General features: G+C 39.2%; 7 protein-coding genes across 21 annotated transcripts in view; 5 read left to right on the top strand and 2 right to left on the bottom strand.

Moving 5' to 3' along the window:
* ccn5 (cellular communication network factor 5) overlaps nucleotides 1–3,536 on the top strand; it is an 11,386-nt gene extending 7,850 nt beyond the window's left edge. Inside the window, exons 4-5 of the mRNA XM_017694313.2 lie at nucleotides 1,442–1,662; nucleotides 2,240–3,536. Of these exons, the coding sequence (XP_017549802.1) occupies nucleotides 1,442–1,662; nucleotides 2,240–2,521 (503 nt within the window). The 3' untranslated portion in view covers nucleotides 2,522–3,536. The remainder of the gene's footprint in view (nucleotides 1–1,441; nucleotides 1,663–2,239) is intronic.
* A 19,589-nt stretch (nucleotides 3,537–23,125) lies between these two features.
* On the top strand, nucleotides 23,126–24,530 carry si:dkey-78k11.9 (P2Y purinoceptor 1). Its single transcript, XM_017694181.2, has one exon. It carries the CDS (start codon nucleotides 23,259–23,261, stop codon nucleotides 24,255–24,257), a length of 999 nt encoding a protein of 332 aa, XP_017549670.1. The 5' UTR covers nucleotides 23,126–23,258; the 3' UTR covers nucleotides 24,258–24,530.
* A 10,647-nt stretch (nucleotides 24,531–35,177) lies between these two features.
* pfkfb1 (6-phosphofructo-2-kinase/fructose-2,6-biphosphatase 1) lies at nucleotides 35,178–53,496 on the top strand. 4 transcript variants are annotated; one of them, XM_017694315.2, is made up of 14 exons: nucleotides 35,178–35,301; nucleotides 45,849–45,974; nucleotides 46,085–46,181; nucleotides 46,273–46,339; nucleotides 46,807–46,881; nucleotides 47,032–47,088; nucleotides 47,189–47,310; nucleotides 48,881–49,088; nucleotides 50,141–50,287; nucleotides 50,381–50,485; nucleotides 51,446–51,575; nucleotides 51,689–51,751; nucleotides 52,679–52,743; nucleotides 52,821–53,496. In XM_017694315.2, the coding sequence occupies exons 1-14, from the start codon at nucleotides 35,199–35,201 to the stop codon at nucleotides 52,878–52,880; spliced, it is 1,425 nt and encodes a 474-aa protein (XP_017549804.2). In that variant the 5' UTR covers nucleotides 35,178–35,198; the 3' UTR covers nucleotides 52,881–53,496. The 4 variants fall into 4 exon arrangements, with proteins under 4 accessions (XP_017549804.2, XP_017549805.1, XP_037396870.1 ...); XM_017694316.2 differs by lacking the exon at nucleotides 35,178–35,301 and adding an exon at nucleotides 42,378–42,555; XM_037540973.1 differs by lacking the exons at nucleotides 35,178–35,301; nucleotides 45,849–45,974 and having other exon boundaries at nucleotides 46,108–46,181; nucleotides 46,807–46,885.
* A 5,297-nt stretch (nucleotides 53,497–58,793) lies between these two features.
* On the top strand, nucleotides 58,794–78,395 carry itih6 (inter-alpha-trypsin inhibitor heavy chain family member 6). Its single transcript, XM_017694317.2, has 18 exons — nucleotides 58,794–58,969; nucleotides 60,830–60,865; nucleotides 65,809–65,963; nucleotides 69,339–69,449; nucleotides 69,675–69,922; nucleotides 70,765–70,934; nucleotides 71,023–71,139; nucleotides 71,242–71,413; nucleotides 71,542–71,807; nucleotides 71,905–73,192; nucleotides 74,134–74,166; nucleotides 74,499–74,516; nucleotides 74,642–74,695; nucleotides 74,824–74,844; nucleotides 74,997–75,050; nucleotides 75,659–75,772; nucleotides 75,885–76,259; nucleotides 77,344–78,395. Exons 1-18 carry the CDS (start codon nucleotides 58,877–58,879, stop codon nucleotides 77,610–77,612), a joined length of 3,594 nt encoding a protein of 1,197 aa, XP_017549806.2. The 5' UTR covers nucleotides 58,794–58,876; the 3' UTR covers nucleotides 77,613–78,395.
* A 903-nt stretch (nucleotides 78,396–79,298) lies between these two features.
* On the bottom strand, nucleotides 79,299–91,228 carry gdi1 (GDP dissociation inhibitor 1). 2 transcript variants are annotated; one of them, XM_037541329.1, is made up of 12 exons: nucleotides 91,175–91,212; nucleotides 90,950–91,035; nucleotides 88,395–88,502; nucleotides 88,093–88,192; nucleotides 87,581–87,715; nucleotides 86,601–86,799; nucleotides 85,288–85,419; nucleotides 85,076–85,175; nucleotides 84,155–84,326; nucleotides 83,742–83,886; nucleotides 83,584–83,638; nucleotides 79,299–81,969 (listed from the first exon to the last, which is right to left on the bottom strand). In XM_037541329.1, the coding sequence occupies exons 2-12, from the start codon at nucleotides 90,992–90,994 to the stop codon at nucleotides 81,817–81,819; spliced, it is 1,344 nt and encodes a 447-aa protein (XP_037397226.1). In that variant the 5' UTR covers nucleotides 90,995–91,035; nucleotides 91,175–91,212; the 3' UTR covers nucleotides 79,299–81,816. The 2 variants fall into 2 exon arrangements, with proteins under 2 accessions (XP_037397226.1, XP_017549807.1); XM_017694318.2 differs by having other exon boundaries at nucleotides 90,950–91,228.
* An 871-nt stretch (nucleotides 91,229–92,099) lies between these two features.
* atp6ap1b (ATPase H+ transporting accessory protein 1b) lies at nucleotides 92,100–104,996 on the top strand. Its single transcript, XM_017694319.2, has 10 exons — nucleotides 92,100–92,246; nucleotides 94,391–94,517; nucleotides 96,853–96,927; nucleotides 97,614–97,804; nucleotides 98,184–98,215; nucleotides 99,119–99,204; nucleotides 99,370–99,617; nucleotides 101,382–101,432; nucleotides 101,537–101,774; nucleotides 103,773–104,996. The coding sequence occupies exons 1-10, from the start codon at nucleotides 92,119–92,121 to the stop codon at nucleotides 103,977–103,979; spliced, it is 1,383 nt and encodes a 460-aa protein (XP_017549808.2). The 5' UTR covers nucleotides 92,100–92,118; the 3' UTR covers nucleotides 103,980–104,996.
* A 2,399-nt stretch (nucleotides 104,997–107,395) lies between these two features.
* On the bottom strand, nucleotides 107,396–133,496 carry LOC108425583 (membrane cofactor protein-like). 11 transcript variants are annotated; one of them, XM_017694330.2, is made up of 16 exons: nucleotides 133,276–133,494; nucleotides 132,582–132,725; nucleotides 129,367–129,561; nucleotides 129,150–129,261; nucleotides 128,957–129,030; nucleotides 128,681–128,863; nucleotides 124,897–125,070; nucleotides 122,856–123,029; nucleotides 121,267–121,440; nucleotides 119,370–119,543; nucleotides 115,636–115,698; nucleotides 114,608–114,625; nucleotides 113,556–113,612; nucleotides 111,664–111,697; nucleotides 110,975–111,045; nucleotides 107,396–109,628 (listed from the first exon to the last, which is right to left on the bottom strand). In XM_017694330.2, the coding sequence occupies exons 2-15, from the start codon at nucleotides 132,652–132,654 to the stop codon at nucleotides 110,991–110,993; spliced, it is 1,560 nt and encodes a 519-aa protein (XP_017549819.1). In that variant the 5' UTR covers nucleotides 132,655–132,725; nucleotides 133,276–133,494; the 3' UTR covers nucleotides 107,396–109,628; nucleotides 110,975–110,990. The 11 variants fall into 11 exon arrangements, with proteins under 11 accessions (XP_017549819.1, XP_017549824.1, XP_017549820.1 ...); XM_017694335.2 differs by lacking the exon at nucleotides 122,856–123,029 and having other exon boundaries at nucleotides 133,276–133,496; XM_017694331.2 differs by lacking the exon at nucleotides 110,975–111,045 and having other exon boundaries at nucleotides 133,276–133,493.
* Between the last annotated feature and the right edge of the window lie 10,683 nt (nucleotides 133,497–144,179).

Below are 144,179 nucleotides of genomic sequence, written 5' to 3'. Positions count from 1 at the left end.
CAGGCACCCCTTCTAAATAGTGAATTCAGCTACTTTAAAGCCACCCACTGCACTCTCTTCAAGTCCACCTTTTTTCATGTACCGCAGTTCAGTTCTACACACCCAGCTTGTATAATCTCCTTAGGAAAGTATTAGCAGTAGAATGGGATGCACTGGAGCAGCGGCACATGAGCCTAATGCTGCTATCAGTGCAAGTGGGGCAGTAGTTTTGTCTGAGACTCATTCACCTGACATGCAAGTTCATGTGGTTGATGTGAAAGATAAACAGAGCACTGAAGATGGGAAATGGGTATTAGCTAACAAGTATCTATCAGTTTTGGCCTGTTTTGCAGGTGTTTACGCAAAACTAGATTAACTGTTTTTAATTAAATGTTTAAAATGTGCTTCACTAATATCAGTTCTTATATTTGTACAGTTTTTCTGTTTGCTTTATGTTGTGTGAATGTTCTGCTTCACCATGATCAAAATAGCATTGACATCTCAGCCAATGTGTGCTGCTTCAAAAATTTCTATGTACCTGACTTAGTCATCCAACCCCGTAGGGCGTTTATGTGGTGCCTCTTGGTGGGAAGCTGTTTTTTCTGAAGAAAACAAGGAAACTGAAGAAAATAAAAATAGAACTATAACATTCATCACCTAACTAGCTAGCTAGCAAAACATATAAGGGGACGTGCCTGTTTTATCTTATGTAATATAAGATATGGTGTATATGTTCAGAAGTATTAGTCAATTAGGCTACTTTAAGGTGCTCATTTTGCTTTTTGCACACACAGCTTGTATAGTTTCTATAGAAAAGCATTGCTTATAGAATAGGGATGTCTCTGGGCCAGCTGTGCATGCACATAAGGTCATCATGCCCTACGCCAAGCATCAACAAGAGGGGGATAAAGCAGGGCTGAAGGATTAATCACTTTTTTATCGAAATCACAATTTGAAAGTCTTCACAAAAAATTGAAAAATAGCATTAGATATTTTGCCCAGATTACTCAGGCCTAGTATGCCCCCCTATCACTGAACTGTGGATCAGTGGAACTTCATTCTCTTAATCATCCAACATGAGTACCTGACCTCACCAAAGCTCTTGTGGCTGAATGCAATCAAATCCACACAGCAATGTTCTAATGTTTTAAAGCCTTCACAGAAGAGTAGAGGCTGTCACCACAGCAAAGGTGGCACAAACTACCCATGATTGCCTTTGATTTCAGATCAAATGCTGATCTAGAAGGAGTCTACAATGTCTTTTATGTGTGTAGTTTTATGGCTACCATGAAACGAATAAACTGAAATGTGGGGCCATACATACGTTTAGGGCTTAAGTTCGGCAGATTACCTTCTTGAGTGTTTTGGTTATTTAGGTCTCTATTCTGTTGTATCCATGTGAGTTTTATTGCATTAGGAGCTGTGCAGCACTAATGGCTTTGTTATTTTTGGATAACTGCAGCTTACAGCCTTGACCACTCACTGCCTGCCATGCCCGATTACCAAGCCAATCCTGGCTCAAACTGCATACAGCAGAGCACAGAGTGGAGCGCTTGCTCGCGAACCTGTGACCCAGGGATCTCCACACGTGTGTCCAACCAGAATCCGGCCTGCAGGCTGGAAATGCAGATCAGACTGTGCAAGGTCCGACCCTGCCACGCCTTCCCTCCCAGGACTCCAGTGGTGAGTCCAGGTCTGGCCAGTTCAATCTGGGGCCAGCAAATCACATTGTCCTGCTTTTATTATTATGAATATTTGTCAGTGCTGTTGAGCAATTGAAACGTTCGAAATACAGTGGAATACAGTCACTATATTCAGTTATATTGACCAGTTCAAAGTTTTTGCTCAGATGTTTCTGCCTTGATTGTTCACATTTGTGTTTGAAATCACCCATATTGGTCATTTGCTTACACATTTTTGAGTCAAATGAATGATCCACACTGATGACACTGCAGCAGACATGCACAAACCTTTATTACAAAGACTACTTTGTCACTGTCGTGTAAAAACCTCATAAACTTCTCATAAAACAGCTGTGCTATATGTTGTGTCAACACTTCATGATGAATAGACCAAAGAGTGTTCAGAGGCAGAAGCGCTATAAAGTGTGTAAAGTATAAAAAAACAAAGTAAAACAAACACAAATGTATTGGATATGTTATGTTAATTTTGCACTAAGACAAAAATAATCCAGTTTTGCCACTGTAATGTGACGCTGCAGATCAACTGTCAGTTCAGCTGTTCCCTGTTTTTATTTCAGTGGCCAAGGAAATGCCAGCCCAGCTACAAGTCAGCAGTTCCTGTCCGGCTGGTCCACCAAGGCTGCTACAGCACCCGCTTCTACCAGCCCCGGTACTGTGGCCTGTGCACGGACGGCCGCTGCTGCACACCTTACCATACCCGCACCGCCATTGTCCCCTTCCGCTGCCGGGGTGGCCGGCTAATCCACCAAGCTGTCATGATGATCAGTTCCTGCATCTGCCACTACAACTGTCCCTACTCATCTGGCGGCATCTACAGGAGACCTGCTTTCTGGGGCTAGAGATTGTGCACTAATTTATATAAAGTCCCATCTCATTCCCCAGGCTCCTCGCTGACTGGGCAGTTGGGTATCTTCATCTGTTTCACGCATCAGAAGAATAGCACTTTACACGTATCACACTATTTTTTTCATTGACTGACTGGAAAATGTCCTTCCATATAAAGAGCTCAAGAATGTGATCAAGTATGCCATTTGAGATTTGGCTAGCTTGAGAGATGGGTGGCTTCTTAAGGCTGGACTGGCCAATTCTGCACTTATAGCCTGTGTGTATGGAATTAGTTTGGACAAAATATTCATTTTGCCATGAATTTTAGAGAAAAGCATCATGGAAGCTTTTTTGCAATGTGTTAGCTAGGTCTATATGATGGCAGCTATTACTCTTGAACTAGTGCCTACAGCTTCCATGTTATACTTGATTACTGTGGCTTGTACAATAACTGCGACTGAGTGATACTCCTTGGTATTGTACTGTAGCTTTGGCTATACGAATGTAGTTCTGAGTAAAACTGAGATAGGGGCCCATTTTTTCATATGTTGTCAGTTGGATTTTGGCTTCTGGTGTGAATTAAATTCTGAAACCATCATTCAGTTCAATCACATAACATGGAACACAAAAGAAAGAAAAGTAAGAAAGAATGAAATGAAAGAATGAAAACAGCCCCTTAAGCACTTTTAAATGAATTTAACTGACTTGCTGTACTTTTCAGTGTGACCTTAATATCTCTTTAGGCAGTTTGTCGAATAATCTGTGTGAGATCCAAACATTTCCCAGAAGATAAAAAGAACACAGTAGAACACAGATCAAAGGAAAAATGGGAGGTTTCAATGAATACTGAGTCTGTTAAAATCAAGTGGCATCACACTCCAATTACAACTGCATAATAGCTGACTGGATGTTAGACTGTTATCTAATGGCTATTTTTTTATTTATTTTTACCACATGTGGTTTTCCCTCTTGTTCCTTGTTCAATCGTTCATTTTTGTGAAGACTGAATAAAAAATCTTCAAAATCACATTTTTAAAAGAATGGCATCACTGATTTGCTGGTACATTGTGTCTGTTTCATAACTAAATATTAGAGCCCAGTTGATATATTGGTTGGCTGATAATATCGGACCATATTGACAATCCAGTTGACGGTGATACTGCTAATATTTGTAATGGCAATGACCATGGGAATCACTAGGCCATGTATAGGAGAGTACTTTAGCTCTCCCAATGTTATTTAGCCCCTGAATCTACATTATTAATGGAAATCATCAATGTTTTTTCTCGTTCATTCTTTATTATTAAACTGTGTTGTCGTATCTCCTAATTCACAATATACTGTGATAGGGTGCAAACTGGGGAGGTGCTGCTGCAGCACTAATCCAACACACAATCAGTAAGAATCAGTAAGAATCTAAGTAATAGTTCTGCAGCTAATTATCTTGTACAGCCCTATTTGAGCTGGATTAGTTTTAACACTGAACGTTCGATAATGTCACCTGTAATGGATTCAAGTTGTTGATTCATACAGGATGAAATAATTGTGTAATCTTCCCCAGATAGTGTGGATGGAAATGTTATAGTGCCTAAAAACCTCCAGATATTATATTCTGTTCAGTGAGAGTAAACCACCTGACTCAGCCAGTGAGCAGATCAGCTTAGCAACAAGTCACTTGTCACAACAAGTAACGCTATAGCTACCAGAGAGCTTGTAGAGAAGAGAATTATTACTCTGTAATGTCTTCCAGGTAGCTCAAACAATAGAGGGCGCTCCGGTGTGAGTCCAAAATGAATGGGTTAAGATGGAGCATTTGAGCAAAATCATAGTTTATAAATTATCAAAGATTTTTAATAGAAATGAAAATATAACTTTCTAAACACAGAACAGCATAGAACATTAACTCTGCTGTTATATTTTTAAGAGCTTTTAAATTCAAGGAAACATAAAAGTACATTATTTTGCTTATTTACTGGAATATGTATTTCTACCTACTAAAATTAAAGTTCTGGGCAAGTGATTAGAAAGTATTTTAACTTTTAGTTGCATTGGTTGCATTCATTGTTTGGTTGCATTCATCCCCATTAATTGAGGACTCGTTTGTGGCATCCTGACAAAGAAGGCTTTGACCAGTTGGACGCCAGGATGCTAGTATTATTGATTGGCAAGCTGCTGCCCATTGGCTGTGTGAATGTCACGATTGGCCCCTCCCAGTCCTGTCCATGTGCTTGTGTTTACCTCCCAGTTCTGTCCATGTGCTTTTGTTTTGTTTCTTCCTGGTCCTGCCCCCTTGTTTTCACACCCTGCCCCTGTGTTTGGTTACCACCGTGTTGGATGCTTGACCATGGACTGTCTTGACCCTGAGTATAGATTTGTCCATAATAAATCTCGCTTATCTCAGCACATGCATTCGCCTCATCATCGCTCCCTCACGTTAGAGTGAAGGAGCTCATGCTCACCGTCATGAGTGTACAAGAGTGACTGACACTTATAAGCACTCAAAAATAATACAGCGAAATTAAAATATTTTATCCTGTTCTGTGAATGCATTTTTTATATATAAAAAGGTTTAAGCATTTACAAACTATGATATTGCTGAAATGCCCCATACTGACCCATTTATTTTGGCCCTCTAGTGTTTGGCAAATTCAGAAGACATTACAAAGAGGCAATTGTTCTTAGTACACATTTTCTGCTACTACATAAAACCTGTTTGCTGTAGAAAAACAGAGAAATACAGGTACGTTTTCCTTGATTTTTATTGGAATACATACTTCTACTTTCCAAAATGAAAAGAAAGATCCAAACAAATGATGAGAAAGAAGTTTATTTTTTGTTTTTCCATTCTTTGAGGGCTTGCTTGTGAGCTCCCCTTCTTACACGGGCTCAGAAATTACCAGGATGTGGTAGTACATTACAGTGATGTTATCTGAAACAGACTTTTGTTACTGAAGGAGTTTGTTACACTTTTACAAGTCTGCTTAGTAACATTTCCTTTGTAAATTATCGAAGTCAGAGCTCCATCAGTAACAGGAGTCCTGTGTGGATCACAGCAGCGTTAATGTATTAACAAAAGCCTCCAGAAAACAGCACCTTCATTTGTATTCTTTTTTTTTGACCTGAAGACAAGGTTAACTACTAAATGAAGTCTGCTGTCTATTACCCAAGAGCGACCTCTAGTGGTTATTTTTATAGCAGTTTGCATAAGTTTGTGCCTTTAGAGTCGCCATAGTTCAGCCTTTGAGTACGATGCTGTAGAGAAGCAATGTTTTATCAGTCTAACCTTCCACTGTTAGGTCGTGAAAGACACATGTCTGTGGCTATATATCTTTGTTTTCATAACAAGACAGTTTTCTTACGTACCTCTTTGTGGAAAAATAGCGATGTGTATGAAGTTATCACAAAATTCGTGTTGAATGAAAACTGCGCTAATTTGTTAGAAAATGGCGCTAATTTGTTAGCATGTCTATGAGAATTTCCATTCATATTAGCATCAAGCTAAACACTTATTTAATGGCTATTTTCATGCATTCTTACATCCTAAATTCTTTGTACAAAGTATAGAGTTACTTGGTAATATGTATTGCAAGATGAACTCGACACATGGGTGCATTGTAATGTATATTTCATTTGTTTCAGTTTCACAGTGCTTCTTCCGAGTAAACATTCCTGTCGTTGGTCTCTTGGAACTCTTGGAAGAACCTGTTATCTGTCTGCCGAGCTAGCAGGCACAAGCACTACAACATTTCAGCAGGGGCAGAATAGTAAAAAGACATTTATTCTGACGGCCGCATAAAAACAAGGTTAATTTATGGAAGGAACACTTGAAACAAGATCATGTGCGAGAGGAGCGGGAGCAACAAGTCAGCTTTCTTCTGCCAGTGCAATGGCTGTCAGAGCTCGTGCTAAAGCAGAGGTTGCAAGGGCACAAGTGTCATTCGCTCAGCTAGAAGCAGAAGCAGATAGAAAGAAAACAGAGCTTCAAGCAAATATGCTCACCCTTCAGTTAGAGAGAGCTGCTGAAGTCTTAGACGTAGCCGCCAAAGAGCAGTTCAGATTATAATTTCAACCTGTTTAAACTAATATGTCACAGCCCCTTGGTGAAATTCAGCATCCCAGTGATCTCGTACAGCATCCTATTACACTAAGCCCAATGCCCAGCTCACTTAAAGACTCCAAGCCACTCAGACTGTCGTCTTCACTTATACACCAGCCAGCCTTGGCCAACGCTGAGACAGCGAAATGCTACATAATGAACAGTGATCCACAGTCAAGTGAAATCAGTAGAGGATATATCTATACAGGATATCAACAGACATAACGTTAACACTACAGAGCTAACAACAGAGCAGCAGCGAATTCCAAGCCCTCCAGCCCCATCCAGTCTCTAATCTCAGAGACCCCTCATCTAGTTACTCAACCACATCAGACCTAGCCAACTACTTAATGCGACAAGAGATGGTCATTTCAGGTCTGTTGAAGTTCGATGATCAACCACAGAATTACTGGGCCTGGAAAGCATCATTCCAGAGCTCTACTGAAGACTTGGACCTCACAGCTTGTGAGGAGCTTGATCTACAAATGGCTGGGACCATCCTCATCAGTGCAAGCTAAGAGAATAAGGGCAGTATTTGTTAATATGTTCATTTGTTCATAATAATATGGCATAATAATATGATAGAGGATGCCCTCCTCAGGAAAGTGGAAGAGTTTCCAAGAATCACAAATAAAGATATTCATAAGGGAACTAGGAGATATTCTTTTAGAACTCAATGCAGCTATGGCAGGAGGACTCCTACCTGGTCTTTCTTATTTCAGTACTGCACATGGAGTAACTCCAGTTGTTCGGAAGCTTCCATTGTTCTTACAAGAAAGGTGGATCACTATAGGGTCTTGTTACAAAGACGAATACAGAGCAACTAACCCCCTCCTTTTTTGTTAAGTTTGTGTCTGATCAAGCTAGAACCCATAATGATCCCAGTTTCGCCTGCATAACAAACGAGGGCTCAAACGTAGTCAAGATAGAGAAAGGCCTACCATTCAAACCCAACATCAGAACACCTGTTGCTGTAAGGAAAACAGACGTTTCAGTGAATTCGGAATCTAGGGAATCTAGGGAATCTGTGGAGTGCAAAGAGTGTAACAGCAATAAACATCGTTCTGCTGTACACCCAGGTCCAGCTCCTTGGAAAGCTGAGACTTCAATGGCTATTGGAGATCAAAGCGGGGTGCAGCAAGAAAGTACAACTGTGTCAGTGACGTCCACGTGCGCTGAAATTTGTGAAAAAGTATCTGCATCAAGATCATGCTCCAAAATCTCTCTGGCCAGAGAGAAAAAGCCATCAAGTCCTACGTTGTTCTTGATGAGCAGAGTAACAAGTCACTGGCACGATCTAAGTTTTTCGATTACTTTGGCATCAGAGTTGCTGGGGCTCCATACACCCTGAAAACATGCTCTGGAGTAATCGAGGCAGCTGGGCAACTAGCCAATAACTTTGTTGTGGAATCACTAGATGGAAGGACACAAATCTCTCTCCACACACTGATAGAGTGTGATATGTTACCAGAGGACAGATCCGAGATCCCAACACCAGAAATCGGCAGAAAACATTACTCACATCTCAGCTCAGTGGCGGATAAGATTCCTCCTTTAGACCCAAAGGCAGCCATTCTCCTTCTCCTTGGACGAGACGTACTGCAAGTTCACGAAGTTACAGAACAGCGCAATGGATCTTGCAATGCACTGTTCACCCAACATCTCGACCTCGGATGGGTATCTATCGGAGAAGTGTGCATTGGAGGAGCACACAAGCCATCCAGCATCATTTAATTCAGAACCAGCATTCTAAATAATGGCCGCATGTCCTTTCTTACATCCTGTACTAACAGTTTCCACATTAAAGAGACTCTTGACATTGCTATGCCACACCACAGTTTCACAAGCCACACAGACACCATTGAACAGAGACCAGTGATGAAACCGACAGCCTTGGCAGTGAAGTGTTTCAAAGAACACCGCACGATGACAAACCAGCTGTGTCAGCAGATGATAAAATGTTTCCTGAGATCATGAATCGGGAAGTCTACATGGATGAATCAAATAGTTGGGTGGCACCGTTACCCTTTAGAACTCCCAGGTGTCACCTTCCCAACAACAGAGACCAGGCTGTGAAGCATCTCTCATCACTGTGCCACACTCTTAAGAGGAAACACATCATGAAAGCACACTTTTTCAAATATATACAGTTCGTATATATGTTTGTATATGTTCACGATGCCGGTGCTGGCCTCAACATGGTGTGGCAGAGGTTGGAGGACTGCTATGGCTCGCCTGAAATGATAGAGGATGCCTTCCTCAGGAAAGTGGAAGAGTTTCCAAGAATCACAAATAAAGATAAGTTAAGGGAACGAGGAGATATATATATATATATATATATATATATATATATATATATATATATATATATATATATATATATCTTTTATAAATCAATGCAGCTTTGGCAGGAGGACACCTACCTGGTCTTTCTTAACTCAGGAGCACAGGTGGAGTAACTCCAATTGTTCAGAAGCTTCCATTGTTCTTACAAGAAAGGTGGATCACTATAGGCTCCCAGGTGTCACCTTCTCAACAACAGAGACCAGGCTGTGAAGCGTCTCATGTCACTGTGCCACACTCAGGAAACCCATCATGAAAGCACACTTTCAAGTTTATGCAGACCATGTTCGATTTGGATCAAGCTGAGCCAGCCCCACTGCTTGAAGAACATCAAGAGTGTTGGTACTTACATCTTTTCTGTGTCTGTCACCCCCAGAAGCCAGAACAGATATGGGTAGTATTCGACTCTAGTGCAAAGCATGATGGTATCTCCCTTAATGACGTCCTTCTCAGTGGACCAGATATGAACAATACACTACTAGGTGTACTTCTTCATTTCCACAAAGAACCTGTGGCGGTAATGGCAGATATACACCAGATGTTCTACTGTTTCATTGTAAGTGAAGACCACCGTGACTTCCTCAGGTTTCTGTGGTTTGAAGCTAATAATCCTGAAAAGAAAATCATAGAATACCACATGAAAGTTCATGTGTTCGGTTCCGGTTATGGCGTTGGGCTAGGTGGTCGCATGGCGGAGCTCTCCCGACCGAATGTGTAAAATCGATTGTCCAAAATAGTTGGACAATAACAGAATATTTCTCTCAGCGCAAATATTCAGACACTCCTGTGTTTACGTCGATTTACAACTAATATGCCGCCAAATAAGCCTCCTAAACCACCGAAATCGACCACAAAGTCGGACGCTCCTTCCAGCCCAGCACGACTAGCATCAGGTGCGCAGGCCAGTGGCGACTTAGCTAACTCCAGTCAAATTATCGCTGCTATCGAGGCTATGAAGGAAGATTTTGTGTCGAGATTTGATGCCCTCCTTGGCACCATTCAAGGAATACAAGGCGAGCTGAAAGAATGATCAGGACGTACGACAGTAGCGGAGGAGAGAATTAGCAGTAATGAAGACGAAATCACGTCCCTACGAGCTCAGTCTCATATAATGAAAATGACATTGGAGGAGCTGACGCGGAAAGTGGATGACTTGGAAAACCGGGCTCGTCGTTCGAATCTTAGACTGGTCGGCCTCCCTGAAGGAAAAGAAGGGACTGATATGTGTGCTTTTCTTGAGAACATGATCCCCGAAGTGCTTGGTTCCCAAAACCATTACTTATCGAAAGGGCTCATCGAATAGGCAGTGTGCAGATGCAGTCTGACAACGGCCGACTCCCTGTGCGTCCGAGAGTGATTATAATGAGGTTTTTAAACTACGCTGATAAGGAACGAGTCATGAGAGCTGCGAGGCTTGCGGGCGAGATAAAATACGACGGGGAGAAGCTTCTGTTTTTTCCTGACATCTCTACTAGCCTGCGCAAAGGGAGGCAGGTCTTTGATCCGGTGAAGACACAGTTGGCCGCCCTCTCGTACCCGACACTGCGCTTCGGTGTCATTCACCCTGCCACACTGCTAATCACCTTCCAGGGAAGACGACACAAGTTCGATAACGCATCGGAGGCAGAGAAGTTCGTCCGGCGGCTGATGGACACTGAGCGAGCTGGCACTGGTGAAGTGGCTGAATCAACCATAGAGTAATCCCCCCTTTTCTTCTTGCTAACTGTGGCCAGTTAAGGTAACAACAAAATGGACGGTGAAAGCATTGCAAAGTAAGCATTTACAAGTATCCAACTAAAAATGTTTTAAAGTTTGTTTGCACTTTTGGTGGGGCTCTACGGAGCTCAACAGGTATGCTGTTCCTCACTGTATTTTGTGTATGGGTGGACCAGTTAACCTCCATAACCTGGCTCCACTATGGAGTCATTGAGAATCTTATATGTGGGAGGGTTGTGTGTATTTCATTTGGGGAAATGCACAGGTTCATGTTCATGTTTCTCAGGTTTATAGGCACAGTTTATTGTTTGGTATGTTTTTGCTTTTCTTATCACATCTCCCCTTGGCTCATTAGTTACTTTAGCAATAGGCCCACTGCTTTCATATGTACAACATTTCAACATGTCTTCTGAACTACAATTTACCTCCTGGAATGTAAGAGGTTTAAATAAGCTTGTCAAGTTAAAACAAGTCATGAGTAGGATTAAACATATCCAGGCTGAGGTAGTGTTTCTCCAAGAGACACACTTGACCCCTGATGATGTAATTAGAGTTAGAAGACGATGGCCTGGCCATGTCTTTTCTGCTTCATTTAGCCCACACTCACGTGGGGTAATAACTCTGATTCATAAGTCTGTGCCTTTTCAACTTATTAATGTGGCTGAAGATAAATTTGGTAGATATATTATCGTTCAGTGTGAAATCCTGTCAACCTAGTCAACTTATATGGCCCCAATGATGATAACCCTTCATTTTTCAGACACTTATTCTTAACCTTGGCTGATTTACCTGGTAGTTATATTATAGGTGGGGATTTCAATTGTGTTCTCCAACCTAAAAAGGACCGATCTACATGGAATGATACCTCTCATAATCAGACCAGGAAGGAGTTATTTTATTTTATTAAAGAATTCAATTTGATTCACATATGGAGAAAAGCCCACCCTGATAAGTCAACATTTTCTTGCTATTCGAGTACCTGTCAGACCTTTTCTAGAATAGATTTTTTTTAGTCTCTGCCAATTTGACATCTATTATTTCAGACAGCTGGTATGATAGTATAGTAATATCGGATCACGCCTCTGTTTCATTTAATTTAAATGTACCCAAAGATTTTCGTAGGCCCACTAGATGGCGCCTTCAATCATTCTGGCTGAAGGATCCAGACTTTTTGCATTGTATTGGGGCGCAAATTGATTGTTACTTTGAAATGAATACTCATCAAACGTCGGCTGCTGTACGCTGGGATGCCTTTAAAGCATTCTTGAGAGGTCAGATGATAAGCTATACTAGCTTTAAACACAAAAGTTGGAAGAAAGAGATGGAGCAATTAGAAGAAAAGATTAAAAACATTCAAACAGATTATCTTAAAAACCCCTCTGAGGGGTTATTTAAAGAACTGAATGAAAAAAGAGCTAAGTATAATGTACTGTCAATAAACAAGACAACCAAAAGCCTAATGAAATTGAAACAATCTTACTATGAGTAAGGTGAAAAAGCCAGTAAGCTGTTAGCCTGTGTATTAAGCAGTTGGAAACTGAGAGGACAATCAATACAATTACAACTGAAGAGGGTTTAGAAACTAATGACCCACAGGAAATTAACAGAACTTTCAAAACATTTTACGAAGAATTATATCACACAGACTGCTCATCTACAACTATTGAAACACAAAAGGATTTCTTAGAGTTTTGCAACTCTGGATGATGATTCTGTAAAATCCCTAGATTTGGATCTAACTGCTGAGGATCTATCCCTGGCCATTTCCAGCATGAAGGGAGGAAAAAGTCCTGGACCTGATGGAATTCCCATTGAAATATATAAAGTATTTAAGGATAAACTAATACCTCCTCTATTAGATACGTATAATGAATCTTTGGTTAACGGCTCTCTCCTTCCATCTCTTAACATGGCAGAGATCTCATTCTTGTTAAAACCAGGAAAACCATCCTCCCTGTGTACATCATACAGGCCAATCTCACTTCTTAACAATGATCTTAAAATTCTCTGTAAAGTGTTGACTTTAGACGGCTTGAAACATTCATGCCACAGATGGTCCACTCTGACCAGAACGGTTTTGTTCAAGGAAGACAAGGCTTTCATAATATACGAAGAGTGCTCAACATAATCTATGAAAAATCTGGTTGTCATGACACCGCCATTCTGTCTCTAGATGCAGAGAAGGCTTTTGATAGGGTGTCGTGGCAATACCTATCTGAAGTTATGCAAAGATATGGTATTAAAGGAACATTAACATTGCTATTTACTCTAGCTATTGAACCATTGGCTATGGCAATTCGTAAAGATCCAAAAGTAGAGGGCATAAAGATTGGAGATGTAGATCACCATATAGCACTTTACACAGATGATATCCTTTTATTTTGTTCTAATTTGAAATATACATTACCCACTCTACTAGAACTGATTAAGCTATTTGGGTCCTTTGCAGGGTATAAGATTAATGATATTAAATCAGCAATTATGTTCATGAATGAAAATGAGGCACAAAATCCTCCAATACAAAGTCCTTTTCTGATTTCCCCAAAAGGCTTCACTTATCTGGGCATTAAGATTTCTCCATACGTTGATAAGATTGTTCCCGACAATTATAAGCCTATGGTAGAAAAGGTAACTCAGCTTGTGAACAGATGGACAAAACTACCTATCTCTATGATAGGACGAGTGAATGTTCTTAAGATGTCAATATTACCTAAGTTTTTATACCTCTTTCAATCAATCCCACTTGCACCACCATCATCTTTTTTTCCCTCATTACGAAAGCTTTTTTCTAATTTCATATGGAACAATAGGCGCCCCAGGCTCAGGTTATCACTTCTGTATCTACCGTATGATAGAGGTGGACTACGGCTCCCAAATCTTGAGTGGTATTATTGGGCAGCTCAAATCAGGGCAGGGATGTTTTATTTTGAAAATAATAGTCCTCAATCCTGGATTTCAATTGAATCACATCAAATCAAAATCCCCCCAAATGTATATATGTACTCTGCCAGTAAGAACATACTAACTAGCAAAACAAAAAATCCTTACCTTAAAAATACCATTTCAGTCTGGTTTAAAGTTTGTGCACATTTAGCTGAGCATCCATAAACATTATCGCAATTTTCCCCCATTTATGGCAATAATGCCTTTCAACCTGGTAGGTCTGACGCAGGATTTAAATTCTGGGCATCTCTAGGTATAGCTATGGTAGCTGACCTATACGATGATAGATCTGTCTTCATGCCATTTGAAGGACTTCAATCTAAGTACACAATCCCTTCCAAACACTTCTTTAAATATTTACAATTGAGAAGCTTCATCCTAAGTCGCCAAGGCTGTAGCTTACAACTACCCCCTCTTTCTACTTTAGAAGAAATCATTCTCAATTTCTTACACTCCAGAGGACAGGTCTCTTTATTGTATAACCTCCTTGCCAGTAAATCCTCAGAATCATCACATAATATCCTTCAGGCTTGGAAAGCAGACTTACAGGAGGATATCACAGAGGAAGACTGGTATGAAGCATATATTTTAGCTCAGTCACAAACCATAAATACAAATTCAAAATTACTACAATACAAATGGTTGAATAGACTATACATAACTCCAGCCAAGCTACATCGATTTAATCCCAATATTCCAGACACTTGTTTTAAATGTAAAGCCGACAAAGGGTCTTTATTTCACTGTATGTGGGAGTGTCCACATTCCTTGTCATTTTGGAAGAAAGTATTAAAGGTTGCTTGCCGGATCATCGAGGAAGAGGTGCCCTTTAAACCAAAACTATGCCTACTACACATCTATCCAGTTCATGTGTTCGGGAACAGCCCCTCACCTGCCGTGTCTACATATGACTTAAGGAGAGCTGCTCTAAAGGGAGAGAAAGAACATGGGACAAAGGCTAAGAAATTCATCATGAGGAATTTCTATGTGGATGATGGACTCTCCTCATTTCCTTCTGTGGATGAAGCAATCACTGCGCTGAAAAAGACAAGAGAAATGTGAGCAGTCAAATATTTGACTGCATAAGATAGCCTCCAACAGTCACATTGTGATGGAAGCATTTCCTCCTGAAGACAGATCTGATGTTTGTTTTATGTTTATAGGGCTCTTATATAGGTGTATAGCGTTTGTGAGACAGAATCTGCTGTCGCACAGTAATGAGCAAACCTGTGCGACGTAGTGTGCAAAACCATTTAATCATAGAACTTTTAGAGAAAATTACCACTCTGCAATGTCTTCGTTTTCTCAAACGCTAGAGGGCGCTCCAAAATGAATGGGTTGATATGGAGCATTTGACCAAAAATGCCTAAACATTTTTAATGTAAAAGACTGCAGTAATTTCCTGAAAGCAGAGCAGCATAAAACATTTCAACACCACTGTTATATTTTAAGACCTTTTAAAGCTATAGGAGTTTAAAACGGCACCTCATGTATGTCCATGACGTCAGTGAGCGCGAACAGCCAATGAGCTGCTCCGCTCGCCAATCAATCATCAGGCTCTAGCATTGAAGCCCCGCCTCTTGCTGCCCAAAATCCATTTGCTGTAGAAAAAATGAAATATAAGGGTGAGATTTCTTTGTTTTTTTAGCGAAATACATACTTCTACTTTCTAAAATGAAAGAAACGTTCTGGGCACGTTCTTTTCGTTTTTAGCTGCTGAGCTCCATTTACTCCCATTTATTTAGGACTGTTGTTTAGCTGTTTTTGATATAACAGAGGGAATAGGAAGTGTCCAGGATCCTCATAAAAAGGGCTCTGGTTTAATCACTACCACCACAAATTCTGTTCCTGACCCATTTCACCAAAAAACAGAAGCGCGTAACCGCTGGGTAAAACAACTCCCTCTATTACCTCAACGATGGTTACTAACAGAGAACTTGTAGAGAGGAGAATTACCACTCCGTCCTCTGGGTTTTCTGAGCCGAGTGGGTTAAGATGGAACATGTGAGCAAAATCATAGTTTATAAATGCCTAAACATTTTTAATATAAAAGAACACATTTATTTCTTGAAAACACAGAACAGCATAAACACCACTGTTATAGTTTTAAGAGCTTTTGAGCTCGAGTTCTAGGAGTTCTCAGAGAGTGCGAACAGCCAATGAGCTGCTTAACTTGCCAACTAGCTAGAGCTGACTAGCAATAATGCTAGTGTCCTGCTGCCCAAACCCTGTTTGCTGTAGAAAAATGGAACCATATAGATGTGTCGTCTTTGTTTTTTTCAGTGAAATAATCCTGTTTTTGATATAGCGGAGCAAATAGGACAAAGCTAGGCTCCTTATAAATCGGCTCTGGTTACTAAGCTCGGAAATATAACGATGCGCATTCGTATCACTTCAGCTCAACACAGAAAGGTGTGTCACTTTATCTTTGTTATGGTTGAAATGTGGGCACACCAAGTCATCATGGGCTGTAGCACCACTCTAGGCCTTTTCCACAAACTCCAGTGAATGAACATCTACTCCTTGTCGAGCACTCGCTCTCTCAGATGTTCTTAGTTTTTGAGAGAGCATTGAACTGTTCCACCGAAAGCAGCTGTAGCAGTAATGTTAAAGCACCAACTACATTCAGTTTTCTCTGCTCATGTCAATGGACAAACTGCTGAAACTGAGATAAGGCTGTTTTTGCTTCAAGTTCAAGCACTTGAGAAAGCTGCACATGCACTACTCATCATTGTTACTATTGTTATTGCTTTAGCGGAAGCAGTGTTACCCTGAAATGACTACTTACAACAGACGTAATGAAATGTAAAAAGGGCCTATAGTATTTTAATCCAGATATTTAAATGTAGGGTACAGTGATTAGGGGACAATTTTGGACGTGGCAGTATGTATGGGATCCTCTATCCCATACAAATTGGCCAGTCAAATCACACAGAGGTTACATTACTGGACCTCCTCTGGTAAAACTTGGATAATGGGCTGAAAGAGAATTTGTTAAGCATTGCCCAGGTTATGACATTTTGATCCAATGTAGTGAAAATAGTTGACACTGTCAACAACTGATGCAGCTCTAGGTTTCACAAGGTAAAGGCATTGGCTACACTATATATCCAAAAGTTTGTAGACACCTGCTCATTCAGTGATTCATTCTGAAATCATAGGTATTAATGGGAAATCTGCACCCCTTTGCTGCAGTAACAGTCTCTACATGTCTGAGAAGGTGAAATATTTTAACATTGCGGTGAAGATTTGATTGCATTCAGTCACAAGAGCAAATTTGAGGTCAGGTACTGATGTTGGGTAATTAGTTTTGATTCAGAAACGCCACTCCAACTCATCTCAGAGGTATCAGATGGAGCTCCATCATTTCAGAGAAGGCAGTTCCACTGCTCCACAGCCCAAGACTGGAGGCTTTATACCCCTCTAGCTGACACTTGGCATTGGGCGTGGTGACCTTAGGCTCATCTGCAGCTTCTCCAGGCATCCCATATTATTGGCAAGCTTTTTTTCTGGAGATTACACAAGCTTTGTGTACACAGTTAAATCTCTGTGTCAGCAGTGGGGTCACATTAAAGTAGCTGAATTGACTAATGATAAGTCTATGTGTGAATTTTCACAAATTTCACTGAACATTTACAGTGAGTATGTGTGAAGTGACAGGTAGAAATAATGTTATTGACAGTTCTTTATTTTCATTGTTTCCCTTAAGTACTGGAAACAATCACATCAGTCATGATGCAATTTTACATTCCTCAATTCCTCAACTTGCAGATGGATATACGAAGAGAGGTGGCAGCTCCGCTGAGAGACTGACGGGGCTGATGGAACAGGTTTTGTCAGACACTAATTTACAGTCTGTGTATTTCAGTAACATTAAGAACTTGTAGCTGATCTAAGATAGAGAGGATAGCATTGCTTAACTATAGTGTGGTTGCAGAACAGGAACTATGATAAAACAGATCTTCACTGTCAACTTCTTATAGTCATGTTCTATTCATATTGATACTCTAATATTTATGAACACTTGAACTTGCTCTCTCCAGGTGGAGGGACAAAACCTTTTCAAGACTACCCCTAACTTACAAGTGGTAACATTGTTTTAACAATGTTTTGTAAAGTGTTAATAATTTATACTATATGGGGCACCAGCAGAATGAGGTTTACCTCAGAGTTAACACCACAGAGACCACTAATAACAATAGAAACAGTAATCAACTTCTTGTTATCTAAAGGAAAATTGATTGCACAAATTTGGAATTCTTTCTTAGCTGTGAAAACTCCTCTCACACAAGATACACACAGATGGGTAAAACATTTACAAAGTTTAATAATAAAGCATTTAGTAAAATGAGAGATACAAAGCGTACAAAGTAAAATAAACAAACCGACCACAATAATATGAGAAATTTAACACATATGTGAACAGGCAGCAGTGTTAAATTGCCTGAATCCAAGGTGTGAAATACAAGGGATCCTGGAGGTCCTGGACACCCCGAATTAACCTCTAAGACATCCTGAATAAAGTTATTAGGACATTATGCTGACTGGTACAGTGTCATGATTGGCTCCTCCATGTGCTTTTTGTTTTGGTCTAGTCCACGTGCTTTCTTTGTTTTGATTCTGTCACAGTCCAGCCCCCTAGTTTTCATGACTCCACCCTTGATTGTTTCCACCTGTTTTCCGCCTGTCCCTTGTTATCCCTGTTTGTATTTAAGCCCTGTGTTTTCCTGAGTTTCTTGTTGGTCTTTGGATTGGATGTATGTATTGTTTGCATTTGGTGTTATCTCTGCTAACCTCTGTTGTATTTTCTGTTCTCCGTTGTTTGTTTACCCTGTGTTTTCTTGGCGTTATGTCTGCCCACCGTTCTCTTCGTCTTGGCTTGTTGAACCTTGGACTGTTGTGACCTTGACCCTGGGTTAGCCCCCAATAAACCTTGCTTTTCTTCGCACATGCGTCTGCCTCATCGCTCCACATTACATAAAGGCAAAATAGCACGATAGCACTCAAGCACGATTTCAGGGAAAGGTAATTTTTTTAGCTCCATTACCCACAATTGAGCTTCTCTCTTTGGTATTCTTAACTAACTAGAGATGCAGCATTGATCTGCCCAACAAACTGGTTCACCCAGTTGATCCTCTGTAGTCCACATCTGTAACTATTCCCGGAATACATCTGAAAAATCTTTGCCAAATATCATAGCAAATGTGCAAATCTGAAAAATTTCCTAAAAGAGCCAGGCAACAGGGAACCCCCCTGAATATTAAGAGATATTTCGCACACTGCCTGAAACCAAAAGTAGGATTCATTAACTCCTTATGTAAGATGATAAACACCTATGATAAACTTATCTCCAGATAAGTTCCAGTCACCAAATTAGATTCCAGAGGGTTTACAGTATCTTGAGACCACCATGCAAATATCGAAAGAGTAGCTTATATTTACACACATGTCACCGTGGATTCAGTGACTTTGATCTCACTTAGTGGCTTCCATCAAAAAAGTCCATCTTCAGGAACTATGAAGGACAGAAAAAGGTATCAGTCCAAAACTTTGCACTTCCGAGGAGTAAGAATGATGGGATCAGCCGACATATTAGAGGTGAAAGTTCTGACTACAAAGTTGGTGACTTAAAATCAGGAAGTCCTTGAATTCACAATTTCAAAGAAAACCTGAGGTGCTGTTACTTTTACTCGGGTTAAGTGTGGGAAGCAACCCAATCCTTGTCACATTCCTTCCGCAATGCTGACTGACCATCCTTTTCAGACAGGAGAATCTTGGAATCCTGCTCCAGTCATCATCACGCCCAACAGACTTTCCTTTTTATCCTGGACATAAAATGTACATAATGTCCATATCATGTGGCTGGTATGTCCCACAACTTTCAAGATCATTCCAGTGTCTCCAGCATGATTTAACCTTTAATTCAAGATGACACAATGCTTTGTATACTTCACACACACATGAGGGAAAAGAATGAATTACACACCTTTACGACACCATTTCATGATATCATGTCACATGATGTTGACGATGATGACCTGACAAATGTCCATGTTGATGTTACTAATGGAAATGGACTTTTTGTGAAAATAGGATTTTCATGCTTTCTTTTCCATTAAACATAGTGTGTATCCCCATTGAACTACTGGGTCAAAAGATGTCACACACTCTGTCCTTAAGTGACAACTTTTTCTTTTTGGTCTGTTTCTCTTCTTGAAGGTTCAGAACAGACGCTTACAACACTCTTTAGAGGAAGTCTGGTTTTGCCCTGCGCAAGGTTTCCGTGGCAACCTTATCTTTATAAACCTATAGGGCTATAAACCTTATAGAAAAGTTGGGTAAGTCTGGGCACCATAATAATGACATGATGGAGGGATTGCAAGGGCTCTGAGATTGGAATACAAATATGATCAGAAATGTGTTCAGTGGTCCCTACAGGGCAATTCATCAAAGTTGTCGTGCTTCTGTGGTAAACCAGCCTCTTATCACAACTTTTGCACACTAACACATTCTAACACATTGATTAAAAAAAAAACACTTTAAAATGCATCCAGACATTTTTTTCCCCCATGAAGAGAACAGATAAAAATCAGTTTAGTAGAAATGAAATGAATTAGTAGCTAATTTTGTTTTGACTAAAACCATAGAACTCTGAGGTCATTCTGTAGTTGGTGTCTAGCCCATATTAGGAACACTGGGCCTAGGCTGTCTAAATGAAAGCCTTTTTCGAAAAATATATTAACTGTATTTTTCCTCGGAATGTCACTGGATTGTCTGAATTACAAGATTTCTCTATATAAAATGATATTAGCTTTAAAATGCCTCGCTCAGCATCCTTACAGATCACCCCAAGACAGAAAGACTGCTAATCTAAAACAACACTAATATCATTTTAGGAATCCTGGGGCCATATTACAGAAACTTCTTAACTCTGAAATCTTCTCTCTTTAGTCACCATGACAAACTTCAGTTAGCTGTTACAGAGTTCTTAAGTTCATATTCTTATCCTTTAACTCCAGATAAGAAAACAGTGTTACAAAAAACATCCCAACCAGACAAATTTCCTAAATTCTGTCTTAACTTTAAGATTATCCCAGAGGTGTCTTAACATCTGTTTTTTTTTTTCATTTTACACAGCGACAGGCGGCAGTTCACTATAACTGGCATAATGATGTTACATTTATTTATATTACTGCTAAATACTGTTGATGTAAATGTCAATGAAAATTGTGCTTTGACTTAGAAAGTTTTTTTTCCTTAACATTGTTTTAAAACTCCCAGAAGCTGCAGACACAATCTCAACCAACCCTTCCTATTACCTTCATGTGTTGATGATGAAAATAGATAAATTATTACAGTGATGGTGGTGACAGATTTGAATGTGTGTCTGTTTAGTAGGAGGAATAAGGCTCTGATAAACATCACAAAGCACTCTCAATATTCTTAACCTCATCGATTATCACTCTTTTATTTATTTATTTATTTTACTTTTCTACGTCAGGCTAACTAATTTGATTATTTTGATTACGTGATTGTTTCAGCTGGTTGCTTGCTTGCTAACATATGACAGCTGGTTGTTGACTTTGATTAAGTGTAAGATTTCTTAGCTGGAGATGAGGTGCTGTAAGATATGATGAAATTCCTAAATTAAGATGTGCTTGTGTAATAAGAATTACGTTGTATTTAAGGGTTTCTGAAAACGTTACACACCATTTTTGTGCCATACACGTATTAAGACCCAATGTATTATAGCTATTTATACCTCTTAAGCATTTTGTAAGATCATATTTAGAGTTGAGAGTGGGGGTCTTACAGCAAGGGACTGAGAGTGCGGTACTGCGGCTCTGCAGTTAGACCTTTCTCAAAGAAGCTCTTGCACATGTATGCAGTAACATCACCATCTATTAAAAATGACAGGTCAAGTAGTTTCAAAAGATGTTGAGTTCATTAAAACTGATATATATAAAAACCTTGTTACTTGCCCACATCATGGACACAGCATGAAAAAAGGTGGAGGGAAAAAAAAACACCTTCTCCCATAAACAACAATTTCTTTTCCTTAATGACACCTAATATCCCATAAAATCCATTTGAATGTACGTACCCTTTATGTATTTTCATGTCTTTGTTTGTAATGTTGTTGTTATTTATTTTCTTACTTTTTGTTAACCTTTTTCTCTCTCCTTTTTTTTCACCCCTCACCACTTGTTATTTCTTTACTTGTGTGGGCTAGGTGGGTCAGGTATGCAGTAACCGTGTCCGTAATAATAAAATGACATTTTAGAATCACCTTGAACAGACAGGAAGTGGAACATTGGGGTCAGCTGTGTTTTAGTGGAGTGTGAAGTTCAAGTGTAGAAACTAAGCACAGTGTGAAAAAGTTTAGCTGCACAGGAAGTATGAGAGAAGTGTGTTAAAGGGTTACTTATATATTTTAGCATTTTAATACATTTATAACCGTAACTGAGGCAGATTGGATCTAAAAGATAAATACTGGACTCTGATAATCAGTGGAAAATGTGTAAAGGCATTATCATTAATTTCCCTTTGATTTTATGCTACAGGAATGAGCATTTGTGTTCGGTATGGTAGTGGTTGTGTACTGGCTTTCACGTCTTGGGCATTATTTTTACTCTGTCATGTCTCAGTCTTGGACAAAACCAAGCGTCAGCCCATCTTACGAGCAGTCAGTGATTTGAAAATACCAGCTGCCATTTATGTTGCAAGAACATTTTGTGAAATGACTGATATAAATGGTCCAAAATCATTTTTTTGTTTGGCCATTTCTTGTTAGCAAGACTTGGTTTGTGTACTAATTTATAATTTGTGTCTTGAGCACTTTGGTATTGCTGCTTGTTTTTGAGTGCAATAGAGCTGACTCAGAAAACACATTCATTTTTAAAATTCATTTATGTTCTAAAGGTTATGGCATGCAAATAGTGTTAATGTGACACAATATGAAACTGAACTCGTAAAGTGAATCATGACCTTGAAACTCAATGAAGGTACGTATGTGCAGAAAACCTCAATGATAACCACAGAGTAGGTAACATCTCAGCGTTAGAGCCAGTATAAGAAAAGTGGATTGTGAAACAGGTCAAATATCTTAGCAAAGTCTTCATGACGTTATTGTGGCCGATTCAACCTAAAAAGAAAATATGTTGAGCTGTTGTCTGCATCTGTACACAAAAGAGCATGGATAATGGGTGCGGTGAGAGACAAACAGAACAAAGATCAATGCAGACAACGTTCCTGAACCTTTGCTTCAGTAACTGGAAGATCAGCCTTCTGCCGCAAAGAATTTGAAAATGGCTATTGGCATCATTTGCTAACACCAAAGAAACCACCATGAAAAAGTGATCAGCATTAGTCATCCAGTATAAATTCACTCTCTGAATGAAAAAAGAAGAATAAGAGTCACGAATAAGAGCTTGGTTGGTTGGATGCAGTGAAACCACCTGTTCTACATTCACTGAACATGCCTGCGTCTGCAAACACCACTTCCTGTTTCATGGCAACACTTCTGCATCTGTTATCTTCAGAAAGGAAAAGTTATGTTTTTTCAGTTTTACAGACTACAGGCTGACAAGCCTGCAACAAAGCCTATTAACCTTGACTTTTGGGACATTTGATGCTATTCCAAAAACTGGAAAATGGACACCAACTCGACCTGTGAAAAGGTTGACTTTAACTTTACCCACATTTTCTTATCCACGGTGTATGTTCTTGTTTTTGTTTTTGGACTTCTTAGCAATTGCTTTGGGCTGAAATCTGTACGTGCTAACTGGACCAAGCTGGGGAATATAAACATTTTTGCACTGAACCTGTGTATAGCTGACATTTTGTACCTGCTCACTTTGCCACTTTTGGTGGCATACTACGCAAAGGAACAGAAATGGATCTTTGGACAAAGCCTCTGCAAGCTAACAAGATTCCTATTCAGTATCAATCTCTATGGAAGTATTGGCTTTCTCACGGTTATCAGTGTGTACAGATATCTGAGCATTGTCCACCCTCTGAAGGTGAAAGGCCGAATAAGAGCACGCTGCTCTATGGGGATAACTGCACTGGTCTGGATTATGGTTTTCATTGAGAGTCTGCCTGATGTGTATTATAAAAAAACAACCCCAGACAACCTATACTGCTACGACACAACGTTGACCAACAGCACAGAGAAATATTTACGGTACAGCATTGTGCGAACTGTTACTGGATTTGTGATACCTTTGGTGGTGATGGTGTGCTGTTATGGACATGTGGCTTTTACTCTGGCAACTAGTAAAGACTTTGGAGATAACATGCTGAAACTGAGGTGTCTAAGGTTGGTGGTGGTCCTGGCTCTACTCTTCTCTGTGTGCTTCATCCCCTACCACATCTTCAGAAACCTCAACCTGCAGACCCGGATCTGGAAGTCCAGGGGCTTCTGCAAGAGATGGTTTGCCGATATCTACATCGCCAACCAAATAGGCAACGGACTGGCGTGTCTGAACATTGTCATTAACCCACTAGTGTATCTGTTCAATGGTGATGAACTTCTCATGAGTTGTTTTAAGTGCGTAATACTCCAACCCCCTCCAGAAGCTTCTAAATTCTCTCCTGCGAGCTTAACAAGGAAAGTGAGGGAACCTTTCATACCTGCATCCTCACCCTAAGTGACTGCTCATAATCTAACATGGTATAACTGATCGTTTTTTTTTGTATAACTGGATGTTTTGTTACATTTTCCAGGATTTTCCTTCATTTTGTTCTAAGTACTGTTTTCCGATGCAGTATATTTTAAAATGTGCTTTAGGGAAAAAGTGTTTTACGTTGCTAATGTGCTAATGAATTACTGTTAAAGCTTATTGAACATTAAATGCATATTTTTTATTTTTAAAAACAATACTTAGGACTATATTGCATTTTTTTCTAGTCAGAGTCAGCTACATGACCAAGTTAAATAAACAAAATAATTTTGTTTGTCATATATATTCATTAATATTGACTCTGTGTGATACTATGCATCACAGTATAGCACGTTTAATTGTGCTCCTTTTTCTTATAAAAAACCTAGTTATTACATTTACTGTTTTTAACTAATTTCACCAGAAATTATTTTACCATTTTATGCGCTGGTCTTAATGCACTGGTAATGCAGAGGGAATTATATATTTGATATATTTAATTCTAAATTGATTTGGTTATTTTGAGTGTATGTAATGTGAAGAAAGAGTTTTTCTCTTCAAATTTCTTCAAATATGTTATACTGACCTCAATATCATCTAAAACAACCAAAACAAATGTGTGTGAAATGTTGATATTTGTTATGTGTTATACAGCTGAAACAGCCTGGGGTCAGACCGACCTCAAAGAACACTGATGTATACAAAATGTGTACAGGACATCGAAAACATATGTTAATTTTAATTTTACCTAGTTGTCCCCCAAATTGCCCCAACTATCGACCTATCCAGGGTGTATCCTGCCTTCCGCCCGATGACAGCTGGGATAGGCTCCAGCTTCCACCATGAGGTAGAAGCAGCTTAGAAAAGCTAAGAAGATCTATCTTTTTTTCTATAAAGGATTTCCTTTTTCTCACTGGGTGAGGACTTGGTAGTTTTTAAACCAGAAGTCCCAGAGAAGGGTCATTTAACATTTCTACCTCTGGAACCCAGAGACGGGTCGAGTGACCTGAAGGATTTTAGCTAACATCCTATAATCACCGTCTTTTGTTCTGTAAATAAGGCCATTACTGGCGCACCACAGGAGGTTGTTGTTTGCCATTGAGTTTAGCTATTTAGTTTCTAGTTAGTTCTATTCAGTTTATTGTATTTGATAATATAAAGATTGTACATTTTGTATTTAGTTTAGTTTTATTTGAGCAAAAAAGCAAACAATCAATTTTTTTTATTATTATTTTAAATAGAGAATTAGACATTTTACAGCAAGGTACAGCTGTGAGTAATGACCAGAAGCATTTGTGTCAAGAGGACTGAAATTTCAGCGTGAAAAATTTACAAAAGAACAACTATTATTTAACCCACTTCTTCCACATCTTTTTGCATATTTCTTGAAACAGATTGTATGTTTTGCAAACTATATGTACATTTGGCAAAATGACCTGTATAATGCAGCACAACATCACAGATCAGCAGCGAAAGGTCACATCTCCCCCGTACACTTTATGTATGCTTCAAAACAAAATGTGTGTTTTATACAAATTGTCAGTTCCCTCAGAATGCCCAAAAAAAGTCCCTTGAGCTGTGTTTCACGTGGTGTTTTGAGAATGTCACCTCGGTTTCAAGAAATGAGCTAAACCAATTAAAAAAAATCAACTTTAATTTGTTCAAAATGTGCACCACCATGCCACCATGCTCAGGACAGGCCCCCTCCTTCTACCTAACCATTAGAGCACTATCAGTCCTCTTTTGGCATGCATAGGCTTGCAGGTAACACACTATTCAACCTACCCCCAGCTAATCTATGTTTCTGTATTTTGCTAGCCAGCATGGTCAAACAGTTTTCATCCTTATCCTTCTTTTCTTCAAAAAAAAAGGTTTTGTCTATTTATTCTTTTAAATTTTTATTTTTAACTTTTTCTTCACCTGCTTTTTTTTATTAGCCAGCATATATTATTATTGGCCAGCTTATTTTGGTAGCCAGCATGGTCAAACAGTTTTCAAATAATATTCATATATACATACATGTAACAATGTAGAGAAAAGAAAGAAGGAAATGGAAGGGAAGAACAGGAGAAGAAAAAGCAGGTGAAGAAAAAGGTAAAATTAAAAAATTAAAAGAATGAATAGACAAAACCTTGTATTTTTTTGTGAAGAAAAGAAAAAGAAAAGAACAAAAGGGAATATGTGAGCATAAAATATGTTGAGTAATAAAAAAAACTTATTGGACGACAAAAAGAAAATAAAAAGAAAGGAATGAGAATGAGAAATATTTTTCATGTTTTTGACTAAGGACTAAGATATGAAGTAAATAGAATTCAAGTATATAAAGTAAGAAATGCATATATGTAAATTGCAATGTGTCTATTGATTTTGTAAGATTTTTGTCCTGTGAATAATCTTGCTGCCAATTCCTGTATGTTTCGTGAAACAAGCTCACTCAGGCCTGTCTGTAGAATTTGGGCAGAGGGGGATGAGAGGTGTTTGTGTGTAGGTAGGCTGTGGGTCCCCCTGCAGATTCCTCAGGTAATGGCCACATTTACACATGAAAGGATGCTAATTGGAGCCATCAGAGTCATCAGTTTGGACTAAGGGTCTTTTGACCCACTTTCAGGACTTCAGGGGGTAGGTTGAAATCTCTGGGACTTCTAGTGTAATAGAATGTAGTAAGCTGCAACGAGAGACTGTCAAACGCTAAAAAGTTGCAAAGATGAAGTCACTTCATTGGTGCCTCGGTCAGAATTTAAGGTGTAACAGGAAAATTTGAACAAGAAGCTGGTGAATGAGAAGCCACTACAGCCTCCTAAAACAGTCGAACGCTGAGAGACATTTTACAAGAAACTGCTTTCCTCTAATTTTGAGCAAAAGTGCCCTGGCAGAAATGAGAGGAAAGAGGCTATAGCTAGTTTAAAGCAGAGCAAAGTAAGTCCGCGTTTATATTTTTTAACATATACTAAGACATCAGCACAAACTGAGACATACTGGACATAAAATGTTGAGTCTACCAAGGTTTTTGGATTTTTGTTGAAAGGACAAAAATGGCTCTTAACATTTGGGTTGTAACCTAACCTGGCTTTTAATGCAGAAGGTGGAAGTCAGATTTCTCACTCATCCAGTTGTGTTTTTGTTATGTGCTGTCACAGAGTGTCCGGATGCTGCACTTCCACACATACCAGTTCCGCCTTTTGTGTTCCGTCAACGTTACGTTCTAAATTAAGAATTTAGTAATTGATTTTTGACATTTGTGAATTGATTCAGAATCATCCACATCCGCATTGCGATTCATCTCAAGAATCGATTTTCCCCACACCTCTAGTAAACGTGGTATTAAATCAGAAGAGAATTCCATGCTCATTGATTAGTACTTCCTTAGGTAAATGGACACGTATTGTACTGCACTTCTGTTGTGTCTTAATTCTGTATTTTGTGTCTTTCTTTCCAGGCATCGGCACTGGTTTTTGTTTGGCAGTGTCGGGGCTCATGGGTAACCTGTTTATACCAGCTAGGACACATTCTCTATGTGGACAACAAAGTCACTCTGCATGCCTTAAATGCGAATGCAGAAAAATTCAGCCAACGTTTCTTGTGCACTCAATACTGGACTAGCTCAATACTAGCAGTGCAGTCACATTCATATTTTGATACTCATTTCAAGGCTTTCTGACAGTCATTTTTGTAAGATCAGCTGCACCATTATGCATAATAAAAAGCCCGGAAGATGACCATGTGTAGTGACTTCAGAGAGCCTTTCACATTTTCTGTATATGGTTCTCTCCTCTGATCAAAGCAGATGTGTCTACCTGTAATGCTGTCACAACCAGTAATGTAGCCACTCATCTAGCAGTCTAAATATCAATCAGTCTAAAGCAGGGTTGTAAATGGTCTCATTGATATGTAGAGCACATTTCATATACACTACTCAAAAAAATAAAGGGAACGCTCAAATAACACATCCTAGATCTGAATGAATGAAATATTCTCATTGAATACTTTGTTCTGTACAAAGTTGAACGTGCTGCTGACAACAAAATCACACAAAAATCAATGGAAATCAAATTTATTAACCAATGGAGGCCTGGATTTGGATTCACACACAAAATTAAAGTGGAAAAACACACGACAGGCTGATCCAACTTTGATGTAATGTCCTTAAAACAAATCAAAATGAGGCTCAGTATTGTGTGTGGCCTCCACGTGCCTGTATGACCTCCCTACAACGCCTGAGTATGCTCCTGATGAGGTGGCGGATGGTCTCCTGAAGGATCTCCTCCCAGACCTGGACTAAAGCATCCGCCAACTCCTGGACAGTCTGTGGTGCAATGTGGCGTTGGTGGATGGAGCGAGACATGATGTCCCAGATATGCTCAATAGGATTCAGGTCTGGGGAACGGGCGGGTCCATAGCTTCAATGCCTTCATCTTGCAGGAACTGCTGACACACTCCAGCCACATGAGGTCTAGCATTGTCCTGCATTAGGAGGAACCCAGGGCCAACCGCACCAGCATATGGTCTCACAAGGGGTCTGAGGATCTCATCTCGGTACCTAATGGCAGTCAGGCTACCTCTGGCGAGCACATGGAGGGCTGTGCGGCCCTCCAAAGAAATGCCACCCCACACCATTACTGACCCACTGCCAAACCGGTCATGCTGAAGGATGTTGCAGGCAGCAGATCGCTCTCCACGGCGTCTCCAGACTCTGTCACGTCTGTCACATGTGCTCAGTGTGAACCTGCTTTCATCTGTGAAGAGCACATGGCGCCAGTGGCGAATTTGCTAATCCTGGTGTTCTTTGGCAAATGCCAAGCGTCCTGCACGGTGTTGGGCTGTGAGCACAACCCCCATCTGCGGACGTCGGGCCCTCATACCAACCTCATGGAGTCGGTTTCTAACCGTTTGTGCAGACACATGCACATTTGTGGCCTGCTGGAGGTCATTTTGCAGGGCTCTGGCAGTGCTCCTCCTGTTCCTCCTTGCACAAAGGTGGAGGTAGCGGTCCTGCTGCTGGGTTGTTGCCCTCTTACGGCCTCCTCCACGTCTCCTGGTGTACTGGCCTGTCTCCTGGTAGCACCTCCAGCCTCTGGACACTACGCTGACACACACAGCAAACCTTCTTGCAAAAGCTCACATTCATGTGCTATCCTGGATGAGCTGCACTACCTGAGCCACTTGTGTGGGTTGTAGAGTCCGTCTCATGCTACCACGAGTGTGAAAGCACCACCAACATTCAAAAGTGACCAAAACATCAGCCAGAAAGCAAAAAGGTCCTGAGAAGTCTGTGGTCCCCACCTGCAGAACCACTCCTTCATTGAGTGTGTCTTGCTAATCGCCAATAATTTCCACTTGTTTTCTATTCCATTTACACAACAGCTGTGAAATTGATTGTCAATCAGTGTTGCTTCCTAAGTGGACAGTTTGATTTCACAGAAGTTTGATTTACTTGGAGTTATATTGTGTTGTTTAAGTGTTCCCTTTATTTTTTTGAGCAGTGTATGTAGCAGCACAAAATGCTTGACAGTGAACAGTGTTAGGCAGAATAATTTGAAAACGTAGCGATGGCTGAATTCTCAGTATACTGTCCTAAAATATTTTGATACAATACATGAAAAAGAAGCATATTCAGAATACATTTAGAATATATCTTGATGAGGCACATGAGAAAAAGTCATTTTTAATTAATTAACACTGTTCCTCACTGGAACTGGGTGGCAGTTTAAATGTTTGTTATAAGTGTCTGCTGTTCATATTATTATTAAAATGAAACAATGTGTGGTCTTATCAGGAAGTGGGCTTTAACGAGCTTCAAGCTAAAGACGTTTCACACTTTTTCTTTATGTCCACTGCTGAGGATACTGTTCAGTCGGCCCTCAAAAGAGCTCAGTATCACTGATATTAACAAGTGGTTTATTCAGTGATTTATCAGTGTACTTCAGCAGGTACTCTAATGGTTGATGCTCAGAGATGTATCAGCTAGTGGAGGAATGCAGCACCGTGAGCTGGGCCCTATGGCTATGTAAGCCCTCTGTCAGAACCTTAATGTTCAGCTAGAGCCTGCCATCAACAAGAATGACCACTACTACCTCTTTCACATGGGAGCAATAATAGTAAGAACAATATTGCCAATATTGCAAGGCCAAGTCCCATTTTGATCTTTCTCATAAGGATATGGACTCTCTAACAACCTGTGGATATTAAGTCAGACTTAGTTTTGGATAATAAAGCCAGGAAAACATGCAATGTCCATGTTGACCTCAGTCCAGTGACAGTGAGAGGGCATCATGGCCCACAGGGAGTTTTATGGCCTTGCTTCTGCATTATTTGAAAAAATAATCTCACACCTACACATGTTTTTGTGTAAATTAGTAGGGAACTTCCATTTTCAATGAGAATGACCAGTAAGTTACGGAAGAACATGCCTAGAGATAATATAGATCAGAGATACCTGGTGATGTGCAAGAAGTGAACCACAACCAAGTTTACAGTTACAGTAAAAAGACAGTCATTTGAGTACAGATACGTAATGAAAATAGAGTGGTTACAGGAAAGATTACATGAAAACCACATACATGCAAAATTGTTCCATTTTGTGGAAATTTGCCATTTTTAATGATAAATACGTCACGAGTTGTGTAGATTTTAAGAGTTTTTTCACTGGGGAAGGGGTTGGGGCTGCCACCGACAGAGGAATCTGAAGAACAAGTCCTGGTCACAAGAAGCAGTTCATAGCCAATCTGTAGAAATTTTTGAAGGCATTTTATTTTTATCAGAAGAGCAAAGATGTGTGGCATTTTCCAAAAGATACTTGAATCAGGTGTTGCTACAGAATAATTCTGAAGTTTGAGTCTAGAAATCAAACTTTCGATGTGCCAAATGAACCAACACTAACTAAAACGTTAACTAAAAAGAATAACATGAGGAGTGAACGTGAAAAATGTCTTGGTTTTTATTTTTGTATTCATATCTTTCTTCAGTAGGTTTTGAATGATGGAATAAAATGTTTAAAAGGCTAATGCTTCATGATTGGTAACTAGAACAATCAGCCCCCACTTATTTTATATAAGGGACTGTCAACAAATGACATCCACAATGACAATTGTTGTGAAGTCTAAGCACTACACACCAGTATAGACAGACACAAGAGATGGTCAGTCAGACTGTGAAGAATTGCCTGTATATGTAATTGCTGTTGATGAGGGGTCTCAAAAGAGGGTTTCTACCAGATTAAACTTTCGATTTTGGTATAAACCAAATACAAGTAATTTATCGATTGTCTATTTATTTAGCTTCATAAAACAATGCAGTTGTCCTGTTTGCTTTAATTAATTCATTTTCTCTTGTCTTTGTTAAATTATATGACTTTTGGAAAAGTAATCCAAACATGACAAAAGGTAATCAGATTACATTAATATAGTAATAATTTGAATCTAGTTATAGACTATGGTATTTAATAAGTAATATTAGTAGTGAACACTCAAAAGAAACAAAAGTGTGCTTGCCTTCATAAACAGCCAGGGATTCTAAAAAAAATAATAGCTACATCTCTGAAAATGCCTTTATTCATTGTTAGAGCAATTATTAAAAAGTTTAAAACAACCAGAGCTGTAGGGAAGCTGTCTTGAGGAGGATAAGTTTATTTTAGCCCCACCCCTGCACACTGAAGGTCAGAGAGACAAAAAAAGGATCACAGTTTGCATAAGATGGTAGCATTTTGGGTTCAAAACCACAATTGGATGATCAAAAACATACAGCCAAATGCACACAAAACTGGTTTAATGACCACAGGATCAGGTTTCAACATGGTTATCTCAGTCCCCTGACCTAAACCCAACGGAAAACCTTTGGGGTGAGAATAAAAGAAGAGTGTCCTAGTGGAGAGAAGTTATGTACACTGTATATATACAGTACTTTAGGACGTATAAACAAACAAACCACTGCGGTTACACTTAAGGACATTTTGATAGTGCACTGCAAGTGCTCACCTTGTCTGGAGAGAACCTAGAACTCTGGCAGATTTGAAGAGATTCTGTATTAAGGAGTGGACTCAGATTGCTTTCTTTGTGTTTTGTAATTGCATTGCAGTTATGCTATTAAAGTGACATCGCACAAGCACTAAATGCAGGGGTGCCAATAATAGTGACACAAGGTTTAAAAAACATGAGTTTTTGCTCTCTTAGACTAAATTTACTTTAATTACATGTTAAGTACATATATTCTGTGTGAGCTAATTAACCACAAAGGCTTTTTAATTTTTTTTTTTTTACCTTTTTTACTCATTATTACCAAGGGTGCCAATAAATATGGAGCTGACTGCAGAAGTGTGATTGTCAGTACACTTAAGGCCCAAACTTGCCTTAGCAGTCAGCAATACCCAAAGGGACTTCAGGGCTCTTTTTCATAATCAAACAGTTACGCTTGCAGTGACATCTGCTGGCTGCTCAGAGTTGCACAGAGCCCAAATTGTGAATTAAAACAAGTTTAAAGCAATAATAACAGAGAATAAGCAAACATAAGGGCCAAATCCTTTTAGCGCTGAATGGTGATCTACAGAAAAAAAATTTTTCTTTAAAGTCACTGAATTGTTGATCAAGATGATATTCTGTGAACTTGCAGTACAATTTGTTATCATAATGTCATCTACGTGTGGTTACTGTCAAATGTTTATAGCCTGAGTTTCAAGTTTTACCTCAGATGAACAGGGTACCAGGGGGCTAACAATGTTTGCAGAGAAAGAGATGAATTACAGCCTGTAATTGTAGAACTACAAAGTGCACCTATATGGCAAGTGGAGCTGATAAAATGGACAATGAGCATAGAAACAAGGAGTTGGTCTAATGTTATGCTTTTAATGATATGGCTGTTATGTATGTTATGCTCTGAAGCATCAACTGGTATCTGTGTTTTATGAGAGACACTATATTGCCAGAAGTACTCACTCACCCATCTGAATCATTGAATTTAGGTGTTCCAATCACTTCCATGGCTACAGGTGTATAAAACCAAGCACCTAGGCCTGCAGACTGCTTCTACAAACATTAGTGAAAGAATGGGTCGCTCTCAGGAGCTCAGTGAATTCCAGTGTGGTACTGTAATAGGGTGCCACCTGTGCAACAAGTCCAGTCATGAAATTTCCTCACTACTAAATATTCCACAGTCAACTGTCAGTGGGGTTATAACAAAGTGGAAGTGATTGGGAACGACAGCAACTCGGCCACGAAGTGGTAGGCTACATAAAATGACAGAGCGTGGTCAGCAGATGCTGAAGCGCATAGTGCGCAGAGCTCACCAACTTTCTGCAGAGTCAATCACTACAGACCTCCAAACTTCATGTGGCTTTCAGATTAGCTAAAGAACAGCGTAGAGAGCTTCATGGAATGAGTTTCCATGGCCAAGCAGCTGCATCCAAGCCTTACATCAACTAGAGCAATGCAAAGCGATGGAGATGTGTTCTCAGGAGTGACCAGTCACGCTTCTCCATCTGGCAAATAAATGGACAAGTCTGGGTTTGGTGGTTGCGATAAAGAGCAGAGCAGAGACTGCGAGCCAGGCCTTCTCGTCCAGCATCAGTGTCTAACCTCACAAATGCGCTACTGGAAGAATGGTCAAAGCCTTCCCAGAAGAGTTGAAGCTGTTATAACTGCAAAGGATGGGCCAACATTGTATTAAACCCTATGGATTAAGAATGGGATGTCACTCAAGTTCATATGCGTGTGAAGCAAGACAAGCAAAGACTTTTGGCAATATAGTGTATTTTTAGTTATATTTATGAGTTTTCTAGCCTTAATATTTCCAGCCCCTACTTGGATATGCAAAACACTATGTGGCCTGTGTGTGCAGTCTGTTGCTCGTTAATGTAGGTTCTTCCCTTCTACAATGGTACTTTCACTTTTCCTGATAGCATGTAGTATGTTAGCCATGTGCATCAGCTACCTCACACGGCCACCTGACTGCTTCTCAACCATTACTACCACATCCTCTACATACACAGGATGCATATAAAAGCTATGTTTTATTTTCATTATGACCTTGCACTATGTTAGTTATAAAGACAGCATTTGATCACCTTGTTATTTTCAGCTGAACATTTCAGAGTGTGTACACTGAAGAAAGTGATGCACTGAATCACAGTAAACAGAAATATGTAACTGTGTTGATGTAATATATTTTATTCATGCAGCTATTACACTACCAGTCGAACATTTGTACATCCCTATGCATAGAAAGGTTTTCCTTATATTTTACTATTTCTGCATTTTAGAATAACAGTACATTGAAACTATTGTCTATTTACATATAATATTTACATATTATATTTACATATAAGTGTATAAAAATGTGCTGATGCGTTGTGGCCTTCTTAGGCCTTCATCAGGACACAAAAATTTGCATATCCAAAACTGGCAAAAAAATATTGGCGGTGTGCCAATTTTTGTGTCCTGATGAAGGCCTGAGAAGGTCGTAATGCATCTGCACAGTTTTATATAGTTTTATAAGCAGAAACGCACTTACTCCTGAGCTTAATTTACCGTTTGCAGAGTGCTGTATATTTTTTTCATGATCTAAAATATCTTTAAGATGGTAATATGCATATCACATTAGCTGTGTGCAAACTTTTGACTAGTAACCTACATCTGTATCAGGTGAGCTTAATGCATTACTTTTCTCAGAGCATTTTACTGCATGCTGAAAGAGATCATCGTAGAATGTTTTGTAAATAAGTAGCATGTCCTAGCATGACCTTTGTCCTTGTTATGTGCAGCCTGTGTGGCTAGCGGCTCATGGTGAACTTGTAGCCTGGAAAACATTAAAAGGACAGGGCCAGGCTGCTCAGATCATATGTCCGTGTGTTGAAGGGGGCCTGGAGTGGGGAGGTGGGGGGTGGGGGGGTTTAGTTACATTAATAAGAGCATCCACTGCTCACGGCATCACGTAGCTCATTGCATGGTTCTGCCTTCAGACGCTTTCTTTACTGTTTCTTTACTCTCCCCCATGATGGATGCGTTTCCAAAGGAGTTCCGCAGGCGAACTCGCTGTGACAGCACAGGTGAGGCAGACAGCAAGCAGACAGCTGGTCTGATAGAAAACACATAGCAGAAGTTACTATCACGTTACTGTATGCATATTCTTTGTTTTGTTACCCAGAGTAAGTTGAGACTTTGTGTAGTTCCTTGTAGACTATCAACAAACCAAATTGGTTTAGGGTTACATTTAATTGATTCTCTGAGATTATAATCTATTAGTTCAGCCATATTTAATAGATATAGTTGAATGTCAGTTGAATCAAACTACAAAGCATCTACAATGGACTCTCAAAATCTAAAGTGTTACTACAGTGGGTTATGTATATACTTTATATGTCCTAAAGTGTTACCACTAATTTATATGTCTTAGTGTTATTGAAGACAAGGTGAGCATTTGCAGTGCTCTATCAAAATGTCCTTAAGTGTAACCGCAGTGGTTTGTTTGTTTACTCTATATATACAGTGTATATAACTTCTTCAACTGTGCAACTGTATATATGGTGTAGAATAAACACATGACTGCAATAACAGTTTAATGTATACATGCACCATTGCTTTATCCATTTAGTATACATATATACATACACCACTGCAATGCATATATATATATTTATAAATTTGTAATAATTTGAAAATGCCTGTTGTCTTTTACATTGTATGTAAATTTCATGATGAATGGACCAAAAGACATGTCCCAAAATGTCTGGTTCCATTGACTTACATTAAAACATTAAAAGTAAAGAAGGATTTTTCCTTATCCTGTTAAGTTACATTTTGGAGATACAAGGCTTTGTTCTGACAGCAGCGATTATATATATATATATATATATATATATATATATATATATATATATATATATATACGCTTTACTTGGGAGCTACTCACAATCCATGCATGCTACTGTATACTTGTGGTGTGTGTGTGTTAGCATGAGTGTCATGCCTCAGTGTCAAAAGTGGAACAGCTGAAGTTATGAATGGTGCTTCATTAAGCTACTGTGATAGACATTCTGTACACTCAGATATCACATCCCAGCATGCTCAAATCATGCTCAAAGCCTTAAATACAAAAGAGCTTTTATACAAAAAGGCCATGATTAAATGTGACTAACCTGTATAGCTCAGTTTCACACAGCTGATTTTCTGGAGATGTGTTTCATGAAGCCATCTAAACCACGAAGCCTTATAGGTCTATGTAAGCTTTTCTGGTAAAGTGTCTTCTATCTGCTAAAGGCCAGGGTATATTTCCCAAAGGACAGTCAGCTCCTTACTAGTCTTGTAGCCCCCCCCCCCCCCCCCTTCCCAACCCCCTTCCATTCTAACATACTGACCGGGTTACATCACTTCTACTGGTCATTCTTTTAATAGCCCTATGCATTCATTCAGTGACTGTGAGGCGGGGGTAGTTGACTCTGACAGTGTTTACAGAGACTGGAGTTTGTTGTTCTAAAAATGTGGTTTGTATCTTGATGTTTGATCTCTAGCATGTGGTTGAACATGGAAACATTGTCTCTGACTGTCTATGATTGTCTTGCTCTGTTATGTCCCTAACTCATCCTCAGCTCAGAAGCTGCTTTAATTTCACCACAAATGGACAGCTGATATCAATGCCTGTTCCATCAAGCTTGAGTTTCTGCAGCCATTATATCTGGTATTGCTGTTGGTTTCTGCAGATATTGGTGTATATTCAATGTTTTTAGCATGTGGTCACTTTGATTGGCCATTGTCAGGCAAATGCAGCTTAAGCAGTAACTATGGTGAACATACCAAAAGTATTCACTCACCCATCCAAAGCATTGAGTTCAGGTGTTCCAATCACTTCCATGGCCACAGGTGTATAAAACCAAGCACCTCTAAAAACATTAGTGAAAGAATGGGTCGCTCTCAGGAGCTCAGTGAATTCCAGCATGGTACCGTAATAGGATGCCACTTGTGCAGTGGTGTAAAGTGCCACCTCTGGACTCTAGAGCAGTGGAGACGTGTTCTCTGGAGTGATGAATGATGCTTTTCCATTTGTGCAATCCGATCTGGGTTTGGTGGTTGCCAAGGAGAACAGTACTTGTCTGACTGCCCTGTGCCAAGTGTAAAGTTTGGTGGAGTTGGACTCGGCCCCTTTGTGAAAGGAACTCTTAATGCTTCAGCAGACCAAGAGATTTTGGACAATTTAATGCTCCCAACTTTGTGGGAACAGTTTGGGGACGGCCCCGTCCTGTTCAACTTGACTGCGTACCAGTGCACAAAGCAAGGTCAATAAAGATATGGAGGAGCAAGTTTGATGGACACATTACCACATTTCCTAGACACAGTGTCCCTCGTGAAGTCAGAGTGATTCGTCAGCATTTTAAAGAGATCTGTCTCAAAGAGTGTTTTCAAGGGCATGTATTTAGTTTTTTTACGGTTACTGAGCTTTTTGTATAAATCACAAAACCAACCTCTTATTAATCTGATCATCCACTTGTTTTGAAGCATGTGACAAGCTCACAGCAAGTGCTAGCTGGGTAGCTTGTTACGCAACATTACAACTAAGCCACCTTTAGTAAACAAAGACAGTCAAGGGAAAAAAAACAAACTGTACTTTCAATTCAAGTCAATGGAACCAGACTATTTCCAGTTAATTTTGGACCAATTATGTTTGTCCATTCGTCATGAAATTTAAACACAATGTAAAGGGCAAGAGGCATTTTCACATTTTGTCCAAAACTGAAAAACGACAAAAAAGGAGATACAAGGTTTTGCTCCGACAGCAACCACATGTTGCTTGTATAAAAACATGATTATTTCAACTCAAATGATTTTTTAAGCTATTTAGCAAAAAAACTAAATGTGTTAGGTTATGCCTTGCTTTCCCCACTCATCCAACTCTACTGCTTTAAGTACTCTGCCCAACTTTGCAGTGTATTCAATGCATTATTTTTTTCAGTGCATATCTTGGATGAAAGCAAATAAAAAGATATATTTTGTTTAATGTCTAATTATGGCTGTTCATGAGTGACAGGCAGTCAGTGTAGCTAAGCTGGTTCACTTTGCTTCACTATGCTTGAAACATAAAGTACCAGTGTTGCACTTGCTTGGCAAAAGGACTGCATTTTGGGGGGAAATCTTCTTGTGTCTGATTCTTGGAAAAGATTTCCATGATCTACATGTTGTACCAAGCCTCCATCACACTTAGCCATCAAATAAAGACGTCACTGGTTGTGTTTGCATGTAAAGATTTTTTGCCAGTCCCATTTAATACAATCGGATTACAGATTCAGACTGAGGTGTTTATATTCTCACTCTATTCAACGGTCTGATGTAAAATCTTTGTTTACCTGCTCGCTACAAGGAATCCGATGTAAAATGACGCGCATGCGTCGAGCAGCGCTGAGTGTAAACGTTACCATGACAGCGAGCCTCACGTGAGGTCCAGTCAGCGTGAGATGAGTTTCCAGTTGGCGCGCTTGTGTTTTAATGGCTTTAAACTGACGTCAGACTCAGAAAAACATCCTTCACGTACTTATAAAGGAAGCGGCGAGAGGAAGACGTCGTGTTCTGAGACAAATAAGCTGGACGTCCGTCCCACCGCCGTCTTTTAAAGCTCAGAGTATAAACCTCGTCTCCTCTGCAGACCAGCTTCTGCTGCGCCATGCTGAACATTATAAACCTTTCACTAAGACGCGACGCGCATGCGCAGAACGCACTTACACGGTCCGATTGGAGTGTAATCGGATTCAGGCGTTTACACGGATATTATTCTTCTGTTTAACGGATTATTTAGAGTTTTACCCACCTCGTTCAATCGGATAGAAACTGTATTCCGAATGGCCTTAATCGGACTAGACTATTCCGATTGAGGTGTTTACATGGACGTATTCTATTCCGATCGAGCTATTAGTCGGATTATTAACGGATTATTAGGCTGCATGTAAACGTGGCTGCTGTGGGAATATTCTTTCTGCAGCTTCTTTCTGAATCACACACAGATTTCCTGTGGCAGGAAATCAAGCCATACACAGTGGCATTTAGATAAGAGACGTGAATTCTGCCACAGATACTCTGCTAGATTCTGCTAGCAATGCTTAAAATCTGAAAAACAGTGAAGAAATGTGCAAATATGTGACTGGATAACTGGCTGAATCTGTTCATGCTTTGATTTTTTGGCATTAACGTAATGGAAATCAAGTTCAGAACATACTTTTTAATTTAGCTGAAAAATATGTTTTAACTTCGTTAAACAGTAAATCTAAAGTAGTTCTTAAAAAAAAAAAAAAAAAAAAAAAAAAAAAAATATATATATATATATATATATATATATATATATATATATATATATTTAAGAACTACTTTTAATATATATATAAATATTTAAAGAACTACTTTATATATATATATATGTAAATAACTCACAAATACTTAATATACATAATATATAAGTTACACATTTAGCATTAGTTATTAATTACTGAATAAGTACTTAGCAAGTGCTAATTGAGTACTCTGTTAACTGGTCATTTAGCTTGTTATTAGTTGCTTACACATTCTCTGTGTACTAACTGCTGCTTATTAAGCTGTTAATGAACTGTTATATATGGTATATATGTATAGGAAAATGCACTAACCAGTTCATAAGCAGAAGTGAATACACAGTTAATCACTAATTAAGGTGCCAATTAAGAAATTAAACTATCAGTTAGAAAATGTACTAAAAATGTTACAAATAACTAAACACATTTTCAGTTACTAAGTGATAGTAAGTATTAACTAATTATTGAACACAATATATAAATAACAAGTAGTTAATGACTTACTAATAATATAATTTGTCTTCAATTTGAGACCCTTAATGTAAAGTGTTATCGCAAGGTTACTAACTTTAAGTTAAAGCGCTAACTTGTTTTTCACAGCACACATTTTGGGTAGCCACATTTGTGTCATTTGTCAACAAACATGGCACGTGCAAAACAGTTTCCATGAGGCAACAAACTTCATGTTGGCAGCCTTAGGAGAATTAATTAATTAATTAATTAATTAATTAATCATCGAGGGGTTGGATAGTAGCACATTTGGTAGTGATGTACATACTTAATTATGTACATACTTAAGTACACCAGCTAAGTTTGGTTTATATTCACATACTTTAAGAAATGTTTAATAGAAAAGAGAACTGATTGAAAAGTCGAAACACGCTGAACCTGCCGAACCTAGTCTCTTGTTGTTACATTAATATTTGACTCTTAATAGTTGGTTTTAGTGATTTTCTAAACTGCTGTGTACAACACTCTAAAATTCCTTCATCTCGTCTGACGAGTGTGAACTGGTCTTTCTACATCAGGCCCTCAGTGACTGAGCCACAGCAACGTGAGTGGTTAAGGCCAAGTTGTTAAAAAAGAGGCTAGAGAATTAAGGGCAGGATATATCAGTGACTCTTGATAAACACAAGAGCAGACAGGGCTCAGTCCCTGTAATCCTGTTAGCAGCCACATCCTTATCTGCTGAGACATCTTAGTCATTCAGGTGATGAGCGTCTCTGACAGCTGGGTTGTTCAAGGCCCACTGCTGATCAAACTTCAGCAGGAAAGTTCAGCAACCCCACCGCTGGGCTTTAGTTAAATTTCCAGAATCAAATGCCTTTAAAGAGGGAGGATGTGACAATTATTATCACCCACCTCTAATTCTTCTGTGACACAAAGCTGAGGCTATTCGCCAAGTTCTTGTTTGAATTTTCCTGTTCCTCCTTAAATGGTGCTGCAGTTCTAATGCCTAAGGCGCCAGAATGTAACTGGTGTATTTAAGACGGAACAGGAATTTAGCTATCTAGCCACTGAGATATATTAGCTATTTAATATGCTGTTATGAAGAAAAGGGAGGGGTGGGGCTAAGTGGTAGGAGCGATGGGTGAAATGGGATTAGGCCTAAGTAACGCTACAGACTTTAGAGATAAAATATTCTATTAAAATAAATCAATGAAACACTATGGAAAAAGTTTCATGCAGTCACATGAAATGCCTACAGACGTACAGTTTCACACTGGAGCCCATCTGTCATCATGCAGAATTTGTCTGCCATCTACTACCCCATCTATCATTGCTCTGTTTGTGATCACAGGTAGCCACTGACCAAGTATTATTTGGGGTGGTTTACCATTCTCAACTTAACTTCACAGAGTTGAATATGTAAGCCGTTATATATAATAACTACAGTGTTCAGAATGTTCTCCTGGACAGGAATATGCTTCACATGTCATTCAATGTTATTGTTATTGATACTGTCATGAAACAAATCAGTAACAGTCCCTTACTGATCTGAATTCAGTTCTGAATGTGTTGCTAAGAAACTGTTACAGTGAGCACACTTCCTGTTCCCCACACACTTAATGTGTGCTTGTTTCATGTTGTATAAGACCCTTTTGATTTATTACCACATGGTCCACCTGTCTTGTGTCCACACATACTGTCAATCTACCTTATCAGTCCACCATATAGGTGTGCAATTACACACTGTTGTTAATTTGTTGCTGCACAATTTATCAGATGCCCTCTACTTCATTCCTTATTGGTCAGTTTCTGACCCCAGAAATACATCATGAAAGACAGTGGCTTTAAACTGCAAGATAAAACATTAATTATCTTTGTTATTGTACATAAATACAAGACAAAGCAAACTTATGAATCACTACTTTCTGCTTTGATTAGCATTTACCCTACTTTCCCAACTTTTTTGGAATTGGGCTTGTATTTGCTTCAACCCAACTACACCCAACAACACACCCAATTCACGTTTGTTGTTGCAAGTAAATAAAAATAATGATCAGCTCAAATACCTGTGTTCAGGTGATCGTGTTGTAGTTGGGACAGGCCTACTCAAGTATATTTGGTAAGACAGAGTAAAGAATGGCTCAAAACTCAGTAAAACTGTTATTGGTTGATAACTGGTAATTAAATATTGTTGTAACTGACTGCTACAGCCAGCCCAGAGTCTCCAGATGGTTAATTAGTCAGTCCCATGTGAGACTTTGTGTCCTTACTGCTGTGTTAGTCACTGTGCCAACTCCTGTCTCCTCCTCTCCCTGCTCACGCCTCCCTCTCCAAGGCAACGGTCAGGTGACTCCAGCAGGAGCAGGTTTGACAGGGCCGCTGCTTTGTGTGTATGAGCGTGAGGGTGCATGTAAGCTCAGAAGCGCACTGGGTCTGGGCCTGTACTGGGGGACATGTCCACAGAGCAGACAGAGCTAACGCAGACCCCTCTGCTGAAGATCTGGGTACCATGGGCTGGAGGCTCGACAAACCAAAGGAGAGGCTGTGAGTGTGGAGCAGGACCGTGTCTTAGTCTACTTCAGTAACACTTTACCTTAAGACTCACTTAACTGACTTTAACAACTGCATTATTTAGCATTAACAAGCCCTGAACTTCAGCATTACTGAATCATATAATATCGTTGCTCTTGAAACAAAATCTTGCATCTCCGTTTTTGTTGTTGTTTTTTCTTTTTTTAAAACAGAATTTGAACATGCCAGTGGTGAATGTGAAATGGTTAATTGTATAGAAACTCACCAACTAATTTCATTACAGTGGTGCTGATAGGAGCCAGGTGTCATGATGTCCGCAGCAGAAATAGCCCTTTTATTTACTCTCCAAAAATACCAATGAACCTACACATACCTTCTAAGATTTTATATGTAATGTTGAAGATGGTAAAACAGGAGTTTTATTTTGGGGATGCGCAGCTCACTGCATGCACACTCTGTGTGAGGAGCTTATAGAAGCATTAGACTCTTCAGACGTCTGGTTCCTGTCACCACCACTGGGAACACTTCTGACTCATAAGTTTCTCTAGAGTTAAGCATCTTACATCAAACTGCTCTGAAAGACCTTGTTTATGTCTTAATGATTTCATTTTTAAAGCAACTCTGGAGAACATCTGTGGAATATCCCAGGACTGGTTTATGCAAGACTAAAAGTTCATGATTTGTAATTGTTAATTAATTCAATAAATAATTCTGTGTTAAGGGGATCATAATGTAAAGTGTTCAGTCTTCTTCTTCCTTGCCTTCTTTTTTCCTGGACATATTTGAGGTCATCGCTATTCTGTAGCGGTGTTAGCTGCTTTGTGTAACTTCTATCATCTGTCCTTTCTTTCTTTAGCTAGCGTGGTGTGTGAAAGAGAGTGTTTAGCATGCTGTAGCTGACTCGTTTCCTGGCACATGTCAATGATTCTTGGTTGCTATGATGTCGTCTGTGTTAGTCCCTTACACCTCCTCTCCCCTCCAAGCTGTCTGTTATGTCGCCTCATTCAGTTGAGAAACTGTTATGTAATAATGATATAGGAGTGACTCTCCAAAACACATACTGACCAAACATAGAAGTACTAACAGTTAATCAAAGGTATGATACACCAATCAAATCCTTCTGTTGGCTTATATTCTTCGGTTTTTGTTGGTTCAGTGTGTACTGGCTTTAAAGTGTAATGAAACTAATGAAAGCCAATGTGCTGTGATGTGGGCCATCTGGTTTTCTCTCTTGTCTGTAGGTGAAAGCATGACACAGTGAGTCTCTTATCTGCCAAAAATGGTTGTTCATGTTGACTGCAGGCTATACAAAAGTCTTGAGCCCTGTAACTGTAACGCTGTGCAGCGATGATGAGGCAGACGTATACGCTGAGATAAGCGAGATTTATTATGGGCAAATCCATACTAGGGGTCAAAACAGTCCAGGGTCAAGAAGCCAACATGGGGGTATCGAGGGACAGACATAACTAAACACAGATTGGAAACACCACGGAGGCCGGAATAAACAAAACACCGCAAGAGAATACACCACACAAGAATACAAAGACCAGCGTCAAACTAGGACAAACACAGGGCTTAAATACAACAGGCAAACAAGACACAGGTGGCTAACCAGACACAGGTGGAAGTAATCAAGGGCAGGGTCTTAAAACAGGGGGCAGGACCGGGAAGAACTCAATGAAAACAAAAGCACATGGACAGGACTAGAAGGTAAAAACAAGCACATGGACAGGACTGGGACGAGCCAATCATGACAAACTTCATATTATCTCTGCTGACTCTCTGGTTACTTTTGTAGTGGGAAACTTGTTTGGAAAAAAATAAACATGTAGGGTGCAATAACAAGTAATTCATATACTTACAGTATCACTAATGAAAGAAAAATAATGATTGCTGCTGTTTCTAATGTTAATTTATACTAATGGATTATATGTATTTACTTCCATTATTTCTATAATATAATGTCCATAAAGAATGCTTATAGCTTATATATCTATAAAGCCATATCTAAGTATGTCCTGTCTTACCAATACAGTAAAGATTTCTATTAAAAAAACACAAAGAAATACTAACCTGTTGACAAGCCTGCTAGTAATTTTATGCTAATAGTGTTAATGTTGTGAAATGTAAGCTGGTACGCTTTAATGCGCAGCTGTGTTAGCTGCTCCCATCCACAATAATTAGCCTCATGTTATCTGATGATATTTTGACCAGTGTTTACTCAACAGCTGTTTATAAACCCACTGCTTTACTGGTGATGGCTGACTGTTTTGGTCTGCCTAGTTAGCCAACTAGCTTGTTTATGTTATGTTTTAAATAATCTAAGTCAATTTTGTTTAATAGAGTGAGCATAAACACCTCAGTCTAAATCTGTAATCGGAATATATTCAATCGGAATGGCAAAAATCTTGCATGTAAACGCAGATCGTCTTGGTCTGCACGACTGTTTAGAAAGAAAAGTGTTTACTAGCATTAGCCAGTATTAGCATAAAGTTAGAATTGAATTGGATGGCCAGGAAAAGGAGATGATTTCTGTTACAAGGTAAAGAGAGGATATAAACAAACAGCAGACTGCTCAATTCTACTGAAATTAATGATCCAAGTAAGGCCACTATGCTGAGCTCTGCATGGTGTCTGATGCTACAGGACTGAGGCTAAAATTAGCCCGACTGCAGGTGGTGCAGTTGATCTGCTTGGAGGCAGCAGTAAATGGGTATTCTACACAAAATCCATCATTTTGTGTGATTCCTACCACTACCTTTCACAATTACCACTACTGGCATATTTTATTTAGCTACAGTTTAATTAACGTACATACAGTCAGAAGTGCAGCCTTTACAGTCAGAACCGCAGGTACCCAAGTAATTCCATTTGCTCCATTTCATGAGCTTAAGTACTGATTCTGACAAATATGTACTTTTTCAAATGTTAGTACTTACCAATAATTGCATTAATTTACATACATGTAGTTCCTATTTTTTATTTACTTTTTTTTTCCTCGTCATTTGTTCTGATAGTTCAGTACCCGGACTGCTTTGCTGTTGCTCACATTTTCAAGCTTTAGTATTTTATTTTAGACTAAATGTACCACAAGAGATGAGAAGTGCCTAACAAACTTGGAATAATCACTATTATATGTATAATGCAGTACTTTTTCAAATTAAAGTTTGAGTGCTTATTTTTATAACATTGCTTATATTGCTCGTCATGAGACATAATAAATAATGAATAATTAGCTGTCAGAAACAGTTATTATATCAACAATTCTTGCTGTCGTGCTCATTAAAATATTCATTTATCTGCAGCATCGCGACCACAGTTTACAAACTCTCCCACCATGATTGTAATGGTAGGCCTTCCTGCCAGAGGAAAGACCTACATCTCCAAGAAGCTCACACGGTACCTCAATTGGATTGGGGTCCCAACCCAAGGTGAGCCATTCAGAGATAATCCATAGGCAACTAATGACTGCAGGTATAAAGGATACAGTACTAACTAATAATTAATAAGTTATCTCTTCATGTGATCTGACTCTCCACAGTCTTTAATTTGGGCCAGTACCGAAGGGAGGCAGTTAAGAGTTACAAAAACTATGAATTCTTCCGCCCAGATAATGAAGAGGCCATGAATATTCGCAGGTACTGAGCAAGATAAAATGTGTTATGGTAGCTCTGTGTTGGGGTTTGGAATTGGTGGTAGAAATGTAACAGAGATGACTGTTGTGTGCAGAGCCTGCGCTCTAAACGCCCTCAAAGACATCGCCAACTACTTCGCTAAGGAGCAGGGACAAGTAGCAGTAAGTAAGGACTACCAGAAAACTGTCCAGCTGTTTTTTTCAGCGCACAGCTTCGTCTGCACAGCCATAGTTCAGACAATAGTTTTACCTTTACCCCAACAGCATATATTAGCTACATTAGCCTTGTAGCTCCAGTGCTAGTAATGAAGTTCTCTTATTTTAAAGAGACACTCTGGTCAAAATAAAAAATGTAACCATCATCTGTAACCATTTACATCTGGTGTAAAACATGCCTACTCACCTCTTGCAGTGATGCTCCAATAGTTTCCAAGACAAGATGTTCTGGTTTAAAGACTTGGAAAATCCATTCTGATGATGTATTTTGAAGGTGGAAGTCAGTTTTGAAAGGCTACATGTAAATTGGGGTGGATTCTTGAGAGAAGGCTGTTTGTTCATGTAACCAAGAAAAAGTTCGAAGCCCAGTCAAGGTTATATTACTAACTCGATCTGATGGATATACTTTGCAGGTATTTGATGCCACTAACACCACCAGGGAGAGAAGAGGGGTCATCATCAGCTTTGCCAAAGAGAAGGGCTACAAGGCAGGTGCAGGGCTTTGAATCATCCCATCCAATGCTTTTACAGTCCTTACAGTCGTTCATTGTCTTGTTTCATCAGTTATTCTGAGTGTTTAAAATATGATAGTTGGACTGATTTTCACAATTCTTCAGCAGTAACTTGTGTGTTTTCAGGTGTTTTTCATTGAGTCAATATGTGATGATCCAGAAATAATCGAGGCAAATATAATGGTATGTAAGAATAAAAGCATGAAGTTAAAATACGTTTCAGGGCAAAAAAAAAAGGCCAAAAAAAAAAATAATAAAACCATTTTTTGGTTGCCTGTGACAGGAAGTGAAAGTGAGCAGCCCGGACTATGAGAACTGTGACAAAGAGGAGGCACTGGAGGACTTTCTGAAGCGCATTGAGTGCTACAAAACAACCTATGTTTCACTGGATGACGAAAGTGACAGGTGATTTATACACGTGGTCTAAAAATTCATCTATCCTCAAGTGTCGTGTCTTTAGAGTTATGAGACAGAGCAAGCTGAAAAACATGGCTTGTACTATCTGAAACATTAGAAACAGAAAAGCTGTTTACTGTAATGAGTACAAGCATGAAAAACCACAAAGCAGTTTGAAAAAAGTCTTAGTGAAAGTGTTAATACTTTGACAAACTCATATTCAGTTAAAAGTGGCAGTATGAAAGCAAAAATATACTTGGATGAACAGACATTCAAACATACTCATATAAAAGTAAAAGGTAAAGAAAGCAGAAAGCATAGAGAAAGGTCTCTATGTTGGGTAGTGGACATTGCAGCAGCTAATGAGTGGTACTGACACATTAGCACAGTTGCAGGAAGTTTTATTTTACTCTGATATGACTATGCTGTGTTTTATTGGAAACAATAAATTCAAACTTACAAGAACACGACTGTCAAAAGAAAAAGAAAAGAAATCTTCTGGCTCTCGAGTTCTGTAACATGTACTTTTAAAGAGAAAAATGAATGTTTTTTCTTATGGCAGTGTAAAAATGTAACAGTCAATGTACAGTACTTAATCATACTCAAGTGAAGTTCAAATCTTTATATGTTTGACATATATGCAAATATTAAAAATGTACACTATTACTTTTATTTCATCTACATATGTACAAATATTACAGTATACTGTACAATGTTTTGGTATACTGACATGTATGTGCATATAGTGCCATATATTTAAATGATCAAAAATGGCAATATATATATATATATATATGTGTGTATATATATATATATATATATATATATATATATATATATATATATATATATATGTATATCCCATATGTTGCACACTGGCCACTTCATTAAGTTCATTAAATATACCTTCTTGTATCCCCATTGTCCATTTTATCAGCTCTGCTTACCATATAGGTAGGTCTACAATTAAAGGCTTTAGTCCATCTGTATTTCTTTCTCTGCATGCTATGTTGTCTCCCTTTCACCTTGTTCTACAGTTATTAGGACCCCTACAATACCACCTCAGAGCAGGCATTATTTGGGTGGCGGGTCACTGACGTGTCTTGGAATAATGCTGTGTCTGATCCACCACAACACACACTAACACACCACCACCACATCAGTGTCAGTGCAGTGCTGAGAATGATCCACCACCTAAATAATACCTGTTTTTTGGTGGTCCTGTAGGGGTTCTGGCCAGGGCAAACAAAGTATGCAGATAAACAGGTACACTACAGGCTGTAAATGTAGACCCACAAAGTGCAGCTTTATTGTAAGTGGTGCAGCTGTACTTAATGAAGTGGCCAGTTGGTGTATATGTATATATAATTTTATTTAATATGGGAACATAAGTACAATTACCCTGATATATTACACATAATTACTGTTTCATTTCAATGACAGCTGCTCTTTGCCTTGTGTAAACATTTAATGATGTTATGATATTAGTGATGAGTTTTATGTGTTGTTTATATATTTTATAGTCTTTCTCTTTTGTACTTTCCTCATGTTTCCACTTCCAATCTCATCCGCTTTGTAGGCATCTCTCCTACATTAAAATCTTCAACGTGGGCTCCAGATATTTGGTGAACCGTGTCCAGGATCACATCCAGAGCCGTATCGTGTACTACCTCATGAACATCCACGTCACACCACGCTCCATCTACCTCAGCAGGCATGGCGAGAGCGAGCTGAACCTGCTGGGCCGCATTGGAGGAGACTCGGGCCTGTCCTCGCAGGGCAAAAAGGTGGGACTGTCTGTGCTGTTTTGTGTCTCCTGAAGTAGTAGATCACCTGACATTGGAACGTCTGTGAAGTCAACAGGATTCACTGATGTTTACACACTTACGAATGTATTATCATTAAAAGTGAACATAAATTGTCCTGTTTGCAAACATTTATGCATTGTTCTGGAGAAGTTCATATGATAATCAACAACACCAACAACACCTGGACATAAACTGAACGAGGCAGTTTTAACATGTTCAGGCAGCACGCCTGAGGTGTGTAATGTAACCAAAGACAATCATCAAGTAAAGGCATTACTTCAATGAAGTGAAGACTCAAGCAGAAATAAAAGGAAAAGCAAGCCACCAAAACATCAGTAGGAATAAAAAATCAGGTAAAAAAAAAAATGAAAAGGCATCCTTAAGTACGTAACTGGGTGCTCTGGAAGAAGTGGTTTCTCATTGCTTTCTCTTTTGTAAACATGCCTACTCACTTACTACAGTGGTGTCTCTAGAATGAGCCTTTCTTGTTTGAGAAATTCTATGAAAACCCCTTTTTGATGATGCTTCTTGAAAGTGGGCGGAACTTTTGAGTGCTTTGGAGCAAATACTAGAAATTAGGCATTTTGAAAGGTTTTTTTTTTGTTTGCTGGCAGTTAATTAGCAGTTTCTGCTAGTACACTGAATATACAGATCTGTATTTTTAGTGGCTGTGCCAACTAGCATGCTGTATCACCATAAGGGGATTCTGAGTGGTTGTATGACAATTGCACAATGCACGCTAGGTATTGTTGTGAGAGAACATTGATAGGTGAAAACTCAAAATGATACGGAAACTCAAAAGGATAAAAAATCTAAAAAGGATTAATATTTATAAATACTCATAAATGTACATATGCATATAAATTTTACTTAAAGGGCATGGAACAGAGTAAAATTAGCAAGTTACTACCCTCCTCTGGTCAGCACCGGTATATAACCCCGCAAAGACACAGCAGAAATAAGAAGCAAAGTTCTCTGTGCGTTTTATAATGTGATAAACTGACTAAAGCTTTGTCTGCTTTGTCTGTCAGTATGCTAGCACTCTGTCCGAGTTCATAAGGGATCAGGCCATAAAGGACCTTAAAGTGTGGACGAGCCACATGAAAAGAACCATACAGACGGCTGAGGCTCTGGGCGTCGCTTATGAACAGTGGAAAGCTCTGAATGAGATTGATGCTGTAAGTTACTGGTTTTATTTGTTTTTTTCCACTTCACTATGCCATACAATGTTTATCGAAGTATGTGCTGATTAATGCCACACTTTCATTAAGGGTGTGTGTGAGGAGATGACGTATGAAGAGATCCAGGAAAATTACCCAGAGGAGTTTGCCATGAGAGACCAAGACAAATATCGTTACAGATATCCCAAGGGAGAGGTATGAAAGTTCTGGCTTAAAATTCAGCTTGTAGCATCTAAGTGTTCGTTCAGACTTGGTAGGTTCGGTTCCATTAAAACTAACCATGGCGCGATTGCTTTGTTATTGCGGGCTGCATGTGTGATTGAAGCAGTCCTGAGCATCACAAGTAAAAGAATCCTGTAATGTCTCTGGACATTTATGTAAAAAGGGGCTAATGACCCGATTTTGATCAAATGAAAGAAGTCACATTACTGACTAATACACTAAAATATGCACTGTAAAAATGATTTGTCATCTCAAACAACAGCAACAAGAACATTTACTGGTTTAATTCAACTGAAATAGGTTAGACAAACAGAAATAAAATGTCATATCAATTCAAGCCTCAAAAAAGTTTATTCCCAGTTCTACTTATTACAGTGCAGTGTCCTAAAATATCCATTTAAAGGTTTGAGCTGTCAAGGTGGATTTAGGTTGGCTTTGGGTTGGATTTTTCAGACAACGTCATACATTTTTATTCATAGATCTGACCATCTTAAGCTCAAAAGGAGGTCTGGCTGGATGGGCATGATACCCAAGTAGTTAACAGTGCTAGTAAGAACGCAGTGTAGCGACTGTGTAGTGGATGACACCATTGCCTGACACACAGAAGATCAATGGTAGATTCACTAAGCAGGATTCCTAGTAGGAATGGCAGTCTAATAACAGTATGTGTCCTTGGGCTATTCTCTTAATGTTGCTTTCACCTAACATAATTCACTTGATGAACATGGAGAATATTTTAAAACAACAACTTCAGTTGTTCAGATTAATCAGCTCTGCAGTACACAGCACAACTGTTGCTACAAAAATTCTTTGGTCACTTACTTGTAATTCCATATTTCCACATGAGAGGGCTCCAAACCCCCATCTAAACATATGCATAGGTCTGCTTTGAGTTTTTTCTGAGTGTTCTCTGAGCATTTCTGTCCTTCACAGTCCTATGAAGACTTAGTGCATCGTCTTGAACCAGTCATAATGGAGCTGGAGCGACAGGAGAATGTGCTGGTCATCTGCCATCAGGCAGTCATGCGTTGTCTGCTGGCCTACTTTCTGGACAAAAGCGCAGGTTGGACACAGAGTCAGGCTGTGTTGTCTTTATATCATTTGCCAGTATCTAACTGGGTAAAAGAACTGCTAATGTTAAAGGCAAATGTGAGAAATTCTGTATTTTTTCCACAGATGAGCTTCCGTACCTTAAATGTCCTCTCCATACTGTACTCAGACTGACACCAGTGGCCTACGGTCAGTAATGGTGGATGCTATCCACTTACATTGACTTTTTACGTCCATTTCATTGTTTTTAATAGTTTTTGTGGATGGATTATTCTACTGAATTGGTTCAAAGTCACAGTTCAAAACACTTTAGACCAAAATCCTTTTGCTCTGAGTGCATTTAATGAGGCTTATTATTATCTGAATTATGTTTTAATTATATTTATTTTATTAAACATTTCATTATTGTATTGTCATTACCAAAAACAATAACACTATCAAAAGTGTACCAAATGTTTCGCTGGTGACAATTTTAGCTCATTTTAAGCATAACTGAAAGCTGCTAGCCAGTATATGTAACCATGAATAGCAAGCTCAGCTTTGAACAGCTGTACACATATAAAATATTAATATTTTTATTTAAAACATACAGAAAAAAAATACTTAATTGTTGAAAACATTTGTTTCCATAGTGACGATTGTTACACACTGATTTCAGACTTTGGGACACATTCACTTAAAACAGTGGGGTTTAACTGCTCACTAAGTGGCCAAGAGGGACAGGGATGCAGTCTCACTTCCAGCTCTAAAATGCAGGGGTGTGGCTAAAATAAGGGACTGCCTATGGACTAAAACTATTTGTGTTGAAGTACCGACATGAAAACGATTGGCAATGTGGTTTGGCGAAAGTTTTTAATTTAAAAATTAGAATGGTGCCTATAGATTTGTGGCTGCAGCTGTAATTGTGCTGTGACTTTAATTTAGAGTGTAGTGTTTTTATCTTTCCAATGTGTCAGTTATATTTAGTAAGCACTTTGAGATTTTGTAACTAAAATGAAAAGTGATTTATAAATAAAAATGTGTTATTAGTTCTTATTATTAGTATATTATATTAGTATATTACTATTTATTATAAGGTATTTGAGTAAGTCTTTTCTTCTTCTTTTTCATTTGCAGGATGCAAAATAGAGCCTTTTTATTTAAACATCAAAGCTGTCAACACACACAGAGAAAAACCTGTGGTAAGCCAAAGAACATTCAACTCAATAGCAGATCACCAGTTTCAGCAGCTGATCTCGATGGTTTATTTATTTTCTAGAATGTGGATGTGACAAGAATGCCAGAAGAAGCACTCCGGACTGTTCCAGAACATTTCTAACATTAGCAGGAGACATGTGATGATATTTACATATTTTGGTACCTAAAAAAACTAAATGTTTTACAAGAATTATGGTAAATCAAAGTATAATCAGATATCAAGATGCCTGATTCAGGTTACCAAAGTTTACAGAAAAGGGGTTATTTAGAACCTTTGAAAACCTCAACATTAATTATGCGCAAAGCACATTTTTATGGTTGGAGGAGAGGTGGGGGTGAGGGGGGAGATGTGCCTTGACCAATGATAAGTTGGAAACCTAAGAGCCTTCCTGTGTGAATGAGTTTCTGTGAGGGCTTGGCTTTCACTTTCTGCTCACTGGACTTTTGCAGAAATGCTGTTATAGAGGAAATGCTGAATCAGCTCACGTGAATCTAGGACAGTGTTTCAAACCTTCATAATGTATCGCGTCAGCACTCAGCACCCTGGACAGTTACCAACAAATACTTGTTTGTGATAAAGACATATAAACAAAACTAACAATAAAGTTGGAACATACATTGTAAAATATCTTTTAACAGTCAATTTGCTGCATATTTTGCATGATTTTCTACTATAGTAGCAAATACAGAACAAATCTGTTTATCCTGTAAAATTACCAATAAACTGTAAAAGTCCATCCATCCATCCATCCATTTTCTAAGCCGCTTCTCCGTCAGGGTCGCGGGGGGTCCTGGAGCCTATCCCAGCGGTCATCGGGCGGAAGGCAGGATACACCCTGGACAGGTCGCCAGTCCATCGCAGGGCAGACAGACAGACACAGACTGTCACTCACACACTCACACCCAGGGGCAATGTAACATGTCCAATTGGCCTGAGTGCATGTCTTTGGACCATGGGAGGAAACCGGAGAACCCGGAGGAAACCCACGCAGATACGGGGAGAACATGCAAACTCCACACAGAGAGGACCTTGGTCACCTGGCAGGGGAATCGAACCCAGGCCCTCCTCGCTGGGAGGTGACAGCGCTACCCACCGCGCCACCGTGCCACCTAAACTGTAAAAGTGGAAACAGCAAACTTTTTTCTTTTATATATTCTTTTATATATTTTTGTCATGTGACATGACAAGTTAACACGTCCTCTGCAGAGAACACACTTCTGCCCATTTTAATAATTGTTATTAATATAACATATTGGGGGGGGGGGGTCTAATATAAAATGTGGCATGTCTCCTGTGACCCAGGTAGGATAAGTGGTTCAGATAATGAATGAATCAATGTGGCCTGTACAAAAGTTATGGAACATTTTACATTTTATGTTTTATTTTGATGTGTTAACTTATTTTGCATGGTACCGTGACAGGATGCCACCTGTGCAAGTCCAGTCATGAAATTTCCTTGTTACTAAAGTGGAAGCGATTGGGAACAACAGCAACTCAGCCACAAAGTAAGTAGGCCACGTAAAATGTCAGCGTGGGGTCGCGGATGCTGAGGTCACCAACTGTCTGCAGTCAATCACTACAGACTTCCAAACTTCATGTAGCCTTCAGATTAGTTCAAGAACAGCGTAGAGAGCTTCATGGAATGGGTCTCCATGGCCAAGCAGCTGCATCCAAGCCCTACATCACCAAACGCAATGCAAAGCGCTGAATGCAGTGGTGTAAAGCGCCACCACCGGACTCTAGAGCAGCGGAGACGTGTTCTCTGGAGTGATGAATCATGCTTTTCCGTCTAGCAATCCAATGGATGAGTCTGGTTTTGGCAGTGGCCAGGAGAACAGTACTTGTCTGACTGCATTGTGCCAAATGTAAAGTTTGGGGATGGCCCCTTCCTGTTCCAACATGACTGCACACCAGTGCACAAAGCAGGGTGCGTAAAGACATGGATGAGTGAGTTTAGTGACCACCTTTGGGATGAATTAGAGCAGAGACTGTGAGCCGGGCCTTCTCGTCCAACATCAGTATCTAACCTCACAAATGCGCTTCTGGAAGAATGATCAGAAATTCCCATAAACACACTCCTAATCCTTGTGGAAAGCCTTCCCAGAAGAGTTGAAGCTGTTATAGCTGCAAAGGGTGGGCCAACATTATATTAAACCCTATGGATTAAGAATGGGACGTTACTAAAGTTCATACACGTGTGAAGGCAGACGAGTGAATACTTTTGGCAATAGTATGTAGATGCACCAGTCAATGATATCAAGAGCTTGGCATACAACTGGCCTGTATGTAGATTAAGATTTTGTTGTCAAATGAGAAGCAAATCAAGCTTTTTGGCCAAATTTCAAAATGCTATGTGTGGTACAGACCAAGCACTGTCCATTCCTCAACAAACATCACCAAAGCAGTGATGTATGGGGGTGGCAGCATCATGCTGTGGGTATGCATTTCCTCAGCAGGGACTGGGCGTCTTGTTAAACTGAAGGACAGATGGATGATGCACAATACAGGGCGATACTGCAAGATCCTTCTTCAGTCTGCTAAAGAACTAAAACTTGGGAGAAAACTCAACTTTCAGCAGGACCGTGATCCCAAGGTCAGTGCAACACAGGAGTGCTTAAACAACAAAAAGATGAATATTCTACAGCACCCAAGTCAAAGTGCAGATCTCAATCTGAAAACTATTTGAAAACTGTGCTCCAGAAGCATTATCCAACCAACCTGAGCAACCTGAAGCAAATCAGCCATTTAAACTGTTATTGCAGCAAAATTTGGTTTTACCAAGCGCTGAAGGGGATTAACAGTTATACAGAAGGCCTATTACAAACAATAAATGTATTTAAAAAACATTGAAAATTGACATTAATGCATTATAATTTGCAATAAAAAAACTGTAACAATCTGTATGTATTATTGGTAATCCTGGCAAATTAGTTAACTTTTAACGGCGATTGATCATTTTGCAAGGCACTCTCTATACACCCTATTCTTCAGTGGTCAAGACCCACACAGGACCACCACAGAGTAGATTATTTGGGTGGAGGATCATTCTCAGCACTGCAGTGACACTGATGTCTTGGATGTGTGTTAGTGTCTAATCCACTCATACCACCATCGTGTGCAGTGCTGACAAAGATCGTACCTGCTCTGTGGTAGTCCTATGAGGGTCCTGACCACTGAAGAACAGGGTAAAAGGAGGCTAACAAAGTATGCAGAGAAACAAATATACTACAGTCTGTAAATTGTGGAACTACAAAGTGCATCTATATGGTATGTGGAGCTGATAAAATGTACAATGAATGTAGATATAAGGAGGTGTTCCTAACAAAGTGCTTAGTGAGTGTATATATATATATATATATATATATATATATATATATATATACCACTGGCCACTGTATTAGGTACACCTTGCTAGTAAAAGGTTGGACCCCCTTTTGCCTTCAGAACTGCCTTAATTCTTCATGGCATACAACCCCAATTCTAATGACGTTGAGACACTGTGTAAAACATAAATAAAAACAATATGATGATTTGCAAATCCTTTTCAACCTATATTCAATTGAATACACTACAAATACAAGATATTTAATGTTCAAACAGATAAACTTCTGTTTTTTGCAAATATTCACTCATTTTGAATTTGATGCCTGCAACACGTTCCAAAGAAGTTTTCAATGGGAGACAGGTCTGGACTGCAGGCAGGCCAGTCTAGTACCCGCACTCTTTTACTACGAAGCCACGCTGTTCTAACATGTGCAGAAGGCGGCTTGGCATTGTCTTGCTGAAATAAGCAGGGACGTCCCTTAAAAAGACGTTGCTTGGATGGCAGCATATGTTGCTCCAAAACCTGTATGTACCTTTCAGCATTAATGGTGCCTTCACAGATGTGCAAGTTACCCAGGCCATGGGCACTAACACACCCCCACACCATCAGAGATGCTGGCTTTTGAACTTCACACTGGTAACAATCTGGACAGTCCTTTTCCTCTTTGGCCTGGAGGACACGACATCCATGATTTCCAAAAACGATCTGAAATGTGGACTCGTCAGACCACAGGACACTTTTCCACTTTGCGTCAGTCCATCTCAGATGAGCTCAGGCCCAGAGAAGCCGGCGGCGTTTCTGGGTGTTGTTGATTTATGGCTTTCGCTTTGCATGGCAGAGTTTTAACTTGCACTTGTAGATGGAGCGACGAACTGTGTTCACTGTCAGTGGTTTTCTGAAGTGTTCCTGAGCCCATGTGGTAATATCCATTACAGAATGATGTCGGTTTTTAATGCAGTGCCGCCTGAGGGATCGAAGGTCACAGGCATTCAATGTTGGTTTTCTGCCTTGCCGCTTACTTGCAGAGATTTCTCCAGATTCTCTGAATCTTTTGTAAATCTTTTGAAACTGTAGATGATGAAATCCCTAAATTCCTTGCAATTGCACGTTGAGAAACGTTGTTCTTAAACTGTTGGACTATTTGCTCATGCAGTTGTTCACAAAGTGGTGAACCTCACCCCATCCTTGCTTGTGAACGACTTAGCCTTTCAGGGATGCTCCCTTTGTACCCAGTCATGAGACACTCACCTGTTTCCAATGAACCTGTTCACCTGTGGAATGTTCCAAACAGGTGTTTTTTGAGCATTCCTCAACTTTCCCAGTCTTTTGTTGCCCCTGTCCCAACTTCTTTGGAACGTGTTGCAGGCATCAAATTCAAAATGAGTTTATATTTGCAAAAAACAATAAAGTTTATCCATTTGAACATTAAATATCTTGTCTTTGTAGTGTATTCAATTGAATATACTTTGAAAAGGATTTGCAAATCATTGTATTCTATTTTTATTTATGTTTTACACAACATCCCAACTTCATTGGAATTTGGGTTGTACTTTCAACAAGGTGTTGGAAACATTCCTCAGAGATTTTGGTTGGTTATTTGATTGGTTGATTTGATTTGATTTGGCTGGTTTGTTGCCTTTCTATCATCTGGAACCAGTCTGCCCATTCTCCTCTGACCTTTCACATCAACAAGGCATTTTCGTCCACATAACTGCCGCTCACTGGATATTTTCTCTTTTTCGGGCCATTCTCTGTAAACCCTCGAGATGGTTGTACATGAAAATCCCAGTAGATCAGCAGTTTCTGATACTCAGACCAGCCCGTCTGGCACCAACAACCACGCCACGTTCAAAGTCTCTTAAATCACCTTTCTTCCCCATTCTGATGCTCGGTCTGCACTTCAGCAAGTTGTCTTGATCACCTCTATATGCCTAAATGCATTGAGTTGCGGCCATGTGATTGGCTGATCAGCTATTTGTGTTAACAAGCAATTGAATTCTACCTAATAAAGTGGCCAGTGATATATACATATACATACATATATATATACATACATATATATATATATATATATATATATATATATATATATATATATATATATATATATATATATATATATATATATGTACACACATATTACTGTCCAAAAATGTAAGGCAAAAAAGAAAGCATTCTTCTTGTGTTTTATATATTTGATTCTTTGAATTTGTTGTAAAGTTATTTTGTGTTTTACTGGCAGAGACACACTTCAAAAATAAATAGTTGTAAACTACTTTAGAGATAGCTTTATTATATATTTACCTACAGGAATCACACAAATGCCTAAGTGTTTTGGACAGTAATGTATGACTATAGCTCATGGAAAAACAAGCACCATACCTGTGTTTAACTGGGTGGGTGGGTAAGTGAACACATGAAAGGCAGGACTTCATGGGTTAACAATTTGTGGATTCTTTTGCCCTTGAACTGATGGCAAGACTCTGCGAAATTTCCAGCAGCCTACACAGAGGCCAACAACCCCCCTAACATTCATCCAAAGGTGTTGAGGGGAGCCTGGTTATACACAAGCTTTAACATCTTCATCTCTTCTTTTGCCTGCTTGGTCTCAGAAACAACCTTGATGCCTTAAGTCGATGGGAGGGGTTTGAGTTACTCTCACAAAAGCAGCTCTCTGTCCTAGAAAGCACCACATGCGGCTAGAATGAGGTTGGAAGCAGTAGAGTGAACGGATGACTGGACTACCAGAGACTTGTATGAACTGAATGCAGGGACAGAGAGCATCAGTAAAATGGACATTAATCTTGTTGGGATTATGCTAAACCTGCTGGTGATTGTAAGCAGTGGATATGCAGCAGGATATGAAAAGGGTGTTTTTCTCAAGGTGAGTATACACACTTACAAATACAAATGCCAAAAACAGATTTCCTACTCTAGAACTAATTATGCTTTCCTAAAGAACTTTTCTATGGATAGTACTTTAAAGAACCATCTTTTTGTATTTGAAATAATGTGACATAACATAAAGGTTCTGAATCCATGAAAGGGTTTGACTAGAACTGTACAAACCAAGAACCATTTACAAAAGTTTGATAGTGATTTAGCAAAGCTTTTCCCTTTTAGCCTTTTACATATAATTTTCAATAAAAAATTTATATTTAAGGTATATTCCAGTCAAAAGATGACCAATAAGTACACGTTATTCAATTTTCAGGAGATATTTCTGAGGAGATTAGAAATAAGATAATCCATCTGCATAAGGAAGGGGAAAGTCGAAGGAAAATAGGAGTTTACAAAATTAGTTAAAAAAACTAATAGAAGATGCAGAAAAATGGGACGCCTAACAACCACCAAAGCTGTCATCATCAGATAAAGAACACATACTAAGAAGAGTTAAAAGACAAATAAGTAAAAAGACAAAGAAGAAGAAACTCTGGAATTATTTAGGATTATTTGGATGGTGAGAAGCAGAAAATGCAATAAAATAAATGAAGCGTGCTCATTGACTTCTGCACAGTACCAGATGTTCTTTACCATTAGATACATCTTTAGTTTCTGTTGACTTTATGTAAGGAAAGGTGAGAAGGCTCCAATTACATCATTACTAACTACTAAGAACTCTTTGGACTAAAGAAAACCAGTGTATGTACGGTGTCACTGCATTTAAAATGGTCTACAGTAGGTTGTGAGTTGATACAAACCATATTAGGTATGATAAGACCTAGCCAAAAACATTGAGTTTAATGATTACATTCATATTAAGGATTTGAGAAATATATGTTTAACATGGCTATTGAGGAATCCGGGTATTTAGAATTACTTTAATTAAAGCATATAAACAGACCTGCACACAGTAGCAGCAATACTGAAAGAATTGTCCTGTAAAGGCACACAGACTAACACAGAATTTATAATGCATTTCTAAGGTGTGCCAAGTGTGCAGAAGTGATTTTCTAAAGAATGCTCGACCAGTGCCAGCACAAGCACAGCACACACTCAACGAGTTCCCCCCACTCAGCCGTTTGTTTACGTTTTATTTACAGCATCCCTCCAGGATGTGTGGTAATATATTGACACAACTATGATTTGTGTGCAAAATGAACATCTGAAACCCCTCACTGGCCCTCGGCGTACAGTACTGACATTTAGCTCCATTCGCAGGCATTCTGTGAATGGCTTTGATTCAAGCTTTTTCACTACGACACCAAGCCCTGACCAAGTCTTGCACACTGGCGTCTAAGAGTAAAGTGGCTGGTTTGTTGGTCTCTTGGCCCACATTTTCTTCCGATGATGCTATATTTGTACAAAGATGAGGCTATCAGATGGTGGTGATGCAAATTACTACTTAAAGGAAATAAAGTGATTTCTGTCCCAGGGTGCCAATGCAGTTACACTTGATTTTAACGCAGTACAAACTGCTTCCTACAGACGCTTGAATTGGTATTCACTTTTCCAACACGTGGTCAATTGTTTCAGAGCCAGGTAATTCATACTTGTGCCAAACGCCAGACTAAACAAAAAAAAGCCCTGACTCCGTAATTTTCTATGTGGTATAAACACTCAAAGTGTGGGTTGACTGCTTGATAAAACATCATTATCATCACCGTTAACCGTTTAGTCCAGATAGGGTTTGATAAAACATGTTCTTTTTAAAGAACAAACTAATATCACCTTATATTTGTGACAAGCGTAATGTATTCTTAGTGAGAATCATTCTTATTGTGTGATGTTGTTTTGTCCCCAGAGGTTGAGGCGTCAAAGCAGCGCAGCTAAACCAGCCGTAAGTACAACATAATTTTATCATTAAGGAAAATCTTGAGATAATCTGACCATGTTTTCCTTTGTGTTTTGCACTCTGACTCTGAATGGAACAATAGTGTGGTCACTGGTGAAAACATTTACTCCACGAGGTCCTTGTAATTTTAACAATATGTGCAGTGGTTGTTTCTGCCAGGCATTTTGGGCCTCAAGCACTCAAGAACCATGGGAGTTCACTTCAGTTGAATGACCACTGAGAATGTGACACACTTGCCTCTGGAACAGAATAACAATGGACAATCATCAAGCTCATTTCTATTCAAGCATTCCAAAGTGTTTGTGCTTTCTTTGGGCAATAACAGTCATATACTTTTACAACACACACATACACACACACACACACACACACACACACACACACACACATATTTTTTCTAAGCCGCTTATCCTTCTGGGTCATGCTGGAGCCACCAACAGTCATTGAGTGGAAGGTAGGAAACAGCCTGGACAGGTCACCAGTCCATCGCTGGGCAGAAACATAGACATGCACATCCACATACACTCACATCTAGAGGCAATTTAGCATCTCTAATTGGCCCGACTGCATGTGTTTAGACTGTGGAAGGAAACCGACGCAGACACTGGGAGAACATGCAAACTCCAGAAAGAAAGGGTGCTGGTCACCCAGCCGGGAAATTGAACCCAGGTCCTTCTTGATGTGAGGCAACAGCAGGACCCACATTTCAATGCTAGTAAAATCATCAAATAAAGAACAAAATTATATGTAAAGACGGAAGCTGTCATAATTATAATTATGAGTAGCAAAATTAATTGTGATTAATCGCACTCTTTTGTGTAGTTAATCTCAATTAATCATGTTCTTTTGTGTAATTAATCGTGATTAATTGCATTTGTCTAATTTTCCCAAATGTGACATAAAAGATTTCCATTTTTTTTTTCCATTTAAGCTTCAGTTGATTTTCTTAGTGAAAATAAGTTACACATCCGCTGCAGAGAACACACTTCTGCACAATCTATTGCACAATTACTGTTTATTTGATGAATTTAACATACTGGAAAAAAGTACAAAAGTTAGGGAACATTTTATTAGTTTTTTTTTCCAATATGTTAAAAGATTAAAAAAGTTACTAAAATTGGCAAAAATATCAATAATTTTGTGCCCTGTAAAGTTACTTTCAAAAATCAACAACACATGCTATTTGCCCTGCAGAGTTCAAACTTTTGCATATGTCTGTACATGTGTGGTCAAAATAAGCTTCATCAGAATGTATGTATACTTTCAGCAATTCAGTAACATTGTTTGAATGCACAAACTGAACATGAAACTCAAGTGAAGAGGGGGATCATGATCAAAGTTTCCAATTTTCATTAAAGAGAGCAACAGTGCCTGCATGTCTAATGTTTCAGCAATTGTAGCCTTTCACTCACACATAGCAACGTTGCATCTTGTTTTGAGGAAAACTGTAGTGTTGCTTTGTTATATTTTACACTACTAACTCTATGTTCATGGTTAGTTAGTAACAAAGGTTGCTAACTAACCTATGAATGATCCACCTTTTGTTGGTTACTTAACAAATGCATGTCAGTGAAATTATTTAGTTCTGTTGACTTGTAAGATTAGTAAGATAAGTGTTTAACATGACAATGCAACTCACTGAGTAAAAGTCATATATTTCCCTTTATGCATACTAAATGTATCTTTCCCTATGTTTTACTAACCCTCTGTGCGATGTCTTTCCACCTGGCCTACCATTTCTGGTGTGCATCTTCCTTCTATGCTTTGCTTAACTGTGTAGCCTCATTATTACTGGCTGTAAGATAAAGTTACAATTTGCCTGCTACTGTGGACTGAACACCATATTAACTTCTCAATTATGTAGATAAATTGAAGTCTTTTAAAATGTATTACTTATTTACTTTCAGTAGGTGAACATAATTATATACAATTAATCTATTCATAATATATAAATATATTATGTGCAAAAGTCAGACAACTGTTCATTTACTTAATTCCACTTTAAATGACCATTAAATACAAGCTATGGGACAGGCTCTTAGCCCTGCTCTAGCATATCCATTTCTCAGGAAGGGCTTTGCTATTTCATTTAACTACAGGATGCTGGAAGGTGCATTGAGAGCAGGAGAAATACTAAGATGTGTAGTGCAGGGATTGTTACAGTATGCTCCAAACATTGCTCTTTTTCAGGAGATATTTCAGAGGATATTCGATATAAAAGATGCATAATGAAGGAGAAAGTCAAAGGAAAACGTGAAAAGACAGAAGTTTCCAAAACTGGAGGTTAAAGAAATTATTAAAAGACTTCTATCAACATCACCAAAACTGTCCCCATCAGACACATTAAACCACAGTACTTAAAGCTTTATTGTTTGAGAGAGAGGAGAAAATCAAGCTCTACTCTGGCTTCAGATCTAAAAAAAATCCACAGGTGTTTCTGTCCATCCTTCCACTGTGAGAAGACAACTCAACACTATAGGTCTGAAAGGATGTGTATCTCTTAGGAAGTCATTACTGGAATAGGAAATAGACAACAAAAAAAAGATCAATTATACAAAGAAGCTGCTTATGCTCTCAGCACAAGAATTGACCACTCCAGAGTCCAGACCTCAACATCACTGAATGTGGTTGGGTTAATTGGATTGTGAGAAGCAGAAAATATAGTATTATATATATAATTTTTTTCCATGTGCAGGAAAATGAGTAACTTGCACATAAAAGAACATTTGCAAATCAAACAAAGAGATGCTTACAAGAATCATGGCAGAATATTCCTTCAGCTTTCTTTGAAGGAATGAAAGTAAGAACGGAAACAGTACAGACACACTAAATACCGAAAACTTTGATGTTATATTTAGCTTCTGCGTTTAATTTATAATTTCTACTTTCTACTTTTCCTGATGCAAAAAAAAATGAATATGTACATAATGGCTACTTTGAATGGAAATGAAATAAATGGTTTCTGACTGTGCACAGTACTGTACATAATACACACCTTCTTTGGGTTTTACTTCCAAACACTAAGTGTTTGTGTATCTCTAAAAACGTTAACAAAAACTCAATTCAGTTGTGTCGAAACATGATTGGGTTCAGTTGGCATGGCATACAGCTAAGATGATCGCAAGTTGTTGACAGCTACAAGATTCAAAAGTTTGTTTATTGTATTGAATAAACAATAATAATATGACTCATTTTTGATACTGACTAACTGATGAATCCAGGATCAACAGACGGAGTCTAATTTAGGAAACCAGCAATGAAACACTGATTCTGGATCGGAGACTTTGGTGTGGTGTGGTGTTAACCTATAAACACAAAAGAGCACAAGACTTTTTTTAAGGTTCTTGGAGCATTATAAAATCTAAGTAACAATGCAGTTCAAGAAATAGAGTGATTGAATAAATTGATACTAGGTATAATTATGCTGTTGCACGTCACATATGAAAGACAACTTTTCTTTTCATTCTCTCACAGTTAGCCTGGCATCGTAGCCAGATCAATGTGGTCTGAGTGAGGGCCAAGCAAACAGAGGGTGAGCTATTCACTCTCTTGTGGGCTGCCGTTAGAACTCTGGACTGGCCAAGCTGACGGCAGGGGATTAACAATCTGCAAAGTGTGCAGATAAAAATACAAAATAGATGTTAAGAAATGCCTTGTTGTACAGAGGTGTATGGTATCTAAATATCTTCCAGAATTTATAAGTACCCTTTTAAAATTAAAGGATAACTGGTATAAAACCTTTACATTATGTACGAGCAGTAGAGGAAGGTATGGGCAAAAGATTATATCACAGTATATTTAATATTACTGACAGTTTTGGTATATATCATGGTATAATGTCCTTATGTATATTTTTTCACATAAAATTATTTTGGATGTTTAAATAAACCTTTTCTGAAGATTTCAACAATTTCTTATTGTTCTGTATGTCCCATCACTTTTAATAAGAGCAATATTTAACAACTGAAGTACATCTAAAAAAATGTATTGGGCAAAATAGCAAAACCAAAAACAAACAACATATAGACAGATGTCAATATTGCTTTGTAACCCTAACAAGTGAATGTAAAGCCCTCAGAGATTGGCTTCTCTGAACTTGGCAAAAACAGTTCAAAGCCAAATTGAGCTTATTCACCAGCTTCTTGCACAAATGTTCACCTTCCATCTTAAATGGTGCAGCAATTATGTTCTGGAGGCATTCAAGGCAAATAGGAAACTTTAGCCTCATAAAAACTGTTGAATATTGTTTTATGCTCCTAACTTCCATGCTAGGCTAATGGCTAACAGGTAACCCCAAGAAACTGGCTTTACCTTTACATTTTTTTCCCCTGGTTCGCTCATTAACCCATGACAATCTGAGGTCTGCTCCTTTGAAAATAAACTAGATTAAATTAACTTAGGATGCAACTCTCTACATGAGAGGTAAGGGAATCAGCATGCTTTGCGCTGTCTGTATATCACGTTATCTGCATCTATTTGCATACGGGTATAGCGGTAATGACAAAACGTATAATTTAAGAAGCATTTCAACAGGTACCAGATGAAGAAGTATATTGCCCATTACTATGTGCAAGTTTTTAAACATCTTGCACATCTTGCTCATAAAAGGTTCTCTGAAGAACCATCCAAATGGCTCCCAACCATAGTCCTGAAGTATCCCCTGCTATGCATATTGTATTGTTTTCCTGTTTTACCATACCCACTTCGCAGGAATGGCTTGCTAATTAATTTGACTAATGATTAATTATGTGTGTTGAGAGTAGGGAAAACACTACAATGTGTAATGCAGGGGGCACTCTAGGACCAGCAAGCACTCTTCTATGGCTTTGCTGCAAAGAATCCATTTTTGGCACCTTAATTTTTAAGAGAACCTGTTTTTGGCTATTTTCATTATGTGATGTATCCTTTGGTCTCCTCCTTACCCCTAGCTGAAGATCACGGACTACCATGTGCGATGCACTGTCATTTCCCGTTATGCTATCACCACTGTGGAGAGTACAGTGTGGAACCAGCTCCATCTCACCAAAGAGGCAGCCTTTGAGGTAGACCTGCCTCCCTCTGCCTTCATCTCCAACTTCACCATGTGAGTCACAAATAATACATTTGATTCCTCCACTTCATGGTGTTATCCAGAAAGACATCTTAAATGTGTGTATTAAAAGTTCAGTCTCTAGCTTTAGAACATATTAGCTAGTAACATGACTTGCTTTAAAGATTAGGGAAGAGGCGAGTGCTTTTTTTGGATTGATAAGTGGAGTAGTAGATGCAAAAGCTCATAACAACTAAGTAAAACAGGTTTTGACGATCACAATAAAGTAACTAATGAAGGTTTTTCATTGTCACATGATGGGAATAAGCATTTGGAAATTGTTATGGCATATTGCTGCTGTCATACTCAAACCTCACATCTCAGAATGCTAACTTTATAGACTAAATCAGTGGAGGATGCACCTCAGTTTAAGCAGTGGCAAATACAAACAGAACAGACTGAACCAAAACTGGCAATAATGGGAAAATCTTGATGTGTCCCTGCTAGAAAAACTGGCACAGACCAGCATGGTTGATCACCTGCAAAACCAGCCTATGTTGTGTTTTCGATGCTGGGAGGTTGATCAAACAGCATGGCCATGCTGTGTGACCAGCTAAAGCATCACTAGGCCGGCATAAACCAGCACAGACCAGCTTAGACCAGCATGGAATGCATGATGGTCTGTGCTGTGTTTTTTAGCAGTGGTCTGAGGCTGTAATGTCAAGTGTACCCAAGCACATAATGGACTAGACTTAAGTCTTTCCTGTTGTTAATGCCCAGCACAGTTTCCTTCTGCTCCAGACAGCTGGCTAGCCTGCACGTTCTCATTTATTCTTGGAAATAAATGTGACTGAGAGAATGCTAGCTAGCAATCTAGAGTAATAGGAAACTGAACCGTGCTGCACCTGGACTTAATACCAACTGATGCCTAAAATCAGTTCAAAATGAAGTCTCGACAGTCATGCTCATCTCCAAAGAGTCTGTCCAGAGCTGGAACTGTGTAGAATGTAGAAGGTAGAATTTAGCCTGATAAACAAATGTTTGTTTTGCTACAGAAGTGTATGGTTTTATAAGTGTTGGCTATTTGAATAGCTTTAGTGTTTCTTAATATCTGATTATCATGTTGATCAAATATTAGCCTTACTAATACTTTCAAATGACTCTTAGCATTAGCACTACAAAGTCCTGTTGTATAAGTGGAGTACAACCTGTGTTATCCACTCAAAGTAATACTGATTTGTCATATAGGAGAAGAAAAAACAAATGTTATCACCTTTATGGTATGTTATAGTGAAGAGATTTATTCTGGGAAATTTTGTAGTAGGTAGCATTGGGCTTCCTGTAATCTCTGTTTTTTGCTCCATGGGACACGGCAGGGTTATAATCGGTTCACTGCTGGGGAATGAATCACTTGGGAAATGGGTAAAAATAAACGCACTGCAATTAATCCCTGAAACCCTAATTATCAAAAATAACTTCTACTTCTCATTTGTCACCAAATATTACTAGTAAGCTTCTGCAAGACAAAAAATGAATGGAAATAAATGTGGCCCTCATCCCACGCGGACCAGCAAGAGGTGTAATCCAGAAATAAAACTTCAAAGGACGTCTCTCCAGTGCTCAACGGAAGAAAGGAGACACATTTGTGTGTGAGCCAGAGGCCTGAAAACCACTTTTCCTTTAGAAAGAATGCAGAGTGTAAATAAAACGCCCACAAATAAGAAAATGGCTGCCTGGTAGAGCAGCCAGGAGCTTGATTTGGGGACGGAAGTAGCTCACGAACAGGGGAACTTGAAGGGGCAGATGAATAGCGGGCTTTGTAGCGAGAAGTCAGAGAGTTAATAGAGAAAATTACACGAGCTGGCTGTGTTCCCCCTCCTTTTCTTGCCCACTGGAGTTTACCAAGGCATGTAGCCAAGGTACACACATACATACATATATGTGTGCACAAACACATACAGTACACAAGCAAGTAAAATGCACCTACACACTTATGCCCACGTGTAGGTCAGTTTATAAAGAGCTAAAACACATCTGATGCATTTATAGACGCACACAATGCCTCAAATGCACTCAAACAAAAGCCCATCTTGTCAACACAGATATATGTTTGTCTTTAGTGTAGTACTGTTATACAGGCTATAACTGAGAGCCCTGTGTTCATCACATCGCACAGGCGTCTCATACAGCACACATACAGCTACCTCTATTTTCCACTGGCCCTTAAATTCCCCATTCAACCCTGCTCTGCCCTAAACAAGCTCTGTTTCAGGCTTGCCAGTTTATTTTGGTGGGTCTTTGTTGATTTTTATTTAAATATGTTTGGTTAAAGGGGTCAATCTTATATTTAGCTTCTTCGTCCCTTTGCTCCACCGCAAAAAGGATATAAGGCCTGCATAACTGGCAGTTTTTGAGTTATGGGGGCGTAAAGCATGGGGGAATTGTTGGTATATTAGGTAACAGGGTGTATACGTGGTGGGGGTGTTCCAGTAATCATGTTTTCTGACGGAAATGACTTTTTCTGCTCACCCCTGCGTCGACCTCGCCTCCTGTTTGCGTCTTTTTTAGTGTACTTCTTGGAGAAAAAAACTTTTTTCTACCCATTTAATTCAAACTAAACTTAAACTTCCATACCTATAGAACATGTTTAAAACATTATTTTGCTAAGAAGATAGCTTAGATAGGTCTTTACATTTAAAGTAATAGTTTGGCTATCAAATTTTCCACTTGTCCTAGTTGTAGTCGACCAGTCAAAATATGATCATATATATGAGTTTAGACTTTGTTTCTTTAGTTTGGCACTGGAGGTACAAGGCTAACAAACAGTAGGAGATAACAGTAACCCAAATCTTTTCTCTCCAAAACTTTGTTCAACCTGCCCAACCTGCAATCACTCTTTATTAAGGTTATGCGCATGTGCGTGTTTTAGGACACAGTACGACTTTCTGTGACCTAAAAAAATAAACAATTTTTGTTCGGCTGAAAGCTGTGGGAAGTCATGTTAGACAACACGTTTAGCATCTTTACAGCTCACAGTGTCATACTGTGTATTTAAGTCAGTTCAGCCTTAATTAAGAGCTGAATGCGGTTTGAGAGAGGTTTTTTAGGATGTATTTACAGAAAAAGATTTAGGTGGCTATTGACTGTTTGTGGCAATGCTAGCTTCAGTGCTAAACTAAAGGACCAAATTTGGGACATCAAATCTGTCTAGGCTGACTGTCTAGATCTGGGGTAAGCAGATACAATAAGATAAACAATAAGATTTTTTGCCTAACTATTCCTTGCAGCAATTGAATTGATGCATTACAGGGGAAGCAGTCTTGAGTTCACCTGAGCTTTGAAGGCTTAGGCATGATAGCTCCCTTTAGTTTTAACTCCTGTTTATGCAACATAACTATATACTAATTTCGTTTCTAATTAACCTCTCAGCACATCTAACGGTAAGGTGTTTGTGGCTGAAGTGAAAGAGAGAACTGCAGCCAGGAAGATTTATGACACGGCCAAGAAACAAGGGAAAACAGCAGGACTTGTTGCTACCAAGTGAGTCCAAAAGTATATTTGACACTGTCTCTGCTGGGATTAAACCATGTTTCTTTTGGCTCTGACTATGTTTCTCTTACCTCTGCCAGTCTGCCATATAAAATGCTCTGTTAACATTCCATACGTGAATATGAGAAATAGGGAAATGAAGAACATATTAATGTCACAAAAAATGAATTCTGTTCCTGCACTATTTAAGTTGTAAGGTGTCTCTCTGGTTTGAAGGGAGCGGGAGATAGAGAAGTTCCGGGTGGCCATCAGTGTGCCTCCTGGAACCCAAATGTCCTTCTCCCTGACTTACGAGGAGCTGCTGACACGGCGACTGGGTCGATATGAGCTGGCTTTGGGCCTGAGGCCAGGACAGCCAGTGCAGAATCTCTCTGTGGATGTTACAATAGCAGAGAAGACCGGAATCAACTTTATCAAAGCCCTACCACTTAGGACCAGCCGACTACTCACCAACACTGTCCCAGGTGCAACTCACCAGTGTAATTTGTGAAGCGCTGGAACTTAACTTAATCATGTAGCTGCTGTAGCTAGTTAGCCTACATTATAGGCAACTAGCTAGTTAGTGCCATTTATACACAATAAAATCTGGACATTTAGAGCATTTAGATACAGGTAAGGTCATAGCTAAGGCATAGTTTTCAAGACCAAGAGTAAACCTAATCCTAGACTTAATGACTTTCCAACGGAGTTTCACCACTTTAGTCCTAGGCTTAATCAATGTCTTTGAAAACAGCCCTAAAAATTTGGCTTAGTAAACGTAAGACAGTTAACTGAAGTCACCATGGTGGTACAAAAGCAACTTCTAAGATATTACGTGGACACCTTCATGTACCACTTCTAAAAACTTTTTCTCCACACTGTCAGACTCCAGATCAAAACGGAAATATGACTGGCCTTTAAATTTTCCTGTAAAACATGATCTTTCTTGTGGCAATACAGTTAATGGTTCAGTTCAGTCATGCTACAGGTACAACCAGACAACTGCACAGGACAGGTATTGGAAGAATTCCAATTTAACCCTTGCTTATAATAACATTTCAGGACCATAGATCAGATCTAAGCTGGATGTTATAGAATCAATGTGTGTAAATGTTATATTGGTATCTATTGTATCTGTGCTACACAGTTGTGGTCCTGAAATACCTCTGTATTGCACAATTTGATGTAATTCTTAGTCAATTCAGATAAACCACAAAGATTGTTTTAGTTTTTTTCTGGGCCTTAGCTTTTATCAAGCTAGTTACTATAATGACCTTCAATGATTTCAGTATGCTGAAACTCTGAAACTGTTTGCACATGCTTCCAGCTGAGGCCGAAGCTCCCCCCTCCACACAGGTGCTGCAGAACCCATACTGCGCTCATGTTCATTACAGCCCCACCCTGCAACAGCAAAAGAACATCTCCCCAAAGGGACTCAATGCAGACTTTGTCATTCAGTATGACGTGGAGCTGAAAGATCTCATGGGAGACATCCAGGTTATGGCACTTTTATGCAAAACCCAATAAAGCTTTCTGCTGTAGACAGAAGGAACTTGTAACATGTTCCTTTGGTCCTATTATCCAGGTGCATGATGGCTACTTTGTTCATTTCTTTGCTCCACGGGGACTGCCAGTAGTTCCTAAAGATGTCATTTTTGTCATTGACATCAGCGGCTCCATGATCGGCACTAAGATCAAACAGGTATCGTTGACATTTTAACAGTGGATAAAAGGCATCTTGATAAAAAGCACAGGTAGAATTCACAGTCAGTAAATAAGGACTTGCACTTTTACTTTGACACAGACCAAAGCTGCCATGTCTACCATCCTGGGTGACCTCCGTGAGGGGGACTACTTCAATCTCATTACATTTTCGGATAAGGTGCACACCTGGAAGAAAGGTCGCACCGTGCAGGCCACAAAGCAGAACATACGGGATGCTCGGGAGTTTGTCAGGAAAATCAATGCAGAGGGCTGTAGGTATCTTCACCTTCACTGACTTATACCATTCAACAAATATCTTCATGAAGTTGTGTAGGTTGATAAAATATCCCTAAGTGTCACTCACTGGTAACTTCTCTCTCTTTCCATTTGATCTCACCAGGGACAAACATCAATGCAGCTCTCCTTTCCGCAGCCCAGCTGGTCAATCCCACCTCATCCTCACCTTCATCACCACGCAAAGTACCAATGATTATCTTCCTTACTGATGGAGAGGCTACCATCGGAGTGACTGCGCAGGACATCATTCTGCATAATGCGCAAAGTGCCCTGGGCTCAGTCTCGCTGTTCTGCTTGGCATTTGGGGATGATGCAGATTTCCCTCTGCTGAAACGTTTGGCCATGGAGAACCGTGGGATAGCACGAATGGTAGGCAGCAATAAACCTCCAACTACTAAAAGTTCAGAGAACAAATGAACTAGCTAAAAAAGATGTATCCATTTTGATCATGTGCTTGTACTCTCAGGTGTATGAAGATGCTGATGCTGCACTCCAGTTGAAGGGGTTCTATGACGAAGTTGCCAGTCCACTGCTATCAGACATCCAGCTGTCCTACATAGATGACCAGGCTTATGATGTCACCCGTGCTCTCTTCCCCAACTACTTCCAGGGCTCTGAGCTGGTGGTCACAGGGAAAATTAAGCCAGGAATACAGGATCTGAAAGTCTCACTGACAGCAAGAGACTCAAAGCAGAAGATGAAAGTGGCAAATGAACTTGTCCTGGCCAAGGCTGAGGGTAATGGGACCACAGCATTGCTTGGTTGTACAAGGGAGCTTGAAAGGATCTCCAGCTTTGTGCATCGTCTCTGGGCCTATTTCACAATCAAGGAGCTCTTGCTGGCTAAAATCAACAGCACAGATCCAATGGCACAGCGCTTGCTAATCGAGAAAGCCACCAACCTTTCACTCAAATACAACTTTGTCACACCTGTCACCTCATTGGTAGTGGTCAAACCAGACAGTGAGGAGCCAAATCCAACTGCTGCACCTTCTCCCACAACTACAACTAGACCTGCCAGTACCACTACAGCAAGTGTTGGAACCACGGTTACACAGACCACAAGTTCTCCCCTTAAAATGGTCACTACTGTTGCCACAGGTAGCAAAAAGTCCAACTCCATCTTAGCTCCCAAAGCAGGCAAACCTGCTCTCACCAAACCCCCTCGACCACATCCCGCCCCCCCAGGGCTGCACACAACAGGGCGTCCAGGAAACACTCCTCCTTTGCCAGACAAAAATGTGGCACCTCCATCTCCCAAAAAGACTACAATCCTACGACCCAGCTCATCTAAAACCACCACTGCCTCTCTTTCCAGCAAGGCCTCCACCGCTCCAGCCAGCACCATGAGAACTGTAGCAGCTCCAGGCCCTGGAAAGAACACCCTTCTACCACTTAACTCTACCAGTGCAGCTACTCCACCCACCAAGAGTTCCACCACACTGCACAGCACTATTAAAGTTACGACTTCTGCTGTGCCTGTCAAAACCACAACAACAACCAGCTCAGTGAGACCTCCAGTCCTGTCTGTGGGGAAACCCACATCCTCACCTGACAGTGAGAATTCCACTACAGCCGAAGTTTCTACTTTGTTGCCAGATATTCAGGCAGTCCCCATATCCAATGCTCCAGCTGCAGACCCTGACCCAGAAGTAAATGTGGATCTGGACATTGCCACTCTTGTAGCTGCCACCTTTGCCCCTATGCCAGGCCTCACAGATGCACCCAAGCTGTGGGAAGCTTCTGGTATTTTAGGTATGTACCATTGAAGCTCTTTCAGGTCATTCTAGGTGGGCAACAGGGCTTACTTATGTAGCAGCTGCATATTTATACAGTAATTTTTAATGTTTTGTGGAGGTTGAAATGCAAATGGAACTACATTTGTCTGCAGTTATCTTCCTTCCCCATGGCATGCACCTCATTAATGTATTTCAGCCATGTTTTTAACACTATTAGCGTATCCTACTCTGACAAGTGAAGTAACAGCTCATGGCCATGACTAGCTATAAGGACACTGGTCTGGACCTAGGTAGTTTTGAAAGTTTAGATTTTTTCAATGTTTCTACTTTTAAAAATTTAATGCAGAAACTGCAGCACCTAGATTTATGTATTGGTGGAGTACTGTGTGGAAAAAAAGCTTGCATTCCAAGACAATCAGCAGTGACATGACTGAATCTCATCACAGATTGACATCAGAACAATAGTTTGTCAACAGACTTATTGCCTACTATATTTAACTCTACATAAGACCTCTTGCTAAGATTTAACTGCTATAAGTAGTCAAATAATTAACATTAACAAAATGAAACGGTAGATAGAAGAGTAATAGCAGTTCATATAACAATGTAGAGAAATGAACAATTTATTAGGTACACATATTGTTAAAAAAAAACGTGGTTTATGCTTCTTTAATGAACCTTTTTATAATTGCTATATAGCAGCAAACATCACAGAACCTAGTTCTATATAGAACATTTTTTGCTGAGAGTGCATGACTGGTTAAGTTTAAAGTTTCTTTTAACTATCATCTTTTGACAACTCAGCACTACAGTTCTGAGCACCACAGCACACCCTTCATGACCTCCCACTAAATATATAATAATACCCCAATGAATAAGTTTAAAGCTGTAGTCCTTCTGCCTTTATTTATTATAGATACTGAACCAATAACAAACATCCTCTCCTCTGTCTGCCAGATGTTTCTACAGCCATCCAGTTTCAGACAAAAGGTAAATTACACACTTGTAGCTCTTTCATTTTTACTTTCATCAAGCTGGTATTTGTATTGATGATCTAGTTTAAGAAAGTGCTACTATAGTCCAATCCATCCTGGTCAGTTTTATTAGATGTTTATACTTCATATACGTCATGAAATTGCAACATGTATTTTTGTGTACTTCTGTGGTTTTATTCCTAAATTAATTTGCAAAATGTAAAAAAGTAGTTGAGGTAATTGTCTGAGTAACTGTATTGTGATTACTAATTTGTGGCATGCATAAAAAAATAGGGTAGTAAAACTAAAGCAGGTGTATATCTAATGTATCTTTTACCCTCTGTCCAGATAATGAAGCTGTCAAAGGTATGTAATTTATACAAAAGTACAGTTAAAAAGAACACTGACTGATAACTGTAATGTATTTATATATAGTTTTTACAAGCTACATATACCCTAAATCAGTTTTCAATTTTTAATCCATTTTATAGAGTATGATGTCACATATGACTACGACTATGACTACACCATCCATTATGACTCGTGTAAGTCAAATAAACCCACTGAACAAACACTGATACAACAGCCTCTAGTAATATGTCACTTGTCATCTATTCATAATGAGACTGCTTCCATTCATAGTGAATATATAATATACAAAACTTCTTTACAGATCCTGATGCAGAAGCAGCTGGTAAGTAGTTCTCACTGAATACTCATAAATAGTTCTCGTACATTTAGAATAATTCTATGTGATGTGTCTTACAAGTTCTTTTAAAGTGTTATTTCACAGTGGATGTTAGAGAATTAATTTTATCTTAATTTCATTCTCCTTTTTTCTTTCAGCTGCCCCGGACAACCCCCCCTCAATAAGTTCTGTTAGAATCTTCTCCTCCTCAGGTGGGACCCAAAAGAGTGTCAAACTTTATCATTGCAATGTGAAAAATCTATTAATTAGTGATTGCGCTTTGTGAAGCAGCCCACTTATATTGTGATAAGTAAATTAGCAACTCCATATTAACCACGTGGCATACAATAACAACCACTTAGCATCACCATAGCAACCACCTTGCAATACTCTAGCAGCCACCCAGGATACTACAGCAACCACACAACAACACCTTAGTAATCACCTGAAACATCACTGTATTCATTAGCAACACCACAGCAAGGACCTGGGATTTCCACAGAGCCCTAGCAACTCCCTAACAACTACTTAACAACCACCTGGGATACCATTGCAGCCCCTTAGCGACACTCCTTGAAACCTCCTGGAATACCACAGCAACTGTCTGGAAAAAACCTAACAACCACCTGGAAACTGCTTAAAATGCACAATCATTGCTGTAGTCACTTTCAGAAAATGCATTTTTCTAGTTTTACTGTCATCATTATTGCATGTTTTATTTGAAAGTGAAAAACATTTATGCAGCATTTGAGAGGGAATTTTAATAATGTCTCCTATGCTTTTTAAATATGAAAAAACACATTTCATTCTGTTTTTTAAGTGGATGGAGACCCCCATTTTGTTGTTACACTCCCTAAATTGCGTCAGAATCTGTGTTTCACTGTTGATGGCGAGGCCAATGATGTGTTACGTCTTCTAGAAGATCCAGGCAAAGGTAAATATTGCAGTAACACGTATATCTGAACCTCTCCCCATTTTAACTCAAAAATTATGTTATGATTGCAACAATTAATAAATATTTGGCTTTGCTTGTTAACATTTTGCAGGCATTATAGTGGATGGCCATTTGATCCTGGCTCCTGCTAAGCTCGGATTGGAGGACCGGACTCGTACCTTCTTCGACAAGATAACCATCAGAGCTGCTAAAGGCGGCATAAACATCACTTTGACAATAGACTCCGTGGTAGTGAAGGGGGAGGGCCTTCAAAGTCTGCCCACAAATCAGCAGGGATCTGTAACTGGCCCTGGCTGGAAGATTGTGCTTGACGGACACCAGAGCTGCTGGCTTGAATTTGGGAAGGGTGTGCTCTTCCTGGTCCTCTTCCATCGATATAGTCACCCCAGCTACTTCCAGATTGAGCATCTGGGGTACTACATCGCTGAGAGCAATGGACTGTCCAGTCTCACCCAAGGGCTACTGGGTATGTACACTGTATTTTCTTCTTTTTCTTTCAGATGTTTTATGTACTTTTCAATGTATTCTCAAATTTAGTCACTGTAGTATTTCCAGTGGGGAACCCTCAGGGTGTTCTAAACCTTCATAATAATTTTCAATAACTAAAAAATAAATGTTTATTTTCACTTAATTTCCTTTTCATAGAATCCTAATGCTTGTTGTATTAAAAACGTGTAGAAATGCTTTCATATAGTTTTAGTTGGAAGCTCAAGGGTCAAAATCTTGAAACACCCAATGGAATATAGTCCTATCAGGATTTTTTCTCTCCCTAGGATATAAACAGAGATAGCAATGCAAGTTCTCCCATTGGTCCAGCCTTCAGGAGCTGGACAGAAGCCCTTACACATTAGATAAACCACCAACATAAAAAGGAAGTAACAGTGGAAGTTTTGTCATTTGTCATTCTGGAAGTTCTAGATATGTCACTGACTGTGAATATAAGCTTAACCAGGTTTTAGTCAGTTCTTAGACATGGAAAGCAGCAGCAGCAGCAGCTTTATGCCATGATGACTGAAGGAATAACACAACATTCAGGGTATTACATATCATGATGTAATTCACAAGCTTTTAATTAAACATGGAATGTCATTTACGAATTTCAAACACCCATGTTTAATCTAGAACAGCCATAAAAAATCCTAATAATCCTCATAATCCTATGAGAAATCCTATAACGGTGCTAACAGAAATGAGTATCGTTGTGGAGGTGTCTTTTCTGTTTTGACATTAATGAGCTGAAGGCCTAGCTCTAACAGTCATAGTTTGCCACTGAATATTTCTCACCATCATCCACGTTTACACCAGAGGTCTCTTCTGCCTCAAAGAAGACCCTGACATCCAGCTGGCTTTGGGTCAAGAAGCTCTGTGCCGTATTTCCTTCACAATAAAAAATTCTCTATCTGCATCCTCTACGAACTTTATCCATTGGTGGCAACATAAATGAAAATCAGCTGTAGAGCGTATCATTTTTACCAGATTATGCGCCAGCCTACACATAGAACATTACTAAAAGAGAAGCTGAGAATCTCTTCTTCCATTTTTCCTCACAGGACAGTTCCAACACAGCCGCATGGAGGTGGTGAGGATAACGGACAGCCATGGCACTGGGTTCCACCACGCTCAGACAAGCAAGAACAGCTCTCTGGCCATGGGCCTGCTGAAAAAAGGGGACGAGCACATTCCAGTCACCTTACAGGATAAGACCCTGAAGGACACACCAAGTAAGCGCCACTTGGCCCAGTGTTGGGTGGTGCCCAAGGTGGAAGTACCACGACTTCTGGGTCATTCATACCAGAGCTACGTGGTAGATCACGTATAAATGCCTTGCTGGTGTCTCTCACTGACTTTGCATCTGAGAAATCACAGCAGGGCCAAGAAGGACAATGGGGCAGTATAGTGCTCACTGACAGTGCAGCATGTTAAGCCTGAAGAACAGTGATATAGCCAATTTATCCTCAGCAGTCGAGACTTATTCATGCAGTCATGCAGTGCTGCATGAAATACAAAGCGAGGGTAAATAAGTAATACCAAAGAAAGCTTCAGTCCGTAGAGCAATATTATGAGTGGAGTAATACATGACTTACTGAGTGGTCAGAACAAGTGCTTTTAAATTGGGAACTGTAAATTACCCACATCATTAGGAGAACTCCCCTACAATTATTTTAATACATTGTGAAAATACAGAAATGATCTATTTTCTAAGCAAAGATTTTTAATATAATGATTGTATTAATCTAAATAAATATATGTGTATATAGTGGAGAGTGGGGTTGGTTGGCACAGTTTTCACTTTCTGGCGTATATCCAAGGCAGATCATACATTAGGAAAACTCAGCTAGCAGCAAATCAAAACTTAGCTGACAAAAAAAAAAAAACAACTTAACTAATTCATGTTGTGCACTTGGCCCCAATCATATGTTATGGAGATGGGAGGCAAAATGTTGAACAGCAACGAACCTGAGATTTTAATCTAAGGCAAACAACAAATAAAATGATTCAATGGCAATTCAAAAACACTTTGAATAGGTTATAAGTTAGGAATGTTGTTTATTTTATCATTCACTTGTATTTAATAATATAAAAAAAAAGCTACTTTACAGATTTAAAGGGCGTTTTTCTACTATTAGCTTTTATTAAAATATATTATCTTTTACTGCTTGAATTAATAGTTCAATTATATTTAATAAATAATTTGAGTTTGACAAATGTAAATTTAATATACAGTGATACAGTAAAGAACTGCCTTTTAGTCATGTTAGTTAGTGTGCGTATAGTGTATAGAGTAGCATCCCGTTACTGTCGGGACAAAACCTCTTTTGTCCATGTTTAATTTTTTGACATAATATGAAAAAGGCAGTTGCCCTTTATATTGTGACTTGTTTCATAATGAACAAACCAACAAAATTACTTGGAAAAATAAAAATTAAGAACGTTTTTACTTAAAGTTAGCTTTCTGGAGATACGAGGTTCTGTTCCAACAGCACTTACACTTGGGCAGGCTGACACATGTGCCAACCAACCCCACCCACATCAGGACACAACTCTGTATTTACTTCATGTAAGCTAGACCACTCACTTTCAAATAATATATAAAAAATGATTACATGCTGATTAGTATATATTCATCATCTCCTTAAAATATTTTCTGCAGTGTAGTGTTTACTCAGTGAGACATTTATATTTTGCTTTAAAGAAAAAACAAACAAACAAAAAAGCAAAGCTCACAGATTGTAATGTTCAGCTCTCTTGACCAAATGGAGAACAGCTGGTCAGGAGGGCGGTCATTTATAAGTTACATTTTTCAAAGCGTTTCTCCTACTGACCCTGAAATTAACAATGTGCCAACCTACCCCGTTCTCCTCTATGATTTACCGTTCAAAATAACCCATGCACATGTACAATTTACAGTCTACATGTACATTTTAAGGTGTTCACAAAATGGTGTGATGAAAAAACAGCATTTCCATATTTAGTTTTTTTTCTTTTCCAAGAAAGACCAACGAGATTGAGATTCTCAGCATTTTATTCACATTTGAATTTATTTCATTCATTGCACAAGACTGCTCAAACACCTGTGATAAAGTCACAACTTAAACTGCTTTGTCTGAAGTTCATATGCCAGTGTTAAAGTGTTTAGTTTCAAGATACACATAATGGAAAATAAATAAAAGTACAAAATAACATTTAAACAGCTACTAGAAATCAAACAAACAAGACGATGCAGAAGATAATTCCAAACAGAACTATGCTTGCCAGTAATGCTATTTGATTCAGTGTCCATTGACAACATTGTCTGTCGTTTAACGTCACACACGGATGAAAGAAGACGAAAATCAGATGATGCAGGACTTGTAGCATGGTAAGTGGGTCTGAAAGACCACAAGCAACTTGCTGTTGATTTTTTACCTTTTTCCCTGTGAAACTACATGAAAACTACCATCGCAATCATAGACTCAGCAAGTTGAACACGGGAAGTCAATACAGGACATCCAACCGATGCGTGAGCCACGCTGACAGTGTAGTTAAATGCTCAAAATGCACAGCTTCAGGTGGCACTGGGAGGCCGGTATCAACAAAACCATCTACGTTAACAAAAAAATCACAAAGCGACCAACAAAGAGCACACTTAAGACCCTTAAGAATAAAGTGTCTGGAAATAAAAATGAAACGATAAAAAAAGAACAGGAAAGAATTAGTCTCAGTTCGTACTAACAACGTTACGTGTTAACTCTTTACACACTGATTTTTTAAGTGTAAAATATTACAAAGTGACTCAAGCATGTCGACTGCAAGGTAACAGTCCATGGTAGGAGCCACTCCAGCACACAAATTCAATCAAAATTGACACAAAGAGAACAAAGTTTTTAGACCAGGGTCCAGCCTAGTTTATAAAGCCAGAACAACTAGAGGATACGTTAAGTGTCAAACCGCAAAAAGACACGATAGGCTTTTTTTTTTTTCATTCACATTGACATGATTCCTATAGAAACTGCTGCAGCTATAAATACCAATTGCAGGTAAATCATTTACATCCTTCTACTCGGGCAACAAAGGTTACGTTCACATTACCAGGCTAAAGTGGCACAAATCTGACTTTTTCAGAGCTGTGTGGACACTCGAATCGGATCTTTTCAAATCAGCTCTTTCTAATTTCTAATTCGGGGCCATGAACACTGAGATCAGAATTGATTTCTTTTTTCCACTGCCCATGCACCATCATTCAGTACAAACATGGAATCTGAAGTATGTGCCAGAAAACGGTGCAAAAGCAATGTATCTGACCATTTTTTGCCCTTATCTTGCTCTAATAATGAACAGCTGAGAACAGGGCAAATGATCTTCGTGACAAAACCTTGTTCTCATGGTCATTTTGTTTATTCTTCATTACACATCATGGTTCATTCACATCATGTTACTCATCAGGAATGTGCATGCGGGATGTTTCAGGGCACAGGTCTGTTTGCATTATTGACAAATTTGATCTACACAAATGTGAACTACAGAGTTAGAAAATCTGGATCTGGGCAAAAAATCGAGACCTGAGCAATGAGGCTTGTAATGTGAATGTAGCCAAAAGTGTTAATGGCTTTTAACTCCAACTGCATGTGCCGTTCCAGGCCTCATATTCACCATATTCACTGCCAAACAGAAGAAACGTAATATGCAGAGTATATTTGTGAACAGCTATAGTGTAATAAAAGCAGAGTTTGGAAATGCAGTGGAACCCATCTTTAAGTTGTCTGAAAGGTGCATGCAAGGAGATTCTCCACATTTTAAATCAATGTTCTGCCCTTTTTAAATGATGTGATGGTCATCAACTCTGCATATGCACAGACCTGGGTGTGAAGCTTTGTACTTGCCAAAGACACTTTCCAGTGTGTGGGAAGGCTGCCGTGGCTCTGTTACCAACAGTCTGTAGTACTTATTTTAGTGTCTTCAAATTAAACAATGCTATTACTGAAATGTGGAAAGTCACATTAAGCATGTGTGGGATAAACAGTTTGGTTTGGTGTTTCGTAGTGATTTCACAGTTTATATCTACTTGAGACATTGTTACATTGTCTCTCATTAGTGGATTATGTAAAGACATGAGCTGCCACCAAAGGCATCACTCAAAAAAAACCCAAAATGACTCCCAAACAAATAAGGCTTGGATATGTTTCACTTCGACAGGATAGTAGCTCAAAAACGATGCATGACGTGTTCACGAAAGGTCTAACATCAGCCTGCTTTGTTAAGGATGAGTTGGGGAATGTGAGCGTAAGAGCATTGTGCCTCTGTGCTAAAGTGTACATACTTGGGAAAAAGGGACTGAGAGAGAGGAGGAAACAAGGGGTAAGACAAGACAAAGGAAAGTTAAGGACAGCTGAACGCTGTCTATGACTAGGCTTGTTTGCTGTAACTTGCACTCAACTTTTGATCTTTTTAAATCAAATCCATTTATCTAAAGCAAAGCAATACACTAGGTGTCTGTTCCCCTTGTTGCTGTCCTCATCGCTCACCCTCCATCTTAGTCTCCTTGCTCACTGCTCATCCTCCCCGAAGACGTCGTTCTGTTTGCGCTTCATATTCTCGAAGTCAAAGTCGCTGCCCGTCATGCGCTTGTAGATATCCTTGATGTCATTACAGGTCGTCTCGAAGTGGGTGGTCGCGTCGTAAGACCGTGATGCGAATATCTGGAAGACATCACACAAGGTTTCCATTGCTTCTGTAAGTAGAACTCATATCTCTGAAACAGGAATGCTTTTAACTTTAATGTATGTTAATGGAAGTCATTTAAGGCAATTTGGGCCATCATTATTGGTCCATTCATTACAGGTGGTTCACACAATGTAAAGGGCAGCTGACATTTGAGTATGGTGTTAAAAATACTAATAACTGACAAAAAAACAGGCTACATGAGCTTTAGCCCAATGTTTGTTAAGATAAAAGTTAACAATAAATTTTCAAACTCAAAGTGAATTTTCAGGGCGGGAGCTCAATAGGAAGCAAGTGACAACATGGATCATCTGGTAGTGTGAGAAGACAAATGACTCAACCTTTCACCTTCCAATCAAGCCCCAGAGTGATGATCTGTAACAACCACTAGTCCTGTTGTGTGGGTTGGTCAGTGATGTAACTTAACAAAAGCTTTGAGCCACAGCCAATAACAGAGGGAAAAAGAAATGTGTAGTGATGGTAAAGTTGCCTGTTAAAGGGCCAGTATCCTCAGACGTCACAATAACTTTGTGTGTTACATCTCTTAATCCCTGTTTGGATTACTTTTTGTTACTTGGTGTCTTATATATAAGTATATATACCAGTATATGGAAATAAGCTCTGTTCTGATTGGTTGCCTTCTCTTGCGCCTCACTCAAAAACCAGTCCAGGATGAAACCTCCTTATAACTTCAACAGTGAATTCAAAACAGGCCATAGCTCAATTTTCTGTGAGTCTACAGCGGACTGAGAGAGACCATTACATTTTCAGAATTCAACAATATTTACATATTACATCTTGTGTTTTAGCTGAGATCCCAAGAACATCATATACTGCTCAGATTTGTCAAGATAGCAATGCTCATATTTACCTGAACCCTATAAACTCTCATTTATCCGTAAGTCTCATATATTTCAGGTGTCCTATTTATCTAATGCATTTTTCTGAGGAGGATTACATTAAATCACCTAAGCCTTAAGAGATCAACATTTGAGCAATAAAGTTTTCCAGTGAGGCGGCTAAGCCACAGACTCTTAAATGGTAAAGTCTGTGTGATTTTTGCAATTTCATTCTTTGGTACGGAATTAATTACAGTTTTGTGACCAAATTAAAGATGACAATATACTACAGTCACAACTTTTACTGAACTGCGCTTACATTATGTTCTTTTATTTGAGAAAGTTGAAGCTTCAACTCACACACTGTAGCTGCTTCCACTTCAGTGTTAGGGTCCATCACAAAATTACCAGATGAAACAGTAAAGCAAAGGAAAAAAATCCCCCAAAAAACCTGTTTTGATTGTTTAACACTGTCATTTTCCACATGGTTAATTTAATGAGACACTGTGAGTGTGAGGGTTTTGATGGCAAATGTGACACTGTAACCAGGACAGGCCAATGAGATATGGGATTTTGAGAGCTTCACTATAGCCTCATCTTCCCAACAAAAAGACAAGAATTCTTGCATAAGTCTGACTTTAAGTGTGAGATACTTTGTGAACTTTGTTAGCATTTATATGTTGTGTAGTGTACTCAGCTTCATGTGTTTAGTCTGGCCTGGAAAAAGGGAAGATTGGAAGAGCTTTCTCTCACCTGGCTCTCTGAACCATCATCTGTTGGTTCATACATGTCACTGATGGCCACAAACCTGGAACAAAGACAGAGTGATAAATAGAACTGATTCTAGAGATTCTTATTTATTCCTGTTGGCTAAATAAATAGCTACTTTCCATAAAAAAGTAATGAAGTACTTTTGGTCGATGGGCTCAAGGAGCTCCAGAGCAGGCTCAATTTCAGCTTCAGGCTCCGCAGTTTCCACAGTGGTGCTTACGATGGCAATGTACTTTCCTTGTGCCGCAACATTATGGGCATAGGAAATCATGCACACATAGATATCTGTGCCAAAATAATAAATGGTTATTATTTCACACTCATTCAAAACATACATCTGGCTCTCTTCTGAGACCAAATTTAAAGCAAAATGCCCCCTAGTGGTAGTATCATGCAATTAATTCAGAGAGAACCATATGTTCATTTTTATCAGTTCACCTTATCTGACAACAGGATGGTATTACAAACTGTAAGTCCATTTCATGTCGTCACGTTCAAAGAAGCTCGTTCAAAGTTTAATACAATAACTGAAAGGCCTTTGTTTGGCACTGACCTGACTTGCGATTAACCTGGTTCTGGGGGATGATGATCTGGCAGGAGTTAGCATCATTAGTGTTTTTTATGGGATGGCTGAGGATGCAGATGACCCGAATCACCTGGCCTGCTTTGCGCACACGGTCTGGAATGTAGCTGGGGTCACAGATAAGCTGCTTGCATCGAGCAATCTGAAAAGAAAATAACATGAAGAAGTAATATAACATCCTAACATTGTTGTTAATGACGATTCTGGAATTTTAGTACTGGAAGACAATTGTATAAAAAAAATGATCAGCAATTTTAAATCTGAGCAATATTTCAAACTGACTTCATGACGTATTTAAACAATGTTTAGCTATTCAAGCAGCTTTAAAAATTACTGTAATGAAGCAACTTATGACAGCAATCGTCCCTGCTATACAGGTGATTCCAAAGGAACATGTTTTAAATACACTAAACTTTCTGAACACAGAATATACTTAGAACATGAACCACGTGTGTGTGCGTGTTTGTGTGTATGTGTGTGGACTAAATAAATCAAAATGTTGAGTAACAATGACACGCACAGTGTCAGAAATGGCATATAAGAAAAAGAAAATCTATTTTCTTCTCAAAATATTTGGTGATATGCTGATACAGCCATATAACTATTACTTCAGAGGAAACATTCTACGAAATGCTGATGACCTAAGTCAGCAGTTCTCAACCTAAAAGAGCTGCTCATGCTCTGTGGTGCTGACTTCAAAGGAGATGATCACAAGTTTATTTTGCTTAGTTCAATTCAAAATCTTTAAAACTACATTTTTGACTGATGCAAAGGATTCAGTATAACTTTTCTCCTTGCACAATTAATGCAGTTGCACCGGGAAGAATTGGGAGGGACGTATAAAGAAAACTAGTGAAATGTTACACCGAAACCAGTTACAGTTCAGTTTACCTCTCCTTCTGATTTCACTCCAATGACATGACCATCCTCTACGACTATCTCATCCACCGGTTTGTTCAGCATGTAGGTTCCTCCATAAATTGCACTTAGCCTGACAAGACAGAGACAGAAGAATGTGATGTCCATGTTCAAAAGTCTATGTGAAAAAAAAACACGATTGGCTGTGGCGTCTAGGCTGAAGTGCTGGGTTTGTGTTTGCACACCTGGCGAAGCCCTGAGGAAGTTCCCCCAGACCGTATAATGGGTACAGGTATGGGCTTTTCCCATAGCGAGCCAGAGATTCGCTATACAGCTTGATCCGATTGATGGTCTCCAGGCATGGCTGCTCAAGGTAACTGAGGGGAGGCAAAAAGAAATCCCAATTGAAAAATACTGTTTTTCAAGATATATTAAAAAACTGAAGATTTATTTATGTAATAAATTGATCATAACATAGTAAGAATGTTAAACAGTTGTTAAACCTTGTTAAACAGCACATGTGGCTGTCTGGCCTGGGTTACAATTATGCCTTATCCTACACGCCGAGGGAGTGTCATGTTTAGCTGTACCTCTACAACTGTGATTGTAATGTTATTGTGTTGCTATTATTTTTTTTCTTTTTTAGGAGACAGTCCATTATAATCATTTTTCACTTTATTTTTCTTTATTTATTCCCATTGTTTATGGCTGTCACTACTGGTTATATTATTAGTCAAGATATCTACTGATTATTTTGAATTTGAACCTGGATGAAACCCATGCAGACACGGGGAGAACATGCAAACTCCACACAGAGAGGACCCCAGTCACCCAGCTGGGGAATCGAACCCAGGCCAACTAACAGACAACTGTAGGAAAATTTAAACCTACATTATCATTGTGCAACTAACACACATCATTGTCCTAACTAACCGCTGCCAATTCATTGAGAACATCATTTTAACCCGTATATTTTTTTTATCGAATTAACCAATTCAGCAAGTTCCTGAGTTAATGATATTCCTATTACTCCTATTATCCAGTGTTTCAACCGGTGCACCTAGTTTTTTGTTGGTTAAAAGAATGGTTCACCCAAAAATCGATTTTAACCAATTTTTCCCCTCATCCAATACTTGTTCTTGAGCAAGAAGGCTGACAAATAATGGACATTTATGTTACCCAAAATCTTTTTAGAAAACACAGACTTGTTTGATATTGTCTTTGAAGCTACAGGATAAAACTAAAGAAGTGAACACCAGACACCAAACATGAATTGACAAATCTGCAAATCTGATTTTACAGCGGACTCCTATGAGGGTAGAGATGTATTTAAACCTCTTAGAGGCACCAAAAGGCACAGAGAAGATAGTTGATTTCAGCTACAATGAACTGGTAGGACGAGGCATTTCTGCTCAGCAGGCACCTCTAACTACATGGTTTAACCAAAAGCATTTACTGAAATGTAAAATCTCCATAACTTTCTGTTTTACCCAAGAAATTGGCATCAAGTGAACATAATCTCAATTTCTAGCACAATAATTGTGATGAAAGTACTTACTCGTCTGTCCTGTAGAGGGCCAAGGCATGTCCGGTAAAATCGATCACATCCTGCCCCAAGTCAAATTTCTTGTACACTTCTCCCATTGTTGTCTGTTTGGGGTCAACTCCCTCGAAGGTCTTTGGGTCGTTCTCGTCAAAGTTGGCTACAAAAACTAGGAACTTCCGGAAACGTCTCTTCTCAAACATTCCCATTAGATCTGGAGAAAACACACGAAAAAGACAATAAGGCTTTGATGTTGGACCTTATTCAGCTCTTGCTACACAATCATATAACTCAGAAGATGCACTGAATTTACTTAATTCAAATGTCAATATAATTCCTTGGTGAATTAGATATATTATGTCTACATAGTTTATTAATCACTGCCAAAAGAGAGTGAGCTGAAAGATAAGATTGTGCAGATTATTTTATTAATATAAAAATGATACACACTTTTAAATTAAAGGGCATTTTTTTCTTTTCCTTTTTCCCCATTCATGGCATGTGTATGGCTTTATGTGCCAAAGGCAGTCATTCATTTTTACATTACTATTTTCCAACCTCTACTTATTGCAAAGAATTAAACAGGCCAATTCTGTTACCGAGCCTTTAAGACTAGTATGTGTAAAAGACCTCTGTTCTGATTTGCTGTCCTGTATTGTGCCTCATTCAAAAAACTACAACACTAATAACATCAACACAAATGGATGGAGCTAAACTGCTGTAATACATATAATATATGGAAATATGCTGGTTTGCCTGAGGTCACAGAAACAGTGAACTCAAAAGCTGCTTTCACACTATAGTTGCCATATATGGACTGTATGGACTGGGAAATAAACACTACATGAATTTTAACATTATTTACGTACACCATCAAAATCTGTTCACAAATGTGAGGAAAATTTGGTTTCCATGAAAAGGGCTCTTGAAATGAATTCAACGTCATTTTTTCAATAAATGAGAGCAAAGCATACACAACGTTTCACTATACATACTTGAAGCCAGTGCCTCAGTCTCTGTTGAGGGCACTTTATAGATCTTTCCTCCTTTGTACACAAAGCTTCCCTCCACCACTTTGAAGTCCAGATATCTGGTCACCTCAGTATATAACAGCATCTTGACTAGCTGCCCTGTAGAAATCAGAATGTGATATACCCACATTAGCACTGGCCAAAAGTAGCTGGGATCATTTTTTTTCTAAAGCATTTTAATGTATTGTGTATTGTATTATTTTATTATTCAGTAATTACATAGAAAACAGTGCAAACTGTCTGCATTACTCTTAAGTTATAAAGTGTGTAATAAAAATTTGACCTGCTGACAGATCCTGGTCACTTACAGAATTAATTGCTACATCTAGCACATCTTACGAAGTGACTAACAATGGACAACATAACAATAATGGAATACTACGCATAAAGACTCATTTCAAGGCTTGCTACAGCATCTAGAACACGTTTAACAAATCCATCACTGAAGCAACTGTCAAATGTGGCTGATTTATTACCATTGGCCATGAGAAATTTAGGGATGAGGTCAACATTCCAGTCTCTGCCCCGCCCCATCGACTCTGGAGGCCCATCTGGAAGCTCAAATCGCTTATAAAGCTGAGGGGAGGAAGAAGCACATGTAAAGGTGAATCCATTTCATATTAGAGAATGCCACATGTATGTCGACCCCTGACAAACATGCAGTCCCAAAAATGTCTCATTAGCCTGGACAGAACATGGCGCTTGGCAGCAAGGCTTTGGATGGCAGCTTTACTGAATTACACAATGCAGATGGCAGGCGCTGAGTGAGCATCCTTACCTCCTCCAGAGGGGTGATGGAGGAGCTTTCTCCTCCATAGTATGGGTTCCTGTCCATGTGTAGAACTTTCTTGCCATTCACTGACATGATCCCAGAGAGAATACATTCCTAAAAGAATAAGGATAATAATAAAAATAATAACCATAATGATAATAAGAATGGCTTGATGGATTTTTCTGGAATAACAAAAGAAGCAGAAGTAACCATAAGAAATGAGGAAGCAGTGGTGGGCAACATTTTCCTGATCTATCATGGCATTCTGTTTGTCCGAAGTTTGACAAGTTGACACAGACAAATTAGAATCAGCAGGCTTCTTATTCTCCAGCTTCTTGTTCGATTTTTTCCGCTCCACCTTAAATGGTGAATTTTAAAATACACCATCAAAAAACATTATTCTTATACAAGTTTTGCATACTGGACTGTCCTAATCCGATTAAACAGGATTCATTATGCTCTTATTAAGGCTGTTTACATCTTGAATCAACATGCCATTTTAATATTCGGATAGATTTGGGATTTTTCCAGGTGTAAACACACCCAGGATGCCCTGTGAACTGATTACGATCAATCACTCAAACCACATTCAGAGGTGGTCAAAAATGGATCTTGGCCACCTCAAACACAACTACAACTGGAATATGTTTTCTATGTCCACAAACAGTTACGTGAGCAGATGTTTACACCAAGTGTGAGAGGATAAACAAGGAAACGCAAGGTAGAGCCTGGAGTTATCCGCAAACCAAGAGCCTTCTTGTTCTCTAGGCTGATGAAAAGGTCCAAGAGAAGCTCAGGATTTGCACTGAAACGTGGAAAAATTAAACAGAAGCAAAACGGAAATGGCGTATGTGCTTTTTACGCAAGACAGTAAAATCAAATCTTACTTGGTCCCCCTAAAGACACGGTTTGGTGAACACACATGAAAGACATGTTAACACAAGGTGTAAACAGTCTCATTGCAAGGACACATAGACAGCCGGTCAGTGTCCTTTATGTACGGGGCACAATGTGATCACAATGCAATAAAATGTGGCATCGCCCAGCCCTACTCCAAAGATTTGGAAATGTTCACCTGCTCAGATGTCAGCAACCTCCTTTTTACAGTTTTAAATAATATTAATAATAATAACAATAAGTCTGTTGAGTACTTTTTTGCCCTTTGTCTATTTCATTGCACTTTCATATATTCACACACACACACACACACACACACACATACATATATATATATATATATATATATATATATATATATATATATATATATATATATATATTCATGAAGATGGAGCTGCATTACTATACAAATAAAGTGTATTGTTATTATTACAAAGAAATACAAAAAACAGACCCAATAACAACAATACGTCACAACTAATTAGGTTTTTAGGATGAATCAGGCATTTCCAAGTGAAATTCAACGTTTGGTGGAACAAATGATCCAATTTAATGCCCCTTTTTGTCCATTAACTGGTGGCTTTCCTCGTTGCGCCCTGGGATTCGTCTCCTCACCCCACCCAAGGCTCCTTCATCACTGTATAGCGCCTCTCATCGGCCACAAAACATACTGAACACCCCATTTCCCCACAGCCAGAATATTAGATTTGTTTTTAGCTATAAAATATACTAACTTTAATAGCCGTTAGCGTTGGGAAAACGACTTTCTTCGTCAGGGAAACGCCAGCTAGTTAGCTAGCCGAGCCTAGCCTACCCCACTGCGCCCTGAATGAACCCCGCAGATCCAGCTAGCTAACTCACTACGCTCGCTGAAGCCTTTTGTTTTCCGACCGTTAACATGGCAACGAAAACGGTTCTTTTATGTCACGTATGTTAACATTAACCTTCATCCTTCACCATTTTTAAGATACACGCCGTTTTTTTCCTTTTTTTGACGCACAACCGAGACACCTGATGCCACTCCTATCGGAGGCACAGAAGAGGAGAGTCCCGTTATCAATTTTTTAACAGCTGTTTCTCCGCTCACACGCACTATGCTCATACAACCGGCTCAGAGTCGTTGAGGAAAGCACAAGGAATAGTAATTAATCGAGCTTGTGTGGAAAATGCCGGGTGGCCGTGTAGATTAAAGAGATGACGAGGCTGGAATTTGCTTCTTATTCGAACTTTCCGGTCCATCTTAAACTGGGACTGTAACTAATGTGCCTTTTAAGGTGGAACGGGATATTCGAATAAGAAGTCAATTCCAGCCACGATGAGGCTGGATCTGGCTTCTTATTCTCCAGCTTCTCGTTCGAATTTTCCCGCTCCACCTTAAATGGTGAATGCAACTGATGCGCTATTTAAGGTGGAACGGAAATTCGAATAAGAAGCCAAATTCAGCTTCGCAAAACCTCGGACTACAACGCCACACCAGAGGCGATGCGTCAGCAACTCGGCCTCCCAGCATCTATTTACACAGTGGGCATCTGCCCGACTCCTCCATTCCACCTCCATGAACCTGACAAACCGTAACACGCGCGTCTAAGCGTGAAACACAGAGAGGTAAAGTAAAGTAATCTGCCGAATACAACCATGAGCACAAAAGGCTGGTTACTCACTGTGAGCCCGGTGCCCAGTACGATCACATCATATTCCTCATCCATGTTGTACTGCAACGGAGCCTAGCGCAACCTCCCTCTTTAACCTGCAAGACCAAAAAATCGTGCGAAAGGAAAACAGAGAGGTCACGCCCTTAATTCGAACTAGACTCGTGCGAGGCAACCAGGTGTCTGTGAAAGCAGTGATTTAATGCTGTAAATGTGGTACAGGGTTGGATTTATTACTGTAGTTGTAGAGCGACCGGCGAGGACGACCAAAGATGGCCCTGGCCTTAGCACTGATTCGGGTGGCTCAGACACATTCGCGTCGTGATATAGTGCAAACTCCACGTCTCCGTTTTAGCGGCGCAGTGTTCTAGCGATAACCGAGAAAGGACGAATGGAGAGATGTTGTAGATCATTTTAATAAGTCAAATATTCATGTGTGACAGGAGGTTTTATATCACTTTCATTTCACCAGTATACTCCTGGGCAGGGCGCATCAGGCTGGAGGATCCGAGCGAAAGGTCTGTATCCCTCCGCCTACAACAGTGTGGTGAAAGCTTCTTGGGGAAAGTGGTCCACTGATGATGATGATGATGATGATTTAGCTCTAGGTTACAAATGATCATAGTGATGTAGATCTACACTTAACTAATAACGCGGTTGTCCTAGTAGCCCGTATTCAGATCCTATTCCACAGTTCTGTGTTATTTCATTGTTATGAACTAACCTTACCAATGCATATGGGTCATATAATGAGCTAATAATTCTGCAGCTTGTAATTCAATAGCGATATCTTAATCATTCTTCAAGAATATCCCCGGGTAACCTTCTGCCCATGAATAGAAATCAATCTGAGATTTTTAAAAATTCATTAGTTTTGTCAACATGGACAGAACCGTGGAACACGCAAACGAATACAAGTCGTTTCAGTGATGAAAACAAACGGTGCTTCTTTATATTGTTTTGATTCACACGCAGAGTGGAGTGAGCTCTTTGAGAATATTTCTGCTGTCTCGCACCGTGAGTCGAGTGCAGATTCATATAGCATTCACTGACGGGCTGACGGTCGCTGAGGTCGGTCCGCATTATTTACGAGCAGTGCGGCGCATTCAGAGGACGTTCATGAACGAATCGCGTCATCAGCTGCTCACATGACAGTCTGCTGGTTTCACGTGACACAGAACATGACGGAAGAAGTCGGCAGTCGGTCTGTCAGTGCCTTGAAGATGGCCCTTATTTCACTTTTATTCATCTTTATTCTGTTAAGTCCCTGTACAGCCCAAGTGCCGCTAGTCGTGTGGACCAGCGAAGGGTGAGTAATACATTGTACTGCCAGTTTAGTGTTTTACTGAGTTTGAGCCTGAAGGGATGTCCTCTTGTCCTTTTACTGTCATTAAGGGTTTCGGCTACTAGCTAGCTTAGCTAACTAGCTACGTTAGTTTAACTATTGAGCGCATCTTTAGAGCAAACATATATTATTGTACAGAAAGATGTATAGATTTATAGGTAGATCGATCGATCGATTTATAGATCCAGTTGCCCCCCCATGCAACTAACTCAGTGATATAAGCTATCTAAACAGAGTAGCCAGCTAAGATAGCTAACTTCTAGTGCTGTAACAATACCGATATTTTCATGTTCGATACGGTTTTTGATTATAATGTCGCGATTAGATTCGGTTTTTAATATTTAGTGTGTTGAACATCTCTTAATTCCACAGAGCTCTGATTCTGTTCTGTGTCGAGTGGTTTGGCTCAGGAAAATACACATTTTAGGAAAGAAGACTGCAAAATAATGTGCTTCTGCAAAACGGTGATCTAAAAACAGTGCCACTTGGACAAAACCAATACAAAGGGAGACAGGATGCACCCACTTGACTATAACTAGTTTTGATCACCATGGACTGTATGTAAGCTGCAAAATGAGACGCTCAGGAGAGATGGATCGTACTTACGAACATTTTTTACATACTCACATTTCTGATACTGTATCAAAACTGGTACATTCATATAGAATTAGCCTATACAGAAATCGGTCATTATTAGCCACAGGTTGCTATAGTGTGGTAAAGCCCTTTATGGCATTTCAGTTTGTCTTTTTACGCTCCAGCTATTCATAACTATTACCGTTTCTTTGTGCTTTGGAAATATGGCCACACAAGGCTTTGTGTCCAAGCATGCAGAGGAGAAGCGGTTCTCATTTTAATTTTCATACCTTACAGCTTGGACATTTCTTTTATTAATCTCTTTTCTATGGTAGGATTATACTGTGAGGCCTGTGTTTCCTACCTCTCTCTGGTTGAACACAGGAACCAAACCCATGTTCCCCAGAAACCCAAGCAGCTCTTTGTGATCGATCCATGGCTGTGCTCCACTACAGGGACTGAATGTTAAAAATGAGCATGATGTGCTAGCACAGTTCTGACTCTATTTTGTTTATAATTAATGATTCAGAAAAATAATGGGAACTTTAGCTGATTGTAAATGTTTCTGCTGTTTATTTGGTCTTCGCAGAACCTGAAATCTGGCTCTTAGCAAGTAGAGAACATGGGCTAATACCACATTAAAATCAACAAAAGATGGCAAGTGTCCATCATTATGATATGATTGATGGGTTATGACTACATAGTCTTTATTTTTGTGTTTATGTAACACACGTCGTTCAATAAGAGCTTTGAAAAGTGTTGATAAATGCTTTCAACAGACTAGAGCAAATAAAGGACTCATTATGTTGTGTGAAGTATAATAAAAATTATATAAGTACACAATGAGTACAGACCATCTCTCCACAGAAAATATTGCTTCCTCTTTACCTCAGAGTTGAAAGAAGAGTGGAAAAGCAGTCCTCCTAAGCATAAAGCATAAAGCATAACAGCGTAAAGCTAGTGTTAACTTTTGTCTAGCTCATTATTATTAAATATTGTTCTTTTATAATGTTAAATGCTCTATCCATCCATCCATCCATCCATGCATCATCTTCCGCTTCTCTGGGGTTCGGGTCGCGAGGGCAGCATCCTAAGCAATGAGGCCCAGACCTCCCTTTCCCCAGCCACTTCCACTAGCTCCCTGGGGGGGATTCCAAGGCGTTCCCAGGCCAGCTGGGCGATATAGTCACGCCAGCATGTCCTGGGTCTTCCCCGGGGTCTCCTCCCGGGTTGAATGCTCTAATTAACTGTAAATGTAAACTCTAACACGTCACACCAGGTTTTCAGATTTTTATTACTATATTGAAAAGTATATTAAATCAAAACATCACTGTTTAGTATCAAACAGAATTATACATTTTGCAAATTAGTACGCTCCTGCTCCTTAGCCATAAAAAACATTTGTGCTTCTCCTTATTTTTTAGGTGTAGGCTATTAGAGTTGCAAACAATGACTAATCATGTTAGCTGAAACTAGTAACAACAAACTTTGAAACCATTCTCAGTATTTACTGTGCTGTGCTTTTAATCCAGGTACAGTTTGCCAGCACTGGCTGAGCCATCAGCTGGTGAGATCGTCGCTGGTGGGAAGCTGGTATCCTATCTGAAATCTACCCTGACAACTTCGCCACACAATGTGGTGCTCTTTCTGCAGGACAAGGTGAGGACGGCTTTGCTGATTCATCAGCGTGGACACTTTAAACCCTGTGTTGGTCTGATCCTCTCAGTGTAGTGTGACTCTGAGCTGGAGTGTGATTCTCACTTCCTCTTCCAGTTTCCATGGGCCATGCCAGAATTGTGTCACACTGCAATGTCCAACACTTCGTCACCTGTTCACACTTTGTGTTAACGTCTATGCCGAGAGACCTGATTATACATGGACATCGAGACATATGGCCATTTATATTTGTTATCGAATGTGTCTCTTGTGTCCGCTTACAACTTCATCACCATAGGAAGAGTACTGTGCACATTTACTCCAACTTTCTCCTCCTGCATTTGTTGTCGGACGAATATGTCATTCTATTGTGTTAGTAGGGACTGTTACACATGTTTAGATCGCAAAAAACGCTAACACAACTTATAAAGAAGTGGAACAGGAGATGAACAGACAGTTATGCAGTTCCTTTCATCTCTACTGTGATGACAGTTGATTAGGCAGGCTTGTGTTGTTGCCAGGGACGATTCAGGATGCTTCAGCATTCACACTACAGATGTTATATATGTCTGACCACCTCTATAGGCGGTGTGAGTAATTGAATAACAGTGCGTCTTTGAGATGCATCGGATCTCATTCACACCTGTACTTAGTGCTGTCCACTTATGATGGGATAACCCAGGATGTATGTTAATACCAGTTGTAAACAGGGCTTTTAAAGAGGTGGTCAGTGTAGTACTGAAATATGCTGAAAAGTAAATCAGGCTCATGGTGGTTCTTTTCCACAGTGGTCTATGCCAGGATAACCCAGTCCTGATCCTTGAGCATGTCCACACTCATGCATAAAAACTTGTTGCATTTTGGCAAAATTGGTTTTGAATGATGAACATGCCCTTCATATAAATCATGTAGATCTAACTTAGAGGGCGAATCCCTCCTCTCCCTCAAATATAGCATAGCTGGTCATTATTTGGCCAACCCACAGTTAATTTTTATTGACCAGAGCTAAGATTACCTCACCAAACCATTAACTTTTCATTTTCTCATAATCGGCTTTCTTTCTTAAGTAAAATACTGTGCAAAAACACTGATATGTATGTAAACTATCATTGTTATCATTGCTTTTACTTAATTTGCACCTGAAACTGATATAGAACATATTGATTTCTGTGGACTGTTGTAATCACTGGGAGTTTAACGACTGTCCACTTTTACACTGCAATTGCACCGCAAGTGGTAATTCTTGGGGTCCACGCAATATGTGCCATTACGGATCCAGTAGAACACAAAGTAGAACACAAACACATTCAGAGATTTTAGAATATGCTTGGTTAATACTGGATGAAGCATCTCAAAAGGAGATACCAAATCTGTACTTTGGCCTTTGTATGGTAAGAGATTTATTACAAAAAAGTCAAAAATATCTACAGAAACTACAGAGAACTGTTTTATGAACTTGTCACCCTTTTAGGGCTCATCAGTTTTTATGTACACTAGACATTTAAGTATTGGTCACACTCATTTCAAACTCTTGAAGGACATGCTAGTTTAGTGTGTTGGTGAGGAAACACTATGGGTCAGTTTCCCAGGCAGAGATAAAGCCTAGTCATGGACTACATTTTCCTTTTAATGGAGAATCCCCATTCAGAATAAAGTCCAATACTAGGCTTAATCCCTGTCTTGCAAAATTGAGATTAAAACACCCGCAGGTTTATTTGACTACGATTGGGAAAACACTGGTCTATGCAACTTCCTATTAGAAAGCTGTCACAGTAATAACATGAAGCATAAAAAAGTTACTGAATGCAGTTGTGAAAGAACTGAGGTTTAAAGAAAGACCATCGCCTGAAACCCTTCTTCCATTTTGTCCCGCTACCTCTATATTCAAGCTTCTCCTTTCTGTTTCCTGTGAACATTTACAGCTCATCTCTTCCATAACAGGTTCAATTTATGGTCTGTATATTGCCGTTGGAAAAAAAAAAACCTTGTATCTCCATTTTTGTCGTTTTTCAGTTTTTAACAGGATTTGAAAATGCCTGTTGCTCTTTACATTATATGTTAATATCACGAAGAATGGACTAAAAGAAACGGGCCAGAATTACTTGGAAAGATGTCTGGTTCCATTGACTTACATTAAAAGCACAGTAGGTTTTTTCCTTCTCCTGTAAAGTTACCATTTTGGTGATGCAAGGTTTTCTTCCAACAACAACGATATGCAAATTCTGCTTTTAAACTGCTTTTAAGCTTTGCTTTCTGTTTTTCAAGGATGTAATGTTCCATTGGCACAAATGTTTTCTTAACTAGCATATGTTAAGTGTTTTTTTGCTCTTACCTGTAGTTAAGCATAGATGATTTCACTGTGTATGGTGGGGTGTTTGGGAACAAGCAAGACAGCGTCTTCGTGAACTTGGAGGTGAGTCCGAAATGTACTTTTTAAAACGTTTATGGGGCCCATGTCATGGAAAACCAGATTTTCCTTACTTTATGAAATATAAGTTTGATGGAATTGCATATGTCATTATATGGAAACTAACATGCAATGACAAGGCAGTTTAGTCCACCCATTTACACTGAAGTTGTAAGGAGTGTTTCAGAGGTCTACAGAGGTCAATTACTTATATCAGTCTTAAAGATACAGTAACAAAACAGCTTTTTTCATTCATAGAGATAGAGAGGTTGGAAAATAGTCATGTTAAAAAGTAATTATGAATTATTGTGTTTTTTGGTACATAAAACCACAAAATTACATGCTTTATGGGTAGAAGTATGGGGATACCCCTTCTAAGTATTGAGCTGAAGTGTTTTTAGCCATCCATTGCTAAGAGGTGTAAAAAATCAAGCATGCACTCTCCTGTGCATGACAAACATGGGCAGTAGAGTGGGTCATACTGAAGAGCTTGGTGACCTTAAATGTGACACTGTTATAGGATGAAACCTTTGCCACAAGCCTGTTTGTGAAATTTTGTTGTAAGTACTTTATTGTGAAAGGGAAGCATCTATAAGCTACAAAAGCTCATTGCAGTAGCCCAGCCAGAGAATTAATTCAAGGTTTCTGAGGTAAAAAGGAGGACCTCCTTGTCTGCATGTTTTATATTCCAGTCAGCATTGGAGACCTCTGCTCACCTGGTGCTGCCAGCTCTGGCCTGGTCTGCAGCCGAATCAGTGGAGGAACTCTTTCACAAAGAGTTTGGGATTCCAGCACTCCACACTGAACCAGCAGGACTCGCCCAGCTTCAGCTGAGTTCATCACAGCCTTCTCTTCTGGTTATCAGCCTCCCCTACACCACCGGGTAAAGACTATCATTTGAAAGAAGTGAAATTATTATCAGATGTTATCTGTGCTGAGGTGAAGCTTGTGGTTTTGCTTCAAAATAGTTATTAGACTTATTTAGCCTCTGTTTTTACTCTCAACCAGTTCTAAAGCCATTATTCATAAATGCAGAGTTCAGAGTAAATATGGACTCAAAGGCATTAGAGGCCTACAATGCACTAATAAGCACTTTAACCTAAAACTGCAATTTTTCCATCTTCTCTTATCTGGAGTGCTGTTTTTGTAGTGGCTTCCATGTGTCCTGATGGTTATGATGCTGATACTTTAAGCTAAAACACCAAACGGAAAGCAAATTTCAGAATTTGTTTGTTTTTTTTTTTTTTTGCTTTATTTGGCAGCACCCAGTCAAAGGAGCTTCTTAGGAAAAATGGTGAGTTATTTTTATATTTCTCTTTTTTATTAGAAGATTAAACAGATGGTTATTTTTAATATTTTTTACACAATATTCTCATGAATAAAGTATGATATTCATTCTTATATACATACATTGAGGGGAAAGTATTTTATTCCCTTTTTTATTATTCGTCCAGTGCATACATTCATTTCAGTTTTACACACGTCTTTTTGACTTTGTACCTATACATATAAACAAAACTATATTTAAGCAATAAACATATGGATTCAAGAGCATACATAAAGATAGATTTAAAGGATAAAAACGCCACAAATAAATAACAATATTATTTTATTGCAAAGCCATTGTGGGGAATTACAGCATCAAGATGTCTCTGGTAAGACGTAATTAGCTTTTCGGAGCATTTAGATTCAGCTTCTGGCTATTCATTTTCAAATCCACAAGTTTATGATGGCCCTCTTTTGGACTTTCAGAATACTCCACTAAATACTCACTCCCAGTATATCGTTCCATTCCTTCAGTAACGTGCAATGCCCCATTACCGTTTGCACAGAAACTGCCCCACATGCTCCCACCATACTTCATTTGCACTGACAGGGATGTGTAAGGTCTTTGATAGGGCTGTGTAGCTCTGTGTCCACTGTACTGCTGTTTAATAAGGTTTTTAGAACTTTACCTTCACCTTTGATATGATTGCTGCATGCTGAGTGTCAGTTTAACTGTTTCAACATTTTTGTTTTTGCTCATGAATACTTTTTGGTTCATATCAATAAGTACAAGGACCTTACCTGTGTAAATTTAAAGTTAATGTATGCACTTGCAGTATACTAAATATCAAAAACAATAGTATCTGAATACTTTATTGCCTTTACTGTATATAAAATGGTGCACTGTATATACTAAATGCTCTCTTTGTAGACGAGACCATTGGGGACGTCCTAACTTTACTGAAATCTCGGGGTATTCCTTACACTGCTGTTTACACTGGCCTGAGGCCTTCCCATGTAAGCATCACACTGTATCATTGATCACACTCATGGCCACAAAAATAGAGATGTTTGAAAGTTTGCTAATTTGATGAAGCACAGTTCGCTTAATTTTATTGGGATCAAATCAGCAGCTTAAACAGATGCTTAGTATAAAATTGTTTATCATACCATCCTTTATAGGTGACCAAGGACACCCCCATATCCAACACTGGAGGATTCTCGGGACGCTCACTGCTGCAGGTGCCGACAGAAACAGCTGAAACAGCACCAGTGATTTTCAACAGCACCACCAGTGGGCCATGTATTCTGTTTTGGGCTGATCATCTAAATGTGGCCTATGAGGACAAACCCTCATTTGACCTGGCCCCCCTTACTTTCAACAAAACTGTCACCCTGGATGGATCCATGTGTAATGAAACAGTTTCCAGGTGATAACATTTGGTCTGTATTGCCTGTTTCAGAATGTTTGTTTGGCAAGTCTATGAATGTTTTACTAGGAAATGTGTGCAAAATAAGAATTCAAGATTACAATTTATTTTCTACATCCAAAATTACACCCAGTTTTTTGTTTCAAATGAGTTTTTACTTCCTAATTCGGAATCCTAGTGTAATAGCTAGGATTATGTCCATCAGTTACTTGTTTTCCATACCTGGGAAGAAGCAACATGAAATGCAGTGATGTATAGTACTGTGCAAAAGTCAGAGATCACCCTTAAGCTACATTCAAAACAGCTATTAAGGATGCATTTTTAGGAGATATTCATGCGGACATTAGACAGAAGATAAAGCACTTTCATAAGGAAGTGGACGGTTAAGAGAAAATAAGTGAGTTAAAAAAAAAAACTCTGTGCTCCGGGTCTAAAAGGATGTGTGGTTGTGAAGAAGCTGTTCCCGAGCAAAGAAAATGGACAAAAAAAGAGATAATTACCCATTTAAACAAAGAATCTGCTGGTGTTCTCTGAACAAATGACTGACCACCCCAAGTCCAGACCTCAGCATCACTGAGTGTGTTTGGGATTACTTGAATCATGAGAAGCCCAAAATGTAACCAACATGTAAAACTGGTCTTTTAGGTATGAAAAATGTCCCTACAAGAGAATGGAAGTTGTGGTTACAGCCAAGGGTAGACGCACAAAATAGTGAAAAACATTATATTTAGTTTGTCGAGGCTGCGGCGCAATTTTCTGGAAAATATGTTTTGAGGGGAAATTACATGAATGAATGGCTCTGACTTTTGCTGTACTGTATGTACTGAACAGACTTGCAGTAAATTAGTCCCTATGAAGTAAAAAAATTACGTGTTCCAGAAACTGTTGGAGAATGCAGTGTCGCTTGATTGGTGCCACATTAGTTTCTAAAAGTAGATTTCCTTTTTTTGTGCCTTTTATAAGTTTTGGTTGATACATTTTATAGCATATCTTACTTTACAAGCTTACATTTTGCATTTTACATCTGGTACTTTAAAAAAAAAAATTCTGTATATTCAGCCAAAATGAATCGTTAAACAAGATTACACTGTACAGTTTTAGATAGACAGACTGATTCCAGGGGAAATTACATTGTTACAGCAGCAATTGAACAGCTGAATGACATGAACACATAAGTATCCACCTGAAAGGAAAAAAAGTTGTTAGGGGGTCTCGGCTATATCCAGATGTACTAAGATATTATAAAGGGCACTTGAATTATAAATTAGTGAGTAGTGTGAGAGAAAGTTGACTGAAGTAGCATGAGGTAGTTTACAGTATAGAGTAGCAGTGGTTATACATTGTAGTGCTAGTACAGAACAAGTTAAACAGGACTTGTGTTAAACTTACCTGTTTAGCCATAGGAAATCTGTACAGCCAGGGGAGATGGATAGTTTCAGCCAGAATTTACTAAAATTGCCAGAAATTAATAAAAATGGCCAATAATACATAACTTTTTTTTTTTCTTCATTTTTTCTTTCATCATTTAAGCTGCTTATACTCCTGGGTCATGGGGGGTGCTGGAGCCTATCCCACTGATCAGGAAACAACCTAGACGGGTTGCCACTCCATCACGGACCCAAGCAGTCTCACATTCTCTCTCTCTCTCTCACACACACACACACACTTGGGCGCAGTCTAGTATTACCAGTCGGCCTAACTGCATGTCTTTGGACTCTGCCACCCCGTCACAATATTGACATACTGATTTTCTTTTTCTCCCAGACTTGTCCTGAACTATAACAATGTTCTAGGTTACAAATCCTTCCAGCTCGTGTAAGTATTCAGAACATTCACTGGTGTACTTTATTGCTCCATCATACATTAGAGTGACGCTGTTTGCCCTACACTGTCTGAATTTTTTATATGTGGACCTCCAGCTTTGCAATGCGCAAGATCTTCTTCCCTGTGTCTGGTCGTAACTGGATGGTCATGGAACATGTGCAGCTGAACTTCGATGGCGAGACAGCCCTCTTTAATAGCACACGTGGCATCAACACTCCTGCTGAGTATTCCTTCCACTGCCAGAGGGTGAGCAACACTGAAAGCCCACTGCTGGTGCCCAGCTCAGCCACGGACAAGGCTACCCAGTGGACTCTGCTCTTCACCGAGTTCCAGGTACCATAACAGCCTTGACACCATTCTAGTCTGCAGATACTACTAATTAGCACATAGATAGAAACTGAGGATCTTGAAGGAAATTTCAGGATTGCAGAAGGGATGAAACATGGCAGGATTTTTTTTTCCACAAGAGTCTCAACACAGAGTTTACAGAAGTAAGCTTGAATGCAACATTTACATATTTGCTAGTGATGAATCACTACCATTTTTTTCTACCAGTACCAATACCTGAACCTTAAGTATTAGCCGATGGAGGACCGATACCGAAACGAACTTCATCTAGTCCTGATATTCGTACAATTTTACATTTTTTACATACTTTAAATATTTACTTGGGTAAAATCTGTGGTCTATGTTTATAAATAAAACATACTCTGCATGTCTGTATGGCATTTACTTATTGGATTTTATATACATGAAATCAGCTCCACTTACCATATTGCCACACTTTAGTTCTACAGATTGTAGTGCATCTGTGTACTTTGTTAGCTCCCTTACACCTTGTTCTTCAATGGTAAAGTCCCCCACAGGACCACCACAGAGCAGGTATTTGGGTGGTGGAACATTCTCAGCACTGCAGTTAACAGTGACGTGGTGGTGGTGTGTTGGTGTATGTTGTGCTGGTACGAATGGATCAGACACAGCAGTTTTGCTGGAGTTTTCAACACCTCAGTGCCACTGCTGGACTGAGAATAATCCACCATCAAAAAATATCCAGCCAACACCGTCCTTGTTGGCAGCATCATGTGACCACTGATGAAGCACTATAGGATGACCAACACAAACTGTCCAGCTACCGATGAGCTGCTGTCTCTGACTTTACATCTACAAGGTGGACTAACAAGGTTGTATAGTAGTTCTAGTAGAGTGGACATGGTGCATAAAAACCCAGCAGCACTGTTGTGTCTGATCCACTCGTATCAGCAAAAATACCCTAACATACCATTATTGCAGTGCTGAGAATGATCCACCACCCAAAGAATACTTGCCACCCTATTAAATAGTCAGCTCTTTATTAAGAAATGTTTACATAATGTCCTATCTTGTTTTTGCTTATTTCTGGAAAATTTAATTGCAATTAAACAACAAAAATTAACATTGTTTTGCTCATGAAACAAAAGATATGAACAAAAATGCGTATTATAATGGAGGAAACTGTTAGGACACCCTACCCTCTAATACCTAGCGTTGTCCCCTTTGGCTGAAATAACTTCAGTGAGACGCTTCTTGTAGCCATCTACCAATCTCTGACATCGAACTGAAGAAAGTTTGCCCCACTCCTCAACACAGAATTGAGATGGTTGAGGGGTTTCTTGCATGTACAGCCCGTTTTAAGTCACTCCACAGCATCTCAATGGGATTAGGATCCAGACTTTGACTTGGCCATTCCAGGACTCTGTTTCTTAGTTTTCAGCCAGTCCTTGGTGGATTTACTGGTATGTTTTGGGTCATTGTCATGTTACAGGGTCCAGTTCCGCTTCAGCTTTAATTTTTTTACAGATGGTTTCACATGTTCCTCAAGCACCCTCTGATGCACAGTAGAATTCATGGTGGATTCTATGATGGTAAGCTGGCCAGGTCCTGCAGCAGCATACCTACTGTATGTAGGGCTTCACATAATGAATGAAGACAGTACCCACCAACTACACACAGTCCCCAAGCCAGACTGTGACTGTGACATGCCAGAAACCCCAGCAACATTGTTGTGCCTGGTACTCTTGCACCATTGCCAGAGTAGAGGGCACTCTCAGCGTCCTTGCTGTGGCTCAGAAAGGTCCACCACCCAAATCCTATGTAGTCAACAGCAGTCCTGTGGTCAGAAACTGACAAATAGTTAATAAGGCAGAGGGCATCTGGTGTGTAACCTGTAATTGTACATCTACAAAGTTGACCTATAAGGTTACTGATTTCTAATAAAGTGGATGATGAATGTATTTCTTTATGTTCACTCAACTGATAATGGACATGAACTCATTTTGACATTTCATTGAACAGATCCAGAGCTTCACTGTGACAGAGAATTTTGCGTACGCCAGTGACTGTGCAAGCTTCTTCACGCCGGGTATCTGGATGGGGCTGCTGACCACTCTGCTCATGGTCTTCATCCTCACCTATGGCCTGCACATGATAATGCAGCTACGCACCATGGACCGCTTTGATGACCCCAAAGGCCCTGTGATTTCAGTGCCTCAAAATGAGTAACTTGAGCCTCCTGGTGCATTCAGCATCCATCAGCATCAATCAGCATCCATCATCAGGTTTTTTCTTGATTATTTTTTGCTGATCTGTATAAGAAGCCTTCCTCATTCCTAGTTGGTACCTGAAATTTCATTCTGTAGCTGTAGCTCACAATGGGAGTTTTTAGGTGTTTTAGAGAGTGTGTCATTTCCTGTGAAGGAAACCACCAAATAACTGTAGTAACTGTACATCTGCACTGTTTTTTTGTTTGTTTTTTGAACCATGATTTCGTCTTCAGGGCTCTATGCACTACTAGTACGTTCTCTAATGTACAGCTCATATTTTCTGCTTTCAGCTCAGCTCTGATTACTTTAACAATAGTAAACTCACCCTCCCCTTTATCTTGAATGATTGGCCCAGTGCAAAACATGTACCTGCTATGTGTTTGTAGTAAAAATGTGTTATCTGCCAAGACATAATCATACCAAATGCTTCCGAAGTGCCCTTTTAATAGTTTTAAGTTAGATAAATAGCTTTATTATACTACTGAAGTGCCCAATACATTTAAAGCCAAAGCCATTAGAAAATGCCATCACTATGTGCCTGTGGTTGTCATTTATTACCTTAATATTAATTCAGCATCCTGTGTTATTTTATGCTAGTTTCTCTTCCAGATGTCTTTAACAGGAGACGATGTTGACCAGAAACTTCCTCAGACTTTCACTTATGTTCATGTTTTTTGTTTTTTTTTTCTTGCTTTCTATTGTCTAAGTCCTCATCAGTGTGATCCAGCAGGCTGATGCCTCTGTTGTCATCTCTGCCTAATAATTTACTCTTGGTTTATGTGTAAATTAAAGAATGGCTGGTAATTTAAGAGATATATGTATATTTGTGCCATTTTAAGTGCTTTTGTTATACTGTATGGACCTGAACAGTGACTATTCCAGGGTGATACTGAACAGATTGCTTAGTAGGCTTGACATCTTGCTGTGAGTTTGATCATGTGTGACTGAGTATGAAATAAAGCTATTTATACGTGTAGTCTGTCTGAAGTTAAATGTGCAGGTTAAATGATCAAAGGAAGACTTTAAGCCGACTGCAATCCTTCTCCACAGTCATTAGATGTCACTCATATGCTGCAACAAACAAAATGTGTATTGCATGTTGGGTTGAGTCAAAAGTGTGAATTGAAGAACGCAGTAAATGCAATCACTGAAACATTGTGGGGCTTATATGAAAACAAAGTTCTAACTTCTAGCCTGATACTCTTAAGATGTTCAGAGGACAGCGCTAAGTAATGTTTGTTAGCTATGTAGCTTTTTTACTTATATTTTCACTCACTCATGATTCTGTTCAAGTATAGATGTGTGTGCGCTTGGAATATTGATTCAACAGTACAACCAGTGTACTACCAAAGGAAAAACAGCAAGTAAAGAGGCTCATGAATTTGGCCAACACATGCTTGTATTTTAACAGCTGCAAAAGCCGCAGTTGTTTACCTGTCAAATAATCAGTGAGTTTCATGCTCACCTCAAAACTATTGTAAATCAATGCCTCGGGCATTATGCAGCCCATCATAACCATTTCGTGTAATAACGTTCTGTGAGGGAGCTTTCGAGGCATGCTTTGGACGTCTGGTTCCTATCACCATCACGATGCACATTTTTGACTCAGAATGTTGCTCTGGACTGGAGAATTTCTCATCAAACCACTCTGAATGGCTGTCTACATTTTACTTTCATTAATCAGAAATGTTTGGGAGGCAGGGGCCACTTTAGGGCCAGTTGGCCCTTCACTTGACTTCACCCACAACTCTGAGCTATATATTTTTACTGTGAATTTATTATGGTGTACATTAATACTGTGATTGTGTCACAAACTTTGTTGGTTTCAGAATCCAGTCTTGCGTAGATGTGTAGATGTGCTCATTACTGTTCTAGTTCCATGTTTTTGTGGAGAACTTTGAGCTGCACCTCTTTGTGTGATGAAATATCAACACAGTTTCCTGGGTTGGGCACACCCTTGTGTCATATTTCCGATCATGTGACAAGCAGACAGACTTCTTCAATGAAGGTACACAGAGGTGCTTCAACTAAATTATACTATTCTGCTGTATTTCTAAGGTCATTTAACCGTTATCTTGCCATGGCCTACTTCTTAACTTTGCACAGACACTTAATACACCTTAAACCACTGTTTATGCTAGTTCATTGAAATATTCTCTGTATAGTTGTGTGTTTAATATTTAGATATTAAACATGCTTTAATTTGCATATGGGCCTTATGACCTTGGGGATAAGCACTCACTGTGACCTCAACAGTCCTTGGTTGGACACAACCATTGACTGTGCAAATTATAAACACAGGCTACTGGTCATGTGGCAAACACAAATCCCTCCTTTCATAAGTGCTTGAAATGAAGTAAAAAGAGTCCCTGAAATATTATTCACACAAATGACTGAAAGGTCTTCTAAAACTCTAAACTCCAGATTAGCATCTAAGAACATGCACACTTCTTTCCACAAGACAGGCTGATATTCTTAACACCTCGACATTGTCCCAGTCAGGCATTCCAAAGTAACGTCCTCATTTGTCATAAACGCATGACTGACAGATCATCTGGTTGTAAAACAAGTCTGTCTTCATGGAGTACTTCAGATGAACTAGATAGCATGGGGCTACTTCTGGCGAACACATCGAAATGTCAGCAAACTGCCTGTGTGCCAAAACTGGGCCACATGTCCTCGGGAGGGAGATTAGCTTCCATAAAGTTTTTCAGAGTTCAATTCTGCAAAAGAACCAACTACTGAGTTCGTGAACAGACATCTAGACATCAGAGAAGTGAGGGGGAAAAAGGATTTCTGCTAAAATTTAAGCTGCACTACAGGAATTATTAAAATGGAAAGAAATAACATTGAGCCAGGCAGGGGGAAATACTACATTGTGTAAATTGCATGATGGACCAAAACAAATGGCCCAAAATGACTTGGAAATAAGTCTAGTTCCATAGACTTGACATTAAAGGTATTTTTTGTCCTTCTCCTGTAAAGTTATCATTTGGGAGAGAACAAGGTTTTGTTCCAACAACAGCAATATGTAGATAATTCATAGCAACGTAGTTTTGGAAGCTAATGCAGAGGTTTAAAAAAAACCAAACATGCATTTTACAGTAACTGTTCTTCTGTAAATACGGTGTCTCTTGAATCTTTCATGGATTTCTCAGATTTGTAAAATCTCCCGTCGCTTCCTCTCTACCCCCTTTTTCTTAAGACCACAGACGTGTCCTTCTATACCTTTAAAGCCAAATCCATTAGAAATCTGAGCCTCTGGTAAGCAGCCATAAATAAATTGCGCTGTAATGTTGAATTTACAATCTATACACCAATGCTTACTCCAACCCTTATCAACAGTACTAGACCTTCAAGGAAATGCTCATCAGGTGAGTGGTCGCAAAATGATTTTATTACAATTGTGTGAAATTCAGTGTCCTTTTGATGACTATACATGTGAATGAAAAGAAAAAAAAATCAAGTATGCAGAAGATTTTTTTTTTTATTCAAATTGTCTTAAGACATCCTATACAGGTTAGATGACCTCTTTTAGTTGGGAAGCCTTATCAACAGCATGCCTGATTTTAATCTCGTAAAAATATGTCCTTTGCTTGCCAAGTAATACCTGCAAGTCAATTCATTGCCATCAGTCACTGAACCCAAAGCTCCCTCTCACAGTAACGTAGCAGATCCTGGTAAATGGAGATTGACTTGGCTTGTTTGATGATCCCATGTCATCACTCTAGTACTTTTCTACTGGCAAGTTAGGTTTAGACGTTTGACCCATTTAATGCTGACATGAACGTTCAGGCCATCACGTCGAGCTAATCGATCTGAGCTACCAGAAGTAATTTGGGGGAATTACTTTAGACATTTCATCTTGTGTGACTAGACCAGTCAAATTTCTTACAAATTACATTATGGAAAAACTCATCTAGCTCGTACAGGGCTTTAGACAACATGTTTTCCCCTCATGTTTTCTACATAGCAGTTGATATGAATGCAGAAGTGATGAAATCTTTGACATCTTATTCTATGAATACATTCAGCAGTAATATTTAGCTTAAAAAAATAATCAATAATAATAAAAATAAAAACAATGGATCATCATCATCATCATCATCATCATCATCATCATCATCATCATCATCATCATCATCATCATATTATTATTATTATTATTATTATTATTATTATTATTAAGACCTTCAAAGCTATATGATAATAAAGACGGCACAGCTACAAACTGAACGTAAAGTTAACACTTTAAACTTGTACATCACAAAAACTGCATCCAATACAGACAACAGGGAGGGTGTTTTTACATGCGAGATCAAAGGCACAAGTGAAATCCGAATAGAAATCTGAACAGAAATTCAACTACTCCGTGGAACCTTTAGAAATCTAGAGCTCAGGGAACCATGTTTTATTTCTGAAAACACCCCAATGTAGTTTATCCCGCTTTAAAGCACAGATTCAGATCATTAACTCATTCAAGACATAAGTGTATACTGGTAAGACTGTTTTACAAAACGAGCCTGTGGCAAATTTCTCAAACGTAAGACTGGCACAATGAACACAATTTTTCTTGGTTAAAGCTAAACACTGGATACGTGCAGAATCTATTGCAAATGGCTGTGTGCCTGTATGAGCGTAGCTTTAGCTGTACAAGAAATCAGGAGAACCACAAGCATGACAGAATTCAGTAGTCGTAGATCGTGCATAGAAAGTTGCCGCTAGAAAGGACAGGAGTGACGTTCAATTCTTTCGGGTTTAAAGAGGAATTCCACCAATATTTCACCAATAGTTCTACAGAGACAGGACTAGTCACAGTTGTGGTGACAGGACCAGTTGTTTAAAGCTTTAGATGTTAAAAGTATTATATGAAATGATTATGAAGGCACTGTCTGACGTCCAAGAGATTTCTTACAATAGTTTCAAGACAAAGCCTCAGACAGAATTTTACAGAAACTTTGGGGGAAAAAAATGGAAATCCACTTTAAACCATAGTGATTTTCTTTACAAAGACTGATAAATACCCACTTTTTCTAAGGCTGATCAGGTTCTAATCTTTTACAAATAATAAACAAACATTACATAAAATCCTTTTCATCTCAAACACACACACACACACACACACACACACACACACACACACACATTATTTTACAAAACTTAGTGCAAGAGAAGCAACTTCAGGTTTTACATGGAACAAATGTCACAAACTAGGCCAAAATCAGCTGTGACTTTTTTGTTGATCAAATCTGCAGGTGAGGAATTACAGTAGGGGTTAAGCACATTCAGGTGATACCACTTAAAAAAAAAAAACACTCACCTCTTCTTCATAAACTCAATTCCAGTTCAGATCACTATGAACAAAAGGCTGATTTCTGAGACACAGATTAAACAATGTAGACCAAAGTGAACATTTATGTTTAATCTGTATTGCAGAAAACGGATAGTAACAGTCATAAACAAACTGGAGAAGTTCTCCTGCTGAGCTTGTGAGCATCTGTGGAGCAGGCGAAGAATAAATCCACATCATTCCTGTAAGGCTTTCCTCGAATTTATGAAAGCAGGAGCACACTAAGGCTTGGAATGAGGCAGAGTATGACCCACAGATCTAAAAAAAGAAGAAGAAGAAAAAAAAAAAAAAAAAAAAAAGATTTCAGAGCAACGAAAATAAGTCATCTTAAAAACACAAGATGTGAACATTCTGGACAAGTGTGTTTCCATGCGCTGTGAATTAGAAGCTTTTAGCAGGTTAAGAAGCTGAGATTAATAACCTTTGGCAAACACTTCAAGTTACCAACGCAAAAAAGGCTGCCTGTGAATCATCGTGCACACTTGTGCATCCGTATAGTATTGCGCAAAAAAACAGAGACCACTTCATTTACATAATATCCAGTCAAAATCAACCATAATCATTTCTTCTTCAGGAGACATTTCTGAAGAGCTTCATCTTCATAGGAGTGAAATCATGGGAGTTTCCAAAACTGGAATTCAAATAATGATTAAACATTATAGAGAAAATGTGACTAACAACCACATAAGACCTGGTAAACCACCAAAACTCTCATCAGATAAATAGTATTTCAAGCCTTCATCCTTGAGAGAGAAGTAAAGCTCCATTCTTACTTCAGATCTGAAAAAATCCACAGGTGTTTGTCCATCCTTCCACTGTACGAAGACACTCAACACGACAAGTCTGAAAGGATGTGTAGCTGTCAAGCAGCCATTACTGAGAAAAGTAAAAAGAAGTCGCTGCTGCTGTTCTTTGAGGCGGTCAGTCCATTGTCCAGACCTTAACCTCACTGAATACACTTGGGATTATTTGGATTGTGAGAAGCAAAAATGCAAAAAAAGCAAAAAAAAAAAAAAAAAAAAAGAAGCTGAGCACAAACTAAAACAAAAAAAAAAATATTGAAAACACAAAAATGTGGTCGTTGTGGCTTCTGTGTAATTACCTGTAAAATGTTTCATGCTTTTTTTCTCCTAATGCTGAAAATGAATAACTTTTGACTGGAAAGTAAATAAATGATGAAATAAAGGGTGGTTTCTGATGTTTGCACAGTGCTATATGCCTTTGTACTGTGTACTGTAGGACTACAGAAACATAAACACCAGCCACTACGATTTATCAGATTCATTTTGTGACCTACTAAAAATCACAACACATTCCAAGTTTCATTACCATTCAACCATTATTCAGCCAAAAACCTCAAAATTAACTATTTAAGAGATAATGCATGAACACAGACCGAAAATGGACTGAAATCAAATAAACAAGACAGTTAATCTGTTATAGTAATCAGGGCAAGTCATGTAACCAGTACATCTAGAAAGACCTGATAGAGTCAAACACCAATAGCAGTGTAACCACTAACACTAATGTCACAGCCAATCCACTGCGCTAATTATTCATTTCTGACAAAACAGAGAAACACATACATATTCTGTTTTTCTTACCAGGATTGCGGGCACGCTATAACGCACCCTCTTCACTTTTAGCCACATTTCCAGAGTAACCACGTGCAGAGCTGCAACCCAAAAGTCCAGCATTGGTCACTGGGCATGGCTGAATACTCAAGTATACTTCAATCTAAGCCCACTTCGCCGATACCAAAGCAAATCTGCAGAAAACCCTTCTTCCCATAACAAAGTAGGACACACCATCCAGTCTTTGTTTTTTAATCCCCGCCCCCCGTGTCAAATTTCCTGACCTTATTGTTACATTTTTTGATGTTATCTTTTATCCATTTCTACGCAAAACAAGCAGTTTGTGCTCGCTGAGTGCCACTGAACATGGTGTGTGCATACTGAAAATAAATAAAGAGCAATATTAAAAAGCAGATAAAACAATGAATGCCATGCTATTAAACAACAATTGCAAAGTGCAGAGTGTTTCAACAACAGCAGGTTAGTCGGGAGGAAAAAAAAAACAAAAAAAAAAGTAACGTTAGGGCTGACATTTAACAGACAGGTAACTGCTGTAACAGGCTGCAAGCAGTGAGAATTTCACAATGGATGACACTGAAATGAACAAACTGTATAGTTTCATCATGATCAAAACGGTTTGACTAACAATTTGTCCATTTGCAGAATGAAGAGCGACAGGCATACTAAAAACAGTAAACAGAAAACGGCATTACACTTACGATCGCTTTTTGTAGCAATACCACACAAAAATTCCTGCAAAGGAAGAGTTTTATGATCAAAAGATCCAATGATTTATGATCAAATGATCAACGAGGCATGATTCATGATTATCTCCATGGTCAACCTACACCACATCAGCACCTTAACAGACTTACTCTGATCTTACTGTAACTTTAATCTAGCAAATCAAAACCTCACACTCAAACTACACATATGGAAATATGTTATTCATTAATAACATAACAGAACAAAACTGCACATTAGAACAGGCTCCATTTCATTTAACTTCTTTATTAGTTGTAGTTTATCAGTCTTAATATGTTAAATTTAGCAAATAACAGTAACTGCATTAAAAAACTCTGTAGACTGTATTTTCACTTAAATCAACAAAATGTCATTTCAGCAGAAGTGCAAAAAACTTTTACATAGTTTTCTGTTCTATGGCACCTTTTGAAGCTGTACAGTTGTATGTTCACTGTCATAGTTGAATAAGGAGAATTCAGTACATATCATGAACCTCAAAACACTGGTGCCTTTTCCTTCAAATACAAACCTTTTGCATTTGCAAAAGAGGGCAGTAAGACGGGCCAATTCCAAAAATCCTGAACTGTAACATAACAGTCCTGACTCATTAATATTTATGCACCAAAACATAAACCAGCACATCGGTTATTCCTGAGCCCACCACAAAAGGAACAAATCGCTTGTTTCATGCTACGGCCAAATCGTAAGGTTTTATAGGGCATGTAAAACTCCACATTTTTCACCCACACCTTCTACAGAGACTTCAAAGAACAATTTAAATGGCTGAATAAATGAGTTCTGTGACACCTTTAATAAAATACACATTCTTTCTTTTAACCAACAAATATCATCTGACAATGCTTATAGTATTTAATTTTCAGATTATTTTGTGTTAATAATTACACTTACCTAATTTGAACAGATACAGAAAGCACTATTATTCTAAAACAATAATGTAGATATTAAAAGTCTGCTTGAAATGTTTAACCCCTTAAAATCTCAGGCTTATTAGACACTAAGGCTTTTTAATCAGTAACTACAGGGACTGTAGTGCAAACTGGTTGAGCTATTCTTTGATTACAGTGTGTAATCAAACTTTGGGACCACCAAAAAAAAGTGTAAAACGTGCTCCTGGTATGAGAAGTGCCATATATGTGAAAACCCAGGTCTGTAGCACTCACTTTGAGTCAATCAAACCAGTCAGGCTCTTTCTGCTAGCTCAGAAAACAGAAGGGAGTGCTGCCTTCCCCCCCCCCCAAGACTTTGGCATCTGCAACTGTTGTGTTTTATGTTTGAAAACGGAGACCAAAAATCCAGAAACAAAAAATTACGCACTTGGAACTCTTTACAAGAGTTCCAGCACCTTTCGAGTATGGTTCCGCAAAAAAAACAAAAAAAACAAAAAAAAGGGTGTATCAACACTAGCTGCTCCTTAAACATGATTTGAACTGAAAGTTTCCCTGATCCAACACGTCAGACTACAGTCCTCCTAGACTACAACACTGCAGATTTCTGCGGTCTGCCTCAATAAACAAACTTCATTTAGCTTACTTGATAATTGGGGCAAGGTCTTTGTGGATTGAATTCAGAGTGTTAGACAAGGGAAACGTTAACCCTTGCTACGCTTTGGCCTGGATGGAACCCAGTTAGACTTTCTAAACCAAATGTAAACCAAAAGTATCTTAACTTTAACCCTCATCCTGGCACTAATCATAAGTAACTGTAACCCTGTGATATGTATCTGGTAAATCGGTTACAATACAGGTTTGTTAATAGCTTTGAATAATGAGCATGTGTAGACCAGCTATGGTAAGTGACCAAATAAACTGGAACCAAAATCATAAATGGTCATTTATTGTAAACTTACCTAATCCAAGAATTCCAAGTGCTCCAAACACCCCAGCTACGATTTTCACGGTGTGGTCTACAAACAACAAATGATTACTGATTAGATTATATTCCATCAAAATTCCAATGTTAAACAACTTGGTAAAGAAGCACTCAAGAAAGCTGAGCTTGAATGGTAAGCAAGTTAGCTGAATGACCAGTGAATAACCAGATATATCTTTAAAAACTTACTTTCATTGATTCAGATATCTGACAATTCAAATCAATATTCAAGTTTACTACAGCAATTACTTTCCTAACGCTAATGAAATTCTCAAGTGTGTTAGATGTTGGCTTTTAAGGTTTTTTGCTCTATTTTTAACTTTACCAACTGCAATCAAATGTTAGCAATAACTTGTGATGAGTCTTTTATATTGCTGTAAAGGAGTTCTGGCCCACTCTTCTTGGTACAGTTGCCACATTGGAGGGTTTCTGACCATGAAATGCCTGTTTAAGGTTTAGCCACAGTATCTCAATGGGATTCAAGTCAAGGCTTTGACTGGGGCACTCCAAAACCTTAATTTTGTTTCTTTTGAACCATGCAGAGGTGGACATGCTTATGTGCTTCGGTTCATTGACCTGCCGCATAACCCAACTGTGCTTGAGCTTTAGGCCAATTCATGGTTGCATCAATTAAGACAAGTCGCCCAGGTCCTGCAACAGCAAAAACCATCACACTACCACCACGTTTGACTGTTGATGTTGATGTTCTTATGGTGGAATGTGGTGTTAGCTTTATGCCAGATGTAATGAGACATCCTCCAAAGATTTTCATCTTCAACTTGTCAGTCTACGGAAAATAATCCTAAAAGTCTTGGGGATCATCTACATGTTTCTGGTAAATACGAGAAGAGCCTGTGTGTTCTTTTTGGTCAGCAGTGATTTGCAACTTGCAACTCTCCCATCAGTGCCACTCTCACTACGTCATTTTTTTTAAAAAACCCAAAATCAGTTTCATCATGCTTGCTTAGGAAATAGGATATCCAACACATCAGTATGCTTCAATATAACAAATGATAGGAAACAACTTACTGGGTAATGGCTGCGTACCTAGAAGAAAAAACAGGAGAAAAAATAAAAGTATGAGTTGAAGGAGGGCAAAACGGCAGCTGACATATTTAAAAACTCTGGCAATGCCACTGAGCCTGCTACACTCCCACGAGCACCACACTCTACTGAGGCTGAGGATGATCCACCACTTAAGTTACATCTGATTAGTGCTGGTATTATGGTGGTTCCTCCCCATTGATGTATGGGGTAGATGGGAGGGGGCTTATAAACTGTGCAGCACCAGATGAGCTAGTCAGCCAGGAACTCTTTACAAAGTGCACATATGCAGGAGGGAAAGGCAGCTTACAGCTTTTAATTCTTTTTGAATTCTTGAATGAGAGAAGTCACTGAGGTATTTTTAACATTCAAATTGATTTGAATGAAGCAGACATGCTATTCAAAAAAAGAACAGATTGCAGTACATTGACACCTCTGCACTATGTTTTAATGTAAAAGTAAAGCAAAGCAAGATTGCTTAGGCCACAGAAACAAATCAGTCATCAGCCGTGTTTCAGTCAAAGACCACCACCAGGAGAAGATAAAATCTGGTTATGTATGAAAACAGCAACAGCCATGTGCAAGTTAGTCAGATTACATCTGTGTTTGTCATTCACATGGAACCCTGAAAATCACAGTTTAAAAAATAAATCACCATCCTTGAGCGCTTTTTTATAAGACACTGTTTTAAGTATTGCACAGAAAGAACAAGAGAACAAAAACTCAGGATCTATCTGGACACACGAGTGGAGAGAGCCTTCAGAAACAACAAAAAAAGCCCTTGTTGATGCCATTGTTGTCGTTTAGAGTAAGGCGGAAAAATGAGGACACTGGGATTTTCATTGGTTCTCGCCAGTAAAAGCCAATTCAAACACCAGCATTGACTATGTATGATGAAATCATAAATGGCAAAAACATTCACTTAGTATTATCTTGCCCGTTTCTAACATGCACCAATGCTAAGAAATGTGTGGCAATTCTCAGAGCAATCTCAGATATTCCTAGTACTCAACCTTTAGGCGCTGCACTTGTAGTTCTAGTAGGTGGTGGTGTTTTTGTTGTTGAGACTTCATGTACTTGAGAAAAAAAAAAAGAAAAAAAAAGAAAGAAAAAAGAAGAGGAAGAAGAAAAAAAAGCATGAAATCATCCAGAGTGTTAGAGTTAGAGATGCTTGTAACTTTCAGCAACACAGAACTGAAATAGAAATACCAGATGTGAAGAAATGCCATGCATACAAAATACAGTGCCTTCTGAGAGCAACAGGATAGTGCACTGAAAATTTACATTTTTGCTGTATGGTCAATTTCTAATTTTATATTAGATATACAGTGCTTAAAATTAGTTTTAGGACATTACTACCACTTCCAGAATTATTTAATTTGTGGAACCTGTGCATTTCCATACTGAGACGCTTGTAATTTTATAACTGATGCACATTATCGAATTTAGCCTCTTTTGTACCAGGGTGTTGCAAACCCAATTCCAAAAACATTGGACTGGTATGTGAAGTGCAGGTAAAAGAAAGCAGTGATTTAGAAATCTACTTTAACCTGTACTTGAAAAATACAACTTCAAATAACTTTTTTTTTTTTTTTTTGTAAACATGCACTCATTCTGAAACTGATGTCAGCAATATGTTCCAAAAGGTTTGGGAATGGGGCAATTTAAGACTAGGAACATTGTGAAATCTTTTATAATTGAAAAAAAAAAAAAAAAAAAAAAACCCACACACACACACACACACACACACACACACACACACACACACACACACAAACTGGCATGCATCCACGATGGATCTCACCACGAGCGAACCCTTGTTAGTAAACAGAACACAAATGCAGGTTAAAACTGTACTGTACACAATGGAAGTCATGCACCAACAGCATCCAGAAACCCTACTGACTTCTGTGGGCTTCAGCACATCTGAAATGGACTGATGCACAGTGAAAATGTGTTTAGTGATCTGACAAGTCCAGCTTTTAGAACTTTTATGGCCTTAATGGAGGTCAAGGACTTTCCAGATTGTTAAAACAGCATGGTTGCGTAATCATAGCTCAGGTGCCAGTCTGGCCTTCATGCAGTCGACCTTTCTCACTTTGAAAACGTGCAAAACACAACAATGAAGGACCAACACGGTTGCATAGCTGAAGAATTGTAAAACAAAAGAATGAAAAATTTCAAAAACTATCACTTGCTGTCTTCAGTCCTCAAACAATTAAGAGTTTTCAAAATGAAAGGTGATGCAAGAGTGGGTGCCTTCTTTCTGCACTTATCAAAACACACAGTGGAAAACAATGACCAACAAAGAAGGAACTGTATATACTGTGTAAAAACTGCATATAATTTGCTTAGCCTCTTTAAAAACTGTTGAGCTGACTGAGTGTGCAATAAATGTCTTGCTAATACTTGGGTGACTGAAATTGTTTCATTTACTGATTTGTGGAGGAGCTAAATGTTTTGTTCATCAGGACACAATGCAATCTTTCTGTTTTGAATGTTGATCACTTGTTCTTTTAGGTTCTAGCAGGTTTATTGCTGAAAGCATCTGTATTTTCTTTTCTGCATATGAATGAAAATATACATTTATCATGAAAACTAAAATTAAAAAGATAAAGATGGTCCCACTTCTTCTGAACACTGCTTAAATAAAACCTACATAAATAGATTTTATAAAAGCTTACATCAATATGTAGGTAGATAATATAAGTCTTATATATTATGAATTTAAAGCCCAAGAACTAGAGAATTTAAAAAAAAAAAAAAAAAAAAAAAAGCTAGCTAGCTGATTGATGAAATGCACTTAGGCCACTGACTATGGCCCAATCCCATGTCACCCCTTGCCCCTACCACTTGGCCCTTAGACCTTGGGTGTCCCAATTTTTGTTGGGATAGAGGAGTTAGGCGAAGTGTTAGTGCTACATGGCCTTCCAAATGGAGGTTATGGGAAACAAAGAAAAACCAGCAAGATGGCTGCATGAGCATCAAAGAAACCCATAAATGTATTTTCTCAAGTTAAATAAAATACAAAATAAATAATTATCATGATAACTACTGCATTATCTTAGTTCAATGTCGTTTCCTTCATAACAAATCACAAGAAAAACACACACACACAAAAAAAAGCAAGCTAATAGCATGCTAATGTCTCTGTAGCTAGCTAACTTTCCCATTCCACCTTAAATAGTCCAGCAATTCTGACGCCTGAAGCGCCAGAACGTAACTGCTGCACCATTTAAGGTGGAACAAGAAAATTCAAACAAGAAGCTGGTGAATAGCTGACTTCAGCTTTGCATCACCAAAACATCAGAGGTGGGCACTAATAAATAAATGTCTTATATCCCCTCTTTGAAAGCATACGATTCCCTAAATGTAACCAAAGCCCAGCAGCGCGGTCGCTGAACTTCCCCCTTCTCTGCTATCGCTGAAGATGAGCAGGGTTGCCTACAGAGCAGCGTTAGCAGCCTGTTAATGAAGCAATTTTTTTTTGTTTGGTTTTCATATTGCTTTTTTAATTTGAGGCTTGTCCCATTTTGTACGGCACATTTTGTTGTACCATTTCATTTTATTTCAACTTGTAGTTCTGTGATCATATCAGTTTCCTTTGGTTCAGATGGTGCACTACAAGGGCTAAAGTGGTATAAATGAAAGAAAATAGAAATGCTGATCATCTTTGTGTAAACCAAATTAAATTTAAATGATCAAGTTGCTGATACTTGGCCAAAAATATGATCCACAGTCCATCTGGCAAAATCAAATACAAATTATTATTTTATTGCTTGTCTTTCGCCATTTACAGCACCTTGCAGTCAAGTCCTGAGCTCAAAAAGTAGTTGGGCAAATGTCTGCTCGCCAACGTGACTGACAGCCCTGACTTAATGTCAGTTGCTGCCAGCAGCGCTAACTTTATAAAATGTGCACAAGCACCTGCTTTAAAAGCAAATTTGTTTTCATACAAATAAGATCTGAGGGGTAGTGAATCAGCAATAAGGCTTATTATGGGAACTTCTCAGTTATATACTACTCCTCTATTGTTGGACAAACAACCACATCACACGGAGTGTACAGAAACACAGACTCTAACCAAAATATTTCTCCACTCCCCCGAAACGTGGGCCGTTTCTACCATATAATACATCATAAAAGTTTCTCATAATTGTGACTTTCTTGGTATCTCATAGTAATGAGAACATTTTATGGCTTAAGATCACCAATGACATGCCATGGGAGTATCTCATATGGCCTAGTATCTCATAATAACCAGGGTCTAAACACTGGTATCATTATTAAGAGACAAGAGTCTCCTATCATAATTATGAGATAGTATGCCACGGGTCTTATCATCCCATAATAGTAATGGGAAACTCATCATTATGAGATACTAAAAGACTATAGATTTGTTTCAGTGGCAGAAACAAGCTTCCATAGTACTGTGCCATACAAGGAGAACAGTCACTCATCATAACTGGCTTTCACGCATTTCATGATCTACTGGAACAGTTCATAAAAATACAGATACAATTTTGAGAACACTAAACTTATTATGTTGTAGATTATAGTAAGAAGCTCTCTGACTTCCGAGTTTCAATACGAAATTAAGTAGTGGAAAGGCTGGCCTACACAGAGTTAATTAGATATATTAAGCGAAGTGCAAGAGCTGCAGTTTCAATGACTACATATTTAAAAACTACAGGAAACTATTTACAAGACACCAGGTCACACACTGAAAAACATTGCTCATTCTCACCAGTGCACTTTGGAGGAGGTGAATTCCATCCTTTTGCCTCACACACCAGAGAACCAGATCCCTCCAGCTTAAAGCCAGAATCGCAAGCAAACTCGATAATGCTTTTATATCTGTAGGGTGGTGTTCCATGAATTACTTTGCCATTTGGAAGGGAGAGTGCATCACAGAACACCTCTGGATAAAAAGAGCAATTAACAGAAATATGAATGATTAATATGCCTCATTCTAAAATTCAAAACAGATCCATTGTTGTATTCCAGTTGATAAAAACAGCTAATCAGAAACTCTCTCACACTGTCCCATGACAGAATTGTGAGATGTTCCACTGTTTGGCGAGTGTTTGTCATGTTCTGACCATAAAGCAATTAACCACCCATGAGCAAAAATCAGCCTTCAAACTGGAAAGAAATAATGATTTGACATTTATCATGATATGTATTGATATTAAACAATATGAATTTTGTTTTTCGTGATAACATTTTTGGCCATATCACCCAGCTCTACCTACACAGAGTTAATCTGATATATTAGGCAAAGCGAAGTGCAAGAGCCTCAGTTACAGTGATTACATGTTAAAAGACTGGGTGACAGTATCTGAATGCACTGTGGAATGGGACAGTTGGTGAGCAAATACACTACGTTGCCAAAAGTATTCATTCACCCATCCAAATAATTGAATTCAGGTGTTCCAATCACTTCCACGGTCACAGGTGCATAAAACCAAGCACATAGGCCTGCAGACTGCTTCTACAAACATCCAAGCGTGGTACCGTGACAGGATGCCACGTGTGTAACAAGTCCAGTCATGAAATTTCCTCGCTACTAAATAAGCAGAAGCGATTGGGAACAGCAACTCGGCCACAAAGTAGTAAGCCATGTAAAATGACAGCGGGGTCAGCAGATGCTGAGGTGCATGGTGCGCAGAGGTTGCCAACTTTCTGCAGAGTCAATCGCTACAGACCTCGAAACTTCATGTGGCCTTCAGATTAGCTCAAGAACAGCACAGAGAGCTTCATGGAATGGGTTTCCAAGGCCAAGCAGCTGCATCCAAGCCTTACATCACCAAGCGCAATGCAAAGCGCTGAATGCAGTGGTATAAAGCAGCGCCACTGGACTCCACAGCAGTGGAGACATGTTGTCTGGAATGACGAATCACACTTCTCCGTCTGGCAATCCGATGGACGAGTCTGTGTTTGGTGGTTGCCAGGAGAACGGTACTTGTCTGACTGTACTGTACCAAGTGTAAAGTTTGGTGGAGGGGGTGGTGGTTATGGTGTGGTGTTTTTCAGGAGTTGGGATCGGCCCCTTAGTTCCAGTGAAAAGAACTCAATGCTTCAGCAGACCAAGAGATTTTGGACAATTTCATGCTCCCAACTTTGTGGGAACAGTTCTGGCCTTGTCCTGTTCCAACATGACTGCGCACCAGTGCATAAAGCAAGGTCCATAGAGACATGGATGAGTGTGCAGGCCTGTCAAGTTCTTCCACACTATACTCAACTGTATACTGTATACTCCTGACCTCAACCCGATAGAAGAGCTTTGGGATGAATTAGAGCAGAGACTGTGAGCCGGGCCTTCTCGTCCAACATCAGTGTCTGACCTCACAAATGCGCTTCTGGAAGAAGGTCAAAAATTCCCATATACGCTCCTAACCCTTGTGGAAAGCCTTTCCAGAAGAGATGAAGCTGTTATAGCTGCAAAGGTTGGACCAACATCATATTAAACCCTATGGATTAAGAATGGGATCTCACTCAAGTTCATATGCGTGTGAAGGCAGACGAGTGAATACTTTTGGCAATATAGTGTGTACCATCACTCTTCAGTTTCCCCTAATAGTTTCTGAATAGCTATTCACAAGACACCAGATCACACACTGAAAAACATTGCTCAATCTCACCAGTGCACTTTGGAAGAGGTGAATTCCATCCATTTTTCTCACATTCCAGGGAACCAGATCCCTCCATCTTAAAGCCAGAATTGCAAGCAAACTCGATAGTGCTTTTATATCTATAGGGTGGTGTTCCATGAATTATTTTGCCATTTAGAATGGAGGGTGCATCACAGAACACCTCTGGATAAAAAGAGCAATTAACAGAAATATGAATGATTAATATGCCTCATTCTATAATTCAAAACAGATCCATTGTTGTATTCCAGTTGATAAAAACAGCTAATCAGAAACTCTCTCACACTGTCCCATGACCGAATTGTGAGATGTTCCACTGTTTGGCGAGTGCTTGTCATGTTCTGACCATAAAGACAGTTCAGAACAGCAATTAACCACCCATGAGCAAAAATCAGCCTTCAAACTTGAATGAAATAATGATGACATTTATCATGATATGTATTGATATTGAACAATATGAATTTTGTTTTTCGTGATAACATTTTTGGCCATATCGCCCAGCTCTACCTACACAGAGTTAATCTGATATATTAGGCAAAGCGAAGTGCAAGAGCCTCAGTTACAGTGATTACATGTTAAAAGACTGGGTGACAGTATCTGAATGTGCTGTGATTATTACAGTTGGTCAGCAAATACACTATACTGCCAAATGTACTCACTCACCCATCCAAATAATTGAATTCAGGCGTTCCAATCACTTCCATGGCCACAGGTGCATAAAACTAAGCACATAGGCCTGCAGAGTGCTTCTACAGACATTTGTGAAAGAATGGGGCGCTCTCAGGAGCTCAGTGACTTCCAGCATGGTACTGTGACAGGATGCCACGTGTGTAACAAGTCCAGTCATGAAATTTCCTTGCTACTAAATAAGCAGAAGCGATTGGGAACAGCAACTCAGACACAAAGTAGTAAGCCATGTAAAATGACAGCGGGGTCAGCAGATGCTGAGGCGCATGGTGCACAGAGGTTGCCAACTTTTTGCAATCGCTACAGACCTCGAAACTTCATGTGGCCTTCAGATTAGCTCAAGAACAGCACAGAGAGCTTCATGGAATGGGTTTCCAAGGCCAAGCAGCTGCATCCAAGCCTTACATCACCAAGCGCAATGCAAAGCGCTGAATGCAGTGGTGTAAAGCGGCGCCACTGGACTCCACAGCAGTGGAGATGTGTTCTCTGGAGTGACGAATCACACTTCTGTCTGGGAATCCGACGGATGAGTCTGGGTTTGGCGGTTGCCAGGAGAACAGTACTTGTCTGACTGTACTGTGCCAAATGTAAAGTTGGGGGGGTTATGGTGTGGTGTTTTTCAGGAGTTGGGCTTGACCCCTTAGCTCCAGTGAAAGGAACTCAATGCTTCAGCAGACCAAGAGATTTTGGACAATTTCATGCTCCCAATTTTGTGGGAACAGTTCTGGCCCCTTCCTATTCCAACATGACTGCGCACCAGTGCATAAAGCAAGGTGAGTGAATACTTTTGGCAATATAGTGTGTACTATAATTGTTTAGCTATTCAGAAACTATTAGGGGAAACTATTCAAAAAACACCATATCACACACTGAAAACCACCGCTCATTCTCACCAGTGCACTTTGGAGGAGGTGGATTCCACCCATTTGTTTCACACACCAGGGAACCAGATCCCTCCATCTTAAAGCCAGGATTGCAATCAAACTCGATAGGGTCTTTATATTTATAGGGTGGTGTTCCATGAATTATTTTGCCATTTGGAACGGAGGGTGGATCACAGGACAACTCTGGACAAAAAGAGCAATGAACAGAAATATGAATGAAGAAAATGATGAATCTGTTTTGAATTTTAGAATGAGCAGATTCACTGTTATAACCAAGAACAAAAATTCATAGACATATACAAACATGCATTTATGGATCATTCTACCTGATTAGCTCAAACAGCAGCCCAACATTAAAAAAAATGTTTAAAAAAATTAAGTATTCACACCTTACACATTTACAGGGGTAATGTTATGATTTAAACCCAAGACATTAACTGAAACAGTAATGAGCTAAATACATACACACAATCATAATTTGTAGGGTATTTTCTATTGTGAGATTTTTGTCCCAAACCCTAACCTCGAAATTTCAACTTGCAAAAATAGACCAATTCCATTTTTTGTGTTTAATTTCAGTATGTTTTGATGATGGCAATATTTATACTGCTTTGTGATTAGTTTGTGACTTCAGAGCTTTGTATTGTAGACCAAAATAATCCCAAGAGACAAACAGAGCTGCACAAACAAAAGAAGTTTCACTGCAGTACTCAAGTAGATTTTCAGCCTGCTTCTTTTGTATTTCTTCTCAAGTTTTTTTGGGGAAGGTACTTTTACTTGCGTATTGATTAAGGCTATTCTACGCACCTCTGAACCTGATCAGTGCCAGTGTTTGTTTTGATGCTACTACAGTAGGTGCAGCCTCAAGCAGTATTTGTTAGCTAACCACTCTGAAGAACATCAGACTGTTTTCATAGAGTTAATTTTTTTTTTTTTATCTCTTTCCTTTGGTTTGGATGATGCACTATAAGGGCTAAAGTTGACTAAATTACACATGTGGTTGTTTGTTTATTAATCAGAATTCGTTCATGCTGATCATACTGTTCATGCAGATCAGCACTTCATGCAGTTTAGTGAAAGCAGAAGTTTTTATGTCAAGTCCTGAGCTCAAAAAGCAGTTGGGCAAATGTCAGGGCTGTCAGAGCCACCTTGGCGAACAGACTGCCCTGTTTAATGTCAGTTGCTGCCAGCAGCGCTAACTTTATAAAATGTGCACAAGCACCTGCTTTAAAAGCAAATTTGTTTTCACACCAATAAGATCTGAGGGGTGGTGAATCAGCAATAAGGCTTATTATGGGAACTTCTCAGTTATATACTACTCCTCTATTGTTGGTGAGACACCCACATCACACGAAGTGTACAGAAACACAGACTCTAACCGAAATATATCTCCACTCTCCCGAAATGTGGGCCGTTTCTGCCATATAGTACATCATAAAAGTTTCTCATAATTGTGACTTTCTTGGTATCTCATAGTATTGAGAACATTTTATGGCTTAAGATCACCAATGTCATGCCATGGAGTATCTCATATGGCCTAGTATCTCATAATAACCAGGGTCTAAACACTAAAATACAAAGCAGTAATTTTGAGACAGGATCTCATTATCATGACACAGAAAGTCATCATTTTGAGATTGTAAGTCATGGTATCATTATTAAGAGACTAGTCTCCCATCATAATTATGAGATAGTATGCCACGGGTCTTATCATCCCATAATAGTAATGGGAAACTCATCATTATGAGATACTAAAAGACTATAGATTTGTTTCAGTGGCAGAAACAAGCTTCCATAGTACTGTGCCATACAGGGAGTGCAAAGCGAAGTGCAAGAGCTGCAGTTACAATGATTACATGTCAAAAGACTGGATGACAGTATCTGAATGTGCTGCGGTTAGAACAGTTAGCGAACAAATATACTCTCACTGTTAAGCCATTCAGTCAGGTCCTCATGTAAAACAGTGCTAAAAGTAGTTAGAAAAATGTCAGCTTGAAATTTAGGGGAAATGGCATCAGATCACACACTGAAAACCATTGTTCACTCTCACCAGTGCAATTTGGCGGAGGTAGATCCCATCCGTTTCTCTCACACACCAGGGAAGGAGATCCCTCCATCTTAAAGCCAGAAGTGCAAGCAAACTTGATAGTGCTTTTATATCTATAGGGTGGTATTCCTTCAATTTTGTTGCCATTTAGAACGGAGGGTGGATCACAGGACACCTCTGGACAAAAAGAGCAATGAACAGAAAGATGAATGAAGAAAATGATTAATATGCCTCATTCTAAAATTCAAAATAGATCCGATGTTATAACCAAGAAAAATTCATAGACATATACAAACATACAAATATGGATCATTCTACCCATCATTCTAAAGGACTCACCATCCAAGCCACTGTCTTCTCACAGCTGCCGAGCGCAAGGTGGTACAGAAGCGCATATATATATATATATATATATATAAAAAATCCCCCCCTCTTCTTCTTAGATATTATTTTTTATTTTTTTTTTTTGCATTTAAATTCTACAAGGGGGCTATGCACCTAAGACTTTCACTCACTTTCCACCTGTGTAAATGTGATGTGACAAATGTGATTTGACTTTGATTTGACCCAATTAGCTCAAACAGAGGCTCAACATAAAAAAAAAAATAAGTATTCAGGCCTTAGATATTTCCACAGATACTGCTATTATTTAAACCCAAAACATATTACTGTTTAAGCTAAATGCATACACAATCATAATTTGTAGGGTAAATTCTATTGGGAGGCATCTGCCCCAAACCCTAACCTCTAAATTTCAACTTGTAAAAATAATATTTATAGTTGTTTTTTTTTTATTTCTTTAAAAGTGAAGGTTTAATTTTACAGAAGTTACTTAAGTTTAAACATTGTATTCAAAAACTTCTGCTTCGTGTTTAAAGCTTCAAGTGGAGACTTATTTTAGCCACACCCTTTGCATTTCTGAGCAGGAAGCAATGCAATGTTGTCCCTCATCACCAGATGGTGAGCAATTAGATACCATTGTTTTTAAGTAAGTGTGTCCCAAAGTCTGAATAAGGGTGAAACAACATTCAGGGTAAAAGAATTTTCGCTACTAACAAACTTTTTTTTTTTGCAATTAAACTTACTTATGACCATGTGTGTACAACTGATCAAAGCTGTGTTTGCTAGTCACGTATGGGCTCAGCCCTTTTGAGTCATGCTCAAAATTAGCTCAAATTTACATCACTAAAAACGGTCACCATCACAACATTTGGTAAAATTTCAGTAGTGCTGTGTATTAAAGGGGAAAAAAAATTATAATTCACAAAACTGAGCTGGACTCAAGTCATCAGATTCACAACCACAATTTATGTAAAGCCCAATTCTACACACTAAAGCGGGAAAAAATATGCATAATTAAATCTTTGAGATGTAAACAAAGTAATTCAAAGTGGTTTGCTGTGAAATAAATGACAAATTTAGAGGCAGAGTTGTGCATAGCGGTGGTGATGGGAATTAGACATCTGACACGTTTTACCCGTTTTGTTCGCTAAAGTCAGAACCAGAGTTTGGGTTTTTTATGTCATATCTTTTTCCATGTGGTTTGGTTGGTTTCACAACGCAATGGCTAAAAACGTGAGAGCTTGTTAGAAACTCAGCAGGGATACAAGCACCATGTTAGTCATATGTGCCACCATTTGATCCAATTTCATGAAATAGTCTGCCTGGTGCCTGAAACATCAGGTCATTACATACTACCTCACCTAACCCTGCCAGTTCATGTCATGTGAAAACTTAAGTTCATATTAAAAGTACTTTTTAGTTCTTAAATTTTCATCCTTTTAACATTTTCATCATTTTGTGATTCTTTGTATGTGCACTCTTAGGTTCAACAATTTTTTTTGGCTGGATTGCGATTAAATTTGTACCGAACATCCAAGAAACCCTAAGGATAATTAGCAATATGTATTCATGTAAATAGCTATTTTTTCCCCACTTTCTTGCAGCCAGATTGTAAGTTAGTGTAATACTAATATAGTTCTGTCCTAACGCTGGTGTGGGGGGCATCCTACCCACCCAGATGAAGCAAGGTCAACTGTGCTTATTTGAACACCTGGCCAGCATCAGTGACATAAAACATATCAGCCAGATTTTGCTAGTTAAGGACTGCTGCATCCCTGCATGAGGCCCACTTGGTCTCAAAATCCTGCGATTCTTCTTTCAAATGCTAGATTTGTCTACAGAACTAAAATTGCAGGTCTCACGCAGGGCCGCAGAGACCACATATTGGATTTCACAGTGCATGTTGATAGAAAACGTCATCAGTCAGGCAGTTTGCCATATCAGCCAAAGCTACTTTTAAAATGTGTAAAATTAACACCTTTACTGGCCACCTTTACTGCCAGTTAGTGGAAACTGACTGAAAATATAGTGGTGCTGCTTTCTCCGTTCAAAGGGCTCACTAAAGAAAACAGTAATAGTGTATACAAGGACTGTTATTTCGCTGGTGAACTCAAAACAAAAGGAACTGAGCAGTTCATGGACATGCTGAGCGCTCAAACAAGACAGAAGTAACGTTCTGATGAAACAAAGGCCTGGACCAAGTCCATTCATCAACAAAGTATCACAAGTAGATTCCTTATCTACCATGTACAGTGAAATACTGGGTAAAACACAGAGGACCATGAGAGGAACAATCCAATCTACCTTTTAGAGACCAATATCCCAAGGAGTGCAAAAGCACCGAAATACTGGCAAAGCACTAAGGCCTGCTTTGCCACTTTTGCTGAAGCCGCTTGAGACTACCTATCTGCACATTGCACAAGCATGGACAGCGAAAGATTGTATCTGAAGCAGCACTAAACACTGACTGAAAAGAGTAACAGACTATCGTGCCAAAAGGCTGCTGTTCATGATAAAAACTGCTATCAATGCTCAACATTAAGAAACAGTAAGTCAGTTGGGCAGACATTTACCTATGGCACTTTCTTCCCCTTTAAAACAGGCTCAGTTGTTTAATTTCAATTTCCTCATTTGATCTTGTAGCATTTTTTTTCTGAAAATAATTCAAGGTCCATATGAACTGCGTGCTTGCAGTATGGATCATTTTATTTGACTGCTTTTTCTACTTGATTCCTCTTAATTATGAAAATAATTAAAAGCCTATAATGTTTCATGATTGCAGTATACTGACTTTATTTTTGTTTAATTTATTGCTATTTCACTATGAAAATAATCCTGAAATAATTCAAGACCTACGACAGATTATGACTGCAAAACATGCATTTAATTATTTTATTTTTGTTAGAGATGTGGGACTATTTCATACGAGTTCACTGCAACGTTGTTTGCTAATAAATACACCAATTTCAACCATGTTTTGCGTCTTTGACTGGACTAGTTAAACGTGGCATCCAGTCCCTCCCTCGATCGAGATCGGCTATCAGCGAATAGTGCTGAAAGGCGATTAGTGATTGTAATCAGCCACGCACCAAAAAATAAATAAATAAATAAATAAATAAAAATTTACTGCTCCATCTATAAAAAAAAACAAAAAAACAACAGTGTCACAGGCCTAAAGTTTTGATATATGGTTTTGGCCCAAAAAGTATTCAAATTAATTAACTGTGAAGAGGTACATGCAGAGTGCTGTTAGGAATAATTCTCCCTTTAATTTTTTTCCCCCAGATTACCTGCTATTTTACCATTATTAACAGAAGACAAGCGTTGATTCACTAGTTCCATCAAACCACTCTTTGTTGACATCTAAATGATCAAATTATGAGGTGGAATTCCCCTTTAATGCACAAAATTACACATAAGGCATATTTATTGCAGAACTACTTACTTTCACATTCAGGAGGAGAAGGCTGAAAGGTTCCATTGTTAGAGCATGATACTGTTGAAACTCCAAAACGAGTATAACCTGCATTACAAATGTATGTGACTGCCTGTCCATACTCATATTCTTCTAGAAGAGGCTCCTCAGGCTGTCCATTCAGTATCTCAGGAGGTGGAAGACACTTGACCACTAAAGGTGAAAAATATTAGATCAAATATTGTTTCAAACCATTTTGTTAAATAATAATTTATTGTGAACTTCCAAGTTTAGGAAATGACAAACCTTCACACACAGGCTCTCTCCCATCCCAACCAGAATCTCGACAATGTCTGTCGGGGTATCGAAGAAGCAGATAGCTACAAGGCAGAGAAGAACTGTATGAGTATATAAATACAACTACATTTATTACTAATCAACAAAAGGACTGATCAGACACACATTAAAACACAAAAACATCAAACCACATTTCACTCACCCTTCATTACACTCTGCTGCGGCTGTCGCACCGAATAAAATTCCTTCAGCTCCTTCTGGAGAATAAATATATCTCCCATTGGGAAAGTCTGGAAGAGCTCCACATGTTTTTTCTGAAATGTAGAAAATATTACAAAATCAGATCTGCATATATCATAGAACACCTTCTGACAGATAAAATGGAAATCTATGCGTAATAGAAACAGCAAAAGAATTACTTGTGCACTCCAGTTTCAGTGTACTGTAGTCCCACGAGTTTCCAGAGCAGGTAAGAGTTTTGGAAGCTTTTGAATTTACAGGCTTATAACCAACTATACACTGAAATGTTACAGTGTCTCCACCTGAGTAAGTCGGTTTGTTTGATTCAGGAGTCAAAATTCTGTTTCCCCCTGGTTTGGGTGTCTCACACTGAGCTGACAAGACAAAATAACAAAAACAAACAACAACAAAAAAAAAAGAACAGAGTTGAATGTAGCACAGACATAAATTACGGGTCATCCAATAGAAAATTACTAGGCTCTCTGGTCTTGAAGCAGCAGTGCTGACAAGAAGATAGAAAATCAAAAATTTATGACATCAAATGTATTCTTATATATAGTTAGTTCAAAACATTCACACAGCAGAGAAGACTGCACAGGCTACACAAACAGAACATCAACAAATTAAACAGCTAGAAATGGATAAACTCCAGTACAAGGTGATTTTGCCAGTCAGACCAAGATTTAATGGACCTTTAACCCTTAATAGATGCAACCAAACTGGCACATTATAAATTATTAAATACCTTTAAAACAAGTCCAGATAGTAATTATATGGTAATAATATTCCATTCAGGGAAATGCAAGCTACAGGATAAAGTTCAGTGATGCTCACATGTGGCACTTTGTAACTTAAATTGGATCAGGATTAGACTAAATCACATTAACAGACGATCGCTCATCTAAATTTATATTACTGCCCAAACTTAAAGGCGCAGTAAACAGTTTCAGTCCACTACACTGTGAAATTCAATTTATATGTCCTCATGGTCTGGCAGCTCTCCATTCAAAAAATAAATGAAGAAGTAAAAAACAAACGTAACACTATTCCAGCAACAGGGGGATTTCCTGCTCATGCACAGGACAGCAGGAAGGGGAGGGGCCGTGTGCTGAACTCCACTCAATATCAAGATGGAGAGATGAAACAGCCAAAGAGGACAAAATCTGAAGAATAAGGATTGAGAAACAAGTTCTTCTGTGTTTACATCAGTTAGGTGTTTCAACAGTGGAGAGGCCTGAGAAGATTGACAGCGAGTCGTTTCTGCGGTGGAGAGCGACCTCCAAAAGTTCACACGGCTGAAGTCAGCTTACTATTTGCATTTTCTCATTTCTTCTTAAATCATTACCCAGTTCCATTTTGTGGAACTCAATGTAACTGCTTTAAAATTTAGGGCGGAATGGGAAAATTCGAACAAGAACCTGAGGCACATGAATATATGTGGGGGGTGAAACCAGTGAAAAAGAAGCTGACTTCAGCCTCAGAGTTGAAAGGCATGAAAGAGAATGAGGAGGTTACTCCTGTTTGATAAATGGGCTACATTACCTTATTTTGTCTGTTTCACAGAACTAACAGGTCAGTATAGTTAATGTTTGTGACCGCAATTGGCTAGCTTCACAGCAGCAACTGTGGGTTATCTATTGCCACATCCTAGCTACTGTTAGTTATTATTACTTGCTGTGTTGTTCTATCATGGTATTTCTCCAGATGTTTGCTAAGGGTTTTTTTTTTTTTTTTTAAGGTATTTGTGGCCATAAAACCAGTTTGCTAGTCCATTGACTTTTGCCTTGGCAATGCCTGTCCATGAATTTGCAGGTGGAGCTTCTGAAGGAGCACTGAAGGGAAGGGTCTATGCTTTGTTGTTGAGGTTAAAGATCAACAACTGTCCTCCAGAATCATACACTGCGCCTTTAATAGGTCCTTGTGTTTTTGTGGAAACCATCACTGAAGCAAAGCCACACTGTGTTTCCACCAGGGCTTGCCACACCAGCTTGTGTGCATGAGCAGAACTGCTTCAACCTTGTATGTGGTAATGAGCAAACAGCCACAGAGATATGCCAGTAATGTGTTTGGCTTGTAGCCACATACCTGAGAGCTGCCTTATAATGCTAAAAGACTGATCACATTTATATCGAGTTTGTATTTTTAAAAGAGTGCAATTGTCAAATCACAAGAGCTGCCATTTCAATTACAGCCTACACATTCAAATTGGGAAAATTTAACCTGGTAACACAGAGCTTATCATCTGCCTGTAGAGGAGTCAGACCAGTAGTCACCAAACCTCCTCCTGAAGATCTACTTTCCTGCGGAATTCCAACCAATAACATGCTGCGTCTTCCCCATACCTACACAAATGCATCTTATCCAGCCAATCAAGGACGTGTGAGGACATTAAACATTTAGGTTAAGAGTGTTCGATTGTGGTTTGAACTACACTCCACATGAAAACAGATGTCCAGCACCACGGCTGATGACCACTGAGTCAGACCAATCAGAAGCAACCAGGAGGTAAGACTTTTCGTTGGGGACTGTTCGGGGGGACACCTGGAACGTACCTCTTCACTCTGAAGGTATTTACAAAATAAATAAACTATAAAACAGGAATAGAACAATATCAGGCTTCAAATATCTAGTTCCCATCTCTTCCACTGAACAAGTTTGCCTATGCATGTTTCTCTAGAACAGAGCTCTTATCAGAACTCTCTAAATGACTTTGTTGACGATTAAAAATAAAAAAATTCTGGCCAAAAAGTGGATGCGATTGTCATGTTGGCCAAAAAAGGCCTGGACCTTAATTTATGCAAAACATCTGCAGTTTAAAATCCTAATTACAACACTTAAAAAAATCCCAATTCACCAAATCGCTCCGCCCTACTGCCACCTGCAAGAAAAGGACGCTTTTCAGTGTGGGAAATAAAAGAAGCCTGAATTTAATAAGTAAAAGAAACTATATATTTACAATAGCCACCCTGGAAAACACCGGAGTAACAGCTTAGTCGTTTAATTAACTTAAAGTTTATGAAGGTTAGCCTCAGCAGCCTCAGCAGCCACTGTGTCCTGACTACTGGGCATGCAATGTAGGTCACACAACCTATGCCCTGCTTGGTCTACCTAAACAGGCCTTAAATTAGACATAATCCTCTCAAAGACCTCAAAGAAAGCCTAAGCCAGAAGTTTAGAGAAAGATCTAGGCTAATGGAAAAACGGGAACGGACGTACTGTTCTAGCCATAACCTCCAAAGGCATTTTAGCATTTGTTTGTGGTGCAAACATGGTGACTGGAGCACTCTCCTCGAAAACGGGCCCCACTCAAGACAACGCTTTAAAGCCAGATTAAAAAGCGTCTGAAGCCGTTACTACTATTAAAATGGTCATTTATGGATTAAAAACAACTCACCTCTGATCTTCACAACACTGAGGAGACACATCAGAAAGATGATCAGACCGCGACAGTCTGCCTTAGGGGTCATTCTGTTATTTCCCCGGCCCACTTTCAAAGATCAGTGACGCAGCAACAGGGTCGGTGATGTTGTTTATTCGCCTGAGAAAACGGAAAAATCAGGCAAGCTGGGTGGGAAGCCAACGATAGTTGAGTCAACCAGTACCAAACACATGACCATAACTGGCTTCTCTGATACGGACGCCTAGCTAACACTCAAAAACTCGGCAATCAAAATTAATTTGAAAGCGTTACTAGTTAGATAGTTAACGCTAGCTAGCTAGTGAGATTAATATGGGTGGAACTACCTCTTGTGGTTATGGAACAAATGTTTTAACTCTCTAACTTAGCAGTACAAGAGAAAAATCTAGCTAACGAGCAAAGCGATGAACACAATTCCGTTAATGAACCACGGCGACGCCTATCTGGCTAACGTTAGCTCACCTTAACCTCGCTAGCAGCATATGGGTTAAACATCATTACACTGTCTAAATATTTTACTTACATGAACACAAGCATAACAATACACTGAAGCTAAACTCTAGCTGGTTCCGCTGTATAACTATTTAGGAGCTGTTCTGAACGTCAAGAGCTTCGCTAGCTAACGTGGCTGGCTGGCTAGGCTAGCTAAGTTTCTAGCCATCTCACTCACCTAGCAAACTAACCCTGGGTAGGTTAAAGCCAAAAATCCAACAAGGAAGTTTCAAGTCCCAAAGTGTCTCTGCCCTGTCAGCTTATCGGGTCCCGGTGGTTCTATGGAAGCTGTTTACAGCCTGCAAGCTCTTTAGAAGGCCAGGAAATGTTGTCACTGCTACGAGGAAAGGGGCACGGCCGCAGAAGTGAGTCAGTGCTCTGTGGGAAGCCGTCGTGGCCAATGCGTGTGAAAAATGAAACAGAAAGGCCAGAAAGACGGGTCACACAATAGCGTAAATGCAAATAGCAAAATCACAAGATTGTGTTGTACATCCCGTAACGTAGCGTGCATGCATCCTTACATTAATTTGGTGGGAATAAACTGGAAAACAGCAGCGTGTCATTTGTGGAGAAGTTGACTCTTTGAGCCGACTCACTTTGACAAGCTGTTTTTTCAGTTGTTTTTTTATTTTTTGAAAAGACAAACAAATGGGTAGATCGTATCATGCTGGATCTCCTTGAAACATTCCTGCTTGCCCCTTCATTATCCTGCTGCTTGTTGTGTTAGTTTAGCTCAGGTTTTGTTTTGGCATTTTATATGTAATTTTTAGCCATGTTTCCATGTGTGCCTCATTAGCTCATCCAATTTTTTTACTTGTTGGTTGACAACTGGTGGATGTATTTTCCTGCATTTTGCCTGTCTGCCTATTACTTGAAACAAATCAACATCTAACTTATTTGACCCACACATCATTTATACCACTTAACCCTCTGGGTTGTTTGCGGGTGCTGGAGCCTATCGCAGCGGTCATCGGGCGTTGATTATTTTTCCTGTTGAAAGTTGAAAATTAAATGATAAATATTAGCATTTTCATTTTAGGATGGTGGTTAACAACGTCCTGTGTCAACCAAGGCATATATATCTGTGTGTGTGTACATAATAGTTATGACTGACAGCCAGTTTTGTGAAACATGGATGTAAGTCAAACAGTTTACGTTTCAGCAGAGAAATAAAAAAAAAATCACACAAACATGAATAACCTGAAGCAATTAAAATGGCAAAAAGCAAACATTGTTCTCACCCCAAGTGTTGGGGTTATGCAGTATGAAGTAGTAAGATGCATTAATTACTTTTTTTCCTTTAGGTTAGTAGTGTAATGGGACTCAAAAATGCTAGCCAGTGCATAATTAGCAAACACGCTTCTGAACAGTTGTACACACAATTTTTTTTTTTTCTTAAGATTACTTAATTGCAAAAAAATATATGTTTTGATAGTGACAATTCTTAATGTTACACACTGATTTTCAGACTTTGATTTACCTCAAAGCAATGGAATCATGGGATGCAGTCTCACTTCCTGCTGTAAAATGCAGGGGTGTGACTAAAATCAGGCTCTCAATCTATGGACGAAAACTGTGTTTCAGTACTGACATGAAAACATGAGACAGCTAATTTTATATATTTTTATTTTAGAGGTTAGGTTTGGGACAGTCACCTCCCAATAGAAAGTTTGCTATCTCAATAATACCTTGGGTTTAAATAGACTATAACATAAAAATTGGACTATAACAAAAAAAAAAATATTTACTGTATTTTTTTTTTTACTATGGGACTGTAGTTTGACCTAATTCTGTAGAAGTATCCATGTATGTCATTCATGCCTGTCCTTGTATCTGCACTAGATGACCTGCCCAATTTGCTTGTGAAAACATGTATAGTAGTGTCTACTTGTGTAGAAATGTCAACATGGCCATTTCCCATGTCTTTGGTGCTGACGGCTTGCAATAATGCACCGACGTTAGTGGGCTAAAAAGTCTGAGCCATAAATTTCTGTGTTTTTTGGGTGTAGAATGTCATACATGACATGTGATTTGAGAGTCTGTCCTTCTTCTGTGCGGATGTTGAGTATATGTGATAATGAGGTTACATGAGGTTTTTTAACTGAATTTACCGGACTACGTCCTTCTGAAGTTACTGGGAAAGCAACTGAGGACATGAATTCAAACACAATTACATGATTTTTGAGCCTCAGCCAAGTTCTCTGACTGTACCCTTATCCACACCCTGGATAACTGATCTGGAGGAAGGGAGCGGCTATTTGATATAAGCAATGTCACAATTGCCGATTCATGCATCAAGTTTCTATTAAAAGGACATTGTTTCATGTCTCTGGCATGGAGGACACTTACCTGGATGTGCAGGTCTAACCTCTAATGACTGAAACAGCAGCAGTGTGGCATCATAAATGTGTTAATCATAAAAAAGCTGGCACATTGAGCAACACTGTACAGCTAGTGATTCATTTATATCTCACTCAGCCTGGGAGGTGCGATTGGAAACAATATCCACTTTCATCCATTGTGTCAGACCTGTCCAGGGTGTATCCTGCCTTTCGCCCGAAGACTGCTGGGATAGGCTCCAGCACCCCCCCCGCGACCCTGACGGAGAAGCGGATTAGAAAATGGATGGATGGATGGATGGATCCATTGTGTCAGACGCATTACAACTCAAAATTCATGCAGAAATTTTGGAAAAATGAAATCTATCCATCTATGGTGCTGTCTATGTATCTACCTATGTATCTATGTATCCATGTATCCATCTATCTATCTATCTATCTATCTATCTATCTATCTATCTATCTATCTATCTATCTATCTATCTATCTATCTATCTATCCATCTATCTATCCATCTATCTATCTATCCATCTATCTATCTATGGGTGGTGTCTGCTGTGTTTGGTTTTTTGGTTGGTGGACTATTCATCAGACCAGCAGTGACACTGAGGTGCTTAAGAACTTCAGCAGTGCTGTGAATAATCCACCGCTCAAATAATACCTGCTCAATGGGGGGTCCCGACCATTGAAGAATAGGGTAAAGAATTCAAATAACATATGCAGAGAAACACGTGGACTACAGTCTGTGATTGTAGAGCCATAAGGTGGGAAAGGGGATCCAATAAATGGACAATGAGTGTAGAAACAAGGAGGTTATTTCAGTATATATCTAACCCTAAACCTATATATATATATATATATATATATATATATATATATATATATATATTTATATTATATTTCCATTTTGTCGTTTTTCAGTTTTTGACATAAATTGAAAATGCCTGTTAACCTGTACATTGTACATCAATTTCATGATGATTGGACTAAAAGAAATAGCCCATAATTACATGGAAAAAATCTGGTTCCATTGACTTACATTAAAAATAAAGTAAGTTCCCCTTGTCCTGTAAAGTTACCATTTTGGAGATAAGAGGTTTTGTTCCAACAACAGTGATATATATATATATATGTGTGTGTGTGTGTGTGTGTGTGTGAATGTATGCATGTATGTATGTATGTATGTGTGTGTGTGTGTGTGTGTGTGTGTGTGTGTGTGTATAAAGTACATTTGTGGTACAGGGGAAATAAAAAATGTCTTTTCCGATTCATCACATATAAAATCTAGGAGGCACATGTAGGTTCACTGCTGGTTTTGGATAGTGAATAAAACAGCCCCTGGTTCCCATCAGCACCGCTGAAAAGGAATCTGAGTAGGTGAGTTTCTCCCTAGTGATGCATTTCACATCTAACCACTCAGAATGACTGTGTACATCTCATCAACTGACAATTTAAAAAAATTTGTTTCAATGAGTAACCGCCTTTGTAAATGACGTTGGATGTGTTTTGGATCAGTCCTACATTACATTTCAAGTTTATTACCCACCAATGAGTAATTTATCAGAACTAGCCTAAAGGTGACACCCATTAATGAATTCTGTAATGTGATACACCCCAAAAAGTGAAGAACACAAATAAGAATCTAATAGATGTTACATTTAAAAGAAAAAGGAACTTTTCAGATTTACAGGGGCAAAAAACAGATTTGCCTAAGCAAATATATCTTCATACGTAAAGGCTGAACTAGGACAAAGGTATTCAAAATAGTACCAGAAGGAAATCGCAGAATAGAACTAAAACAGCCCAGTGAGTAAGAGTTTGTTTGTTTGTTTGTTTGAGAGAGAGAGAGAGAGAGAGAGAGAGAGAGAGACAGACGTGGACAAAGCAGTTGCACCTTTATGCAAATGACATGTAAATAAATTAGATAGACTATGCTTACCACCGTCTGTCTGCCCTGCGATGGACTGGCGACCTGTCCAGGGCGTATCCTGCCTTCCGCCCGAAGACTGCTGGGACAGGCTCCAGCACCCCCCCGTGACCCTGACCGAGAAGCGGCTTAGAAAGTGGATGGATGGATGGATGGATGCTTACCACCATTGACTCCTTGCCATTGCTTTTTGGGGTCCACCATCCTGCTCACTGATGTACTGTCAAATTAATAACAATGATTACCACCTCTGTATAAATTCTCCACATTTATAACTAATTTGTCCATTGCTAATGACTGAATGCTCATTTAGGGTTCTAATGAGTTATAAATTAAAATTACAGATAACGTTCCTACATATTTATTTTTTCCCCCCTTTTTTGGTGACACCTTCTCATGGTACCGAAACACATGTTCCTCTTAAACATCACACTTTAATGTGGGGATTAATCGCCACTTGAGTATCTGAACCTGGATTACAACCCCAGAACAAAGTGTAATGGTAACCGGGAAAGTTGAAGTGTGAAGGTCAGCTAGGGAAAGAAAACCTCTATGAAGTGTGAATGAGAAGTGGTGCATAATTAGAAGCAGGAGTAATTTAGCCAGTTTATTCAGTCTACTTGTACACTAAGGCTCCATATGGTTAAATTACCCTTTATTAATCCCACAACAGGAAAATTCACCTCAACATTTAACCCATCTGTGCAGTGAAACACACACACACACACAAGTGAACACACACTAGGGGGCAGTGAGCACACTTGCCCGGAGCAGTACTTCCTGTCCTGTCCTGTCAGCTCAGGGGATCAATGTCAGCGGCGACGAACCTCGTTGAGGACGCCGGGGAGAGAGGCACGAGTGTGGAGGGGGCGGAGCGCAAAGCCCGAGCTCCCCCAATGGACGCAAGGCGAGAGTGTGGCGGCGAGAGAACGACGAGGACGCTGGTGCCGACGTGAGAGGCACCAGTGCAAGGAGCGAGTACCAGTGTTGCAAACTCCTCAGTAAGGAAAGTAGCTACTGGCTGTCCTAAAAGTCTAGAAGTCGCGTGGGGTGGGGTGGAGCTGCTACTCTACGTTCATCAACCCTCCTCCTTTATCCGGGCTTGGGACCAGCAAAGTGACCTTAAAAGAGACACTTTGACAGCATTACTTCGTTTCTTTGTTGTATTTATTTATTCCAATTTGTATTCACTTCCCACTCTGTAAATAGGGGGCGGGGTGAGCGGTGGCTTTGGGCAGTTCATTTGCAGTGTGGCCGTGGAGCGGGTTGAGTCTGCTCTGACCGTGAGACCGACTGTGAGTGCTGTGGGACCCGCTGCTCGCTGAGGACAGTAACTGAAGAACGTGGGTGTTCACCTCAGAGTCTCCAAAAGTCTCCAATAACACCAGAAAAAGTCACTAGATTTGTCGTTTTAAAAAAAAAAAGTCTCTAGAGGGGTCTGAAAATTCATTAATATAGTGACAAAGTCGCTAAGTTGGCAACACTGGCGTGTACCGAGCTCCGCCACCGGGACCCCGCCCCTGTTACGTAGCAAGGCTGCTATGTTCAACCCAGGCGGCTGAGCTGCCAGCTGGGAGTGGTAATGGGGAGATGGAGCTGCGAGCTCTCGTTCCCTCTCGGCTCTGGTGCTCGCTGAACTTAATGGGAGCCAACTGATTCTCATCTGGCTGGCAGCGTGAGCGCCTTTAAAAAGAGCTGAGAGGGACGCACAGCAGCGAAAAAGATACTGAGGAGCTGAAAAGTTGGTTGTTTGGTTGTGTTTACTTTGTTTATTTTGTGGAATAATAAAGATATGGCTGCTGCAGCTCGGAATCCTGCCTCCAGTGTCCTCCTTGAGCCCGGGGTAGCACATGCGGAGCTACAATGCACACACTCGGGCTAAACTAGCTTGCTAACCAGCACTCACTCCAATTAGCTCCGTCAAGCTACAGCATCTCTGACATTTTCACGTTTTTTGTATTTTAAAAAGCTAAACCATGTTTATTGTTGTTAAACAATATTCATCCACTCACTGTTACTATGACAGCAGGCTTGGTCTGGGGGTGGTTTTTGGTGGTTGTGCTTGGGGGAAAGTCACCATGGCTGGTGACTAAACTTCCTGAGCTGAATTTGGTTCATAGTCCTGCCCTGCTCGTGGACATGCCAATGACGTCTGTCACAGTCACTCTCAAGGATCTTGAATCATCATAAAATAATAAAGTCTCAGAACAAAGTCACCTTTCACCCAATTCCACAATGACAGGAAATACCAAGTTTCACAATTGCAGGTCGTGCATTGTTTGGAGATAATGTCTTATTTCACAACAGCGTTCTACACTGCAAAAAATCTATAATATCTAGTAGTATAATGTAGAATTCTAGGCAATATATCTGATATTTATTATTTTGAGACAATTGTGTAGTTATCATAAGATTATTTATCTTATTTCTATACATTTTTACATGTTTTAAGTAATTTTAGTTATTGCACTACATACTGGAAGATAATGTAGCTTGTTTCAAGCACATTTCTTATAACAAGCTAAATTATTATTATAAATTATAATATTATAGTGAGATCATTTTACTCAAAATGACTTAAAACAGGTAAAAAATGTTTGGAAATAAGGTAAGTAGTCTTAACAGAAATCTTAACAGCAGAAATATTGAATGTATCAACTACATTTAAGATAGTAGAAGATTTAGGTGACAGGATTCTATGTATTGCAGCATAAAGGAACGATCAGCCTCCAATGTCACAATGTTCATGAATTATTACACAAAACTACTACACGCCTCACTGAGACAGAAAGGCCAACAAAATGTATCGCTTAGTGTACAGATATGTTCTAAGGAACAATTAAGGCCCCCAAAAAGGATTTGTACTTAAAAATGTCTTACATGGAGTGTGTTAGGAAACAAAATGTCAAACCAATTGGCATTTTATTTGAAAGTGGTCAATCTAAGACAAAATATTTTTCAAAAAGTGTCTGGTGTGATTCACATGGTTATGGTTTGAGGAGTTTGTTTGTTTGCATTTCCACCTGGGTGCTTTACAGTACTCTTAAAGTAGTCCGGAATTCTTCTCCAGGCTTTCTCCACATAGTCCAGGGTTAGCTTGTTTTTCATCTGAAACAGACAGGACTCTGTTAATGAAGTGCCCTAAAGAACTTTACTGAGGTTTACAAGCGTTTAAAGTTTCCAAAACGTCTAAGAGCCTTTGCGTATTGTATGCTGAAAGACGTAAATTAGATTCATTGTTCCAGTTCCACTGCAGGACGTGACACCATATCTGGTAGGATAGAGGAAGAAGGACTTGAGCAAGTCCTTATCTCATGTCACAATAACTTCCTTCAGGAACAATCACTCTCCAAGATCTAAACAAATGAAGAGAAGAAACACCACACAAACATAGCACAGACCCCATAGGCTTGAGTTGGCTTCTCACAGTGGAAGGATGGACAAAAACACCTGTGGATTTTTTATAAATCTGAAACGAGAGTGGAGCTTGACTGCAAGGTGTGTGCATCTTGTATTAAAACACAAATTGGATGACAGGAGATCAGTTATAGCCTTTCGCATAATCAATATCAAAATTGAGGTAGTTAGTGTGTCCACACTTTACCCTTATTACAGCTTCCATTCTCTATAGGAGACTTACTCTCAGAATTACTTTCAGTTTTCCAAGAAATCTGCAGGGGTATTTTTCACATAGTACATTCTGTCTTAGAAGTTGGTGTAATCTCAAACACATTTAGTGATGTTGAGGTCTGGAAATTTGCAAATTTCCTTTTTCAACAGATGACTCAGTAAGAGCTTCTTGACTTGAACAGTGTTAAGTTGTCTTGTCACAGTTTTTTCAGAGCTGAAGTGAGAGTGGATCTTGATATTTTCCCCTCTTTCGCAAAGATGAAGTGCTGTTTATCTGACGGTGGTGTCAGGGTTCTTATAGATTAAGATCATTTGAGAGAATTATAATTAGAGTCATTTCTGTTATGGTTAGAGATAACAAAATTACAGAACAAGAATTGAAAGTAACTGGTTACCAATAAATTATGAAAATATACCTATTCGGGAAGCCTGTTAGAGTAGATGAAACACGTTTATTACCAGTAACTCAAGAATATGTGCCAGCGGTCCTCCCCTAGATGAGAGACAGTGTCGGGAATACATTTATCTAAACTGTTGAGAGAAGAGAAGCGCTCAGATTGGATGGAGCGGCTGGTAGTCTGGACAAGAGGAGACAGGACAGAGAGGGAGAAAGGAGGCAGAGATAGCACATGTGCAGAACTCACTTACACACACACATAACCCCGCCCACAGAGAAACTCAGAGAAGTCACTCACACATAACCCCGCCCACAGAGAAACTCAGAGAAGTCACTCACACATAACCCCGCCCACAGAGAAACTCAGAGAAGTCACTCACACATAACCCTGCCCGCAGAGGAATACAGAGAACTGATTGAATGAAAATGGAAATTTAAAATGTGGACAGGAGCCAATTTTATTTACATAAACAGCACGGCTGACGCAGTATATGAAAGAAAAAACAAGAACTCTCAGCTACTCAATAGAGAGTAGAGTGGCTCAGCAGCAAAAAATCTTGGTGTCATAATTGATTCAGATTTATCATTCGATCAACACATAGGCAGCATCACTAGAACAGCTTTTCTACATCCTCGCAACATTGCCAAGATAAGAAATGCCCTGTCCCTGCATGATGCAGAAACACTAGTACATGCCTTTATTACTTCCAGACTAGACTACTGTAACATACTACTGTCAGGATGTACAAGCAGGAATTTAAGCAAACTTCAACTAGTCCAAAACGCTGCAGCCAGGGTCCTCAATAAAACTAGAAAATTTCATCATATCAGTCCAGCGCTATCATCACTTCATTGTCTGCCTGTTAAATCCTGTATTGATTATAAAATTCTTTTATTGACATATAAAGCCCTACATGGGCTCGCTCCTGAGTACCTGCAAGACCTTATTTCCTATTATGAGCCATCACGACTACTCAGATCCTAGAGTGCTGGCTTATTAATAGTTCCTAGAATTCATAAGGCTGCAGCTGGGGGAAGAGCTTTTTCTTATAAAGCCCCCAAACTCTGGAATGATCTTCCAGAAAATGTTCAGGACTAAGACACAGTGTCAATTTTTAAAACTAGGCTGAAAACTCACTTGTTCAGTTTAGCTTTTGGTAGGTAATGTTCCCCCTTAGATAAAGGCAGCAGATCCAGGTCACTCAGGACAGTGGAGCGGAGGGATGCCAAACTGTTTGAGTGCTCTCGTGTCTGTGTGTCCTTCTCGTTCTCTCCTTTTAGTTAAGCTGTTATAGTCAGATCTGCCGGCTAATCTGTGGCTAATGAGTCATTAACCACATTCTGGAAGTGTTCACATTTCCTGTTTTACGTACAAACAGACAGAATAAAACTAATTCCCTCTCCCTGCCTTTTTTCCGAGTATACAACCACCCACATCTCCGGCCGGACACTGAAGGACAACTGACTGTCGAGCCCTCCTGCTACCCACTTCAGACCAGCTGCCCACGCCCAGCTACTGCCACCTACCTTGGACTAGCTGCCCACCCTACACTGATGTTTTCATAGACTCCTAGCTATTACTACTACTAATACTACTGCTATTAATATTAGTAGTATAATCACTTGTAGGTAGTTTGACCAGAGGAGGATGGGTCCCCCCTGGTGAGCCTCCCAAGGTTTCTTCCTCAGTTCTGAGGGAGTTTTCCTTGCCACTGTCGCCCCTGGCTTGTTCACCGAGATATTTTACATTTTTGTTAAAACTCTGTCTTTTCTGGAATTCTGTGAAGCTGCTTTGTGACAACATTGTTGTAACAACGTTGTAAAAAGCGCTATACAAATAAATTTGATTTGATTTGTACTAAAATATTGTCCACAGCGATTTTATGGAGCATCAACTTGTAGTGGCGTTCCAAATCAGTTTGGTTTGAAAAACTTACACCAATGTTGAAGGTAGAGTGAGCTGCCAATCATGACTATTGATTAGTAAAAATTATGGCCGTTGACCCAAATGCCTTAACTGGGATGAGGTGTAAACTGTGTTCCTCACCACAGGTTGAAAGGGAGAATTAAACTGATTTGGAACAAAAACATACAGCTCTGTTGTTAAATACAATATTAAAATACACACATACACACACACACACACACACACAGAGACTGGTCTCAGTCTGTACATCCATCCATCCATCCATCATCTTCCGCTTCTCCGGGGTTTGGGTCGCGGGGGCAGCATCCTGAGCAATGAAGCCCAGACCTCCCTTTCCCCAGCCAATTCCACTAGCTCCCTGGGAGGGATTCCGAGGCGCTCCCAGGCTAGCTGGGCGATATAGTCACGCCAGCGTGTCCTGGGTCTTCCCCGGGGTCTCCTCCCCGGTGGACTTGCCTGTGACACCTCCCAAGGGAGGTGTCCAGGAGGCATCCTAACAAGATGCCCGAACCACCTCAACTGGCTCCTCTCGACGTGAAGAAGCAGCGGCTCTACTCTGAGTCCCTCCCGGATGACCGAACTTCTCACCCTATCTCTAAGGGAGAGTCCAGCCACCCTGCGGAGGAAACTCATTTCAGCCGCTTGTATTCGCGATCTCGTTCTTTCGGTCATTACCCAAAGCTCATGACCATAGGTGAGGGTGGGAACATTGATCGACCAGTAAATCGAGAGCCTTGCCTTATGGCTCAGCTCTTTCTTTACCACAACAGACCGGTAAAGAACCCGCATCACTGCTGACCCAGCACCAATCCGCCTGTCAATCTCCCGCTCCCTTGTACCATCACTCGTGAACAAGACCCCG

This window comes from Pygocentrus nattereri, chromosome 9, assembly GCF_015220715.1.
Source record: "Pygocentrus nattereri isolate fPygNat1 chromosome 9, fPygNat1.pri, whole genome shotgun sequence".
Classification (NCBI taxonomy): Eukaryota; Metazoa; Chordata; class Actinopteri; order Characiformes; family Serrasalmidae; genus Pygocentrus; species Pygocentrus nattereri.
The sequence above is the reverse complement of the archived record's forward strand: the minus strand, read 5'-3'. Positions and strand labels throughout refer to the sequence as shown.

What these genes read in the sequence shown, in the direction of transcription:
- itih6 (XM_017694317.2), top strand. Translation starts at nt 58,877, where the DNA reads ATGGACATTAATCTTGTTGGGATTATGCTAAACCTGCTGGTGATTGTA. An exon ending in GCAGCGCAGCTAAACCAGCC is followed by an intron (nt 60,866 to 65,808) that starts GTAAGTACAACA and finishes CCTTACCCCTAG; the next exon opens with CTGAAGATCACGGACTACCA. An exon ending in TCCTGATGCAGAAGCAGCTG is followed by an intron (nt 74,845 to 74,996) that starts GTAAGTAGTTCT and finishes TTTTTCTTTCAG; the next exon opens with CTGCCCCGGACAACCCCCCC.
- si:dkey-78k11.9 (XM_017694181.2), top strand. Translation starts at nt 23,259, where the DNA reads ATGGACACCAACTCGACCTGTGAAAAGGTTGACTTTAACTTTACCCAC.
- gdi1 (XM_017694318.2), bottom strand. Translation starts at nt 90,994, where the DNA reads ATGGATGAGGAATATGATGTGATCGTACTGGGCACCGGGCTCACA. An exon ending in CCATCACCCCTCTGGAGGAG is followed by an intron (nt 88,193 to 88,394) that starts GTAAGGATGCTC and finishes TCCTCCCCTCAG; the next exon opens with CTTTATAAGCGATTTGAGCT. An exon ending in CCAGGTTAATCGCAAGTCAG is followed by an intron (nt 83,887 to 84,154) that starts GTCAGTGCCAAA and finishes ATTTTGGCACAG; the next exon opens with ATATCTATGTGTGCATGATT.
- LOC108425583 (XM_017694330.2), bottom strand. Translation starts at nt 132,654, where the DNA reads ATGACCCCTAAGGCAGACTGTCGCGGTCTGATCATCTTTCTGATGTGT. An exon ending in CAGTGTTGTGAAGATCAGAG is followed by an intron (nt 129,562 to 132,581) that starts GTGAGTTGTTTT and finishes TTGTCTTGTCAG; the next exon opens with CTCAGTGTGAGACACCCAAA. An exon ending in TATTGCTACAAAAAGCGATC is followed by an intron (nt 111,046 to 111,663) that starts GTAAGTGTAATG and finishes TTTGGGTTGCAG; the next exon opens with CTCTGCACGTGGTTACTCTG.
- pfkfb1 (XM_017694315.2), top strand. Translation starts at nt 35,199, where the DNA reads ATGGTTCTGCCTTCAGACGCTTTCTTTACTGTTTCTTTACTCTCCCCC. An exon ending in AGGAGCAGGGACAAGTAGCA is followed by an intron (nt 46,340 to 46,806) that starts GTAAGTAAGGAC and finishes TATACTTTGCAG; the next exon opens with GTATTTGATGCCACTAACAC. An exon ending in ACAGATATCCCAAGGGAGAG is followed by an intron (nt 50,486 to 51,445) that starts GTATGAAAGTTC and finishes TGTCCTTCACAG; the next exon opens with TCCTATGAAGACTTAGTGCA.
- atp6ap1b (XM_017694319.2), top strand. Translation starts at nt 92,119, where the DNA reads ATGACGGAAGAAGTCGGCAGTCGGTCTGTCAGTGCCTTGAAGATGGCC. An exon ending in AGCCTCCCCTACACCACCGG is followed by an intron (nt 97,805 to 98,183) that starts GTAAAGACTATC and finishes TTTATTTGGCAG; the next exon opens with CACCCAGTCAAAGGAGCTTC. An exon ending in GGAGCTTCTTAGGAAAAATG is followed by an intron (nt 98,216 to 99,118) that starts GTGAGTTATTTT and finishes CTCTCTTTGTAG; the next exon opens with ACGAGACCATTGGGGACGTC.